The following is a 144,179-nucleotide window of genomic DNA, read 5'->3' on the forward strand; positions in this document are numbered from 1 at the left end:
TTAAGGTGTTGCTATTGATGTGGTAGCTAGCAGGAGCATCGCTTTTACTGAAAATAATAATTCATTTTTTACATTGAGTTTAAGGCCATGACTTTGGCACCAATCATTTGTTTGTGTAAGACCCTCTTGTAGGATGTTGCCATCATTTTGGAGATTCTATGACTGCTCCCAGTTTGCAGTCATTAGCAACTTTGTCAGCCACAGACCTTTAGTTTTTGTTTGTGCTTCAGAGAAATAGATTCCAAGGTCCCAGGACTGATCCCTGTGGAACACCACTGGTTACAGCTCTGCTGTTGGAGGTGGAGTGCTGTTGGAGGTAGATTCCCCTATTTTGACTATATTAGTTCTATCAGTGAGGCAGTTAGTGGCTCATCTAATGATATAAGGGTTGATGCATGGTTGGGTAAGTTTGTCAATGATACTTGAGTGGGGGGAGTGGGGGAATAGTGCCATCAGCCTTGGCGAAGTCTAGCTAGGGTGTATGCACAGATTTCCCCTCATCCAGGGCCTTGATGACTGTCTCAAAGAAGTCCACCAGTTTAACAGGCATGTTCTTCCTATGACAAATCCAAATGGAGTAGGGTCAAGTGTTTGGAGATTACCTATGTCTTTGTTGATAAGGTCCATTATGATTTGCTCCATGGCCTTGCAGATAAGGCTAGTCAGGCTAATAGATCTATAGTTCCTGGGGTCAGTGGAAGCACCACCTTTGTGTAAGAGAATAATGGTGGCTATTTTCCATTCAGCTGCTATGAAGCCGGTGCTTAGACTGTGATTGAAAAGAGTACCCAATGGTGTTGCTAATTCATATAGCAGCCCATGTAGGATGCAGCCTGTGATGTTTATCATGTCCCATAGATGGTCTGTTTTTGGCCTTAGAGAGGTCATTTTCCACCTGCTTTTTAAAGACAAAAGGTGAGGGACAGGTGGTAGGGTATGTTTGGCGGAGACAGGGGGTGAAGATTTCATAGAACCTGTCATCCAACAAGTTAGTTATGTCCACAGGCTAACTATATGTGGTATCATTAACTACCAGTTCTGCACAAATCTGGGCCTCTCCTTTTAGGTTATGGATGTAACTATAGAATGCCTTGTGGTTGTCCTTTGTTGAGGGAGCTAATTTGGATTTGCAGTTTGCTTTGGAGGACTTCACAAGGAGACTTATTTGCTTGTTTAAGCTGAGGAGGGAGTGCTCCAGTTTAGGAGGGCTCGATCCCTCTTACTCTTAGACAGCAATTTCTTCCTCTTATTGTAAAGCCTGTTAATGGCAATTGTCCACCAGGCAGCTTTGCTCTTCCTTGAGATTCTTGTTTTGGTTCTATTAGGTATGGCTGAGTCAATGCAGATATACAGGTGTTTGTATAAAGCACTGGTATAGAGCTCGGCATGGTTGCCAGATCCATCTGAGGGAGGAGGTGCAGTGAAGCTATTTATGCCATCCTGTAAGAGGTTATAATCTACTTTGGAGAAGTTTTTTTAGTTTAGTTCCTGCTAGTGAGGGGTTAGGTGTGATAGCTACTTTGAATGAGACTGATTTGTGGTCAGATCTCACCAGGGAGAAACTCACAGTGGGAGGTGCTACTTTGGTTCCCCATGTTGATAAGCACCAGATCCAGGATTTTGGCAGCCCTTGTGGGTGTGTCAACCAGGTGGTCCAAGGCATTGGAGTTAATGAAGTTGAGGAACCTTTGCTTAAGTGAATTTGAACACAAGTAATTTACACAGATAGTGGATGGGTAGTAGAAGTTGCCCAAAACCATGGTGTTTGGATGTACCTTGATAGAATCAAGTAGATCCAAACAGGCAGAGTGGGTGTCCTGATTCATGGAGGGAGCCCTGTAAATGGCAATGAGATGAATAGGTGTTCTACCAACAGTTAATTGCACCTGAAGTGTCTCCAGGGAATTACTCTGTTTAACCAATCTGGAGGTGTATATATGTTTAATGAATATTGATAACACTGCCTCCTTTAGTTTTCATGCCTTCAGTTTGAGGTCTAAACATGTGGAAGGAGGCATAACCCGGTATGGCTGGGGTTCTTTCTACAGCCTTGAACTAGGTCTCAGTGAAAGCATAAATTTCTGCATCTTCCAAGGTGAGGACAGCTTCCACTGAGTGCAGTTTTGTGTTGAGACTCCTAGTGTTTAGCAGCATAACCTTGAGGTTGTTTTTAGATGGAGTTTTTATGTTAGGAATTTTTGTCCTAGAGACACTGCCTAAAAAATGTACTATGGGGATGGTAAGAGCCTTAGCCAGTAGCCGAAATCCCAGGGGTGGCAGATGAAGACCATCTCTGGCAAAGCATCAAGATCTGTCGTTCATTTCATCCCATGCTGACAGGTAGTGGATCCCCTTAGAATAACACCAAAATCTAAGCCAATTATTAAAGGCAATTATTTTCTTTTTTCATTGAGGCATCATCCTAGGTGAAGGTAAAATGCTGTTTAAGGCTTGGACATACCTGCCTGAGACATATAGTCTGAGAGCTCAGTCATGTTTCCCTTTATATAGTCCAGAGAGGTACATTTCAAGTCATTCACACCAAGAGACAGAGTCATAACAGTGCCTGTTGTTGAGAGACTCGAGTGTATGTGTGATATGACATATCCTGTTACCTAACAGACAGTTGACCATGACCTTTTCCTTTTCTAGCCTGCTGAGAGGGACATCAGTGTGTTTCATGATGGAATCATCTTTGACTAATATGTTTGATTTTGTGTTTTGCCTTAAGAGTTACCGGTGAGACATTGGTGCATGAGCTATTATGTGTAATGTTTTCTGCAGAGGAAGTATTATGTGCAGTTTGCTTGTGTTTGTGGTCTCCGGTATTTAGGTATGTTTCTGGTGAGGACATCCACATATGTAGGTATGTATGATGCGGGCTTGTGTGGAGTAGGAGGTGAGGTGTGCATGATGACACCCCGATCATTGTCATATGTCCTCACTGGTGTGTGAGAAAGCATGGATTCAAGGTTCTTATAGTTTCATCTCTCATATGTTATGTTTGTGTGGACTAGGAGTAGAGGGTTGTTGGTGAACATGAGGTCATTGTTACACTGCCTCAGGATGCCCATGTCGACCAAGCTGGCTAGAGAAACTGTGGGATATTGTCCTTTCCACAGAGGACTTAAAAATCCATCTGGAGTTAAAGAGACTTGAACTGGAGGCCAAATGGTTGGAAAGAGGAACTGCTGCATTTGGAACATGAAGAAAAGGAGAAATAGAAACAAATGTAATTAGAATCAGCAGTGAGACTGAGATGCCTGGAAGCCAAAGAAAATGAAAGGCAGAGGCAACATGATAAGGAGATGCTGACTCTTCACCAGTGTCATGGAGGAAAAGGGACAGGCTCAGCTCTCAGACCCTCAGAAGCAATGAAGGTCAGTAAATTTCTTCCACAATTTATGGAGGGTGATCATTTTGATAGTTTTATACATATGTTTGAAAGGGTTTGTAAACAGTATAATGTTGACCAACGACTCTGAGTACAGTTCCTGACCCCCTTACTCCATGGTAAAGCTGTAACTGCTGTTTCTAGATTGTCTGATACTGACTGCTTAAATTATAATAAAGTTAAAAATTGTTTATTAGAATGTTTTAAGTTAACACATGAAGCTTATAGAAAAAAGTTTTGTAAGCATAGATGCAAGGCAGATGAAAGTGTGTGTGAATATATTGCTGAGTTAGGCACTTATTTTCATAGGTGGATGAGTGGGTGTCAGGTCACCACTTTTGAAGGGCTGGCAGATCCTTTGGTGAGGGAACAAGCCCTTAGCACTTTGCCTGAGGACATGAGAATCTGGTTAGAAGACAGCGAATGTAATACCACAGATGAGTTGGGGAAAAAGGGAGACCTATAACTAGCAAGCAGGGCATCACTGCACAAGAAAGGGATATCCAGTGCTGCTCATGGGTCAAAGGGAACCCATGGTGGGCAGCTTAAACTGCCCCAACAGATTCTGCCAGTAACAGGGGAAGCCACCAGTTAAGGTACATGGCCAGGATCAAGGATTAAATATTTTAAATGTAACCAGTGGGGCCATGTAGCATATAGATGTCCATGGAGGCAAGACAGGGAACAAAATGTGGGAGATCTAGTAAGTGAGAATGACACAATGCCAGCAGTAAGTTGTCCAGAGACAACAAGGGTACCAGACTACCACAGAAGGTTATATCCTATCTTAGTAGATGGGAAACAGGTCACTGCTAAGAGAGAGACACAGCCTCTGACCTAACCATTGTGAAGCCTGCAATGTTTAAAGAGGAGCACTACTTGTCTGGGCAGTCTATCCCAGTCATAACTTTAGGTGGGACCCCGTTCGATATACCTTTAGCTAGGGTTCACCTTGACTGGGAGGGTGGAAAAGGATGAAACCAAGTAAGTGCATTTGAGGACATCCTTGTAGATGTCCTGATAAGGAATGATTTTGATGATACAGTGCCTTGTGTGCATGCAGTTACACCCAATCAGGCTTGGAGACAAGCATGTGGGTCTGGTAGCCTGGGGGGCCCCAGACAGACTGTGCACTTGAAGCCAGGACTGGTGAGGTGGCTGCTTCAGGGAGGGTGCTATCCTGTAGCAGGGAGAGTGAAGGTGAGGCACAGCTGCTGGTGGTGTTCTAATGTTCCAATGGACAGAGTGTCTGCAAGGGCAGATGTGAGTAGTAGTACCCAGGCTCACAGTGAGGCACCACTGTCAGAGAATACCAGACCTCCTGTGGAAGGGGAGCTGGGAAGGGTTACAAAGACAGAGTTGAGACAGGCTCAGCTCTCAAACCCCACATTACAAGTATTGAGGGAGATAGCCAGGGAGGCACCTGATTCTCAAGGAAAATGGGAATCAGTATATTGGGACAAAGGGTTACTGTACAGAGTGGACCCCTGAGGGAGAGCTAGAGGATGAGAGAATACAAACATTGGTAGTGCCCAGAGCCTACCATCTGGCAGTTCTAGCCATAGCCCATGACATTCGCTTTGCAGGTCATATGGGCATAAAGTGCACCAAGAGATATATCCTGTAGAACTTTTATTGGTCTGGGATTTCTAGAAATGTAACAGGGAACTGGAAGACCTCTGAGTAGTGCCAAAAAGTAGGCAAGGCAAGAGACCATGGGAAAGCTCCTTTGATGCCTTTGCCTCTGATTGAGGAGCCATTTCAGAGGGTAGCTATGGATAGTGTGGGCCTCTGAGTACCCCAAATTCCACAGGAAAGACGTATATCTTACTGGTAGTAGATTATGCTACCAGATACCCTAAGATGGTGGCTCTGTCCTCCTTTGAGGCAGAAAAGATGGCAAATGCTCTGTTAGACATTTTCAGCAGGCTAAGTTTCCAAAACAAAATACTGACTGACAGAGGTGCCAATTTCATATCAGACCTTCTGGCTTGTCTGTGGAAGCACCTAAAGACCACCCCCTACCATCCCCAGATTAATGGTCTTGTGGAGAGGTTAAACTCTACACTAAAGACCATGATACATGCATTTGCAGACCAGTTTAAGAGGGAGTGGGACAAATATTTGCCCTATCTGTTGTTTGCTTGCAGAGAGGTACCCCAGAAATATGCAGGTTTTTCACCCTTTAAGTTGCTGTATGGGCATAGAGTGAGGGGGACCTCTAGATTTGATTCGTGGTGAGTGGGAGGGTGAGTGTGAATCCCACAAGGAGTCTGTTCTGGCATATGTCCTAAACCTGAGGACAAGGCTCAGGGAATTCATGGGCTTGGCCCAGGAGAATCTGGCAGAAGCCCAACAGCAGAAATCGGTCTGGTACAACAGGAATGCTCAAGCTAGATAGTATGCCCTGGAGCACCAGGTATGGCTCTCATTCTTGCCGGACACAACAAGCTGCAGGCAGCTTGGGAGGGACCCTTCAAAGTGGTAAGGAAGGTCAGCGATGTTAACTACCTGGTAGGACTGTTAAGCAGGCTGCAGGGGTACAAACTGTATCATGTTAACATGATGAAACTTTACCATGACAGGGAGGCCCATGGTGCTAAGTATTTGCAGTAGAAGGCAGGAGGAGTCTGAGGGGGATTTATGGCTACAGCAAGCCAGCCAGAAAAATCCCAGATTACTGTGGTGGAGCCTAAGGTTGCAGGCATATGATATGACAATGCAACACTGTAATGGGGTCAGCAATTGCAAGACAGCTGGGATCTCAAGACAGGGTATGGGGTAATGTCTTCCCAGATAGGTTCACTCAAGTAGCATTTCTCAAGGGTCACTTGAAAAACTAGTTTGATTCTTTGAGGAGGGAAGAAGTGTGACAAAGGGAGATACTTCCAGCACAGCTATCTGGAATTTTGTAAATAATTATATGTTATTTGTGAATATCAACATGATCTATAGAAGATGCTTGTGTTATGAATGTATTAGAACTGTATGTCATGTGTATATCAAACTGGTCTGTACAGACATGTTTGTTGAAAAGGTTTTTACAAAGTGCTATTCGAACTGTAACCACAGTGTGTCCTACTGGAATAGAACAGAAATGTACATGTGCTATTGTAACTGTTTAAATGTATATATTTTAATAGTGGAAACTGAAATACAGGAGGTTAACTTCAGAAAAATATCTGAAATTAAATTACTTTATAGGCCAGGCTGAAGACATTGTGTCTGTGCTGAGAAGGTTTCTGTATTGTCTTCAGAGTGAACTAATTACTATATCTTAAAGTATGAAGGAATACAATTGTTTTATGACTTCCAGTATCTGCCAAAGATCTGAGCTATATGTATTTTCACAGGTAGATGCTAAATACTGCCAGCTTCCAGCAGTGGGGGATTCATCTGGGATAGAGTCAGATGACAAGAAATGATGTCATTCCGTAAGCTATCCCAGCAGTAATATCTGAGATATTAATTTGAGAACACTCTGAGAGAGACAAAGCATTCTGTATTCCAACTTGGACCTGGCAATGACAACTGTCATTTAAAACATCTGCCTTGCTCTCTAAGTAAGTTTCAAGGGTATAATAACTGTCTTAGATATAGTCAGGAATATAGCAAAGCTTAGTTTAGATATTTTTCTTTCTTTATTTCAGACTGTCCTGCAATGTTGTTTTAAATATTTCCTTTGATTTTGAACTCTGATGTCACTGTGAATATATAATATTTTCTTGGTCTTTTATTATTTATTATTAAATATATTTAAACCTTTCATTGTGGCTGATCTGTATAGAGATATTTAAGTTTTGAGAGTACTTGCATATTTACTTGGTGACACTGAGTGGGACACTCCTAATAGCCTTGCTCTTGGTCAAACTACCATTTGTATTAATATTAGTATTACACAGTAAGATTAGACAGCCTTTGTTAAGGGCCTTAAAGTAGCTTATAAGGAGTTGGCTGGTGACAGTGATAACTCCCTTATAGTCTGGGCAAAAGGTAGCATAGTTAATAAATCTGTGCAAGCCTTTCCCAGGTGTGTGTGTGTGTGTGTTTGTGTGTGTGTGTGTGTGTGTGTGTGTGTGTGTGTGTGTGTGTGTGTGTGTGCGTGTGTGTGTGTGTGTGTGAATCAAACCTCAAAGTGTGTGTCTGTGTCAAGATCATGAAGCACTGGTTGGACAGAGAGGGTGCTGGAGGTCTTGGCTTAGCCACTCAGCTGAGATCTCAACTCTATAGATCTGCCAGTGGGGAGTCTTAGTGGGGATCTGGAGAAAGAGTGAGAAACCAGCCCCGGACTGACTGTGGTCTCTGTTTGCTATTAAGGGAAATTGCACTTGATGCAGACAGCTGTATCTGGAAATACTGTGTGTGTACCTGTTATCCTCCCAGTGTATGTCTCCCACTGTTGCCAGTGGTGAGGAGTGTGGCTCCTTGATTACTGGTCTAGTGGTGGGTCATCAAAACTTATATCAGCTTTGTATACTTTTATCAGTGCTGTATTTCCAAATGTCTTTAGAAGCAGTAATTCTTATATCCAGCCACAGGTAAAGGCACAGAAGAGTAGAAACTTATAGAATTAATTCCTATATGGCACCAAAATGAAAGGCTTTTCTAAAGTTAAACCCTCAAGGCAATCAAATGGAAACACAAAGAGCCACTGACCAGTATTTCACACTGAGATAAAAATGGAGACTGAATTAGAACAGAAGTAAAGACAAGTAAAGAAACCTTGGAACTTAACCCTGAGATGTGTTCCCAAAACACAGCTATTGTAGAATACTGTTAAAAACTGCAACCTAAGAGCGGCACAGAATTGTTAAATATCACTGAAACAGAGCAAAAAATATATACTTATATCAGCTTTGAATACTTATATCAGCGATGTATTTCCAAATGCCTTTAGAAACAGTAATTCTTGTAGCCAGCCAAAGGTGAAGACACAAAAGAGCAGAAACTTACAGAATCAATTCCTATATATCACCAATATGAAAGGCTTTTCTAAAGTTAAACCCTTGGGGCAATCTGATAGAAACACAAAGAGCTATCGGCCAGTATTTCACACTTAAATAAAAATGGTGACTGAATCAGAACAAAAGTAAAGACAAATAAAACAACTTTGGAACTTACAAAGCCACAATCTGCTTGTTTTGCTTCTTTGTTCTATCATTGGGAAGAAATAATCATCTGATATTGGTTATTAAGTGCTGGAACATTATTTATGTATTTATTTTTTGCTGTTTTATTACTATTGATGCAGATTTTCCACCAGCATGCAACTTTTGGATTATGTATAAAAATATTTAATGACTTTACCCCTCAGTGCATGTATCTGAAGCACACATTTTCTCCCACCACATACCCTTAATACAGTACATTTTTCTCTTTTTTTACAGCTGCTATTTCCACCCGAACAATGCGGCCATTCTCTCCCCTCCTTCTCACTGCAACTACTCCCAAGAGTTACCACTGACTGCACTTGAACTCAAAGGATACATTCTGAAGTCAACAGAGATTGACATACCTTGTACAAGCATTGTAGGTGTAAACCAACTGCTGTAATTATACTGTAGTATAGACTACTAAATGTAGCAGCTCACATACTCGGAGCAACCAGGGAGAAAGTCCCAGTTCCCTTTTCTTAGAATGCCTGTTAACTACATCTTCTCCCCACTAGATCTGTAGCCCACCCTATTCAGCCACTAGATGGCAGTGTAGAGCTGTTTTTTGTGGTTTACTAAGTTCTAGGAGATCCCCTTGTACCATACCTAGAAATATCAAACAAACTAAAAGATTATAACAGCACACTCTAAAGTCATTGAATAAAAGCAATTTCTGATACGTAGGACAGTAAGTGTATCCTGCTATCTCCCTGATCACCTCACAGCATAGACTGCTACCCATACAGGGCTGTGCACTCTTACCTGTAGAATATCCACCATAGTTAACTCCAACTGATTGTTTTTCTTCAAAGAAAATTTTTTTCTCGTCTCCTTCACCTGGGCCAAACCAGCTCCCTTTGCCCTCGCTACACTCAGGCTCACTCCTCTCCCCTATCCTACCCCCATTCTCACCCACCCCCACATCAATTACATTTATAGTTACTGAATACACCCATCAATTACCACTCAGTTCCTCCCACCATACCAATTACCCTACCATACTGCACTGCGACAACCACCTCACTATAGTAACCAAACCACACCCACACTCTGCCTACTCCAACTACACTCATTTACCTTATCCACTCACTCCAACCACACTCTCTAATACTAGGTAAAATGTTCCATAGCCTATATATCCACATACTTTCAACCCTCTATCAGTCACCAATATCACCTTGCTCCAACTCAATGTCCTCACCACATACCACACTCACCTCCAATATGTCACCTCCTCACCAAGACAAATTTCAACTGCTGTCTATAACTACCCCCCCCCCCCCCCACACACACACACACACACACAAACACACACATATCAAGAAAGATACTGGCCTCCTCAAACCCTCTCACACTGACTACTACCTACACAAAATACAGTCTAATAAATCTAAAACGCAAATCTCCTTACAAAACCATAAGATAATCTATAAATTTAACAAACTTTACCTACATATTCAAACTATGCTAACTTGTAGTGGTGACATACACTGCAAACCAGGGCCTAACACCCCATCCAACTTAAACCTTAATCTTACCACACTTCTAATCCATAGACAGAAAGCCTCCCTTCTCTTTCTCAACATTAATGTTAGGAGTATCTTAAATAAAGTGTATGAGCTGCATGCCCTATTAGCTCTATATAATCCAGAAATTGTATTACTGACAGAAACCTGGCTTAAACTAGACATCAGTAATAATGAAATAATAGCATCAGGCTATAATATCAACAGAGCAGACAGACAAGGCAAAAGGGATGTGCACTACTATACCAAAATCACCTCAACTTAGAACAACCAAATGCCAATATTCCACATATAGATAATGCAGAATTTATCCTTACAAGATTGAAACTGAATCCCAATAAACATATAATAGGTTCATAGGTTGGTACTAGGCTATCAGCCCTAGGGCCTATACAAGCCTAGCCATAACAATTCCCTGGCTATTTCTTCACACACTATTTACTTCCCTGGACCCCTGTCTAGCAGGGCGGCTGACGTGATCCCCAGGGTGAATTTCCTTTCTCCCATCCAATCGTCAAGGTTCCTTTTGAAGAGGGCCAAAGAGGCACTATGCTTGACATGTATGGGCAATCTATTCCAGAGTCTGGGAAGTCTCTGGGTCAGGCACCTATCCCTCCAGCATGTTTTGTTTATTGTGATGACAAGGTTTAGAACCCTGGAGGGTGTGGCTCTGAGGGATTAGAATTTCTTTATGTGTAGCATGTCCAACAGCTCTGGGTTTGACATGGCCTTGTATGTTAAGCAGAGATCGCCTCTGAGTAGACGATATGCGATAGAGTATAGCTGGAGTTTTTTAAAGCGGTCAGCATAGGGCATCTGCTTTAGGCCTGTGATACTTTTAGTGAGGTATTTCTGCGGCCTTTCCAGTTGTTGCAGATGTCTTGAGAGGTACATACCAAACAGGGTGTTGTATTCTATAATGGGTCTAATGAGGGATAAGTACAGTGGGACAATGACCTCCTTTTTTTCTGGATGAAAAGCCCTTAGTAATGAGGTGTGCCACATAGAAGAATTTCCTAACTGTTGTAGCAATGTGGTTATCGAAGGTGAGACCACTATCCACCTGTGTCTCTAAGTCTCTTATCACACATTCGGTGTTTAGTGTATCATGGGCTGCTATTTCCCACCAGGCAACAACATAATCAATATGGAAAACCTACTAGAATCAATCTCAACCTCCTTTCCTCAGAAAACCATCTTATTAGGAGATTTTAACATAGACTGGCAAAATTACACCGGCCAAAATCCATCTACCCACATCAACCTTCACGGATTTACCTACCTTATTTCAGCCCCCACTAAAATTGACAAAACATCTAAGTGCCAATCCATTTTGGACTGGATTCTTATATCTGATCCACATCCCAAGTAGGCTGTCTGCCAGACAGCCTAAGTGACCAACAGCCTACCTTCCTACTTAGAAAAAGAACTCACTATATTACCCAAAAATACTTCAGAGCAGTCAGGAAGAAAAAGAACTTTAAGCCCAATGACTTTATTTCTGCCCTAAAACAATGCAACTAGAAACCACTAACACAATTACCCCTAGATGAAGTATTTCACTACTTTAACACATCTTTCTTACAAATACTAAACCATCATGCACCCACTAGAACCATCAGAATTAAAGCTAAATATACTCCCTGGTTAACTAGCACTACTAAATCCATCCTCAAAGAAAGGAACAAGGCATTGCTATAATACCACAAAAACAGAACCCACTCCACAAGACAACACTACTTAGAGCTCCGCAATAAAGCCAAAAAGCAGGTTAACCTAGACAAAATTAACTATCAAAACCTCCAAGAAAAATATACTCACAACCCTCAAACATTCTGGTCAACTATAAACTCTGCACTTCTACCAGGGAAATCTGCTACCCCAACTCCAGTTATAACTAATAACCTAGAAGATATCCCAACTCAGTTTAACAAATATTTCATTGAAACTAAGACCCTTGCAGGAACCCTAACTAAACGTAGCTGCAGTGACCTACCCCCCCACACTCAAGACAACACAAACACCCACGACAACGACCCCCACTTCTGCCAACACCCATTCCCAGTCAATTCCATTTAAAACCTCCTCCGCAAGCTAAAACCAACCACCCTGGCCGCATATAACTTACCAGCTGAATACCTACAAATAGCTGCAAAAGATATAACTCACCCGGTCACTATTCTAATAAACATATCAATATGAGTGTACAGTACCTGCTCTATGGAAAAATTTCCCACATCATACCACTGCATAAAGGAGGCAACTCCTTAGAATTAAACAGCTATCGACCTATAGATATCTTATTGTCCTATCAAAAATACTTGAAAGAGTCATACACACACAGTTAATGAACTACCTTCTAAAAAACAACCACCTATACAAATATCAGCATGGATTTAGACCCTTCCATAGCACTACCACCACTCTTATGTCCTTTACCAGCACATTCAACAACCATAGAACTATGGGCCAACTAGTCTCAGCCATTTGTCTAGACCTGTCCAAAGCTTTCGATATGGTCAACCATAATAAACTCCTCAAAACATTATCCAACCTAAACATGAGCACCCCCTCTATCTCATGGTTTAAAAACTACCTACTGGGGTGCCAACCAGCAGTATTATAGAAGAACCAACTATCCCCTCTCCTACCAATATCCTTGGGAGTCCCTCAGGGCTATATACTTGGCCCATTACTCTTCTCTCTATTTACTAACCAACTCTCTACTGCTACACCCAATGCCTCTGTAGTTCAATATGCAGATGACACCAATTTTATATGCGCAGCCCAAACATTACATGACCACTCACTAACCCAAAAATGCTTCTCCGTAGCCGAGACCTGGTTCATCAATTCCTAACTTATCTTAAATCCAAATAAAACAAAACTCCTCATCTTTGGACCTCGTAAATCACACCCATGTGACAACTTTACCATAATATCTATGAACAATACCAAGATCACCCCCACCTCCCACACCAAACTTGTAAGTGTTGAAATAGACAATAACCTCAGATTTGATATTGATATAGCCCAAACTATTAAAGTACACAAAAAACTCGGACTCCTCTATTGGAACAAATCATATCTCACTAGGCAAACTAAATCTACCATAGCTAGGACACATTTACTGTCCACCCTCCTCTATGTCACCCCAATACTGACCAACCTTCACAAGACTGACCTAAACAAACTAGAATCTTGTTATAACAAGATTGCTAGATTTGCTACTGAAACCCCTTATAGGACCCATCACTGTGTAGTACTCAAACAGCTAAATTGGCTAGAACTGCCTAATTTACTAAAACTCAACCAATTAATGTTTGCACACAAGCTATACTACTACCCATGTACAATCCCAGCACTCCAGAACCTAGTCACACCTTATACTACAATAAAATTCCTAAGATCAACTACCCAGAACCACCTATAAGTCATCAAATGCAATAATGAAGCTGGGAAATCTATATCTCTTTGGATATTCCATCTCAAAAGCTTGGAATAACCTATCTTGCCACCTGATCTCCAATATCTCCACCACATAATTCAAAAAGCTCCTCAAGGCTCACTTTATGAATGTCTGGTTATGCTCCTTTAACCCCCAGGATAAACAATTAATTGACAGCTTGTCCCCACCTTAAAAATAATACACCCTCTACTTAATAACCCTTATGCTCCTATACATAGAACCACTAATACAGCTTTTCTATTCATCTAACCAACTAGAACTCCTGCAGGAACTTATTCCCGAAAATAGTTTGTTAACTAATCAACTCTACCTCACTTTCCCATTTCCTTCTCGATCAATTATACAGGGATAATGCTACCTAATGACAATTTAAAATTACCTCATAAGCTCAGTTAAGATTCTCTCTTACCCCTCTTTCTTACTCTTTTCAGACTAAACATATATAGCCACACCTCCAAAACGGGCCTATCATACCACCATACCACCTAATACTGTTATTATTGTGACCTGCCTAAATAGTATTACTATAATATCAATAACTTTGTATTAAAAAAAAAAAAACAAGACCTCAACTAGCATTTGGTTATGAACCATGTGGATCTATATAGTACAAATTAATGTCTTTAGTACTAGGGGCTGTATTACAACTACTATCTAACAGACAAACTGGCTTACTGTATCTCATAGTATCTGTTTTATGTACTTCTGCATTCTATTTTATTCCAATGTACTTTCAATTTATTTTAATGTTCCACACATTTTATATCATATTATGTACTCTTGCCTTTTATTTTATTTTATGTACTATTGCATTTTATGTGATTTTATGTGATTTTATGTAATTTTCATGTGATTCCTATGCATTTAACTGGAGCTTTTCTCCCCGGGCCTCCACTGGAAATGGACTTTCCCAGTAAACAAATGTAAAACAAATAAATAAAATAAAAATATTCATATTTATATATTGTACTCCCTTTGAATGACACCAATGCTAAGCCAAATGTTGCACTCAATCATCTTTTGCCTAAACTTTTCCATCATTCTTGGTATTAGTAGAGAGTGATAGCAGAATACTCTTCCAGGCTAGCATAATACCTGTCATAGACACACATTCCAAATGTTCCATTGTGTCTTATTTTCATATAGTCCAAGGATTTAAGTTTCATGTCATTTCTACCCACATGTACAATGACTGTATCATATGTGTACTTATGGTTTACGTACCTGAGAACACATGCGATGTGGCAAATTATGGCACCAGGTAGGCAAATGACTGTGACCTTCTCCTTGCAGAGCCTTGTGAATGCTGCATCCATGTGTCTCAATATGTGGTCACTTATGACAAGGATATCGGATTGTCCTGAGGTTTGCTACATGAGCTTTTGAACTGAACCAATGCGGCTCTTAGATATTTCATGATGGGTGCTATCTGTTTGTGAGTCTGTGTGGATTGCTTATGGTGCTTGTTTCTCAGGTTACACTTTGGAGGCCTTTGTGGATTAGATAAGCTACATTTAAGAGCTTCAGCATATATGTGTGTTTTGTCTGAACTGTACATGAATGGTTTAGTCTAGTATTAGGTTCATACATTCATAAGTGTGTACTAAGCTAATGGCCCTGGAGCCTTTACAAGCCTAGCCCATAGAAGTGCCCTGGCATTGTGTCACCTGACATTAGTTCCCAGTGCCTCTATCAAGAAGAGCCACTGGAGTGATCCCTAGGGTGAACTTTCTATTTCCCATCCACTCATCAAGATTTCTCTTGAAGAAGGCCAGTGAGGTGCTCTTCTTGACATGTATGGGAAGTCTATTCCAGGGCATGGGGAATCTCTGGGCAATGAACCTGTCCCTCAAGCATGTTCTGTTGATTGTGGTAATGAGGTTGAGGTCTCTGGAGTGTGTGATGTGGAGGGATTGGGATTTCTTTAGATGTAGCATTTCTAACTGAGCTGGGTCAGACATGGCTTTGTAAGGCAAGCAGAGATCGCTGCTTAGTAGACAATATGAGACAGAGAATAGCTGGAGTTTTTTTGAGTATGACCATGTACGACATGTGTTTAAGGCCTAGGATCCTCTTTGTGAGGTACTTTTGTGGCCTTTCCAGCTGTTGCATGTGTTTAGTGATGTACACGCCAAATGAGGCATTATACTCGATGACTGGCCTAATGAGGGAAGAGTAGAAAGACAGATGATGACCTCTTTCTTCCTGGATGCAAAACCCTTGGTAATGAGATGTGCCACATAGAAGGACTATATGACCAGAGTAGTAATGTGGTGGTCAAAGGAGAGGTTGGTGTTAACCTGTGTCCCCAGATCTCGTGTAACGCCTTCAGTGTTCAGTGGGCTCCCATCAAAGTGGTAATTAGTGGGAACTGAGTTTTTCCCAAAGGGGATGACGATGCGTTTTTTGGCATTTGACCATGGTTTTGACACCAGTTATTGGCCTCAGTGAGGCCTTTCTGTAGGATGTCTACATCAATTGGGGAGTTAATAATGGCTCCCAGCTTGCAGTCATCTGCACACTTGGTCATCCAGAGTCCCTCCGTGATGGCCTGGACTTCTGAGAAGTAGATGATAAACAGGAGAGGACCCAGGACTGATCCCTGTGGGACTCCACTCGTGACTGGTCAGCAGTCTGACTTGGAGTCCGCTACTTTCACACTGTGGGTTCTATCTATGAGCCAATTTGCAACCCACCTAGTGATATAGGGGTTGATACCTAGTTTGGTGAGTTTATCAATAATTCCTGCGTGGGGAATGGTATCAAAGGCCTTGGCCACACCAAGGTAGGCTGTATGAATTGCCTTGCCCTCATCCACAGCTCTGGTGACTGAATCAAAGAAATCAACCAGGTTGAGCAGGCATGATCTACCTTTCACAAAACCAAATTGCATGGGATCTAGAGTTTGGAGATTCCCTATATCCTTGTTAATTAGGTCCATGATGATGCACTCCATAGCCTTACATATCAGAATCATCAGGATAATGGGGTGATAATTCACAGGGTCTGGAGTTGCTCCCTCTTTATGGGGAGGGATGACTGTAACAGTGCACCATTCAGTAGGGACAAAGCTTGAGGTGAGGCTGTGATTGAACAGGACAGACAGATGTGGTGCCAGTTCACTTTGTAGTTCATGTAGAACACATCCAAGGATATTTTCTGGTTCCATGGAAGCTGTATTCTTGACCTTGGACAATGCAGCTTTAACCTGTGCTGCAGTAATGGTGGGTGCCTAGCATTCCTACAGTATTGTGATTGGTCCTTTAGGGGGGAGAGAGGAGTAAAGTTGGCACTGAATCTGTTGGCCAGTATTTTGGCAATATCTGTTGGCTCAGTGTAGGAGGTACCATTGAGCAGTAACTCAGAGCAAACCTGGGTGTTGCTATGGAGAGTTGCAGTGGTACTGACTGCCTGCTTGTTATTTGTAGTTGCTATGTGTAAAAGCATTGCCTCCAGTAACATTTAATAGCTACATACCTCACACAGGGTCTATATTAGAACACCGAAATCTTAAAACTTTGAATGTTCTAATATCGACCCCTATTCAGCGAACGCTGAAAATAGCAAAGCTGCAGAACACCAAATTTTGTCCTAGGGAAAGAATTTCATTGGCCGTTTCTGTCACTTGGCTATTTTCAGCACTGTGGTGGAAAGTTACGGGTTGGGTTCAGGTAAGTGTGCGATTGTGTGGACATGAGGGTTAGGGTGCAGGTTAGGTGAGTTAGGGTTAGGGCATGGGTCAGGTAAGTGTGCGATTGTGACAGATGTTAGGGTAGGGCGGGGTAGGTGAGTTAAGGTTGGGGCACGGGTGAGGTGAGTGTGCTATAGTGACGGACTTTAGGGTTAGGGTTTGGGTTAAGGTAAGTGGATAGATAGTAGTGTATGTACAGTTTAGTGTAGGGTTAGATGTAGGATTTTAAGTGTATGTGTGTGGATTGCTGTTTTTTGGTGTGCTTGTGTTGTGTGTATGTGTTTCGGAACAGTGAATTTTTTCCCTGGGTAAAAATCACTGTTCTGCATGTTCAATACTTTCAGCATTTGCTGAATAGGGGTCAGTATTAGAACATTCAAAGTTTTAAGACTCCGGTGTTCTAATATAGACCCTCTCACACACTGTGGAAGTTTGCTTAAGTAATAGGTGGTTGTCAGTAAACATGAGACAATTGCTAAATTGTCTCGGAATGTGAATTTCAATCAAGCTGGCTACAGAGCCAGATGGGATGTATAGATTCATAATTACAGATGGTTTCTAATGTGGTCTAAAATGGGGGGAGCCTCAGAGGTTTGCAGTTGGTTTACTGGAGTGCTATCTGTCTGAAAGAGACATTTATATTGCAGTACGTGCAACTGCTGAGAAAAAAATGTTTTGGTTTGTATGTAAGATATTGATCTGTGATATACTAATAAGTATGGATAGAGAAAAGTTGGTCTGAGCACCGCACCAGGAAAGTAGCAATATAATTTGATTAGACTACCTACGAGATCACCTTTGATATATAGCTATCTACTGATGTTAAACTCTGCAGTTTATACAGCTAATCCAGGGAGAAGGATTAAACTGAGAGAATTAAAAAGTGAAAGTATACGTGTCTGTCAAATACAGTGCTGTGCAGCACTGCATAGAGTGCTACCACCAACTATTTAATGCAGAGTGGAAAAAGCGAATGAACTAATGTGAACATTGCTGTAGTTTGGTCAGTAATGTCTACCCTTCAGACAGCAGAAAATGACTCCCACTTATTGTCCTAAGCAATTTCACACAACTACAAAGTCAACCAAAAATGTACTTTAATGTAAAAAAAGTTGTAAAAGTAGAAGAAATAGTGGAAAGTCACTTGAAAAACAGTTGTATTATCTACATGAAGCTGTTATCTAGCAAATTTACAAAGGTGAACACTCAGTGTAACAAAACGGAGGATTTATTAGCTACACAAATAACCAGTCAACTAAGAAACACACAATATTAGCTATTTTAATCAAGCTGCAGTTTAATGCAAAAGGAAGTGATAAGGGTGAAAAGAAACAAGGCAAAACACTTAACATTAAGTAGAATGGACTGTAGGTATATGCTTTACATAGTCAGGTGACTATTCAAACACAAAGTCAGCAAGTCATACAGAATAATCTGCAAAAAAAGTTAAAGTAGATTAAATAAGCAATACAGTTCTGAAAACACCAAAAAAGGTGCTAAGTGTAGTAATTTAGTCTACTTCCCTGGATATTTTGTGGAGATTAAACTTGAAAAACACCAACCAAACCTCACTTAGCACATTTGCTCCATCTCTCTTATCCTTGAAGTTTTTGGAAGACACAGGCTATGATGTCTATTAGTAGTGTTTAAACTGAGTGGAGGAAGGAATTAACTAATATGAATGAGATGGAGCTCAGTCAGTAATGTCTACCCCTCAGGCAGCAGAAAGTGATACCCTGCCACCAAATAACCATGACTGCCCCTCTGCAAGTTTACACTTAGACAAGAAAACCAAATGAAAATTAACTTGTCAAAGTAGAAGAAACATGGAAAGTAATTGGAAAAGCACTTTTATTAACTAGACAGAGCTGCTGTTTATAACAAATTTACAAAGGAGAACCTTCTGTAACAAAACGAAGGATTCATTAGCTGCACAAACAACCAGTTCTTCAAGGAATGCACAATATCAGCTATTTTAAATGAGCTACAGTTTAATGCAAAAAGTTGGAAGAGTGCAAAAATACAGTCCAAAAATACTTACAGTACCTAGAATAAGATGCAAAGAGATGATATACAGAGCCTGATGGCTATTCAGAATCAGTCATCAAGTTTAACTTAACAAACTTAAAAAATAAAAGTTTATTAAATAAGCAATAAAGAATTGAAAACATCAAAATGTACTTAATGCAATTTAATCTACATCGCTAGATATTTTGTGAAGATTACATTTAAAAATGCCAACCATCTCTTCCCAGGTTAACACATGCTAGATCTCTCCAGAATGTTACCAGTTACATAGCCAATAATTAAATCCAATTTATCCAATCCTTAATTCTCAGTATCATTATGAGTGATGGCAAAATACTACTCAGAACCACTGAGAAACTCAGCCATATCATCCAGTACTGGTTGGAGGCTAAAATAGTCCTCAGTTACAAAGATTTTCTCCACATATTCCATATGAAATGTTGTAATCCCCATGTATTCATTCCAATTGTTTATAAAAGTTGCTAAGCAATGTTATGCATGATATATCAACAAAGTTTATTCCAAAAATGTGGAATTATGTTGAATATGTTGGATTCTGCAAATGCTTTGCCATCTTATGTTGATGATTTGGTAATACAGGTTTGGATTTCTATATCAGGTGTGTTAGTTACTTATGGTTCTGTTTAGGTGATGGAATTCAAAGGGTACTGCTCATTCACAGCATGGAAAAATAAACAGAATCACTATGTAGGATTCTATATGACACTGAGCAGAGATACAATACTTTTAGTTTATCACATGGCTAAAGATGCTGATATCCAAGAGTTATTTGGTGAGTTAACACTGTGGTCTTCTCAACCTGCTTAGGAAAGTAAATACAAAAGGAGGCATTATACTATATGATGGGTATATAAGGAAGGAATAGTCTGCAGCTATAAATGGGCATTGAAAACATATAAGTTACGCAACACTGAAGTTTTTTTTTAGTGGCCACAGAGACATGCTGGTCAAAGAATAGGTTTTAAACAGCATAGCTACTGAAGTTCCTGATGAATGTGTTAGATTTAAGTGAAATGTTATCCATATGGTAATCCATAATGATTATATATGTACCAAAGGAAACTATGGTACAATTCTTCACATCAAGAGTAAGCCTGTGTTAAGACAGAAGGCATTTGTTTGGTGTAAACCTTGCTAGAGAATTTGAGTGCCAGAGTAGGATTTTATAATCACCCCCAGTTTGTAATCATCGACAAACTTAGTCAGCCATAGTCTGTTGACATCAGACATTTTTTTGCTTAAAAAGTGAATACTAAAGAGGAGAGGTTCAGGATGGAGCACTATGGGACTCTACAAGTAATGATTTACTGTCTAAAGCAGACCCCCTAGAATCATAGCATCATAGGAAGTTACTAGACTATTGGCCCTGAGGCTCGTACAAGCCTAGCTAAGAATTTAGCTCATGTTCCAACAAGTCAGCACCCTATGCCACTGTCAAGCAGGGACACAGGTGGAATCCCAGGGATGTATTTTCTGTCCCCCATCCAGTTATCCAGGTTGTGCTTAACAAGGTTTAATGAGGTAATCTGCTTAACATGGAGAGGGGGTCTATTCCACAAAAGGGGGAGTATCTGGGACACAAATCTGTCCCACCAACAAGTCCTGTTGATGTCACAGACCAGGTTGAAGTCACACATGCGGTTTACATGAGTGGAGCTTGAGTTGTGGATATGCAGCAGCCCCATCAGAGCGGGGTCTGAGATTGCTTTGTATGCCAGACAGAGGCCACCTCTGAGGAGTCTTTAGGAGACTGAGTAGAGGGCCAGGGCTTTTAGCCTATCAGTGTAAGGTAGATGTTTGAGGCCCTGATTTCTCTGAGTGATGAACCTCTGTGGTCTCTCCAGCTGCTGCATGTGTTTTGTGAGGTATACGCCAAAAGGGGCATTGTACTCAATAATGGGTCTTATAAGGGAAGAATACAGGGATGTTATGACCACCTTGTCCCTGGATGAGATGCCCTTACTAATGAAGTGGGCCATGTAGAAAGCTTTCTGTACAACTGAGGCAATATGGTGGTCAAAAGTCAGTTTGCTCTCAATCTGGGTCCCCAAGTCCCTCACGACTGATTGCATACTTAGTGCCTTATTATCAATGTGATCATTTGTGGGGATGTTATTCTCCCCAAAAGGGATGATGATGCATTTTTTGGCATTCAGTTTGAGGCCATGTTTCTGGCACCAGTCATTTGTTTGGGCGAGACCCTCTTGGAGGATGTCCACATCACTAGGGGAATTGATGACAGCAGCCAGCTTGCAGTCATTTGCAAACTTGATCAACCATAGCCCACTAGATTTGGCCTGCACGTCTGATAAGTATATCCCAAACAGCAGAGGCCCCATGACCGATCCCTGAGGTACAACACTTGTTACAGGCCTACTGCTTGAGGTGGCTTCCCCTATTTTGACTAGGTGGGTTCTATCACTGAGCCAGATTGCTACCCATCTGGTAACATATGGATTGATGACTAGTTGAGAGAGTTTATCTGTTATATCTGAGTGGGGAATAGTATCAAAGGCCTTGTCCAGGTCAAGGTAGGCAGTCTACACCATCTTCCCCTCATCTATTGCCTTGGTGACTGTCTCAAACATGTTGATCAAATTTAAAAGGCATAACCTCCCCTTGGCAAAACCAAACTGTGTGGGATCAAGTGTCTGGAGGTTGCCAATGTCCTTGTCAATGAGGTCCATGATAATCCACTCCATAGCCTTGCAGATCAGGCTAGTTAGGCTAATGGGTCTATAATTTCTTGGATCGGTGGATGGTCCACCTTTGTGCAAAGGGATGACAGTAGCTGTCCTTCACTCAGCTGGGATGAAGCCAGTACCCAGGCTTTGGTTGAATAGGGTGCCTAATGATACTGCAAGTTCCTGCCTGACTTCATGTAGGATGCAGCCTGGGATATTATCGGGTCCCATGGAGGCTGTATTTTTTGCCTTTGGGAGGGCAGTGATGATTTGCTTCCTAGAGATAAGGGGAGGGAGGCAGGTACTGGTGATGTCCTGTTTTACTGATGGGGGGTACAGAGGAGTGACATTTTCACTGAACTTGTCTGCCAGCAGGTTAGTTATATCTGCAGGGTTTGTGTATGTAGTGTCCTTGACCACCAGTTCTGAGCAGATCTCGGTGCTTCCCTTGAGATTGCAGACATATGTGAAGAAAGTCTTATGACTGTCTTTAGTAGATGTGGCCAGTTTGGACTCGACGTTTGCTTTGCAGGATTTCACTAGTGGTCTTATTTGCTTGTTCAGGTAAAAGAAAGATTGCTTCCAATTAGAGACCTGCTCCTTCTTGGTCCTGGACAGCAATTTTTTCCTTTTATTATAGAGTTTATTTATTGTAGATGTCCACCAGACAGGTTTACTCTTCCTTGAGGAGGAAGATTTTGTCCTGTCTGGTATTCATGATTCCATGAAGCAATATAAAAGCTCATATAATACTTTGGTGTAGGTTTGGGTATCTATATTATTACCTCAAATGGCCAGTATATCGAATACAACTCCATCGACACATAAACGTCGAACAATACATTCAGCAAACCACCAAACCATCAAAAATGAAAACATCGAACGTGTTTGTTGTCCAGCAGTGTGATTGTGGGGATGAGGAAATATATCCTTTTCCCCACTGTAGTGCGGTCTCAGAGTTGGTATATTTAAGTAGGGAGTTATGGGGGGGCTCAGCCCCCCACATGGTGTTAAATGTGTTAATTTAGTTTTACTTCGTTGGGTTTCATTTACCTGAATGGCGCTTTTGATGATGTGATGCGTTCAATGTTTACATTTTCGATGGTTTGGTGGTTCGCTGAATGTGTAGTTCGGTGTTTATGTGTCGACGGAGTTGTATTCAATATACTGGCCATTTGAGGTAATAATATAGATGCAGGTTTGGACATATGTGCCAGTTCCTGTGTAGGGGGAGGGGGCTGTGAAGCTGTTTATACCTTCCCTCAAGAGGTTGAAATCAGCTCTGGAGAAGTTTTTTTGTTTGACCCTAGCTGGGGTGGGTGGGGTGGGGGAGATGGTGACTTCGAAAGTGACTGCTTTCTGGTCGGATCTTACCAGAGACGATGACACTGTAGGGATGCTTCAGTGGTTACTCAGACACTAACAGTATGGCATCTGACAGATAGCCAGTTACCCTTTCGATGGACTGCGCATAGATTAATGTTGAATTGGGAGAATGAGTCAATAATCTGTCAATAATCACAGCATTCATTATAGTATTGAACGCCTTGGCAAGGTTTGGTAAAATGTCATGTACTGTATGACCCTTATGCATGTACATGGTAACTTTTTAAAAAATGCATCTGGGTAGAAAAGGCATAATCCACTTTTTGTAAGTACAGAATTTTGTATGTCTAGGGATATAAGATCGCATACATATTTATATGATCAGTTATAATATGTCTTACAGCCTTGCAAATGATATAGTGAGACTAATTGATCTAAAATTATCAGGATCAGTACAAGGAATACCTTTCTATAAGTTCAATGCAGCAACTATTGGGGATGTCACCAGTGGGAAGGCTGAAGTTAATGTAGTGTTGATGAAGGGTTTCACTAAATGAGACTAAGTACATCTCAGCAGACATCCAAGGATATTGTCAGAAACCAACAAACTAGTATTTTTAATTTTGGAAAGATTTAAAAAGACTGGGCCAAAATACTTTTATGAGTAGATCTATGAGAAGGAATGAGAGGTACAAATCAAATATTGACTAGAGTGAAACTGGATGAGAATTTGTCTGCAAGAATAAAAGCAATGTCCATGTGGTCTGAAAAGGAGACACAATTAGAGTTAAATTCATTAAAAATGTCAGTTGCTCCTAATCCTCCTTATATAGCTGAAGAAAGCCTTATTCCTGTCTTTCATTTCAGTTACAGTCCTATGTTCACATCTAGACTTACATTTCTTAATGACAAGATGGTTGAGAGCCTTACCAAAATTATAGTCCTTTCATAGGGATGAATTTGACATCTTTTATAGATAGGTTCATAGGTTTATACTAGGCTATCTGCTGTAAGGCATTTATAAGCCTAGCCTAAAGTTTTGTGGCTTACGCCACCCCTTATATGAAAAAATACTGTGCCCATTAGTTTGTTGTGCCTCTGTCCAGCAGTGACACAGAGATGATTCCTGGGGTAAACCTATGATCTCCCATCCACAGGTCAAGATTTCTCTTGAACAGAGCCAGTGAGGTGCTCTGCCTCACATGGACCGGGATTTTATTCCACAGCATAGGGAGTCTCTGAGTGATAAATCTATCCCTCCAGCACGTCCTATTTATATCCGTGCTAAGGTTTAAGTCGCTTGCTCTAGCGGTTTTGGTGGATTTGGATTTTTTGAGGTGGAGCATATCCATTAATTCCAGGTTGGACATGGCCTTGTATGTCAGGCACATGTCACCTCTGAGCAGACGGTATGCGACTGAATAGAGCTGAAGTTTCTTCAATCTGGCAGCATATGACAGATTTTGGAGTCCCTTTATCCTTTTGGTGAGGAATTTTTGGGGTCTCTCCAATTGCTGCAGATGTCGGGTGAGATACATCCCAAATGGGGCATTATACTCGATCATTGGTCTGATAAGTGAAGAGTACAGGGGAACAATGACCTCACTAGATCTGGATGTGAATCCCTTCATGATCAGGTGGGCAATGTAGAAGGTCTTTCTAACCACTTTAGCAACGTGAGTGTCAAAAGAAAGGCCACTGTCAACCTGGGTCCCCAGGTCCCTGATAACCTCTTCTGTGCTTAGTGGATTGCCACCTATATGGTAGCTTGGGGTTACCTTGTTTTTCCCGAAGGGTATGACTATACATTTTTTGGCGTTTAACTTCAGGCCATGGCTCTGGCACCAGCTATCTGTTTCCGTGAGTCCCTTCTGAAGGATATCCGTGTCCGATGCACTTTCCACTATGGCGCCCAGTTTGCAGTCGTCTGCAAACTTTGTCAGCCAAAGTCCTCCCATGTTGGCCTGTACTTCTGAGAAGTAGATGCCGAACAATAGGGGGCCAAGGACCGAGACCTGTGGGACACCACTTGTGACCAGCTTGGAGTCTGACATAGCGCCAGCAACTCTAACCCTGTGGGTTCTGTCCTTAAGCCAGTTTGCAACCCATCTTGTGACATATGGGTTTGCATTTAAGCTGGTAAGTTTTTCTACAATACCCGAGTTGGGTATTGTGTCGAAAGCCTTTGCAAGGTCAAGGTAGGCTGTATGGACTGCCTTTCCCTCATCAATGGCCTTGGTGACTGTTTTGAAGAAGTTGACCAAGTTCAAAAGGCATGATCTGCCCTTGACGAAGCCAAACTGGGTCAGGTCCAATGTCTGCAAGTCCCCTATATCTTTGTTTATGAGCTCCATTATGATCCTCTCCATAGCTTTGCAGACTAGACTTGTTAAGCTTATGGGGCGGTAATTACCAGGGTGATGTTACATAATCTGTTAAAGTGTTAGTTTCATCATTTGGACATAGTTTTAAACATACTATTTTGCTAACTTTGGACTGCTACAGATACTTCAATACATCTACCCAAGAAGGAATAACATTCAGAGGAATAGGAAGCAAACTTAGGTGCAAGGTATGATGGGAATCTGTGTGACATCCTCACACTGGGCCAGTAATCAAGGAGCCTGAATCCTCACCACTGTCACTGAAGGGGGACATTCACTTGGAATACAAATGGATACACTCAGTATTTCCAAATGCAGCTCTCCCTGCATCAAGCACAATTTCCCTTATGAGCAGACAAGGAACACATTCAGTCTGGGGCCCAGATCTCTCTATCTGTCTCCCTCCTGGTCTCCAGCAAGATTCCCCACTGATACAGCTGTAGATTTAGGTCCTTAGCAGAGTGTCCAAGCCAAGTCCTCCAGCACCATCTCTGTGAAACAAGTGCTTCGTGTTCCTGTCCCAAGTAGCTGACACACACACTCTTTGAGATTTTATTTTTACACACACAAACACACACACACACACACACACACACACACACACACACACACACACAGATCTGGGAAAGGCTGGCACAGATTACCCTCTCTACTAACTTTGCCCAGACTATAAGGTAGTTTCCCTGCCACCAGTGAGTTACTATAAGACTCTTAAAAGGGTACGCAGTTATACTGAGTGAAGTTAATATTAATACAAATGGTAGTATTCACCAAATAGTAAGGCTTTCAGGATTGGCCAGAGTTATCACCAAATAAATATACGCAAATACTAAAAAGGACCAGCCACAAGTTTGAATATATTTAATAATAAATAATAAAAGAACCAGAAAATACTAAATATATATTCACAGTATACACCAGAGTTTTGGGCATAGAGAATATTAAAAATAACACCAATGGAAAGTTTTATACATTTATAGAAAACAATACTTAGCTAGTCTCACTATCTATTCTTGATTGACTAAAATAATTACTGTTCCTATTTACTGAATAGAGTAAGGCAAGAAGGGTGAGTGGACCTTGTTGTCAGATCCAAGACAGAATGCAGAATGCTGCTGAGACAAAAATCTCCTCTAATATCAATTAAAACATTATTTCTGTACAGAATGACATCACATACATCTGGTCATCTGACTCTTTTTCCCGCTCTATCCCCCATCATTAGCAGCTACCAGGGTTTAGCATCTATGTGCTGCAATACACATAGCTGGAGAATTCCTTAGATGTGCAGCTGCTGGAAGTCATAAAAACATAAAATCATTTCACTCTTCCTACAGGAGCTACAACCTATTCTCTAGTACAGGGATTGCGTCTCTGGATCCATTCAAAACTGTGATAACATCTTTATGGCTTAACCCATAAAGTAATTTAATTTCAAGAATATTTTGCAAAGTCAAGTAGATTAAGATTAACCTCTTCACTTCCAGTATATGCTGTTACAATGTATACATTTAAACAGTTACTAGTATGCATGTACATTTCTTTTCCTTCCAGCAGGACACACTGTTGATACATTTTAATACATGCAAACCTCACAAATACATTTTCAGCAAAAGCTTCTATAAAAATCAGTTTGATATACAAATGACAAATAATTATTTACAAAATTCCAGCTAGATGTGCTGACATATGTTACAAATCCACTGCCCTTTTTCTCCTGGCATGGCTGGCAGTACCTCCCATCTTCACAAGCTCTACCAATGTGATTGTCATTAAGTTCAGTAAAGTAACTGACTCTTCGAACAACCCCAGAATGTACAGATGTTATGGGGCACACAGCAGATTTTGTAGGGAGGAGATTAGAGTAAAATGGTCAGATTTGATCAGGATGGTCATGAACAAATGTGATAGTGTAACTTGGGGGAGACAATTGTGAGAACAAGGTTAAGAAGATTAATGTTATGGTTTGCAGATGGACAGTTTGGTCAAGTGCATTGTAATTTATGCAGTACAGAACTCTTCTGTGTATTTGCTGTTGTTTTTATATGTTTTCCAGTTTATATGTGGGTAATTGATGTCCCCTATAAAAAGGTATGTGATTCTATGCTTAGCTGCTCTAACTGTTTAAAATATAATGCATCCACAGAAAGGGTCATAGATAAATTAGATATAATTTCATTATTAATTTTTGAGCATATCTTTGACTTCACTTAGTTACAATTTTCATTAATATCTCTAATAAGATTATTTTTGGGGGGATACTTGGGACACATACACTTTATGATGTGTATATTTCTTTAATGACTTTTTTAAATGTTGGGGTATGTGACATATTCATGGTTCTAAGGAAGTCCTTACTATATGGATGAAAGCACTTAACACATATATTACATTAAAGTTAGAATTAATTTGTGTTTCATATTCTTCCTATTTCCTGGTGCTGTGGTTTATGTTAAGTTACAGATCTGCATTATGCAAAATCAGGTGAGTGATAATGGGGTTACAAATAAATACAGTTATTTCCCCACCATTGACAGTACTACTACTATGCTTGAAACAGTTTTCTGGAATTAAATAAATGCCAGTGTATTTAAGGGCAGGAAAAGCCTGCATTTCATAGATTTTGCTGCTTAAGATTGTGGCATTCAGCACTGCTGCCTTGATATTTCCTGAATTGATTAACCAGTTTGGGGTACCCATCAAATGAACTCTGCCTAAAAAGGCAATGTGTTGTTGTTGTGACTTTCGGCTTTTCCCAGTTAGGGGTCACCACAGTGGAACTCCGGTCCGCTAATGTTTGGTAGTTGATTTTTACGTGCTGAGTTACCAGCCCTGATGCACAACCTTCAATGAAGGTACGCCCATTCACGCATGTCTCCATGCAGAAGACGCTCTAGCTGAGAATCGAACTGGACAGCGTCTTACTGTGAGGTGACAACGTTATCAAAAATGGATATTTCAGCCAGCACTGATAATCAAGAGGTGCAAGATCTAGGCCATCCCTGGAAAAGCAGGGGGGAGGTCTATTGACCATTTTATCCAATTCAGACATGCACTGAATCCCACTAGAATTATATCAACTTACTAGCCAGTTATTGAAGCAGATTATTTTCTTGACTTTATTTGCCATTTTGGTGAAGGTAGAATGCTGAACAGTACTGGGATATTACCTTCTTCAAAGACCTGATCAGAGAGTTCAGCAATGTCTCTCTGCAGATCCTAGAACTTGAAATACCTAAGACCATTCATCGCCACATGGGCAACATGATCATAAGCATGTCTGTGTGTTGCAGTGACCTGGGGGCCCCAGCTGCATCAATGATTCCAGGAACAAAAATGCAGTTCTCGTCCTATCCTTTGTTAGCTTGGTGAATAAAGTGTCTGTATATCCAACAGTACAATCACCAATGATTTTGAGATTTCCGGGATATGCTGCTTGCCTATAGCACCTTATGAGTACAGGCAAGAAAAACAGATGCCTCTCATTTACAGAAGGTCGGGATGTGGTGTTAGTATTCAGGTTATATGGCTAAGGAAGCCAGAAAGAATGTTTGTAAGGCCTAGGAGGCTTAGTCAAGGATTTATTTAGCACCTCAGCTTATAAAGTGGTGATATTGTCAAACTTAGATAAGGCAGTATTGTTTCTGAATGTGGTGGGGACTGAAAGACTAGCTAATATGTGATAGAAAAAGTGGGTTGTCGGTAAACATGCACCAGTTCTTGAATTGCCTCAGAAAAGTAAGAACTAATAGGTTAATATGTTCATAGGTGTGTACTAAGCTAATGGCCTTGGGGCCTTTACAAGCCTAGCCATAGGATTACCATAGCATCGTGCCACCCATCCTTAGTTCCCAGTGCCTCTGTCGAGTAGAGGCACTGGAGTTATCCCTGGGGTGAATTTTCTATTTCCCATCTACTCATCAAAATTTCTCTTGAAGAGGTTCAGCGAGGTGCTCTGCTTGACACGTATGGGAAGTCCATTCCATAGCATGAGCAGTCTCTGGGTTATGAACCTGTTCCTCGAGTATGTTCTGTTGATTGTGGTAATGAGGTTGAGGTCTCTGGCACATGTGGTGTGGAGGGATTGGGATTCCTTTAGATGTAGCATTTCTAACAGAGCTGGGTCAGACATGGCTTTGTAAGTCAAGCAGCCATCACCTTTAAGTAGCCGATATGAGACAGAATAGTTGGAGTTTTTTGAGTCTGTCCATACAGGACAAGTGTTTAAGGCCTAGGATCCTCTTTGTGAGGTACTTTTGTGGCCTCTCCAGTTGTTGCAGGTGTCTAGTGGGGTGCATGCCAAATTGGGCATTGTACTCGATGATTGGCCTAATGAGGGAAGAGTAGAGGGAGACAATTACCTCTTTCTTCCTGGATGCAAAACTCTAACTAATGAGATGTGCCACAGTGGCAATGTGATGATCAAAAGAGAGGTTGCTGGCAGCCTGTGTTCTCAGATCTCTTATAACACCTTCTGTGTTCAGTGGACTACCATTAGTGTGGTAATTCATGGGAACTGGGTTTTTCCCAAAGGGGATAATGACACATTTTTTTGGCATTGAACTTAAGGCCATGGTTCAGACACCAGTCGTTGGCCTCAGTGAGGCCATTCTGTAGGATGTTAGTATCATCAGGGGAGTTTATAATAGCTTCCAACTTGCAATTGTCTGCAAACTTTGTCAGTCAGAGTCCCTTCATGTTGGCCTGGACTTCAGAGAAGTAGGCACTAAACATGAAAGCACCCAGCACCAAACCCTGTGGAGCTCCACTCGTGACTAGTCGTCAGTCTGACTTGGAGTCAGCTACTTTCACACTGTGGGTTCTATCTGTGAGCCAGTTTGCAACCCACCTAGTGATATAGGGGTTGTTGTCTAGCTTGGTGAGTTTTTCTATGATTCCTGAGTGGACATGGTATCAAAGGCCTTGGCCAGATCAAGGTAGGCTGTACGAACCACCTTGCTTTCATCCACAGCTCTGGTGACTGACTCAAAGAAGTCGACCAAGTTGAGCAGGCATGATCTACCCTTCACAAAACCAAACTGTGTGGGATACAGAGTTTGGAGATTCCCTGTATCCTTGTTTATTAGGTCCATGATGTTGCATCTCATAGCTATGCATATCAGACTTGTCAGGCTAATGGGGCAATAGTTCCCAGGGTCTGTAGTCACTCCTCCTTTGTGGAGAGGGATGGCTGTAGCAGTGCGCCATTTGGTAGGGACAAAACCTGAGGTGAGGCTGTGATTGAACAAGGCACACAGTTGAGGTGCCATTTCACTCTGTAGTTCATGTAGAACACAGCCAGGGATATTGTCAGGCCCCATAGAAGCTGTATTCTTGGCCTTGGACAGTGCTATTTTAACATGTGCAGCAGTAATATTGGGTGTCTGGCAATAGGTTGGATTAAGATGATACTAAAACATTCTGCAACTGCATGGTAGCAGGTAGTGCTTTTACAGCTCAGTTAGTACAACAGCTAAAATATAACAGAATGTACACAGGGAACAGATCTAAAAAGAATGCAAAGCAGTGATGATCAAGAGCACACAACATGTAACTGTCTCAGTTATAATAGTAATATTGATCAATTTTGAGTGTGATTTTGTCTGACAACAACTGGCTACACCTGTAGGTATCTTTGGGTAGTCAGTGTCCTTGGTTTATACAATGCAGTGAGTGGGCAAATTAATTTAATTAGTGAAGGCTTGTGCCTTATCAAAATGATATTTTTGTCCTTAGTCACAACAGCCAATTAAAAGGAGTTGGTGGGAATTTTGTGGTCTGATTAGCATGAGGGATGAGAAACTCAGATCAACTAGCTTTAAGTATACAACAATCAACCTACTTTGGAGAAATGGATTTGAAACAGGGACCACTTAATATACAGTCAAATGCTATACACTAGATTACAACCCTGATTGTTGTGTTCAGTTTTTTCAAAGATTTAGTTTTGTACTCCTTTTGCTTGTATGTCAGTTCTTAGTTGTTGTTTGCATATTAGAACCTTCTAGAGAAAAAACAAGAACTGCTTTACCCTTTCTGTCAGCGATCACTCTTTCTCAAATGTGTACCATTAAAAGCCATTTCTTCAGATTGTTACACTTGCCTATCTTCTTCAGTAGGTCAAATACTTGTGTTATGAGTTTTTTTAAATCTCACTTCATGCAATATCAGCAAGTGATTTTCTGAGCTGAGATTGGGTGTCTTAAAAGATTTAGCTGAACCTGTGGAATATATGTTTGGGCTACCAATACCCACTTCATATGCCCTAATACCTCAGGAGGTGTACTGTTTTACAACCCTGATATGGCTGTGAAGACATTTGTTGTGTGTGGTGATGTATAACAAAATTGTCGAGAGATAGGCTTCTCAGGTAGTGCCCTCTGGAAGGCAACAGCAAAACAACCTTTTTCTAGGAATGAGTACAGTTTCATTGAATAGGAGAATGGCAGACATGGGCAGTCACACCAACACAGAGCCCATTATATTACCACAGGAAAGGTAATGATATCTGGTACAGACAGGTATATCATGACAATAAACAAGTATCGGAACTGCACTTATTGCAGAGATATATATAGTATAGTCACCATTCTGAAAACAGTAATTAGTCTGTGTGCACTTTTCCTCAGACATTATCAGACAAAGCACAAGTAAAGAATATCAGGATGATTATTTACCATCATTTGCAGAGGTAGCAAAGGGCACACCACTCAACAGTGCAAGAGCTACAGAATACATAGGCCAGAGTATTGTTTTGTCTTATTAAATTCAATTGTGTTGCTGGTAATCAATCAGGGAAACTGCCTGATTTCCAATGAATCTGTTGGACGAGGTATGTTACTAAAAGTTAAAAACACTGACTTGAATGAAATTATTCTTAATTGCTTAGTGGTGTAACTCTGTGCGAGTGGATATGCAAGTATTTGCAGCTAGTAGTTAGAGTAAGAGCTTGGGAAAGGATATAATTAGTGTGGTGAAGTGTGTGTGTGTGAGTGTGTGTGTGTGTGTGTGTGTGTGTGTGTGTGTGTGTGTGTGTGTGTGTGTGTGTGTGTGTGTGTGTGCGTGTGTGTTTCTAATGGTTTGGTAGTGTGTCGGAATGTTTCAGAGTTTGGGACAGAAGAGGGGCTAAAGTAGGAATTTATTTAGTGTTGCATTTATATGTGTAGCGCATGCCTAAGTTGTGCTGTGGCAATGTTAAGGGAAGGATTTTTGTAAGGAAAATTAAAAGTGTAATGTTAGAGACAGGGTTAGCGTTTGCAAGTATTAGTAAGGAGGTGCATGGTAGAAAGTCCCCTCCCTTCCCATCCTTCTAATGCATGTATACTCTAATCTTGACCCTGCCCTTAACCCCAGCCCAGCAACATACCTTACAAAAACTCATTCCATAACCCTATACCTATTTAGACAAATTTAGTCTGAATGTAGTGGTAGGGTTTTGGTTAGAGCATCACAAAAGGAAAGTGTTTCCCTTTTACAATTTTTTGAAGGGGTATGTTTCTTTTTCAATAGATTGTTTTAATGAGAGTATCAAGATTTTGTGTTTTGAGGCTTGTGTATTTCAGTTATTTATTATACACTCATTGATAGACAAATAGTGTATCATAGACATATAACAGATAGAGAGGTACGTACATAAATAGGTGTAGCTATATACAATTAGTCAAATGCAAAAAAAAAAAAAAAAAAAAAAAACTAAACAAAACAAACTTTGCAGAAAAGCTTAACTAAATCTTCTAAACACAATAGTGCTCTCCAGTGTAGCCATTACAATGGAATAATCAACCTCCGAGGTGTGAAGAGTCTCTTTACTTGTGACAACAGGCCTCACATTACCCTCTGGAGTTATGTTATTTCCACCTTGGACTGCATTATTATTTGAACATTACATTTTCCTGGCCTCATGGCATAACTCAGTTTGCTTGCTTTTGGTTATGTGTGAAACTATGCCACTCTCTTACATTATATGGGATGTCTTTCTAGTCCACATATCTTGTTAGTGCTGTGGAATGCTTGCATTGTAGAGCAGCGTCTAGTTCTGGAGTCTGCATATTGTCAGTATTAGAAGGACACTTGAACAATTAGGAAAGACCATTACAAAGAAAAGTACTGCAATAAAATGAAATAAGTTTAATGTATAATTTAAAAGATAAACAAAATATGATAAAAATTATCAATACTTATGTTTGTTATTGCTCATACTACAACTGAAAATAAAGCTTCAAATAAAGCATATACAAAAACAAAATGTATGTATACAACAAATCTAACATCTTCAGGACTAAAAGATTTTAAGAAAGATTCCACCTTCAATTGTTGAATATGTGTTTTAAATTGCCAGTACTTTTGCAGTTTTAGTTATAAAAGAAGACACTTAAGTGTTCTGCTTCAGTGTCTTAACTGACTGTCATCAGTCAGATATTGCTAAAGATCCACATAAAAAGAGACCTCACAAATTATTCCAGAGTTTCAGGTAGAAAGTAATATAAAGCGACACTAATGGCTGATGAGAGGAACTGTGAAACATCCAAGTTCTAAGAATAAATGTTTTACTTAATCATCTAACTAAGCCTGTCAAGTTAAAAGTTTTACTTTAATAACTTGATTTGATCTTGACTGTGCCTGTGATGCCTGAAAGTAAGCCACGTGAATGCCAAAACTGTGTCTCAGCTTAAAATGATTATTCTCTGGTAGTTCTTCAGTGCAACCGAAGCAGACAGTCAGACAATTTGTATATGCATATATAATAAACTCAATGTTCTGAAGCTAATTAAGCTCCTTGAAAATTAGGTCATTGCAGGTATGTAAAATATTTGGTTTTAAACTACAGTCTGTTATAACTGAAAAATATACCAAATGCCTTAGATAACTTAGTTTTGTGTATATACTGTCTTGCTGGGAATCAGAAAAGACAAATGAACTTGAAATACCACTGCCCCAGAAATGAGACAAAATGTACTTACTAAATTGTTAAGACAGGTCAATGGTTCACATGGTTTCACAATTCATGTGACAAGCTGCTCAAGCTGTGTTTTCTGTGAAGCAATGTGTAATACCTTAATGTGTAACTACTGTTTGTGTGGAATTTAGCTGAAATGCATTCTACGACTATCAGTTTTTTAATTACAATTTAATATCTGAAGATTATATAGAAGTGGTTATAACAGCAGGGTAGGCTGTTTTATTTGCTCAGTTTGAACATTCACTAGTCTGGCTTCTCAGAAATATACATTTGCATAATGTAAGATGAAGTCATTCTTGTGATTACTTTCTGCTTGTGAGAAACTTGAATTAATGTGACTGATTATTATTATTATTATTATTATTATTATTATTATTATTATTATTATTATCATTACCACATCATACATCTGAATTATTTACACAGTCAGTAAAATGGCTGTAATTGCTGGGCATGGAGGCTACTGTGAATAGTAATGACTTTTGGCTTTTCCCGGTTAGGGGTCGCCACAGCGGAACTCCAGTCCGCTAATGATTAGCAGTGGATTTGTACAGTGCCGAGTTGCCAGCCCGATGCCCCACCTATAAAGAAGGCACACCCATTTACACACGCACCTCCCTGCATGTCTTTAAATGTCACTCGACTGCGGGGAAGACATGCAGACTCCACACAGAAGGAGATCCAGCCAAGAATCAAATGGGAGAACTTCTTGCTGTGAGGCGACAATGCTAACCGCTGCACCACCGCAGCATGTGGCTTATCATTGCTGTTGTTTTATCAATGTTAAACAATGGTCAGATATCTTTTGTGGCAGTAACAGTGTCACACAATGACTTGTATTTGTTGACATCAGTGATAAACTATATTTCTTTGTTTATGCTTGTGTGTGTGATGGGGTGGGTGTCCACAAGTGGGCCATAATATCCTTCAGTTGATATGTGGCTATCTTTGGTGGTTTGGTTGAGTGAGAATGTGTGTAAGTGCAATTGCTCATTGGCAAAGTTTTGCAGTGAGTAATGTTGCCATTTCCCAGCAACTTTCCTCTGGTTGAGTCCCTGTCTGTGACTTTTTCTGTATGGAGCCTGCATGCCCTCCCTATTGCTATATGGGTTTACACCTGAGGTCAGACCTTCTCCTGCACATAAAAGAAATGCCGCAGATGAAAAGGCATTCCTTCAGTTTGTCTGAAGGGGAACATGCAGTGTGCATCTGTGTGTGTGTGTGTGTGTGTGTGTGTGTGTGTGTGTGTGTGTGTGTGTGTGTGTGTGTGTGTGTGTGTGTGTGTTTCTGTATACCCTGTGCTATTTGTTGCTTTTCAGAGGCAATGAGTCTGTGTGTGTGTCAGTGTTCCTGCATATCAGTGTGTAAAAAGTTATCAGTGATTCTTATCTGTGGAGCAACACAGTATTGCTGAGCACATACATAACATTTTTTGGATAACAATAAAAAGAAATTCAGTCAACAAGTCACCATTTTGCAAAAATATTGCATAATGTGCATCACTGAATATGTAGACCCTTAGAGCTTCCAGGGGTCTGACAGCTTCCAAATCTTAGACTATATAAATATATTTTGACATGGCCTAAGTGATGGCCATTGCCCTCAACTTGACCTATGATAAAACCAGCCCTGCACAAAGGTGTGCACAGAAGATTGCTGAAGCTTATGTGGGGGATTGGGTATGGGGAGGTTATTATTTATTTAATATTCCTTACAATTAAACCTCAGAAGTGTGCACAGAAGACCATTAAAACTACTGTGAAGGTGGGAGATAGTGTGGTCATTAATTCTTTAAGTTTTCTAATAAAAAACACACAGGTGGGCACAGAAGGTCACAATAGCTTATGTAGGGACACTGTGCTGTGTGGGAACAAAAAGTTGGAATATATTACTGTGATCATTATTTTTTCACATTCTTGACAATGGAACATTGGACATTTATACAGTTGGCTACATTTTGGGGATGGAGTAATGAGGCATGTCTATATACATATGACAGTAACCAGAGAAATGTGTTACTGTGTTCTGTTTCTTCTTTCATTGTTGTCTCAGCCTGATATCAAACAGGTGCAGATAAGGTGGGGAACTTTTGTGTGTAAGGGTGAGGAGGTATGCTGTGTGTATGTATGACAGGAGTCAATTGAAATTTATGACTATGGTCATTTATGACTTCACTTTCATCCCAATGTAACACCAAAATAATAATGTCCATCTTTTTCTTGGATGTGTTGGGGGCGGGTGAGGTAGAGATGCAGGCACAATTCACATACAAGATTTATATATCATCATAAACATTTGTGTTCTCTGAACTGCTTTGCCAATTTTGAACATTAAGCCATGGACACAACATTTTTCTTCTGATTTATTATCAGGTCATCGCTGCATCAAAAGTTAGGAAAAATGCTGTAAAATGTAGCTCAGAGCTCCTACAAAAGCATGACTTCTGGGGGCGCCCAGTTTAATTCAAATTAATTTTATGATGTTATGACTGTGCAGTCCAGACCAGTTAGGGTGCATTGAAAAGATGCAAGAAAAAGTAAAGTCAAACAGGTATTTCTTTCAGTAGCCATGATTTTTCTTTAGGTCATCACTTGATGAAATGTTATAAAGGGTATAAAATGCAACCCACAGCATCTAGAAAAAAAACTGAGTTTTGGTAGAAGGTGAGGAGTAAGGGAAAATGTGAGAATGTTTTTAACTGCATGGTGTCCGGAGGCCAGGATAGGAGGAAAGAAGAGGTAGCACTTGGAGTTTTGTGCATGGGGGAGCATTACACAACAAAGGATGCTATAAAAGCCTTCATCCTTGGCAATTCCCAAAGCCCATTATGCCTATCTCCAAGCCCTCTGTGGAATGGGTAAACTTAGTATTGTGCATAGGCTGGTTGTAATGTAACAGTTTGGTAATTACAGTTCATTCTGTGCTTATTTCTCGAAAATCTTTCTAGGTTGAGTTCAAGGATTGCTTACAAGGGGTAGATGCAGGAGGGTGATACTTGGAAGTGTCTATGACCCCAAACCTAACACTTGCTGGGGGCCCCAAAATGAAATCAAAGAGTTTGACAGCAAGCAAAACACAACAACCAGCTACAATGTAACCATGTGAATATAGAAACACATACACATGCACACACACCAACACACAAACACACACACCACCTATATATATATATATATATATATATATATACACATAGGCTAACTATGAGAATATCGAAGTACAAAACAAAATCCATTCACATCTTTGATTCAGATGTGTGACGTGCAGCATATTAATTAGGACAGAATGTGAAAGTGCATATAGCAAAACATTCAAATTCACACTTTTGACATTTTGTGTTGCACGTCACTTCTGCAGATCACATAATATAATGTTTTTGCAGGGAGGTGTGCCCCCCTGCACCACCCCATTTGGGTGCAAATAATATAATTCCATCTCCAATATTGCACCACAGTGCGGAAAAGGGTAATTTCCCTATCCCCACTGCACTACGATCTGTAGTCATAACCCCGATGACATATGTGGGAATGCACAGTGGCATTTGCTAAACTGCACACTCACACAGTGCAGGTTGGCAAAAATGGCAATCAACCATCTGTGGCTCGACATTCCCTTTTTCGTCGAACCTGTACTCGTAATTTTCAAAATAAACCATATATATATATATATATATATATATACATACAATGGTATACATACCCTAAAATGTCAGGGTTTTTTGTGATATAATAAAATGAGACCACAACATTTCAAAAATTTCCCATCTTTAAAGTGACCTATGACCCGTAGAATTCAATTGAAAAACAAATAAATCTGTTAGGGGGGAAATATAAAAAATAAAAAATGTACAATAATGGTTGCATAAGTGTGCACACTCTTAAACTAATACTTTGTTAAAGCATCTTTTGATTTAATAACAGCATTCGGTCTTCTTGGGTACACACCTGCCATCAATTAAAGAGACTCTGATTAACCTCAAATAAAGTTCAGCTGTCCTAGTAGGATTTTCCTGACATTTACTCAGTTGCCTGCTACAGCAAAAGCCATTGTTTGCAGAGAGCTTACAAAGCATCAAAGGGATGTCATTGTTCAAAGGTATCAGTCAGGAGAAGGGTACAAAAAAAATTCCACAGCATTGGATATACCATGGAACACAGTGAAGACAGTCATCAAAAAGTGGAGAAAATATGGGACAACAGTGATGTTGCAAAGAACTGGACATTCCTCCAAAATTGATGATAAGACAAGACAAAAAGGTCAGGGAGGCTGCCAAGAGACATACAGCAACACTGAAGGAGCTATAGGAATTTCTGGCAAGTACTGGTTGTGTACTACATGTGACAATAATCTCCCATATTCTCCATATGTCTGGACTATGGGGTAGGGTTGCAAGATGGAAGCCTTTTCTTACACAGAAAAAAGATCCAGGCCCAGCTAATATTTGCAAAACAATATAGCAAGTCTCCCAAAAACATGTGGGAAAATGTGTTATGGTCTGAGGAGACCAAGGTTGAACTTCTTGGCCACAATTCCAAAAGGTACATTTGCACAAAAACAACACTTTGCATCACCAAAAGAACACTTCCCCCACAGTGAAGCATGCTGGTGTCAGTATCATACTTTGGGGTTGCTTTTCTTCAGCTGGAACTGGGGTTTCAGTAAAGGTGAAAGGAATTATGAACAGTTCCAAATACCAGTCACTTTTGGCCCCAAACCTTTAGACGTCTTCTAGAAAGCTGAAGATGAAGAGGAATGTCACCTTTCAACCGACAATTACCCCAAGCATACATCCAAATCAAAAAAAGAATGGCTTCACCGGAAGATAAGTTTTGGAATGGTCCAGACACAGCCATTACCTAAATCCAATAGGAAAACTGTGGGGTGACATGAAGAGGGCTGTGCACAAGAGATGCCCTCACATTCTGACAGATTTGGAGTGCTTTTGCAAGGAAGAGGGGGCAAATATTGCCAAGTCAAGATGTGCCATGCTAATAGATTCTTACCCAAGAAGACTGAATGCTGTAATTAAATCAAAAGCTGCTTCAATAAAGTATTAGTTTAAGGTTGTGCACACTTATGCAACCAGCTTATTGTATGTTTTTTTTTGTTTTTTATATTTTTTCCCCCTAACAGATTTATTTGTTTTTCAATTGAATTGTACAGGTTATAGGTCACATTAAAGGTGGGAAAAATTCTGAAATGGTTAATTGTTGTCTCATTTTTTTATATCACAAAAAACTGGCATTTTAACAGGGGTGTGTACACTTTTTATATGTATTATATATATATATATATATATATATATATATATATATATATATATATATATATATGGATAGCTATATAGATATGTATTGTAAATGTATGTATATGTGTATATAAATATATATGTATTTTATAAACACAAACACAGACACACACACACATATACATATGATCTAACCTGACATTGTATCATGGTTAGCATTAAATAAGACACCTAAACACTTGAATGGGAGTAGTTTAAAAATCCTGGTTTCATTAAAATCCATCATAAAATTCCTTACATTAGCATTAAACAACTGATACCTAACCAGGATGCAAGCAAAAACCTATATGCATGCATGCATTTACATAGCTGATGCCCAGTATTGCCATAGCTATTGCTACCTTTTGCTGTTAGGTTTGAGCACTGGAATCACATGGCAAGGTATATGACCATATAAAATATGCAAGATAGAAAAGTAGCAGGCAGCAGTACTCGTTGGTTAGCATTTCTGTCTCACAACTCCAAGTCCAAAATTCAGTCCTGTTTTCTGGTCCCTATGTATGTAGAGTGTACTCCTGCATGTGTGTTCCTTCGAATGAGATTTTAAACGGAGGCTATCTGCTTGACTTGGTGAGAGCTCTGGTAGATTTAAAAGATTCCATAACACCTTTTGAAAATATTAGGTGAAATTCCCCAATGCCTTGACAAAATGTTCACTAGTAGTATAAATACCACCTTGGGATTCCCTTGAAACCAAGCCATTCGCCTACTGGGACTAAACCAATCAAGAAAGGGTAAAGAAAAAAAAGAAAGAATGAAAGAAAATGTAGTGAAAGACTGAACACTGGTATAACAGTGACTGGAATGAAAAAAAAAAAAAACATTCCTTGAAGGCTTGAACAGATTGTCATAAATAGTTCCATGTTTCCTGTCCTCTGTTTAAAAAAGCTTGACAGTTTTTTAGGTCATAAAGTTAAAGTTTTGTGTTTAACAAGCTGTTACAAATTGTCAATTAATAATTAAGTGTCTAATCAGCGCTAACTGTAGAAGCTCTGCTGAACAGCTTCTGTATAATTATAGTGAGACAATCTGACCTTGTGATTACAACATAGAATCACAAATTTGTAGACCCAGCTTTGAATGTCATAACAATCATCTGCACAGCAGGAAGCTTTAAATGAGTTCTTATAACTTCTACGTATATATTCAGTTGTTAATATCTTTGTCTCTCATTTTTAGTTTTACATTTTGACAACAGTATTCTGTCTCTGGATCGCTTTCTTTCTTTGTCCATCATCACTTTTCATTCCTTTCTTTCTATTCTCTTAAAATCCATTATTATCAGTTCAAGATGTTTCCGTATAAAATAGTAAGGCCATTTAATTCTAACATTTGTTTCCTTTTTTATTCCAAAACAGGAAGTGATTATCTGTGTTCCATTTTCTTAAGCACAGTTTTTGTAGAGAAAACAAAGATAATATGAGCCTTAAATGATGACGCACATTTCTCTGATCATGTGATTTGTAATTTTTTAAGATTAATGATCACAGAGATATTAATATGATAAAGTGAGAGAAATATTTTCCATGACATCTGATGTGCTGAAAACTGGGTTATGAGATAAATAATAAAACTATTGCATGGTAAATAGACTGGATGTACTTAGAATTAATAATTCACCAGTCACTTCTATTTTCCAATATTTAAATAAATCCAAAAATTTATTTAACGGCTGCTGTGCTTGTACTGACAGCACTGATAATATAAAATGCCAGAAGAAATCTTGGCAGTAAACTCTTACCAGTCAAATCAAAATGAGTACTGCTGTACAAGAGGCTTTTATGTGTAGTCATGCACTAGTATTTTACAAAGAACCACAGACTCCCACTATAAGAAGAAGCAAGAGAGCTGGAATTTGCACTGAAAAGAACAAGTGTCAGTCCAAATCTTAGAGATAAATGGTTCGCAATGTAGTTCCTCTCATTGCATTGGAAAGGGAACGTAAAGAAAGTTAATAAAATGCAGTACCTCATCAACATTACCACATTGCAACTTACTTTCTGATGGCAGAACCACAACCATACCCACATGAAAGCAGTTGCCTACACTATAATGCCTCTCTGTGAATAGTCTTCTTGTGTTGACTGCAAAAACTTACCACACAAGCAAGCAACTTGTATCTTACTGCCCACACTTAAAATTAAGAATGTAACATGGCAGGGTGCTTATTTACTGTAACTTTGTTAGCTGATTCAAATAACTGGTTGAAATAAGGTTTGCAACCATATCCCAGGACAAGTAACAATAAACATTAAATGAACATGATTATCCAAAGTATCCAAAAAATGTGTCTGAGCAACAGAAAAAAAACTTACAATACAGCATTCAGAAAACTGGAGTAGAAGCAAATGTTGATATCTATAATTAAGATAAATACCATCATGGTGCAGCCAGTATGTTCCATGATTCACAATGAGTTCAGAAGTCTAAATGAAGGGATGTACTTTATTTATTTATATTTATTGAGTTTGTTGACCAAGACAGAGCAATGATCCCAGTGGACTATTTACAGACTCATATGGGAAGGTGTCGCTTTTAGTGTGTTAGAAAAGTAGTTTTGCTTCTCCCAGCCTAAGTTGGGATACTACTGCTTTTGTATAAGTTAATAATCCCCCAGGATGTGGGAAAAAAATCTGTCTACTGGCTGTCTGCCTGTTATAGTTCATGCTCAAACCAGGATTACCACCGTCATTGTGGTCATATAACTTGACTCTGTGCCTTTGATATAGATTTGACACCAGAATTTTAAAGTAGTATGGGACCTGAGTCCTTCATTACACTAGTAGGACCCTAGGATCTTTACAAAACAGACACTCACTCAGTCTTTCACAGTGTTTTGAAAATTATACACAAAATCCATTATCATCCTTTTGCTGTTAAGTCTTGTTTTCAGTAAAATTGTCCTTCATTGTCTGACACTATTTTGCAAACAAGCATTCAACTATAATTTCTTTCCAGAACAAAACCATGAAAAAAAGACAAAACGATGACTGTCCACACAGATAAAAAGTTAAGCACTTTCTTTCGTTTTAATCACAACAAACTTCTTCAGAACTGACCAGTAAATCAATTAGTCAAGTTTAAATGCAATATTTGATTAATAAATAAACCAGTCAAATGTCCATTCATCTAATTGTTCATTAATACTTACCATTTTCATAAAGGCAAAAGTATCAAATGTGAAATATAACACTTGACGTATACAAAAAGCATATAGCACATACAAGTGTGTGCCTACTATAAAAGTACTTGCCAAATAAACTATTTAATAATATAGTCTGTTATTTAAAAGACATTTAAGGTCTCATTTAGACCAGGAATGTGATCTGCCCTAAGGAAAACCTGCCATCTGAGCTCCTTGTTTTCCAGGGCATTATTAAATTCTGTGACAAATCGAGTCAAATCTATTTCATCCAACACAAAAAATACAAATGTCTTGAAGTTAGAACACTCCAAAGCATGTTTGACTAAAGCATTATTAGTATCTTTATTTCTAATAGGAGGAGCTCTCTGATCATGTAGCCCTGACCTTAAGTAGCATCTTGCCCTCACCAAGAATGATGCCACAGTATATAGACAAAATGATCAATTTTAACAATTGGCTAAAGTATTGGTGTCATTCAAAGGGGATCCAGTGTCTGTCAGCCTGGGATGACATGCTCGATAAGCCACGTTGCTTCGCTAGGGACGGCTTGCACCTGTCACCCCTGGGCTTTCAAATACTAGCTAAGGTTCTTGCCACACCCATAGTGCCTTTTTTAGGCAAGGCTCAAAAGACAAACCCACCTCCATAGACAACACAAGGAGAAAAAAACTAAGGGTAATGCTACTAAACGCCAGAAGTCTAAATCCCAAGATGCATGCACTCGAGGCTCTCCTCAGTATGGAGAATATCGATATCTGTGCAGTAACAGAAACCTGGTTCAAGGCTCCCGAGAGCACCCCAGCACTACCAGGTTATAACTCATACCATGCTTTTCGGCCCCAAAACTCGGACCAAAACACAAAAGGAGGGGGAGTATCAATATTCATCAAGGATACCCACACCTCCAGGTTAGTGGCACTGCACGAAGCATCGGAGACCATCCATGTGCAACTAACAGTGGGCAAAACTGCCTTTCAGTTTGTAGCCTGCTACAGATCACCCTCCCAATCTCAGGAACCTCACTTGGCTTTCCTGAGAACATTGGAGAATATGAAGGTCTCTCCAAATACCATAATATTGGGTGACTTCAACTACCCAAACATTGATTAGGAAAACTACTGAAGCCCAAACACCCTTGCCCAATGGTTCCTAGAATTTATAAACTCAAACGCTATGGAAAAATATGTCACCACTCCCACAAGAGGGGACAACATATTGGACCTGGTCATCACCAACATGGGGACTCTATGTTCCACACCAGAGGTAACCCCCTCATTGGTAAGATCAGACCATAAACTAATCTCACTGGACATCCATATCCCGTCCCCACCCCCAGCCAAGGAAACCACTGTGAAAAATTTCTCAAAAGCAAACTTCACAATTCTCAAAACCGAGGTGGAATCCTTCAAATCCCCAGGGCCAGTGGAAAATACTGCCCGAACCGCAGAATCCTTTTCAAACGCATTCTATGAGCACCTACAGGAATGCATGGATCGTGCTATCCCAAATAAAACCAAGACTCACTCCCCAAAATCAGGAGACCTGTCTGGTGGACCCTGGCCATAAATAAGCTATACAATAGAAGGAGGAAGCTACTATATGATAGAGCAAAATCCCAAAAAAGGAAGGCATCTCTGATCAGTACTAGTAAGAAACTACGATCCCTCATAAAATCATCAAAGGCCAGCTTCGAAAGAAAAATTACCCAGGACACTAAGGATAATCACAAGGCCTTCTTTAGCTGTGTCAGGAATCTGGGTGGCAACTCCCAGATATGCTCTGAGTTAGTACAAAATGGCAAAAAATACACTGAACCCACAGACATTGCCAACATCCTGGCAGACAGGTTCAGTGCAAACTCCCCCCCCTTCCCCCCAAAAGAGAAAATGTCTATCCCAACAGAGTGTAGCCTCCCTGACATCACAGATGCACAGGTGAGAGCTGCCCTCTCCAAAGCAAAAAACACAGCATCAATAGGACCAGACGGTGTCCCTGGCTGTGTCTTACACGAGCTCCAAGAAGAACTGAATCCTCACATAAAGTCACTGTTCAATCTCAGCCTTACTACAGTATATGTACCCAAGGAATGGCGTACAGCAACAGTGGTCCCACTCCACAAAGGTGGTGCCACAACGGACCCCAGAAACTATTGCCCTATAAGCCTGACTAGCCTGGTCTGCAAAGCTATGGAGTGTATCATCGTGGAACTCATAAACAAAGACATTGGGAACTTCCAAACACTGGATCCTATCCAATTCGGCTTTGTTAAGGGCAGATCTTGCCTCTTGAATCTGGTCAACTTCTTTGAAACAGTCACCAAGGCCATAAATGAAGGGAAGGTAGTCCACACAGCCTACCTGGACCTCGCAAAAGCCTTCGACACAATACCCCACTCGGGCATCATAAATAAGCTCACCAGCTTAATTATCAACCCCTATGTCACAAGATGGGTTGCAAACTGACTCAGGGATAGAACCCACATGGTCAGAATTGCAGGTGCCATGTCAGACTCTAAACCAGTTACATGTGGCGTCCCACAAGGCTAAGTCCTGGGACCTCTCTTGTTCGGTATATATTTCTCTGAGGTACAGGCTAACACGGGAGGACTATGGCTGAACAAGTTCACAGATGATTGCAAACTGGGTGCCATAATCGACTCACCGACTGACACAAGCATCCTCCAAAAGGGTCTCACAGAAACGGATACCTGGTGTCAGAACCACGGCCTCAAGCTAAATGCAAAAAAGTGCATATTCATCCCCTTTGGGAAAAACAAAGTGCTCACAGATTACCACATAGAAGGTACTCCATTAAGTACGGAAGAAGTAATTAAGGATTTGGGGACCAAAGTAGATAGTAATCTCTCCTTTGACAATCACGTTGCCAAAGTGGTTAGAAAGACCTTCTATATAGCCCACCTTATCACAAAAGGGTTCACATCTAGATCTAGAGCGGTCATTGTGCCCCTCTGCTCATCACTCATCAGGCCCATAATTGAATACAATGCCCCATTTGGGATGTACCTTACCCGACACCTGCAGCAACTGGAGAGACCCCAAAAGTACCTCACCAAGAGGATCACGGGCCTTAAACAGATGCCCTATGCAGTTCGACTAAAGAAACTCCAGCTCTACTCAGTTGCTTACCACCTACTCAGAGGCGATCTATGCCTGACGTACAAAGCCATGTCTAACCCAGAATTAAGGGACATGCTCCACCTCAGGAAATCCAAATCCCTTAGAGCTACATGCTCCAGGGACTTAAACCTCAGCACATCAATAAACAGGACATGCTGGAGGGACAGATTCATATCCCAGAGGCTCCCCTCACTCTGGAACAGAATCCCAATTCATGTTAGGCAGAGCCCCTCACTGACCCTCTTCAAGAGAAATCTTGACGAGTGGATGGGAGATCATAAGTTTACCCCTGGGATCTCTTCTGTGTCCCTGCTAGACAGAGGCACAGTAAACTAACCTTAAAGGGCTATCTTCTGTGACCTACTACACAGAGGCACAGTTAACTAATCTAAAAGGGAGGCGAAAGCCAAACACACTCTGGCTAGGCTTATAAATGCCCTAGGGCAGATAGCCTAGTATCTACCTATGAACATATGAACCTATAGTAGCCAAACAATGTTCGTAATCCTTTTATAAATGGCTCTAGTTGTTTTCCCCACATAGAAATTATGACAGGTGGAGCATGTTGCCAAATATACTACCCCCATACTTTTGCAGTTGCATCTGCCTTTACTGACCACCATTTTATTAATATGTGGAAAAAATATATTTTTTGATGAATCAATACACCTGCATTGTTTGCAGTTATAACATGGGTAAGTGCCAGTGACTCCTATAACAGTTTTGTGTTCTCCTATTTCTAAAATGAACTTTACACTTGCAACCTTTTTATAAATGAAGTGTGGGTGGTCCCCTAATATTCTAGCTAAATCTCAGTTTCCCAAAATAACTTTCCAGTTGTTGGAAATTACCTGTTTGATAGTATAGCAATCAATACTAATAAGCACAGGAAAGGCACAGTCCATTTATTTTACTTTCCCACTGTTATTGTTAGTTATAAACCCACTAGTTAAAATTGGTAAGAACTTGTCCATCCTAACCAATAATATCTGCTTGAAAATTTCCATCAGTTTTTCATATGGATACCCTCTCTGGACAAACATAAAAATAAGTTTGTTTGCCTCACAAATGAAATTTTAATTATCAGAAATTAATCTACTGAGGCATATAATTTGTCCTCTGACCAAGTTCAGCTTCATGAATAAAGGATAACCACTCTCAAAATGAAGGACATTATTAGTATAGGTGTCCTTTCTGAACACCATACTGATGAATCATTTTTCTTCAAGATTCATATTTATATTTAAGTCCAAGAAGTGCACATTCATGCCAACTTCACTTAAAGTGAACTTCAGTCCCATCCTGTGTCTGTTCATATCATCCAAAAATAGACTTTACTCATCAGTAGATCCATTCCAGACAAAACCAAATCATCGATAAATCTCTTATAAAAGGAGACATATTTAAATCTCTCCAGTTTGGTCAGGGAACAGTTCCCACCAACTTAACACTAAATTGGCAAAAGCCGGTGTTACTTTAACCCCTATAGCAACCCCACAGGTCTGATGGTATATTCTTCCGTCAAACAAGAAAAAGTTTTTTCAACAACAAATCAAGTAAACGTCAAATGGACTGTTGTCAAGCTTAGTGTGTTCCTTCAAAAAACTTTTCACAGCTTCTATCCCCATACTTTGATCAACAAAAGTATACAGGGATACTACATCTATGGTAACTAATAGTGTTTCCATACCTGTAAAAGTGTAATTTCTAAGAAGGTCCAAGAACTCCCAATAATCTTTCAAAAAATATGGAGTCTTAACAACTAAGGGGTTCAGCAAATGGTCCAAATAATGGGAGATGGTAACAGTTTTACCCTTTTTGGCTGACACTATAGGTCTAAAGGGTGGGTTGGTCACATCTTTATGTATCTTTGGAATACCAAAGAAAACACCTAACAGAGATTCTTCAACGTAAAGGAATTCATAGGTATTTAAATGAATGTAATTTTTGTTTAACAGTCCCATCAAAAGTTGGTCTATATTGTGAAAGTTTCTCCTCAGTGTCTTTCTTTCCCCTGCACACCCTTAATTTTTAATTGATCTAAATTTTAGGGCACCCATACTTCAAATAATGGTAGCTTCATGTGTCTTTTTTAATGAAATTCAGTGCAGTACATGTTCTTTAGCACATGAAGCACATGACTTGGGACAATATGCCATGTGCTGTTACTGCAACAGGAGCTTTGTTATGGTCATTGTTTAGGAAAAGCAAGCAGTAGTAACAGTGGTTCACATTATCCAGAACATCAGCTGTCCTTCTTTGTTCAGAGTGTTTCCCCCTTCATCTGTCCCTTTGTATGTTACAACATATAATAAGTGATGGTCAAACCATGCAAGCTGCTGCAGGGGGCAGCAAAAGCACAGTAGGATGCCTGTAACTAACATATGGTTTATGGTGTGCTATACTCCAATTATATCTTATAGAATATCGCACTCATGCCAGTTTTTCCAATATATCTCCAGACTGCAGGTCCTGATGAAGAGGAAGCTGAGGTCCAGGCACCTCCATCACCGCCTGACAATGTTGTAGATGAGGCTGGGTTTAGTGATGTGAATAAACTGCCTTTGCAGAGGGGAATGTCTGCTAATCTCAAGCTGGAAATCTTATGCCGTCACCCACAGTGGTTTAGTTGTGGCTGAAGCAGTTAGCAGAGTGCAGAGATATGTTTATGACCAGCACCATATAGAGATACTTTTTTAGTGGATCACAGATTTTTGTGTTCGGCATGTCCCTGCCATTAGGACACCTGAGCACAGCCAAGACCATGCTACTGCTCACAAGGAATCATCAGCTAGCAGTGGTTCTGTATAAGTTTCACTACAGGCCAAACTGGCATCCCCCACCTGCAGCCAGTAACCCACCCTATCTCCTGCCTGGTGTCAAAACCTTCCTTCTCTGTTATGCCCTGCACCATATCCAACCCTCCCCATCACCATCTGTACATCCTGAATATGTATGCATCCATCCAACTTCTTGAGTGCACAGCTGTACCAGTTTATCTGGACTGTTCATATTTATTTCTCTTTTACATTACTAACAGAGAGGGGTGCAACCGGACATTTTTGTTTTGTCTTCACAACCTTATATCACTGTCTGCACCTCATGTTCAATACATGTTCATGTCTCCAATTGTGCCCCTCAGATACCGAAGGAATGATTGCTCTTTCTGGGCTGTTTCTCTATACAAAAATTAAAATTTCTCCTTTTCCCCTTACCCTGTCTGTTCATATTAATGCATTCATTCTCTTGCAAACTACCACACCAATAGCAATACCCTAAGCACACAGTCAGTGGTGAGAAATTTGGGCACACATGACAACAGCAACCTTAACTTTAATCACCATGTCTCCACAGTGTTAAGAAGAGCATTTTATATTGCTCATCTTATAAGTAAGGGCATTGCCTCACAAAAAGTGGTTATAACCCCCCCTGGACTCTTCCCTCATCAGGCCAATAATACAGTACAATGCTTCTTTTGGTATGTTCCTTCCCAAATACCTTCCCAAATACCTGCAGCAAGTGGAGAGACCACAATGGTTCTTTACAAAGAAAATTCAGAGTCTTCAAGATCTGTCTTATGTGGATTGACAGAAATCTTTGTCACTTTACTCTGTGTCTTACAGACTACTCAGAGGTGATCTGTGCTTTGCATATAGAGCAATCTCTGACCTAGCATTATTTTATATGCTGCACATTCACAATAGCACATGGTGTCACTTGCTCAGAGGTCCTTAACCTGATATGTGACATCAGGAGACCTTGCTGGAGAGACAGATTGGTCTCACAGAGGTTGCCCCATCTTTGTAACAAGCTGCCTATTCATATTAAACAAAGCCCTTTATTGGCCCTATTTAGGGATAATTTGGATGGTTACATTGGTAGCAGGAAATTCACTCCAGGAGTTTCACCTGTGTTCCTCTTGGACAGGGGCAATAAGTGCTGATTTTAGTGCCTGCTTGAACCAGACACCCTTGGGAGTACATATTAAACTTAGCTCGGCTTGTAAGGGCCCTGGGGCCATTAGCCTAGTAACCTCTCCTATGATCCTATGATTATATTTCTGATCCTGTCTCACTTTATATGAAACAGGTTCTTATCTCCCAATAAGTATTAATTTGTATTCTCGAATCCCCACACCCCCACATTGCACTTCCTTAGTTATTCTCTTTTTATGTTTGCCTCTGCTTTATGTCATCCTATTTCCTAATGCCATACACATTCCTTTTCTACCTAATTCTATTGTTTGCAGGAGTGTCTATATGTCCTCCCTTCCCAGTGTTAAACAACATGCATTAGCTGTATATCTCCAAGACTCTCTGAATTGCTCTGCTGCAGAGCAATTCTACCAAGTATGGGAGATCTCATGCTTATATGTGTTACATCCTGCTCTGCTGCATGTAGTATTCAGAGATCTCTGCTGCCAGGTACATTGCCATACAGTTTCTGACTTTTATTGGAGTGCTTGCCATGCAGTAGTATGTATTTGTAAAAGTTGGGCTACCAGATGTACTAATATATAAAGTTCATATCTTGCAGTGCTCTGCTGTCTTGAGTCACATGAGTCATATTGTACTTGGTGGAATAACATCATAGGAGTATTTATCATTATATCACAGTGGAGCTGCAAAGCTTTCTTAGCAGAACAACCTGCCTCACTTCTACATATATGATTAACCTTATCATGCTGCAAATTGTAGCTTACCTGTGGATGTGTAGTACAGCTGCACAGAAAAGATTTACGAATGTCAGCTATTATCTTCATCCTGTTTCATTTTAAAGCAATATTTTGTTCACTATTTTAATAATCTCTCAAGAAGAGGATTTCAGCATCGCAATTCATGCAATGGATGCCCAAAGATTGCCAAGCAGTTATTTCAGGACTACACTTTGTGCACCTGTGTTCTGACTTATCCCCATGTCCATCCTTTTCCAGAAGACTGTTCACATCTCAATATGCTGATCTTGGCACCATTACCATGTTTCTTCTATTGCTTCTTTTCTTTAGTGAGAAGAGGTTGCTTATCTAGTCTCTGTTTTTATCCTTCACACCCATTCATACATAACTTTCTGGTGGCTTTCAGCTGGGCTTCCTCACATAAAGTACCTTTCTTTGCATGGCCTCTTACAATATGGATGTCATTCAAGACATACTCTGCTCAGGGCATGGTAAGTGCAAGCATTGTCTCAAGGATTCTGGTATCTATCCACATGTGGCTGTACCACAGAATTCAATTTGTTATTGCAACTGTCTTTCATTCTGTTTCTGGGAGTCTTTTCCAGATGTAATCAATGCCAGCAGATCTTTTAGCATCTCATTTGCCATCATTTTCCACCAGCCAAGCTGATACTTCTCACTAATGCTGTTGTAGCCCATCTTTTACTTGTCTATATCTAACCTGAAATGCCACCCTTCTCTCCACTTGACTAGTATGTCCAGATACTCAAACTCTTCAACCCATTCTCCAATGCAACAACATTGTGTCATCAGCAAACTGTCTGATCCTGTTTTTTTCTTCTGTTACATATTCCAGAAACAAACACATTAAAATATCAGGACTAGGACTAATGACTTTAATACTCGGCTTCCTGTTTTCCTAATTGCTAGTGCTGTCCCTTTCATCACAATCCTCTGAGACCTACCATTAATCTGTGTACCACATCAGGTTGCTAAACCTTTAACTCCATTGCAGCAGCAGCAGATGCTGCATCCTCTAGAGCACCAAATTCAATCATCAGTGAACTGGAAATGCCATTTCCATTTTCAGTTAGTAATCAAGTATCAAAACATTATTTTTTTTATTCTGTCAGAACCAAAGGATTACAGAGATGAAACTCTGACTCTGACTCAATCAATCCATTTATTGATTAATGCAAAGAGAATTGAAGAGGTGGAGCAGGGATGATTAGCTTTAGGGGCTGATGTCAAGTCACACTCCCTGTGGGAGGGGTGGTGCCATGGCCTGCAATCTTTGAAGCTCCTGTTGATCAATGTTTTATCAAAGTTAATAATCATGCCAGCACCATCCTAAAAAGTACTAATGAATGTGCAAAATACAAAAGAAGATCAAATGTATAAGAGTTTTGTACAAGCAAAGAGACATTTGTATTTGCATTGTTTTGATGTTTGGCATGCTTGTTATAACTATTATACTACATAAACACAGACTGTATTCGAAAAAAATCTGCACTGTTTCTAATGTTTCCTACAATGTATAATTTACATTTTTTCTTGAATGTAGTTTTTGTTATTATCTACCCTATCATTTATATTGCATTCTGAAGAGCTGAGGACAATAAACTTTGGGAAAAAGACAAATTCCAATTTTCAATATTTTGAGTTTTCAGCATTTTGGGTTTCAATATTTTGAGTTTTTCAACCAAATGACTGCATTATATATCTAAATCTATTTCAATATCTATTTATACACACACACACACATACATACACACACACACACACACACACACACACACACACACACACACACACACACACACACACACACACACACACACACACACACACACATCTATATCTAGCTGTTATCTATCTATATATATTTTTTGACCCAAGAAAACAGAAAGTGCAACTGGAGGACAGGTTCATTAGAATCTTTGTTTTACTTTCATAAAATATTTAGACTTTTTAAACGTTGTATAATTCTGCTGAAATGCCACATGAAGAAAATTCTTTTGGTCTCTCCAACTATGTTCTAATGCTCATATTTCATACCTCTCAGAATGCTAGTTAAAATAAACAAGAAATAAATAAATGAAAATCCCAAGTGAAACAATAAATAATTTTGGAAAATATACCTCAGAAATGTACTGATTGTCAAAATGATTCAGAACACTAACAAGGACTCTCCAAATATGAATTTCTTGACAGAAACTCTGATTTCCAGACTGTCAGAAAAAAATCATGATAGGATCATTGCTTTGTACTAGTCTATTGAGCCACTGGACCATTATGGCCTAGCAAATGATCCTACAGTTTTACCCAGACATGAATTAATACCAGGCCCCAACTTAGTTTTAGTCCTTACCATAAAGGCTGGAGGGGCCAGGATGGGATTGTGTTTATAACTGCCAGTCCAGTAATATAATGTATATTTATAAATGGCCATGAACTCCTATGTTTTACCTCTAAGGGAGTCTATTAACATTAAAAAGGGGGCAACATGAGTGTAGTTCTAGCATTTTTTGTATGCATGTGTGTGTGCTCAATTTATCATCAGCAATATTTTTAGAGCGTATTACATAACAAAAATAACTTTAAAACTAGAAAAGCCTTTCAGGTAAGGTCAATTGCATGAACAGTATGACAACAATTTACTTACTGAAACACAGCATCAGAAGGTAATTTCAAACCTCAGAGTGATTTATATATAAACTTGTTTTAAAAATGTACTTATGATACAAAGTAATACATTTGTTGATTTAACAGTGGAAATAAAAATGCACAGAAAATCAAACTGTATTTGTGGTCTATGTGTATTTTTTGCAATATTTAGAAATATTTTAACTAAACCACTTTGAAATTCTGTGGGCTACTATTTCTTTGGAGAAATTCATAGTGAAATAGTCCATGCAGGTATCACACAGTACAGGAAAGATTGCCTCATGATCAAAGATTTCAGCTTAACAAGAAATATGTTTTGAATAATCAGTCAGAATACTATCCCCAGGATTCACTAATCTTCTGTGTAAGACTAAATTAGTCTTACACGGATGAGCCAGTCTAAGAGTAAGATGGCAGCGCACCATGCATATTAATGAGGGCGCGCTGCCTCAACTCTAAAACTAACACGGAGCGTGGACGAGTGTAGGGGGTGTGTCGGACTGCCAATCAGTCCAAAAATCCATGCCCCTGCAAGTTTGAAACTCGGGAAATGTCTAGTTACATGAGCAAGTCCACTCACATGTGTACATTCGAACACTACACTCCCCCATATAATAAACCCCGTACAAATATAAAAAGTAAAAGAAATGTTTTTTTTTTTTCATTTCCGATATAGTTGCCCGTATTTGCGCGTGTTTGCATGGGTTTGCCCATTGCTTAGCTACAGTTAGCAGTTTAGACACCGAAGAGGATAATAAGAAAAATATATGCAAATTAAGCAAAATAGCAATAGCATAGTGGTTAGAACCTTCGCACAAAGAAGAGGCATTCCCAGTTCGAGCCCCACCACTACACTTTTCATTTTCTTTTGGAAATCTGTATATAAAAATATTTCCTGACATGTATTATTTAAAGTTTTGTAAAAAGCATTGAAATGTTATATGTAATAGTGAACAAATTTTATATATATATATATATATATATATAAATATATATAGGAAGGTGAAATGGTTATGCATATTGATGCATGAGTAACTTGTTTTAAGCAATGTAAAGCACTGCTAAACATATTTTACCAGTATTGAGCATATTTATATTTAATTGCTCGTAGCTGAGCACTGTGCTAACTACCGCAATGTCTTTGCGCCAAGCTGTGTATCGAGCAAACTAGCGCAAGCAGAACATGTTTGCACGTAGCTGTGCACCGTGCTAACTAGCGCAATGTCAGGCAACGTCGTGCAATGTCCGGCAACTTCAGGTGATGTCGAGCAATGCTGAGCAACATCGGGCAAAGTTGAGCAAAGTAGGCTAAACACAGCCACACCTCCTTTACTGCACCTTAACCATTCAGGTCTGGCCAGTAGGAAAATAAAAAACAGTGACAGGGCTCGAACTCGGGATACTGTGCACTATAGTCACAGTACATAACCACTAAGCCATGACAGCATTTCATAACCATGCACTTTCAACTGACACATATCTATCAAAGGAATATTAAACATTGCTAACATCAGCTAAGCAGGTGTGCCTACAGCTGAGTTTTTTTCAAAACTGCTCAATCACAAATAAGTGTGGGAAATAAGGCATATTTAAGCTCCATAGGTGGGAATACTTGCCATCCCTTCTGCAGTCAGCATGGCTAGTGTTGGAGAAGGCACTCGATTTTGAGTGCAACGTTGGGGCATTGAGGAGACCAAAGTTATGGTTTGGCTCCTTGTCCACAATCATGAGGAAAGATTCCTGTAGGGCCAGTACCAGGGCACCCAATACAAAACGGAGGCTGGGAACTGTCTAGCTCATGATCTCACCAGTGCCACTGGTGTTCCTCGGACTGGTGAGCAGGTCAGGCACCATTACTCTGATCTGAAGCGACTAAGGAGGATCAACTGGACCAGTGGATCCGGGAGGCCAGTGGGATGGAAAATGCCCCACTACTGAGTAAGTAGCCATTGTATTAAGTATTTAAGAATTGCTATTCTTGTCTATACTATGGATAGGTATGTCTCATTATCACTGCATTTACTTCACAGCTGCAGGTGTCCGGGCTATGAATCAGCGAGCCCATGAAGATAGGCTGCAAAGGCTGCATCACCAGGCAGGTTAGTAATTATTCTGCATGTACTGTTATATAAAATAAATGAGAGAGCCTTCAAAAAAGTGTTTTAACTCAATAAATTAAGGTGTAATCATTATTTAATAAAGGTATAATTCCTGGAGTGCGTCTGTGTGATTTTCTTTGATATGTTATTGTACTTTTGCATTTTAGAAATAGTATTGTTGTTTTAAGCAGTATTAGTTAACCCACACTTGGGTAGGCCCATATAAAGTGGATGAAGGGAGTGCCAGTAGCTTTTATGCATATTCACAGCCCTTAACTGTTGGTTCATGCCCAGCATGTACAGGTTAATCTGGCACATGAGTAGCTTGGTATTGTGTTCCCCAGAAATGTCAGTGTGCTGCAAGAAATGTAGGGAGCTGTTAATATATAACTGATAATTTCACCTGAACATATCTAGCTAATCATATGAAAGTAGAGCTGTCAGTGTACCATCTCAGCAGTAGTGTGTGTGAGCAACTCTCAAAATATGTAGCAGTAACATCTGCATCCTGGACAGTTTGTATGTCAGATACAGCTCATGTATATAATGATCTAGCAAAATCCAGTTGCACAATAGAAGGACATTGGGTAGTGTAATAATACATGTAAGGGACATATAACTGCAGTTAATAGGCATGTAGTGTAAACTAGAAGGATATATAAGTTGTTAATTGAGATATCTTTTCCACCCTACTGTATGTGCATATAAAATGCAATTCCATACCTCAATGGGTATGTCTAATCTCAAAACATTTGTTGTGACATATGTCCTATTGGTTTATAAATATTTGCATTCATTTATATGCATGTGCCCTGTTCAAATACCATGATATTGGTGGTCTGTTGCCATCAATTAAACCTGCATGCTATTGTAATGTCCACTATTGTTCTATATATGCATGTGTTATGCTTGCTTTTCAACTGTTGAAACTCTAGTGTGTTGGGTTAATGGGAATACTTCTGCATGCTGTTATAACTAACTGGGAATGCTGTTGATTGTTACTAACCCATATCTGTATTAAATTCTCCAAAACATAGTTCGCATGGGAAGGCTGGTCCCAGCGGACCCACCTGTCCCACTTCAGCTGGCCATGGCACCTAGCACCAGCAGGTTCAGTGTCCAGCCTGGGACCTCCTCCTCCATTGGCCCTATGCCACATTCGGGTGGAAGCGCTGCAGGGGATGGGGCTTGCCCCCCAGTGCAAGTGAGGGTGGAGGAGGGCCACCTATCACCCTTCAAATGATCCAGGCTGTGGTGCATAGAGAGATCGAGCGTTCTGTTTTAGAACCTCCACTCCAGTTTGTGGCATGAGTGGTGCAACTCCCGGGTCAGCCTGCCCCTCCTACACAGCCCCCAGCACAGCCACCCTCTGGGCTGTGAAGGTGCAGTGGTGGCTGCCCATGGGTGGGGATCTCAGTTCCACTGTTGCCATCTGTGGGTTCATGGGCTTGCGATTTCCAAACATCCCTCCCCGTCAATGGTGTTCATCCACCAAATGTGTCATATTCTGCCCCTGTATGCATCTTGTTTTTCTTGTCTGTTTACCTCCCCAACCTACCTCCCTAAATATACCTACTTCCCCTACCCCACATTCCACTCTCACCTGAAAAAAAAAAAGGGCAATCTGCTCCCCAAAAAAAATTACGCCCCATACATAGCTGCCCATTTTGCACACATGTCCTCTGGACACATAAAATGTTATTTAATTGGCATTACAACATACTTTGTTGTCCTCACCCCTCTCTCAGGGGTTGAAGGTGTCATATTTACCTCCAAATGTATTCCGTATGCACAGCTGTTGCTGTTAAAGAAATGGGCAGCTATGGACCTTCCCTACACTCGTCCTGCACATCCCGGGCTATTTTCCCTACTGTCTTTCCCTCTTTGTGCCCCTTTTTCACCACTTTCCTATCTCCCCATTTTTCTTTTCTTTCAAAGAAATGAGCGCGGGGGTTAGCGGGAGTAAGCACTATTAAGCAGTAGTTAGCGGGTTTGCACGAGTGTGCGCTTGTTTGCGCTTAGCTAAGCATTGCAAAGCAACATGCAAAACCATGCAAACCCGCTCACAACTGCTTAAAAGTGCCTTAGTCACTCTGTATGTGAGGGCCCTTGATCTGCTCAGCAGCAAAATAAAACACCTCAGTCAGTCTCGGACCCCGGACCTTGTACACACTACACTGCATGAAGTATCACTAAGCCACGGTAGATATACATCAAGTTGGTGCTGAAATAAATATATCATGCATCAGAATGAGTGAATGTAAAGGAAAAACAGGAATGCCATACATACAACTTGTTCTGTGGATCTTTACCAACAGTTGTTGTGGGATTACATTACATGACTGTGATAAGAGAAGCAGCCATTCTAGCAGGAAATAATGTTACACCATCACTTTACAACCTCCACACCATATCATAGCAGGACAAACACTGGCATATCTGTTTAGGGCAGAGGCCATACCTCCCAACTGTCCCTAATTTTCAGGGATGCCCCTGATTTTGGAACAAAATTTAGCTCTGTCCCGCTGAATCCTCTGAAAACTACTGACTTTGGCCAGAAAGGTGGTGAATTACATGTAATGAGTAATGACAATAATTAGGAGTTAGACACTTCTTTTACTTCAGAAAAGGTGTATTAATCCATATGCTCTGGTTCTCTCAAAGTCTCAACTTAATGGCACTAATATTTTAAAGGTGTCCCTGACTTTTTCTCTACTTTTCCCTGAGTCTGTTCAAATATGTACCTGAGTGTTTGATAGGTCTGGCAGAGGCAGAAACACAGAGGCATATCAGCCTTTCTGCTGTTACACACTGTGCAAATAGCTTTGGAAGGAGTTCCAAAAGCATACCCTTATGTAGGAATACAACACTGAAATACAAAAGGATGTAGCCATGTACTGGTAGCAACCTACTGTAACAATGCCATTGCTCTAGTGCTGAAAAGACCTGTGTGGTGCACAGACAAAGAATAACAGGCTAATCTCTGTCTACCAGGTGGATAGGTCCACAGTTGGGAGCTATGCAGACAGACTACTTGCCTTGATAAACTAACATATACACAGCAACCCTGTAAGTCCAGCAAGATAACATTCACACAATAATACGTACGCTCTCTGTACGTCTGCGCCCCTATCCAAATGTAGAATATACCTGTGTGTGCAGGATCTACCAAGGATGTAGGTAAGCATACTCACAGTACTGAAATGTGTCCAGTTTTCTTGAGCAGCTTGTGCTAACGTCAACACTAAAAAAGCACAAACTGTTTAGAACTGAGTAAATGAATATTCACAGTATAGCAGTTCACAAACAATTCTTGTGCCAAAGGAATACATCTCAATAACTAGCTTTGTATGGCAGTTAATTGTAAAATTTGAAAAGAAAGTACATCCTCCCATGTATCTTGGGTTAGCATTTTGAGGGGTGAGTACATTTCTACACTGACAAGTGTGTACTGGAAGCAGCAACATTTAGGTCTGAGTACAAAATGTAAATCATTGGCTACACCCCTGGCTTCTGATATAAGAACTATACCAACCTTCTGTCTTAAACAATGATGTCCACAGCAAACAAGGATGATCTCCATCTTGGAAAGCTGAAAGGGCCACGCCTACCTGAGTTAGCAATTTATAGTACTGGGTTGCTATGACAGTGATTACTGCAATTACTACACAGCAGGCTGCATGCAGTTAGCAAATGGTGGCCACTAATTGGTGCAGAGGCCATCACATGCTCATGTGCAAATCCCTACAAAAGCAGGCTGCAATAGCTACGAACAAACTCAATCACTCTATTGTAGAGACTGACAGAGAGACAGACAGAGGGAGAGAGAGAGAGACAGAGACAGAGAAAAGGAAAAAGAAAAAGAAATAATACAAAATCATACAAAGGAAAGGTATGTGACACATATTTATTTACTGACATGTAGCAGATGTTTTTGAAGAGTAGTCTACATAATGTGTACCATTCATATGTGGCAGCAGTACTTATCTATGCACAGATGTCCTGCTTAACTACTGCTATGGACAATACAGTGTGTACCTGTGGGTAGTGGGACATACCTGTGAAATGTGTAGCTTAGCATTAAATGTCAAAGATATGATCCATGTTATCTGTGTTCTGTACAGTAGTGTGGTCAATGACTGTTGGGGGGATTAGCGCTGCCATTATATAAACATGGGTGTGACAGAGCAACACATGCATGATAGTCATATTAAAGTGTATCTTAGCATTGGCAACTGCTGTAGCAGTCTAGTATGCTTATCTAGCATTTGTAGCTAAATATATACCCCCTCTAATGTTAGTGTGTGTTCACATGTGACACCTGTTTGTGTTGCAGCAAGGCCCAACAGTTCAGCTGTGAGGTCCAGGGACTTACAACAGTGAGGACCTTGTGTGTGTATGCCACACACATACGGAGAAATATATATGTGTCATACATATTCACATCTGTATATGTGCATAGAGCAGGGGACATATTGCAACTGTTTCTGAAGGTTGGAGATATAAATGTTGGTGAAGGTTAGTATGCACATATTTGTATGTAGGTTTTAGTGTGTGACAAACAAGACAACATACAGTGCTGGTATATGACATATGGTGGTTAAACAGTGTGGGTAGTTTGTTCAGTTTGCAATGTTGAAGCCAGTGAGGCCTGTTAAAGCTACCTGGGCTGTGAATCACTTTCAATGCATTTATCACAAGACTGTGCGATATTATTACATTACTGTACACCTCACATCCTTTGTATAATTGATATTCCCACTATGAAAAGTGAAATGTATATGTGTCTACATATATATGTATATGTACACCAATGGATGTATATATATATATATATATATATATATATATATATATATATATATATATATATATATATATATACATATATATATATATATATAGAGAGAGAGAGAGAGTCATATATACTCATACACACCTTCATCTACTTGTTGCAATAGATTTTCTGTACTGTTGACTGACTGTGATGGTCAATGTGTTTGTAAATACGTCAAAGATATGTATTTGGGGGATAGCTTAGTGGGAAACTGTTTATGTCATGGTATTATGGGTCCTTGCTTTGATCCCAGAAAAAGCTGTGTATTCTGTTGCTAGGCAGAAAAAGTGCTATGGCATACAGTGTGATTAAGTCCCTTGGTTTAACTGTGGTGTGTCATTGGAGGCTAAAGCACTACATCTATGATTATTGATTGGTACTGATGTTGATTCCAAATCCTGTGTGTACTGTAGTACTACTTGAAGCTCTGGGCCTGTACAGCAAAGTATGGTGTATGTCCACATTGCTTGCATCCACTGTTTTGTGTGGTCCCTGTATTCATCACAGATTACATTCCTCAAGATTAAGGTTTTGTATGTACTGACACACAGTACTGTATAGTACACACGTAAAGCTTATCTGGGTTGCCATACCTTTGTGTCCTGTAATTATGTCTGATGTGTGTGTGGGTATGTCTGTAACATGTCCTCTGTCATATGTGTGGTAAAACATATAACTGCGTATCTAGCAACATTTATAGTGGACAACAGCAGTATGCGACCTATATTCCCAATTGTGCACATATTTTGGCCACGGGTTTGCCATTAACAAGTTGTGTGGTATAATAGTAATACATTTACTGGACCTTACACTCATTGTGATGGATGACATATTTTTTTACACATCAGCTTGATGTATATCTGCTGTGGCTAGGTGGTGCATTGTGTTGCATACAGTGTGCCAGGTACTCATATTGTATAGTCTTACATAGTGATTTTATTTTGTTGCTGTGCAGAACATGGTTCATTAGATAGAGTGAGCCAGGCACTTTCAAGCAATTGTGGGGTGAGCAGTGATAAGTGGTAGTTAAAGTGTTTCACTCTCAGTTAGCTTATAGGTTGCTATATAGGGCAGTTCATTTATATCTGCATGTATTAATCTTAAATGTGCCATATGGCTTTCTCTGACATATTTTGTCTTTATGTCTTCCAGGGATCATGGGACATCACAGAAATCCCAGCTATAGTAGTGCTGAAGATGAGATCATTACTAGCTGTATGAGTCAGCACTACAGTGTGATGTTCTCACGAACCAGCCAGAACCAGCAGGAGTGTACTGCAATGTGGCAAGATGTTGTCTGGAGGGTAAATGAGGTAGGCCTGCATAACTGGACATATGAGTAGGTACGCCACCACTGCAGTGATATGCTCAGACATGTCCATCAGCCTGCTTCTGATGTGCGGAGACAACAGCTTGCAACAGGAGGTGGTGTTAATATCCACCCCCCCTCACCAGAGTGGAGGAGCTGCTCCTGAGCCTCTTGGCATCTGCCCAACAACAGCAGCAGACATACACCATGATGGAGGTTGGAGCCACCCAGCAAGCACACATGGAGCATGCAGGTAACATGGCATATCTGTAGACTACTGTTATCTGTACTGGTAGATCATGCATACGTGAGATGTGGAGTGTGTAGTTAGAAGATGTGGAGCCTGTTGTTGTGCAATACTGATCATTTGGAACATAATCTGTAGGCCTGTGAATGTAAACTGTTGTTCTACTGTAAGATTGCAAACACACAGTAGCAATGCCACAGTTGTGGCCACTGACAAACTGTCTCATCACTATGTTGGTCCCTCTGGGGTGACATCAAGGCAGCAGACAGATGCTGGTGAGTGTGCTTCTACATTTATTATTGTAAATAAAAAGTACATGTCATAGTTAAGGTGTAGGTCATGTACACATGTAACACACCTACCCATAATGCATGCTGTGCATGTTTGGTGTAAGACCATGCAGATCGCACTGTGATTAGCTGCCTCAAACACATGCAATACCCAGACCATCTCAAACAAATGTGGCTACACTGTAGTGACCATTGGATAGGCAAAGTTGATACTCAACATGCACATAACATACACAACTATGTCATACACAGAGCATTTTAACATGCTACACATAAAGGATTCACAAACCGTCTGTAAAGACACACTCCAGTATCCAAAATATCATTCACACATTACACATAATATACCTGAGGGGTAGAGGCCTATCATGGGGCATTTAAACACTCTGCAACACACTACACATTAATGTCAGGGAATGCTCCTTAATGGCCTCCTTACATACCCATGTAACAACTGGTTGTGAAATGGTGAATATAGCCAAGGTAGTAAAGTTCCGGTACAACATGATTAGTGCTGGTTTGGGAAACATTTGTAGCCTTGAGTGACCACATGATGCTTCATGATGATGGCCTATGGTACTATACCCCATCCAGTTATTGTAACCACACTACTACACATAGCTTTCATTGCTATACACCTCAGTGTTGTGTGTGTGCAAACATATGCACCTCTAAACAATATGCATACAAATCACCATTTGCACAACTGACACATATATGTCTTGTGATGCTATTGAGTGGCTATGTCATATGACACACATTGGGTATGTGTGATGTTTAAATATGCAGTTGTGTTTTAGCATGCCATGTCATGGATGACACTGGCATGTCCACAATATGATCTACATTCACCATAACTACTGTACATTGCGTATGTGGACGAATGGTATTCCATCAATTTACATGCACCACTGATGATGTTGTGTGAATACTCATCATGCATGTGCTAAAACTGTGTCCACAATTATTTGCTAAAGACACAGAGGCTGTAATCAGCATTGGATACCTATCTGACACATAGATACACATCCAGCCATGGTATGTAGACCTGTGAGTTATGGTGCACAGTACATTACAAAGTTTTGAATACTTGCACAGCAATATTGTGTCCATGTATGCATTGCATTCCAGCATTCCAGGGGGAGGCCAATCACCTAATAACAAAACACATGCATCACAGCCATGTATACTGTTAGTAACAAGGACTGTCTACACTTGCACTGCATGCTGTTGAGCAACACATGTCCTACATGCTGACATGCGTGATATGACTGTTTTGCTTGTGATACTGTACCCCATCATCACCTGCTATTGTGTATGTTCTGAGATTGCTGGTGTTGTGTGTGTGTGTGTGTGTGTGTGTGTGTGTGTGTGTGTGTGTGTGTGTGTGTGTGTGTGTGTGTGTGTGTGTGTCTGCTTTAGGGAGGAGTGTATTTGTGTGTGTGTGCATGTGTGCATGAGTACATGTGTGCATGTGTGCATGTGCATGTGTGCATGTGCATGCATGCATGTGTGCATGTGCGCATGTGTGAATGTGGTCTGACATCATGTTCAAGTCTTACAGTGTGTTTCCTGTTTTACTCTCACAGATGCTGAGGTGGGGCTGGTTCAGTACAGCAGGGAACCTGATGTCACTGAGACAGACAGTGATCATGAGATAGGTATGTTGAGGCACAGGCAGGTTTGTCAGGGTCTGTTGTTGGGCCACCAATTGACAGTACACAAGTCTCCACCCCATCCATTAACACAGTCATACTGCCTGTACATCAATCATCACCATTACCCTTAGCTGAGGGACAGTGTACGGTTGGCACTGGCCAGGACAGTGTGGTATCTATGGTACATGTATCAGGACACAGCAGCCATAGCCAGATGTCTGGAATGGTACCACATAAGCAGATGCCCAGGAGTTCTTGTCAGAGCACTGCTGGTCATCATGCCCCTGGCAGACGTGCCACAACTCTTTCAACTACATGCATGTTCCACACTGTCATGGAGGCACAGGCACAAATGAAGCGGTACATCAGACAGGGACTAAGGGCACAGCGGGCTCATAACACCTCTGTAAATGACAGTATCCATGACCTAGCAGGTTCCATACGTAATTACACTGAGGTCATTGATAGACATTGGGGTGAGACATTGGATGTCCTCCACAATGTCATGTCCATGTGTCAGGACAGTGCGGGACAGATGAGACATCGATGTGGATGTATGCCAGCAACATCAGCAGCTGGTGGTCACCGTGGATGTCCAGCAAGTTACAGCCGCTCCCATGGTGCCAGTACCAGCCCCAGCAATGTTGGGGGGCTATCCATAGACCATCCTAGAAGACCACATGCACGTGGCTCTGGCCAGTCCCATCAGGGACCTGGATCTAGTGGACATATGTCAACCTCTTCGGATAGTACCCATTCTGGATTAGTACCTGATACTGTCTATAGCACCCCTGCCAGGCACAGGTTCCGTATCTGTGGCCAGAGATGGTGATCTGTAAAGCCTGCCAGGTACAGTCTGTAGCTGTCCCACAAATCCCCATATATGGCAGCCACATGGTTGGTCTGTGTGCATGCAGACACACACACATAAACCAGAAACCTACGGCAAACACATACCTGCACACATTACATCAACATTGGCCCATAACAGTACTCATGGCCCTCACACACACACAATCACACACATGTCAATTGTATGGCTCAGTGTAGGCCTCTGGCAAACCAACAACACACCCTGTGCATATGATGAAACCTGTGCCACCTCCTGTCATCTGTAACGTGATGCAGGAACAGGCTAACATGGTGCTGATGCACAGTGTGACTTTGATAAAGTATAGCAATGGTTGAATGTGAAGCATGTTGTCAGCAGTAAAGTGTAATGATAGCCTTGAAGGTGTAGCTGAGCAGGCATGATACATTAAAGCTGCAATTAGCAATGTTGTATTGTTTACACCAGTGTTTATTCCAATTGTGCTTTGTTTGCCCATTTGCCATTTGGCTGATGTGTGTAATTGTGTCAGCATGTGTTATACAGTGGACAGTAAGTGTGGGGTGTGTGCAGCACAGGTTTGCAGGTGTACATTTGTGAACATGGTGGAGGTGCACTGTCTGCATATACATGCATATTGGACACATGGGCAGGGTGACATGTCCTATATTGGCCAGTGTTAACACTCCATAGTTTCTATTGGTGGCCAGTATGTATTGTACTACACACATTTTGGAATTTGAGTATGCATGTGTGTGTATCACACAGGTTGACACTGTGCTGTGGGTGATGCTGTTGTTACTATCTGTCATTGGTTTGCATTACTAAGGTTAACACTGTCCCAGCTGCATAATCCTGTATTAATGCACACTGTTCACCTACAGGGTTGCATGGACTGTGCTATCACAAACACAATAAACTCTCACTTATACAGTAAAAGTGCATTAGTCTCATGGACCCCTGCCATAAACTAAATATATAATAGAAAGTGTGAAGTTATACCAAAAAAGAGTTACATACCAAGAAGGGATAACCTCTCTGGTAAGTATCATTGGGAAAATTCAATCCTCAATAAACATACAAGGCAAGCTTCAAAATACAAAATGGCAATGATTCCAAAGACAACACTAAAGCTTTCTTTACTGTTGTTCATAATCTATAGGGGAAATCTCAGATTAGGTCACAGTTAATGTAAATGGTCACATAGTACACTTATCTGACTGACACTACCAATTCCTTGTAAGACAGTTTGAATGTGAATTTCACCACCCTGTCACTATACAAGGGCCACATTTCCAGACCTGCAGAACGTAATACCTGATGATTCACAGACACTCTAGTTAAAACATCCCTTTAACAAGGTCCACACCGCAGTGGCAATGGTACTGGACAGTGTCCCTGGCTGTGTCATACACAAGCTGACATATGAAGTCACCACTCACCTAAATGCTCTGTCCAGATGGAGCCTCTATACAGGTTACATACATGTGGAATGACGTACGGTAATGGTGTTCACAGTCCACAAGGGTTGAGCTACAACATCTTCTTCTCTTTTCAGATGCTCCCATTAGGGGTCACCACAGTACATCATCTGTTTCCATGTCTTCCTGCCCTCTGTATCTTGTGTTGTCACACCACCCACCTGCATGTCCTCTCTCACCACAGCCATAAACCTCATCTTAGGCATTCCTCTTTTCCTGTTACCTGGTGGCTTCATACTTAGCATCTATTTCACAATATACTCTGCATCCATCCTCAGCACATGTACAAACCAACTTAATCTTGCCTATCTGGCATGGTCTACTAACCTTCAAACCTGGCCTGATCCTCTAATATACTTATTCTTAAACCTGTTCACCCTCGTCACACCCAGTGCAAATGTTAACATAAATTGATTAAGGGTAGAACTACAACAGGTCCTGGAAACTCTCACCCTATAAGCCAGACTAATGCTATCTGGAAGGCTATGGAACACAGCATTATGGAACTCATTAACAGAGACATTATGAACCTGCAAGCACTGCACCATACCCACTTAGGTTCTCCAAAGGCCAGATCATGGCTCCTACACCTAGTAGACTTCAAGCCAGTCAACAAGGCTATAGGTGAAGGAGGGGAGGTCAACACAGCCAAGCTATAGCTCACCAGCAAATCATGAATGAAAATCACTTGGCACCACAGGACCCGGAAGCACGTAAACAAAGGCTTTCAAAATAAGCAGATGAAGAAATCAAACAGCTGCTAGGTCTCCAAAAAGATCCTTTAATGTAACCAGGCAAAGTAAAAATCCACAATATCTTCCAAGCGCTTTCGCTCGACCAGATGCGAGCTTTCTCAAGGCAAACAACATTGCTGGAAGTTCATTCACATTAAATACTTCCAGAATCATCACATGACTTCCTGTGAACCTTTCCCAACAGGAAAATCACCATATAAGGAAATTCTAAAATACATTCTTATTATCATTAAAAATAATTCATTTTCTAAAAATAATTCATTTTCTAAAAATGTCTTGGCGACTGAATAGCATAATGAACTTAAAATTGAATGCAAACTATTAAAATGTGTCATAAAACAATTCTGTAAAATGTTTTTATAGTTTTATAATACAAATAAGTGCAGTAACCCCTTTTAACCATCGGGGTGAAATCAAAACTCCAATTTAAAACCTAGAGTTACTAACTGGCATTGTAAAACATTTTTTATCTGAGTTGCCAATATATAACATTCCATATATCATATTATAAAATCTTATGGATTCAAAAGTGAATAAAACAATAGATGTCATGTTCTGCTAAATTGTGTTATAGACGAGCTTGTCTCAATTTCAAAACACTAGTGATGTTGAGGGTGTCATTCAGACCTGGATATCTAGTAGCGTCTAACCGGAGCTGCCAAAATAACTCACGGTATTCTAATTTTGACTCCCAACTACCCCCTCTTATATCCGGTTGTACCTGTTCCAACACCATAAACTTTATGTCCATGTCCTTACACGTCAAGGAGTGTTTATAAAAGGCATTACTTTCCTTCCTTACATTGATGTCATTGAAGTGTTCGTAAACTCTTCTCCTAAACACCCTTTCGGTTTTCCCAATGTAAAAAGCATGGCACGTAACACAGCAACCAAGATAGACCACACCATTGGATCCACAGTTAAAATGTTTGTTGGAACGGAACTTAAATCTTCTAGAGGGAAGGTAGTAGGACCCCGAATTTAGCATAGCGTGACATTGCTTGCACATCCCACAGAGATAAGTGCCTAATTTCTTTCTATTGTGATTCTGTGGATCCTCTAACATAATATCTAAAAGTTCTTTCAAATTCCTGCCCCTTTTCCTAACAAAAGAGGGGTAACTGGGCATAGAATTCTTAAGATCTTCTTGAAGTCTGAGAATGGGCCAATATTTCTTGATAATCTTCTCGATTTGATCTGAGTTGTTGGAGAAAGTATGTATAAAACTATTTTTTCTTGTAAAATGTGTTTTGAAGGGTTTGGGGACATCTCATTAACCGCCACCTCCAATAAAGGAGGATATTTATTTGCCCTCTTTTCAGAAATTTCTACAACTAGTGCTTCTACCAGAGCTTCCGGATATTGTTTGTCCATAAAGAATCCCTTTAAAATGGAAACTTCCTCATTGAAAAGTTTGTCCGTGCTGGACATTCGTGAAGCCCTAATTAGTTGACCCTTCACTATCGCCTTCTTTTGATAGAAGGAATGTCCACTGTGGTAATTCAGGAATGCATTTGAAAAAGTGCTTTTCCTGTAAATCTTAGACTGAAAACAACTATTTGAATAATCCTTCACTAGTGAAATGTCTAAATAATCGAGTTGGCGTTTACTGATATTATAAGTAAAACTAAAAAAATGTGGTCGTCCTGTTGATATAATCTATGAATTCCATTAAACTTCGTTCGTTTCCCATCCACATAAAGGAGATATTGTCCAGAAATCTTCTATAGTATAAGATGTCCTGATACCATGTACTGGTAAAAATATATTTCTTTTCCCATTGGTATAATACCAAATTTGCGTACATGGAGGCACAAGAGGCACCTATTGCCACACCTTTTTTCTGACGATAAAATTTTCCCTTAAAATGAATGAAGTTATTTTCTAGAACTAATTCCATAAATTCCAGAATTAAATTGGTAAACTTGGCCCCCATTTGGACTTCATTAGATAAGTAAGTTCCTAGCCACTCCAGGCCTGTGTTGTGTGGAATACTAGGAAATAAGTCGACCACATCCACAGTGACCATAAACATTTCAGGTAAAAATAAACTCTGATCCACTCCTTTGAGGTAGTCCCATGAATCCTTACATATGTGTTTAATTTTCTCTACATGTTGTTTTAAGGAGAAATCAATAAATTTGGCTAAGGGTTCTGTGACACTTCCACCACCTGAAACTATAGGTCTAAATTTCAGGGGGTTCAAGTTCTTATGTGCCTTTGGAATTCCAAAACTCTGGGTAACCTTGGGTTTTTTTACTAATAAATAGTTATATAACTTTTCATTAGTGGCATTTTGCATTAAATGGTCATATAGTGAATAATTTATTTTAGCTTGAGCTATATTGATCTCATTTCTTGAGACAAGTTCATATTGTTCAGTATCCTGTAACACAGTGTGCAAGGCAGCCTCATAGTCTCAGGTGTACATCAAGACAGCACCTCCCCCCTTGTCCGGTTTCATAACCCTACACCCCTCCATTTTGAGCTTTTTAATTAAAGTCAACTCATCCTCAGTAATATTGTCAGTTGTTTTAAAATAATCTTTCTCCTTAAGTTTCCTAATGTCAGTCTCAACCAACTCCTCAAAAATTTTAATGGTGGGTTGGACAGGTGGGTCCACCTTACCATTAAAACCATTAACATTTTTGATTTTGTAAAAACAAAGTATACCAGGATAAGTAGTTCTTTATTCGACATGTTCAGTCAAGGAGAACTAGATGGCAATAGCTATGAATTTATGTTAGTTGAAGAACCTAGAATGCCAAACTTATTTTGAATTCCAAAAATTCAGGAAACCAACAACATTATACCATTTAGGCCGATTATTTCAGCAAGAAGGTCTAAAACAGAAAACATTTCTATATGGTTGGACAAAATATTGAATCCAATAGTCTAGAAGTTTAAATATTATCTTAGAGATTCCTGGCATCTACTGGAAATTTTTAGAAATTATACAATTGATGGGACACAGTTATTCTTTGGAACTTCAGATGAAAGGAGTTTGTATACATCTATAGACCAAGATATAGGTATAGAATACATGAGAGAGTATTTAAACAAAAGTTCAAGACTAACAGGAACTGAAATAAATACTTGTTGTAGTCTCATGGAATTAGTGTTAGAAAACAATTTTTTTGTTTTCAACAAGAAAATGTATCAGCAACTCTCAGGGGTGGCAATGGGTGCAAGAGTGGCTCCTGCTTTTGCTAACATTGTCATGGCAAATTGGGAGCAAAAACACTTAGAGAACCATAGAGACTTTCATAAAGTTAAAATCTATCGTAGGTTTATAGATGATTTAATTTTCCTATGGTCTGGAGACAAGACAGAATTTGAAAAATTTGTGGAAGATTTGAACACTACTACTTCTTTTTTGTATTTTAAAGTTGGAGAAATTGGCAAAACAGTCAATTTTCTAGATATAAATGTGGAAGTCAATACAGAAAATAAGATTTTCACAAGTAAGATTTACAGAAAACCTTATTTTGCCAATCAATACCTACATAATGATAGCCCACATCCTACACACATGAAAAAGGGTGTTATCAAGGGACAGTATATAAGGTTAAGTAGGTTAACATCCAATGATGAAACTTTTGTAGAAGAAGGTCAAATCTTAAGAAAATTGTTCCAAAAATGGGGCTACGATAGAAATTGGATCAAAAAAATAGAGAAGGAAGTTATACTTTTGAGAAAAAATGTAGCCAAGCCAATATTACATTCAACAGACATCTTGGTAGAAGCATGTGTGATGTCTGAATATGTTTGTAATACAGAAAATAAAAACAAAAATGAATATAGAACATCTTTTCTGATACCTATAGTAGATGAAATGTGGGAAATCAAGAATGTTATAACAGAAAATTGGAAGATTATTTTGGGAAACAAAGAATTAGTGGATATTTTGGGTTATGGCCCAAAATTTACATATAAAAGAAGTTTAAACAGCAAAAGTATGTTAGAATTCCATGAAGATTCTAAGAAATTTTCTAGAGCTTGTTCCATCAAAAAAGGTACCTACAGCTGCAACAATTGTAGGCAGTGTAGGTTTATTAGTAATACATCTTTTGTCACTTTAGGGCAGTTTAATGAAACATTTTGGGCAAAAAATTATTTTAACTGTAATAGTGAATTGATAGTTTATGTAGCAAGCTGTGTGACATGTAGACATTATTATATAGGCAAGACAAAAAGAAGCCTGAAAAGGTGTATTTATGAACATAATTTGGCGATCAAAAAAAGTGACAAATCCAATGCTTTATTTAGACATTCTAGTATTTGCAAAGAATTCAAGAAGTTTGAATTTTTCGTTTTGGATAATGTAGATAAAGTTATTTTTGGTGGAGATTTAAATAACATTCTAGAATGTAAGGAAGCATATTGGCAATTATATTTAGGGACAGACAAACTTCCCAGATTAAATGAAATGTTTAATATAAAATGTTTTTAATGTATAGATAATTTAATCATTTATATTTAACATTATTATAACAATATTATGTTAACTACATAAAGGGGTTTTCTTAAATATGAAAACATTTTTTTTATATATATGGTTAACATATGCAATGATTTTGTCATCAAAACGTCATTTCCTGTGGATGAATATAAAAGGAAGTACATTTAATGAAAAAGTATTTTTCTGAAGAAGGTCACAGAATAAAAGTGATTGAAAGCGCTAAAACTACAATTTCGTGTTGCTGTGTGGATTACTGGCACTTTTGTTTTTTTGGTTTTTGAATGTGGAGAAAATTAAACACATATGTAAGGATTCATGGGACTACCTCAAAGGAGTGGATCAGAGTTTATTTTTACCTGAAATGTTTATGGTCACTGTGGATGTGGTCGACTTATTTCCTAGTATTCCACACAACACAGGCCTGGAGTGGTTAGGAACTTACTTATCTAATGAAGTCCAACTGGGGGCCAAGTTTACCAATTTAATTCTGGAATTTATGGAATTAGTTCTAGAAAATAACTTCATTCATTTTAAGGGGGAATTTTATCGTCAGAAAAAAGGTGTGGCAATGGGTGCCTCTTGTGCCTCCATGTACACAAATTTGGTATTATACCAATGGGAAAAGAAATATATTTTTACCAGTACATGGTATCAGGACATTTTATACTATAGAAGATTTCTGGATGATATCTCCTTTATGTGGATGAGAAACGAACGAAGTTTAATGGAATTCATAGATTACATCAACAGGACAACCACATTTTTTAGTTTTACTTATAATATCAGTAAACACCAACTCAATTATTTAGACATTTCACTAGTGAAGGATTATTCAAATAGTTGTTTTCAGTCTAAGAATTACAGGAAAAGCACTTTTTCAAATGCATTCCTGAATTACCACAGTGGACATCCCTTCTATCAAAAGAAGGCGATAGTGAAGGGTCAACTAATTAGAGCTTCACGAATGTCCAGCACGAACGAACTTTTCAGTGAGGAAGTTTCCATTTTAAAGGGATTCTTTATGGACAAACAATATCCAGAAGCCCTGGTAGAAGCTCTAGTTGTAGAAATTTCTGAGAAGAGGGCAAATAAATATTCTCCTTTATTGAGGGTGGGGGTTAATGAGATGCCCCCAAACCCTTCAAAACACATTTTACAAGGAAAAAATAGTTTTATACATACTTTCTCCAACAGGAGGGGAGGTCAACACAGCCAAGCTATAGCTCACCAGCAAATCATGAATGAAAATCACTTGGCACCACAGGACCCGGAAGCACGTAAACAAAGGCTTTCAAAATAAGCAGATGATGAAATCAAACAGCTGCTAGGTCTCCAAAAGGATCCTTTAATGTAACCAGGCAAAGTAAAAATCCACAATATCTTCCAAGCGCTTTCACTCAACCAGATGCGAGCTTTCTCAAGGCAAACAACATTGCTGGAAGTTCATTCACATTAAATACTTCCAGAATCATCACATGCCTTCCTGTGAACCTTTCCCAACAGGAAAATCACCATATAAGGAAATTCTAAAATACATTCTTATTATCATTAAAAATAATTCATTTTCTAAAAATAATTCATTTTCTAAAAATGTCTTGGCGACTGAATAGCATAATGAACTTAAAATTGAATGCAAACTATTAAAATGTGTCATAAAACAATTCTGTAAAATGTTTTTATAGTTTTATAATACAAATAAGTGCAGTAACCCCTTTTAACCATCGGGGGTGAAATCAAAACTCCAATTTAAAACCTAGAGTTACTAACTGGCATTGTAAAACATTTTTTATCTGAGTTGCCAATATATAACATTCCATATATCATATTATAAAATCTTATGGATTCAAAAGTGAATAAAACAATAGATGTCATGTTCTGCTAAACTGTGTTATAGACGAGCTTGTCTCAATTTCAAAACACTAGTGATGTTGAGGGTGTCATTCAGACCTGGATATCTAGTAGCGTCTAACCGGAGCTGCCAAAATAACTCACGGTATTCTAATTTTGACTCCCAACTACCCCCTCTTATATCCGGTTGTACCTGTTCCAACACCATAAACTTTATGTCCATGTCCTTACACGTCAAGGAGTGTTTATAAAAGGCATTACTTTCCTTCCTTACATTGATGTCATTGAAGTGTTCGTAAACTCTTCTCCTAAACACCCTTTCGGTTTTCCCAATGTAAAAAGCATGGCACGTAACACAGCAACCAAGATAGACCACACCATTGGATCCACAGTTAAAATGTTTGTTGGAACGGAACTTAAATCTTCTAGAGGGAAGGTAGTAGGACCCCGAATTTAGCATAGCGTGACATTGCTTGCACATCCCACAGAGATAAGTGCCTAATTTCTTTCTATTGTGATTCTGTGGATCCTCTAACATAATATCTAAAAGTTCTTTCAAATTCCTGCCCCTTTTCCTAACAAAAGAGGGGTAACTGGGCATAGAATTCTTAAGATCTTCTTGAAGTCTGAGAATGGGCCAATATTTCTTGATAATCTTCTCGATTTGATCTGAGTTGTTGGAGAAAGTATGTATAAAACTATTTTTCCTTGTAAAATGTGTTTTGAAGGGTTTGGGGACATCTCATTAACCCCCACCTCCAATAAAGGAGGATATTTATTTGCCCTCTTCTCAGAAATTTCTACAACTAGTGCTTCTACCAGAGCTTCCGGATATTGTTTGTCCATAAAGAATCCCTTTAAAATGGAAACTTCCTCATTGAAAAGTTTGTCCGTGCTGGACATTCGTGAAGCCCTAATTAGTTGACCCTTCACTATCGCCTTCTTTTGATAGAAGGAATGTCCACTGTGGTAATTCAGGAATGCATTTGAAAAAGTGCTTTTCCTGTAAATCTTAGACTGAAAACAACTATTTGAATAATCCTTCACTAGTGAAATGTCTAAATAATCGAGTTGGCGTTTACTGATATTATAAGTAAAACTAAAAAAATGTGGTCGTCCTGTTGATATAATCTATGAATTCCATTAAACTTCGTTCGTTTCCCATCCACATAAAGGAGATATTGTCCAGAAATCTTCTATAGTATAAGATGTCCTGATACCATGTACTGGTAAAAATATATTTCTTTTCCCATTGGTATAATACCAAATTTGCGTACATGGAGGCACAAGAGGCACCTATTGCCACACCTTTTTTCTGATGATAAAATTCTCCCTTAAAATGAATGAAGTTATTTTCTAGAACTAATTCCATAAATTCCAGAATTAAATTGGTAAACTTGGCCCCCAGTTGGACTTCATTAGATAAGTAAGTTCCTAGCCACTCCAGGCCTGTGTTGTGTGGAATACTAGGAAATAAGTCGACCACATCCACAGTGACCATAAACATTTCAGGTAAAAATAAACTCTGATCCACTCCTTTGAGGTAGTCCCATGAATCCTTACATATGTGTTTAATTTTCTCTACATGTTTTAAGGAGAAATCAATAAATTTGGCTTAGGGTTCTGTGACACTTCCACCCCCTGAAACTATAGGTCTAAATTTCAGGGGGTTCAAGTTCTTATGTGCCTTTGGAATTCCAAAACTCTGGGTAACCTTGGGTTTTTTTACTAATAAATAGTTATATAACTTTTCATTAGTGGCATTTTGCATTAAATGGTCATATAGTGAATAATTTATTTTAGCTTGAGCTATATTGATCTCATTTCTTGAGACAAGTTCATATTGTTCAGTATCCTGTAACACAGTGTGCAAGGCAGCCTCATAGTCTCAGGTGTACATCAAGACAGCACCTCCCCCCTTGTCCGGTTTCATAACCCTACACCCCTCCATTTTGAGCTTTTTAATTAAAGTCAACTCATCCTCAGTAATATTGTCAGTTGTTTTAAAATAATCTTTCTCCTTAAGTTTCCTAATGTCAGTCTCAACCAACTCCTCAAAAATTTTAATGGTGGGTTGGACAGGTGGGTCCACCTTACCATTAAAACCATTAAAATTTTTGATTTTGTAAAACAAAGTATACCAGGATAAGTAGTTCTTTATTCGACATGTTCAGTCAAGGAGAACTAGATGGCAATAGCTATGAATTTATGTTAGTTGAAGAACCTAGAATGCCAAACTTATTTTGAATTCCAAAAATTCAGGAAACCAACAACATTATACCATTTAGGCCGATTATTTCAGCAAGAAGGTCTAAAACAGAAAACATTTCTATATGGTTGGACAAAATATTGAATCCAATAGTCCAGAAGTCTAAATATTATCTTAGAGATTCCTGGCATCTACTGGAAATTTTTAGAAATTATACAATTGATGGGACACAGTTATTCTTTGGAACTTCAGATGAAAGGAGTTTGTATACATCTATAGACCAAGATATAGGTATAGAATACACGAGAGAGTATTTAAACAAAAGTTCAAGACTATCAGGAACTGAAATAAATACTTGTTGTAGTCTCATGGAACTTGTGTTAGAAAACAATTTTTTTGTTTTCAACAAGAAAATGTATCAACAAATCTCCGGGGTGGCAATGGGTGCAAGAGTAGCTCCTGCTTTTGCAAACATTGTTATGGCAAATTGGGAGCAAAGGCACTTAGAAAATCATCCAGACTTTCATAAAGTTAAAATCTATCGTAGGTTTATAGATTATTTGATTTTTTTATGGTCTGGAGATCAGATAGAATTTGAAAAATTTGTAGAAGATTTGAACATCACCACTTCATTTTTGCATTTCAAAGTTGGAGAATTTGGTAAAGCAGTCAATTTTCTAGACATCAATATAGAAATCAATATTGAAAGTAAGGTTTTCACAAGTAAGATTTATAGAAAACCTTATTTTGCTAATCAATACCTACATAATGATAGCCCACATCCTACACACATGAAAAAGGGTGTTATCAAGGGACAGTATATAAGGTTAAGTAGGTTAACATCCAATGATGAAACTTTTGTAGAAGAAGGTCAAATCTTAAGAAAATTGTTCCAAAAATGGGGCTACGATAGAAATTGGATCAAAAAAATAGAGAAGGAAGTTATACTTTTGAGAAAAAATGTAGCCAAGCCAATATTACATTCAACAGACATCTTGGTAGAAGCATGTGTGATGTCTGAATATGTTTGTAATACAGAAAATAAAAACAAAAATGAATATAGAACATCTTTTCTGATACCTATAGTAGATGAAATGTGGGAAATCAAGAATGTTATAACAGAAAATTGGAAGATTGTTTTGGGAAACAAAGAATTAGTGGATATTTTGGGTTATGGCCCAAAATTTACATATAAAAGAAGTTTAAACAGCAAAAGTATGTTAGAATTCCATGAAGATTCTAAGAAATTTTCTAGAGCTTGTTCCATCAAAAAAGGTACCTACAGCTGCAACAATTGTAGGCAGTGTAGGTTTATTAGTAATACATCTTTTGTCACTTTAGGGCAGTTTAATGAAACATTTTGGGCAAAAAATTATTTTAACTGTAATAGTGAATTGATAGTTTATGTAGCAAGCTGTGTGACATGTAGACATTATTATATAGTCAAGACAAAAAGAAGCCTGAAAAGGTGTATTTATGAACATAATTTGGCGATCAAAAAAAGTGACAAATCCAATGCTTTATTTAGACATTCTAGTATTTGCAAAGAATTCAAGAAGTTTGAATTTTTCGTTTTGGATAATGTAGATAAAGTTATGTTTGGTGGAGATTTAAATAACATTCTAGAATGTAAGGAAGCATATTGGCAATTATATTTAGGGACAGACAAACTTCCCAGATTAAATGAAATGTTTAATATAAAATGTTTTTTAATGTATAGATAATTTAATCATTTATATTTAACATTATTATAACAATATTATGTTAACTACATAAAGGGGTTTTCTTAAATATGAAAACATTTTTTTTATATATATGGTTAACATATGCAATGATTTTGTCATCAAAACGTCATTTCCTGTGGATGAATATAAAAGGAAGTACATTTAATGAAAAAGTATTTTTCTGAAGAAGGTCACAGAATAAAAGTGATTGAAAGCGCTAAAACTACAATTTCGTGTTGCTGTGTGGATTACTGGCACTTTTGTTTTTTTGGTTTTTGAATGTGGAGAAAATTAAACACATATGTAAGGATTCATGGGACTACCTCAAAGGAGTGGATCAGAGTTTATTTTACCTGAAATGTTTATGGTCACTGTGGATGTGGTCGACTTATTTCCTAGTATTCCACACAACACAGGCCTGGAGTGGTTAGGAACTTACTTATCTAATGAAGTCCAACTGGGGGCCAAGTTTACCAATTTAATTCTGGAATTTATGGAATTAGTTCTAGAAAATAACTTCATTCATTTTAAGGGGGAATTTTATCGTCAGAAAAAAGGTGTGGCAATGGGTGCCTCTTGTGCCTCCATGTACACACATTTGGTATTATACCAATGGGAAAAGAAATATATTTTTACCAGTACATGGTATCAGGACATTTTATACTATAGAAGATTTCTGGATGATATCTCCTTTATGTGGATGAGAAACGAACGAAGTTTAATGGAATTCATAGATTACATCAACAGGACAACCACATTTTTTAGTTTTACTTATAATATCAGTAAACACCAACTCAATTATTTAGACATTTCACTAGTGAAGGATTATTCAAATAGTTGTTTTCAGTCTAAGAATTACAGGAAAAGCACTTTTTCAAATGCATTCCTGAATTACCACAGTGGACATCCCTTCTATCAAAAGAAGGCGATAGTGAAGGGTCAACTAATTAGAGCTTCACGAATGTCCAGCACGAACGAAATTTTCAGTGAGGAAGTTTCCATTTTAAAGGGATTCTTTATGGACAAACAATATCCAGAAGCCCTGGTAGAAGCTCTAGTTGTAGAAATTTCTGAGAAGAGGGCAAATAAATATTCTCCTTTATTGAGGGTGGGGGTTAATGAGATGCCCCAAACCCTTCAAAACACATTTTACAAGGAAAAATAGTTTTATACATACTTTCTCCAACAGGAGGGGAGGTCAACACAGCCAAGCTATAGCTCACCAGCAAATCATGAATGAAAATCACTTGGCACCACAGGACCCGGAAGCACGTAAACAAAGGCTTTCAAAATAAGCAGATGATGAAATCAAACAGCTGCTAGGTCTCCAAAAGGATCCTTTAATGTAACCAGGCAAAGTAAAAATCCACAATATCTTCCAAGCGCTTTCACTCAACCAGATGCGAGCTTTCTCAAGGCAAACAACATTGCTGGAAGTTCATTCACATTAAATACTTCCAGAATCATCACATGCCTTCCTGTGAACCTTTCCCAACAGGAAAATCACCATATAAGGAAATTCTAAAATACATTCTTATTATCATTAAAATAATTCATTTTCTAAAAATAATTCATTTTCTAAAAATGTCTTGGCGACTGAATAGCATAATGAACTTAAAATTGAATGCAAACTATTAAAATGTGTCATAAAACAATTCTGTAAAATGTTTTTATAGTTTTATAATACAAATAAGTGCAGTCACCCCTTTTAACCATCGGGGTGAAATCAAAACTCCAATTTAAAACCTAGAGTTACTAACTGGCATTGTAAAACATTTTTTATCTGAGTTGCCAATATATAACATTCCATATATCATATTATAAAATCTTATGGATTCAAAAGTGAATAAAACAATAGATGTCATGTTCTGCTAAATTGTGTTATAGACGAGCTTGTCTCAATTTCAAAACACTAGTGATGTTGAGGGTGTCATTCAGACCTGGATATCTAGTAGCGTCTAACCGGAGCTGCCAAAATAACTCACGGTATTCTAATTTTGACTCCCAACTACCCCCTCTTATATCCGGTTGTACCTGTTCCAACACCATAAACTTTATGTCCATGTCCTTACACGTCAAGGAGTGTTTATAAAAGGCATTACTTTCCTTCCTTACATTGATGTCATTGAAGTGTTCGTAAACTCTTCTCCTAAACACCCTTTCGGTTTTCCCAATGTAAAAAGCATGGCACGTAACACAGCAACCAAGATAGACCACACCATTGGATCCACAGTTAAAATGTTTGTTGGAACGGAACTTAAATCTTCTAGAGGGAAGGTAGTAGGACCCCGAATTTAGCATAGCGTGACATTGCTTGCACATCCCACAGAGATAAGTGCCTAATTTCTTTCTATTGTGATTCTGTGGATCCTCTAACATAATATCTAAAAGTTCTTTCAAATTCCTGCCCCTTTTCCTAACAAAAGAGGGGTAACTGGGCATAGAATTCTTAAGATCTTCTTGAAGTCTGAGAATGGGCCAATATTTCTTGATAATCTTCTCGATTTGATCTGAGTTGTTGGAGAAAGTATGTATAAAACTATTTTTCCTTGTAAAATGTGTTTTGAAGGGTTTGGGGACATCTCATTAACCCCCACCTCCAATAAAGGAGGATATTTATTTGCCCTCTTCTCAGAAATTTCTACAACTAGTGCTTCTACCAGAGCTTCCGGATATTGTTTGTCCATAAAGAATCCCTTTAAAATGGAAACTTCCTCATTGAAAAGTTTGTCCGTGCTGGACATTCGTGAAGCCCTAATTAGTTGACCCTTCACTATCGCCTTCTTTTGATAGAAGGAATGTCCACTGTGGTAATTCAGGAATGCATTTGAAAAAGTGCTTTTCCTGTAAATCTTAGACTGAAAACAACTATTTGAATAATCCTTCACTAGTGAAATGTCTAAATAATCGAGTTGGCGTTTACTGATATTATAAGTAAAACTAAAAAAATGTGGTCGTCCTGTTGATATAATCTATGAATTCCATTAAACTTCGTTCGTTCCCATCCACATAAAGGAGATATTGTCCAGAAATCTTCTATAGTATAAGATGTCCTGATACCATGTACTGGTAAAATATATTTCTTTTCCCATTGGTATAATACCAAATTTGCGTACATGGAGGCACAAGAGGCACCTATTGCCACACCTTTTTTCTGATGATAAAATTCTCCCTTAAAATGAATGAAGTTATTTTCTAGAACTAATTCCATAAATTCCAGAATTAAATTGGTAAACTTGGCCCCCAGTTGGACTTCATTAGATAAGTAAGTTCCTAGCCACTCCAGGCCTGTGTTGTGTGGAATACTAGGAAATAAGTCGACCACATCCACAGTGACCATAAACATTTCAGGTAAAAATAAACTCTGATCCACTCCTTTGAGGTAGTCCCATGAATCCTTACATATGTGTTTAATTTTCTCTACATGTTGTTTTAAGGAGAAATCAATAAATTTGGCTTAGGGTTCTGTGACACTTCCACCCCCTGAAACTATAGGTCTAAATTTCAGGGGGTTCAAGTTCTTATGTGCCTTTGGAATTCCAAAACTCTGGGTAACCTTGGGTTTTTTTACTAATAAATAGTTATATAACTTTTCATTAGTGGCATTTTGCATTAAATGGTCATATAGTGAATAATTTATTTTAGCTTGAGCTATATTGATCTCATTTCTTGAGACAAGTTCATATTGTTCAGTATCCTGTAACACAGTGTGCAAGGCAGCCTCATAGTCTCAGGTGTACATCAAGACAGCACCTCCCCCCTTGTCCGGTTTCATAACCCTACACCCCTCCATTTTGAGCTTTTAATTAAAGTCAACTCATCCTCAGTAATATTGTCAGTTGTTTTAAAATAATCTTTCTCCTTAAGTTTCCTAATGTCAGTCTCAACCAACTCCTCAAAAATTTTAATGGTGGGTTGGACAGGTGGGTCCACCTTACCATTAAAACCATTAAAATTTTTGATTTTGTAAAAACAAAGTATACCAGGATAAGTAGTTCTTTATTCGACATGTTCAGTCAAGGAGAACTAGATGGCAATAGCTATGAATTTATGTTAGTTGAAGAACCTAGAATGCCAAACTTATTTTGAATTCCAAAAATTCAGGAAACCAACAACATTATACCATTTAGGCCGATTATTTCAGCAAGAAGGTCTAAAACAGAAAACATTTCTATATGGTTGGACAAAATATTGAATCCAATAGTCCAGAAGTCTAAATATTATCTTAGAGATTCCTGGCATCTACTGGAAATTTTTAGAAATTATACAATTGATGGGACACAGTTATTCTTTGGAACTTCAGATGAAAGGAGTTTGTATACATCTATAGACCAAGATATAGGTATAGAATACACGAGAGAGTATTTAAACAAAAGTTCAAGACTATCAGGAACTGAAATAAATACTTGTTGTAGTCTCATGGAACTTGTGTTAGAAAACAATTTTTTTGTTTTCAACAAGAAAATGTATCAACAAATCTCCGGGGTGGCAATGGTGCAAGAGTGGCTCCTGCTTTTGCAAACATTGTTATGGCAAATTGGGAGCAAAGGCACTTAGAAAATCATCCAGACTTTCATAAAGTTAAAATCTATCGTAGGTTTATAGATTATTTGATTTTTTTATGGTCTGGAGATCAGATAGAATTTGAAAAATTTGTAGAAGATTTGAACATCACCACTTCATTTTTGCATTTCAAAGTTGGAGAATTTGGTAAAGCAGTCAATTTTCTAGACATCAATATAGAAATCAATATTGAAAGTAAGGTTTTCACAAGTAAGATTTATAGAAAACCTTATTTTGCTAATCAATACCTACATAATGATAGCCCACATCCTACACACATGAAAAAGGGTGTTATCAAGGGACAGTATATAAGGTTAAGTAGGTTAACATCCAATGATGAAACTTTTGTAGAAGAAGGTCAAATCTTAAGAAAATTGTTCCAAAAATGGGGCTACGATAGAAATTGGATCAAAAAAATAGAGAAGGAAGTTATACTTTTGAGAAAAAATGTAGCCAAGCCAATATTACATTCAACAGACATCTTGGTAGAAGCATGTGTGATGTCTGAATATGTTTGTAATACAGAAAATAAAAACAAAAATGAATATAGAACATCTTTTCTGATACCTATAGTAGATGAAATGTGGGAAATCAAGAATGTTATAACAGAAAATTGGAAGATTGTTTTGGGAAACAAAGAATTAGTGGATATTTTGGGTTATGGCCCAAAATTTACATATAAAAGAAGTTTAAACAGCAAAAGTATGTTAGAATTCCATGAAGATTCTAAGAAATTTTCTAGAGCTTGTTCCATCAAAAAAGGTACCTACAGCTGCAACAATTGTAGGCAGTGTAGGTTTATTAGTAATACATCTTTTGTCACTTTAGGGCAGTTTAATGAAACATTTTGGGCAAAAAATTATTTTAACTGTAATAGTGAATTGATAGTTTATGTAGCAAGCTGTGTGACATGTAGACATTATTATATAGTCAAGACAAAAAGAAGCCTGAAAAGGTGTATTTATGAACATAATTTGGCGATCAAAAAAAGTGACAAATCCAATGCTTTATTTAGACATTCTAGTATTTGCAAAGAATTCAAGAAGTTTGAATTTTTCGTTTTGGATAATGTAGATAAAGTTATGTTTGGTGGAGATTTAAATAACATTCTAGAATGTAAGGAAGCATATTGGCAATTATATTTAGGGACAGACAAACTTCCCAGATTAAATGAAATGTTTAATATAAAATGTTTTTAATGTATAGATAATTTAATCATTTATATTTAACATTATTATAACAATATTATGTTAACTACATAAAGGGGTTTTCTTAAATATGAAAACATTTTTTTTATATATATGGTTAACATATGCAATGATTTTGTCATCAAAACGTCATTTCCTGTGGATGAATATAAAAGGAAGTACATTTAATGAAAAAGTATTTTTCTGAAGAAGGTCACAGAATAAAAGTGATTGAAAGCGCTAAAACTACAATTTCGTGTTGCTGTGTGGATTACTGGCACTTTTGTTTTTTTGGTTTTTGAATGTGGAGAAAATTAAACACATATGTAAGGATTCATGGGACTACCTCAAAGGAGTGGATCAGAGTTTATTTTACCTGAAATGTTTATGGTCACTGTGGATGTGGTCGACTTATTTCCTAGTATTCCACACAACACAGGCCTGGAGTGGTTAGGAACTTACTTATCTAATGAAGTCCAACTGGGGGCCAAGTTTACCAATTTAATTCTGGAATTTATGGAATTAGTTCTAGAAAATAACTTCATTCATTTTAAGGGGGAATTTTATCGTCAGAAAAAAGGTGTGGCAATGGGTGCCTCTTGTGCCTCCATGTACACACATTTGGTATTATACCAATGGGAAAAGAAATATATTTTACCAGTACATGGTATCAGGACATTTTATACTATAGAAGATTTCTGGATGATATCTCCTTTATGTGGATGAGAAACGAAGTTTAATGGAATTCATAGATTACATCAACAGGACAACCACATTTTTAGTTTTACTTATAATATCAGTAAACACCAACTCAATTATTTAGACATTTCACTAGTGAAGGATTATTCAAATAGTTGTTTTCAGTCTAAGAATTACAGGAAAAGCACTTTTTCAAATGCATTCCTGAATTACCACAGTGGACATCCCTTCTATCAAAAGAAGGCGATAGTGAAGGGTCAACTAATTAGAGCTTCACGAATGTCCAGCACGAACGAACTTTTCAGTGAGGAAGTTTCCATTTTAAAGGGATTCTTTATGGACAAACAATATCCAGAAGCCCTGGTAGAAGCTCTAGTTGTAGAAATTTCTGAGAAGAGGGCAAATAAATATTCTCCTTTATTGAGGGTGGGGGTTAATGAGATGCCCCCAAACCCTTCAAAACACATTTTACAAGGAAAAAATAGTTTTATACATACTTTCTCCAACAACTCAGATCAAATCGAGAAGATTATCAAGAAATATTGGCCCATTCTCAGACTTCAGGAAGATCTTCAGAATTCTATGCCCAGTTACCCCTCTTTTGTTAGGAAAAGGGGCAGGAATTTGAAAGAACTTTTAGATATCAGGTTAGAGGATCCACAGAATCACAATAGAAAAAAATTAGGCACTTATCTCTGTGGGATGTGCAAGCAATGTCACGCTATGCTAAATTCAGGGTCCTACTACCTTCCCTCTAGAAGATTTAAGTTCCGTTCCTACAAACATTTTAACTGTGGATCCAAGGGTGTGGTCTATCTTGGTTGCTGTGTTACGTGCCATGCTTTTTACATTGGGAAAACCGAAAGGGTGTTTAGGAGAAGGGTTTACGAACACTTCAATGACATCAATGTAAGGAAGGAAAGTAATGCCTTTTATAAACACTCCTTTACATGTAAGGACATGGACATAAAGTTTATGGTGTTGGAACAGGTACAACCGGATATAAGAGGGGGTAGTTGGGAGTCAAAATTAGAATACCGTGAGTTATTTTGGCAGCTCCGGTTAGACGCTACTAGATATCCAGGTCTGAATGACACCCTCAACATCACTAGTGTTTTGAAATTGAGACAAGCTCGTCTATAACACAGTTTAGCAGAACATGACATCTATTGTTTTATTCACTTTTGAATCCATAAGAATTTATAATATGATATATGGAATGTTATACATTGGCAACTCAGATAAGAAATGTTTTACAATGCCAGTTAGTAACTCTAGGTTTTAAATTGGAGTTTTGATTTCACCCCCGATGGTTAAAAGGGGTTACTGCACTTATTTGTATTATAAAACTATAAAAACATTTTACAGAATTGTTTTATGACACATATTAATAGTTTGTATTCAATTTTAAGTTCATTATGCTATTCAGTCGCCAAGACATTTTTAAAAAATGAATTATTTTTAGAAAATGAATTATTTTTAATGATAATAAGAATGTATTTTAGAATTTCCTTATATGGTGATTTTCCTGTTGGGAAAGGTTCACAGGAAGTCATGTGATGATTCTGGAAGTATTTAATGTGAATGAACTTCCAGCAATGTTGTTTGCCTTGAGAAAGCTCGCATGTGGTCGAGTGAAAGTGCTTGGAAGATATTGTGGATTTTTACTTTGCCTGGTTACATTAAAGGATCTTTTTGGAGACCTAGCAGCTGTTTGATTTTTTCATCTGCTTATTTTGAAAGCCTTTGTTTACGTTCTTCCGGGTCCTGTGGTGCCAAGTGATTTTCATTCTTGGTTTGATTTTGCTTTTAGTTTTGGTGTTCTTTACCAGCAAATCATACCCATTCTACATACTGGTATTAGACATAACCTCAACAGACTGACCATAAATAGTTGTTAGATGATGGCTTGACAACTGATGCACAGATGAAGGACACACAGTAACATTTTCAGCCTCCATGTAGTATTCTATGCCAGTAACAAGTGGTATTCACCTGCATTCAGTCCTGGGACCACTCCTGTTTGGCATATAGCTTTCTTAGGTACAAGCAAACATGGTAGGGATATGTCTGCCCACATTTGATGAAAATGCATACTGTGGGCTATACTTTATCCTCCAGATATCACAAACATCCTCCAAAAGGGTATCATGCAGATAGATACGTGGTGTCAAACTCATGCTGTAAAGCTATAAGCCTAAGAAAGCATAGTTATCCACTTTTAGAAAACAAAGTATCCTCAGAGTACCACATAGGTAGTAGCCCCCAAAATGTGGAACAGGTACTAATGTATACATAGAGCCATGTGTTAAGTCATCTCTCCTTTGATAATCATATTACCAAACGGTTTTGGAAATCCCTCTGTGGAGCACATAAGCAATAAAGGGTTTGCATGCAGATCCACAGAGGTTGTTGCACACCTATAACGATTAGTCATCTTTGCCAGACTTTGCTTGCTTTGGAACAGGTTTCAAATATACCTCAAGCATAAACCCTCACTCACACTCTTCAATAGAAACCGTGATGAGTGGATGTGAAACGGAAGCCATAGCCCAGGGATCACTGCAGTGGCTAAGCTTGTGACAAGCATACAGAAGTGACCTAAGGTCTGGAAAGTGCCAGCATGATCTGGCAAAGATAACACATGCGTTCATGGAGAAAGCAGAGTCCCCACCTATTAAACACTTGAGGTTACATGTATGTATATGGATTTACCCTACAGCTACCTTACATGTGTAATGCACATACAGTTGTCATTGTGATATGTCATACACTAGAAAAACCATAACCCACTCCTCATTGGCCAACGGTGTTACATACCTGGAGCACAGACACACACAGTCAGCAAGTGCAAGATTCGAACTCTTTCCTAATTACATTATGACATGACAGCAGTATGCATTTACACAATGCGCTATACACTTTACTGGGATTTCACCTTTCCACAGGTTTATTTGTAGGATGGTGACATCATCGGACTTAACAAAGATGAGTACACCACTTCTAAGGTGTTTGAGTAGTCTCCAAAAAGGTTACTCCTCCCCAGGGAGGAACACACAGAGTTGGCAAATGCAGGATTCAAACCCCTATCTAACTACATTATGATACTACAACAGTATGCATTTACACGACACGCTATACAGATTACTGGGACTTCACCTTTCCACAGGTTTATTTGTTGGATGGTGACATCATCGGACTTGACAAAGATGAGTAGACCACTTTTAAGGTGTTGGAGTAGTCTCCAGAAAGGCTGCTCCTCCCCAGGGAAACACACACACAGTTAGCAAGCGCAGGATTCAACCCCCTACCTAACTACATTATGATATTATGACAATACGCATTTACACAACGCGCTATAGACATGACTGGGATTTCATCTTTCCACAGGTATATTTGTAGGATGGTGACATCATCGGACTTGACAAAGATGAGTATACCACTTTTAAGGTGTTTGAGTAGTCTCCAAAAAGGTTGCTCCTCCCCAGGGAGACACACACACACACACACACAAACACACACACACACACACACACACACACACACACGCACACACACACACAGTTGGCAAGTGCGGTGTTCTTAATCCAAACTAAAAATGTCTTTACACTTCCGCAAGCAATATGTAGTTACAGGGTGCAATACACATATTACTTGCTGACAGTTTACACAAAGGTTTTTTTCACATTTGCTAACCTCAGCAGGCTTCTCATACTAGGTATATTGTGAGTGTATTGTATGCATAGGCCATGACCATATCATATATGGGTTGATGCACCACATGCTGGCACGCACAGGATCAAACCTTGAGTAGCATCTTACCTTCACCTACATGATACTGCAATATAACAGAAAGATGATAAACTTCAACAATTGGCTGAGCTTCTGGTGTCATTCAAAGGGGATCCAGTCTCTGTCTGCCTGTGATGACATGATAGACAAGCCTTGTTGATGGTTTGCACCTGTTGCCCCTATGCTTCTGAATACTGGCCAAGGCTCGTGCTGTCTCCATATTACCTTTTTTAGGCAAGGCTCAAAGGTTCATAGGTTCATAGGTAGGTACTAGTCTCTCGGCCTTGGGGCCTATACAAGGCCAGCCAAAAATGTACCCTGGCTTTTGCCACCCAAGAAATTTATTTTCCTGTGCCACTGTCATGCAGAGACACAGAAGTGATCCCCAGGGTGAATTTCCTATCTCCCATCCAATAATCAAGATTTTCCTTGAAGAGTGCTAATGAGGATCTTTGTTTGATATAGATAGGTAGTTTATTCTGGAGTATGTGAAGTCTTTGGGACAGGAATCTATCCCTCCGACATGTTCTGTTTATTGTGGTGACAAGATTTAGGTCCCTAGAGCATGTAGGTTCATAGGTAGGTACTAGGCTATCTGCCCAATGGCATTTATAAGCCTAGCCAGAATGTGTTGGCTTTCACCTCCCTTTTAAATTAGTTTCATGGGCCTCTGTCTAGCAGGACCACTGAAGTGATCCCAGGGGTAAATTTGCAATTTCCCATCCACTCATCAAGATTCCTCTTGAAGAGAGTCTGCAAGGGGCTCTGCCTAACATCAACTGGGATTCTATTCCAGAGTGAGGGAAGTCTCTGGGACAGGAATCTTTCCCTCCAGCATGTCCTGTTTATTGTTTTGCTGAGGTTTAATTCACTGGAGTGTGTGGCTCTAAGAGATTTATTTTTCTTGAGGTGGAGCATGTCCATTAATTCCGGGTTGGACATGGCCTTATACGTCAGGCATAGATCACCTCTGAGCAAGCAGTAAGCAACCGAGTAGAGCTGGAGTTTCTTTAGTTGAGCTGCATAGGGCATCTCTTTGAGTCCCATGATACTCTTGGTGAAGTACTTCTGTGGTCTTACCAGCTGTTGCATGTGCCAATTAAGGTACATACCAAATGGAGCATTGTACTCTATTATGGTCCTAATGAGTGATGAGTAGAGGGGCACAATGACCTCTCTTAATCAAGAGGTGAACCCTTTCGTGATTAGGTGGGCTACACAGAAGGAATATCTAACCACTTTGCCAATGTGATTTTCAAAGGAGAGGTTACTATCTACCTGGGTCCCCAGGTCCCTAATTACATTTTCTGTACCAAGTGGATTACCATCTTTGTGGTAATTCATGGGCACTTTGTTTTTTTCCCAAAGGGGATGACTATGCATTTTTTGGCATTCAGCTTGAGACCATGGTTTTGACACTAGGTATCTGTCTCTGTCAGACCCTTCTGGAGGATGTCTGTGTCAGCCACAGAGTCAATTATGGCCCCCAGTTTACAGTCATCTGGGAACTTGGTCAGCCATAGTCCTCCCATGCTTGCCTGTACCACAGAGAAGTATATACTGAACAGGAGGGGTACCAGGACCGAGACCTGTGGGATGCCACTTGTGACTATTTAGAGTCGGACATGGCACCTGCACCTCTGACCATGTGTGTTCTATCCGTGAGCCAGTTGGCCACCCATCTTGTAACATAGGGGTTAATGTTCAAGCTGGTAAGCTTGTCTATGATTCCAGAGTGGGGAATGGTGTCAAAGGCCTTAGTGAGATCCAGGTATGCTGTGTGGACTACCTTCCCTTTATCTATGGCCTTGGTAACTGTTTCATAGAAGTCAACTAAGTTTAGGAGGCATGATCTGCCTTTAACAAAGTCAAATTGGGTAGGGTCCAGTATCTGGAGGTTCCCAATGTCTCTGTTTATGAGTTTCATGATAATTCGCTCCATAGTGATGCTGCCGTAGCATTGTCGCCTCACAGTTAGACGTTGCCCATTTGATTCTCAGTTAGAGCATCTTCTGTGAGGCGACATGCGTGAATGGGTGTTCCTTCGAGCCAGCATGTAAAAATCTACTGCCAGTCATTAGCGGACTGGAGTTCTGCTTTGGTGACCCCTAACCAGGAAAAGCCAAAAGACACAACAACAAGCTTTGCAGACCAGGCTGGTCAGGCTTATAGGGCGATAGTTCCCAGGTTCTGCTGTGGCACCACCATTGTGGAGTGGGATAACTGTTGCTGTACGCCACTCTTTGGGTACATAGCATGTGGTAAGGTTGAGTCTGAACAGTGAATGTAGGTGAGGGTTTAGTTCCTTTTGGAGCTCGTGTAAGATATAGCCTGGGACACCATCCAGTCCCATTGATGCTGTGTTCTTAGCTTTAGAGAGGGCTGTTTTTACCTGCATGTCCATGAAGTCTGGGGCTCTGCATTCTTCTGGGATGGACATGGGCCCTTTTAGTGGTTAAGGGGTTTGAAGTTTGCACTGAACTTGTCCACCAGGATGTTGCAATGTCAGTTGGTTCAGTGTATTTTTTGCCATTTTGCAGTAGCTGATAGCATATCTGAGAGTTGCCACCTAAGTGTTTGATATAGCTAAAGAAGGCTTTGTGGTTATCTTTAGATTCCTTGGCAATTTTTCTTTAGAAACTGGACTTGGATTATTTTATGTGCGATCGTAGTTTCTTACTAATAATGATCAGTGATGCCTTTCCTATTTGGAATTTTGCTTTATCATGTGTTAGTTTCCTACTTTTGTTGTATCGCTTATTTATGGGCAAGGACCGCCAGATTCGTTTCTTCTTTTTGGAGGAGTGAGTCTTGGTTTTAATTGGGATGGCTGGATCCATGCATCTCTGCAGATGCTCATAGAATGCACTTGTAAATGATTCTGCAGATTGGATAGCATTATCCTGTAGCAAGGAGGCTTTGAAACTTTCCACTTCGGTCTTGAGAAGTGTGAAGTTTGCTTTTGAAAAGTTTTTCACAATGGTTTTGTTGACTGAGGGGGGGATGGGATGTGGATGTCCAGTGCGATTACTTCATGATCTGATATTACCAGCGAGGGGTTTACCTTTGGTGTGGAACACAGATCTCCCATGTTGGTGATGATCAGGTCCAGTATGTTGTCACCTCTAGTGGGCATTGTGACCAGCTGTTCCAGGCCGTTTGAGCTTATAAACTCTAGGAAACATTGGGCAAAGGACTTTGTACTCGAGTAATTCTCCCAGTCAATGTTTGGGTAGTTAAAATCTCCCCATATCATGGTGTTTGGTAGGACCTTTATATTTCCCAGTGTTCTCAGGAATACTGAGTGAGGGTCCTGAGACAAGGTATGTGATCTGTAGCAGGCTACAATCTGATAAGCAGCTTTGCCCAATGTTAGTTGCACTTGCATGGTCTCCAAGGCCTTGTGCTGTGCCACTAACCTGGAGGTGTGGGTATACTTTATGAAAATGGATACACCCCCTCCTTTTGTATTTCACTCTGGGTTTTGGGGCCAACGCTCGGAGGGATTGGGATTTCTTTAAGTGGAGCATGTCCAACAGCTCTGTTTTTGACATAGCATTGTATGTTAGGCAGAGATCACCTCTGAATAGGCGATATGCGACAGAGTGAAGCTGTAGTGTTTTTAGACAGTCTGTGTATGGCATGTATTTGAGGCCACTAATCCTCTTTGTGAGGTATTTCTGCAGGCTTTCCAGTTGTTGTAGATGTCTTGTGAGGTACATAGCAAAAGGGGCATTGTACTCTATAATGGATCTAATGAGTGATGAGTAGAGGGGAACAATGACCTCTTTTATTCTGCATGAGACACCTTTTGTGATGAGGTGTGCCACATAGAAGGATTTTCTGACAACTGTGGTGATGTGATTATCAAAGGAGAGTCTACTGTCCACCTGTGTCCCAAGGTCTCTTATCACACTTTCGGTGTTATGTATGCTACCACCTATATTGTAGTTCATGGGTGCAGTGTTTTTACCAAAGGGGATGACAAAGCACTTTTTGGCACTGAGCTTGAGCCCATGGCTTTGACACCAGGCATCTGTCTCAGTGAGGCCCTTTTGTAGGATGTCCACATCGTTAGTAGTCTCGATTATGGCTCCTAGTTTGCAGTCATCTGGAACTTCATTAGCCAGAGACCTTCCATGTTAACCTGTACTTCAGGGAAGTAGATACCAAACAGGACAGGACCCAGGACTGGACCCTGTGGTACTCCACTTGTCACTGGTCCGAAGTCGGACTTGGAGTCTGCTACTTTCACAGTGTGGGTTGTGTCAGTGAACCAGTTGGCAACCCATCTTGTGACATCGGAATTTATACCTAGTTTAGTGGGTTTATCCATAATTCCAGAGTGGGGGATGATGTTGAAAGCCATGGCAAGATCTAGATAGGCTGTGTGAACCACCTTACCCTTGTCTACAGCTTTGGTGACTACTTCAAAGAAGTCTATCAGGTTTAGAAGACATGATATGCCTTTTATAAACCCAAAATGGTTGTGGTTCAAAGTTTGGAGATTACCAATGTCTTTGTTTATAAGTTCCATGATGATATGTTCCATGGCCTTGCAGACCAGGCTCATCAGGCTAATGGGGCGCTTGTTCCCGGGGTCCGTGGTGGCTCCCCCCTTGTGTAGTGGGATAACCGTTGCAGTGCACCATTCATCAGGCACAAAGCCCGAGGTGAGGCTATGATTGAATATGGTACGTAGGTGTGATGCCAGTTCGTTCTGTAGTTCGTGTAGAATGCAACCTGGGATGTAATCTGGTTCCATGGATGCTGTGTTCCCGGCTTTGGAGAGTGGTTTTTACCTGTGCAGCCATGATGACAGCAACTTTGCATTCTTCCGGTATAGAGATGTGCTCTTTCATGGGTGAGAGAGGGGTAAAGTTAGCACTGATCCTATCTGCCAGGCTGTTGGCAATATCAGTTGGGTCGGTATATTTAGTGCCATTGTGCTGTAACTCAGAGCAGATCTGAGTGTTGCCATTGAGATTCTTGACATAGCTATAGAATGCTTTGTGGTTATCTTTAGAATCAGTGTCGACTTTGTTTTCGTAACTAGCTTTGGAGGATTTTATCAGGGATCTCAGCTTCTTCCTGAGGCTGACCAGGGAACTCCTCCACTCATGGGATTTTACTCTCTTTTGCAACAGCTTCTTCCTTCTGTTGTGCAGTTTGTTTATTGCAGGGGATCACCAGATTGGCTTCCTTTTCTTGGAGGATAACATCTTGGTTCTGTTTGGGATAGCACGATGCATGCACTCATCTAAGTGCTTATAAAGTGCAATTGTGAATGATTCAGTAGTCATGACAGTATTGTCCATCTGCATGGGTGTCCTGAATTTCAGCACTTCTGTGTTAAGAAGCATGAAGTTGGCTTTGGAGACATTTTTTAACATGGTTTCCTCAATGGGGGTTGGGTCCAGAATGTGGATATGTAGGGTAATTAACTTATGGTCAGATGGGACCAATGAGGCATTGACTTCAGGTGTGGAACACTGGTCACTCAGTACAAACCAAACCCCATAACCAACACAAATAACCACAAAGTTAGCTAAATGCTACTCATTGCCAGAAGTCTCAGCCTTCAGATACACACACTCGAGGCACATCTCAGTATGGAGAATATTGATATCTGTGCAGTAACAGAGACCTAGTTCAAGGCTCCAGAGAGCACACCGGCACTACCAGGATGCTACTCATTCCATACCTTCCAACATCAAGACCTGGATCATAGCACATAGGGTGTGGATGTATCCATATTCATCAAGGATACCTACACCTCTCTCGACATGCTCTGTACCAGATATGTACCCATAGAATGTTGCACAGCAACATTCTTCACATTCCACAGGGATAGGGCCACAAAAACCCATTGCCATTCATGCTCTATGAGCCTGATGAGTCTGATGTTTAAGGCAATGGAGCCAATCATAATGGAAGTCAACAATAAAGAGATTGTGAACCTTCACACAGTTGTGCACACCCAGTTTGGCTTCATCATATGCAGATCACACCTCCTGAACTGGGTGGATTTCTTTGAGACCATTACCCAGGCTATACATGATTGAAATGAGCTCAACACAGCCTACCTATACCTCACTACAGCCTTTGACACCATTCCCCAGTCAGGTATCATAGATGAACTCACCAACCTGGGCATGAATCCATACATCACATGATGGATTGCAAACTGGCTCACAGATAGAGTCCACAAATTAAGAGTTGCTGGCTACATGTCAGACTCTACACCGGTAACAACTGGTGGCCCCCAGGGTTCAGTCCTGGAGTCCCTCCTGTTTGGTATAGACTTCTCAAATGTACGTGCCAACACAGGAGGGTTGTGGTTGACTAAGTTTGCTGGGAACTGTAAAGTGTTTGCCATAATAGATTCCCCGGATGACACAAATATTATCCAGAATGGACTCTATGAGACAGATGTGTGGTGTCAGAATCATGGCCTCAAGCTCTATGTGGAGGAATGCATAGTGATCCTCTTTGGTGAAAACAAAGTACACACAAACTACCACATAGGTGTTGCCCCCTTAAAACTGACAAGGTAATAAGGGATCTGGGGACACAAGTAGATAGTCATCTTTCCTTTGACAACCATGTTGCCAAAGTGATTGGGAAATCCTATGTGGCCCATCTAATCAACAAAGGGTTTGCATCACAATCCAAAGAGGTAGTGGTGGCCCTCTACTCTTAAGTCATCAGACCCATCATTGAGTATAATGCACCATTTTGGATGTACTCGACTACACATATCCAGCAGCTGTAGAGACCACACAGGTACCTCATCAAGAGGATTATTGGCCTCAAACAGTTGTGTTATGCAACACAACTGGTAAAACTAAATCTGTTCTTCATTGCGTACTGCCTACTCAGAGGCACACTCTGCCTAACATACAGAGCCATGTTCAACACATAACTGCTGAGCATGCTCCATCTACAGATAACAAAATTGAGTCGCCGAAAACACTCCAGGGATATGAACCACATCACAACAATGAATACAACATGCTGGTGGGATAGAGTACCATTCCAGACACTTGCCTTACTGGGAATAGAGTCCCAATGTACATCAGACAGAGCCCCTCAGTGACACTCTTCAATAGGAACCTTGATGAGTGGATCAGAAACAGACAATTCACACCAGCCATCTCATCAGCAGCCCCACTAGAAAGGGGCTTAGGGTACTAACTATTAGAACGAGGGCTTGGGAGACTACCCAATGGGGTAGTGAAAGCTGCACAACTTGCCTAGGCTAACATATGCCTTATTGAAGATAGGTTCATAGGTATGTAGTAGACTATGTGACAGGTACATGTCTACAGATAGTAGATGTGTACTTCATTGTACGGTCATGTTGTACAGCAGGCACATGGACCACATACACTGTAATGCTTACAGATATTGGTGGCTGTTATGTACACTGGGTGAGATGTGCACCTCATGTCTTTTGTGCCATTGGGATGTGTGCTGGGTGGGACAGTCCCGGATAGCTCCCTGTCATGGTCACTCTCTTAAACACATCTCTGCTCATCCATCTTTGGCTTATTATACTGTGTTCCCCCTACATATATATATATATATATATATATATATATATATATATATATATATATAGGTACATAGGTAGGTAATAGGCTATCTGCCTGAAGGCATATATTAATATGGCCAGAGTGTGCAGCTATCACCACCCATGGAGTTAGTTCCCTAGGCCTCTGTGTAGTAGAGCTGATGAAGTGATCCATGGTGTGACAGTTCAGTTTCACATACACTCATCAATGCTCCTCTGGAAGAGTGTCATTGAGGGACTCAGCTTAATGTAGGTTGGGAGGGAGCCTGTTCCAAAGAAAGGGAAGTCTGTGAGTTAGTAATGTATCCCTCCAACGTGTTCTATTTATTGTTGTGATGATGATATCCCTAGAGCATGCAGTACAGTGAGCTTGGGGTTACTTCAGATAGCACATGTACATCTGTTCTACATTGGACATGGACCTGTCTGTTGCGCAGAGATCACCTGAGTAGACAGTATGCGAGAGAGTACAGATTTAGTTAAATTCAGTCTTGTTTCATGGGGCAACTGTTTGAGGCCAGTAATGCTCTTGTTGAGGTACATCAGTGGTCTTTCCAGCTGCTGAAGGTGCCTAGTCAGGTTCATCACAAGTGTGTTGTGGTACTCTATGATGGGTCTGATAACTGATGAGTAGAGGGAACCTCCTTTGACCTACATGCAAAGACCTTGGCAGTTTGTGGGAACATATAGCATGATTTTCTAACCACTTTGTGAATGTGTTTCTGGATGTAGTGATGACTATCCACATGTGTCCATAGATCCCTTATTATTACCGCCATATTTAGGGTGTTGGCACCTATGTGGTATTTGTATGACTGTAGCTCGAGCCCTTAAGTTTGACACCACATCTGTCTGACTGAGACTCTTTTTAAGGATGTCACTGTTGTCCCAAACATCAATTATGACAACCTTTATGCAGGCATTCACAAACCTTGCTAAACATAGCCCTCGTGTTTGACTGTATTTCTGAAAAGTATACACCAGACAGGAGGGGTCCCAGCAGTGAGCCATGGGGGACAGCAGTTGTTACGAGCTTGAACAGGAGACCACAATTCTTACCTTGTGGGATCTATCTGTGCCTCAGTTGGCAATCCATCAGATGACATACGTGTTTATGCACAGGTTGTTGATTTTGTGGATATGAAATGTGTGTGGGATGTTGGAAAAGGACTTTTCAAGGTCTATGTAGGCTGTGTGTAGCTCATTTCATTGATGCATGTCCTGGGTGACTGCCTTGAAAACTGTCAAGCAGGTTTAGGAACCATGATCTGCCCCTGACCAAACCAAAATGGGTAGGGTTGGGTGTTTGTAGGCTCTCAGTAGCTCTGTTTATGAGTTCCATAATGATGGACTCCATGGTCTTGCACATCAGGCTTATTAGGCTTACAAGATGAGAGGTTCTCATGGTCTGTTGTGCACCAACACTCGTGGAGTGTGCCAAATGTTGCTGTAACCCATTCAACAGTTTCATATCCTGTACAGACAGTGACTCTCAACAGACTGTTCAGGTGTAGGGTCTGTTTGTTTTGGAGTTCACATATGATACAGGCAGGGAAACCATGTTATCCCATACATAGGTTCATAGGTTCATAGGTTCATACTAGGCTATCTGCCCGAGGACATTTATAAGCCTAGCCCATAGTTTTGTGGCTTACGCCACCCCTTTAGTTTGGAGAAACTATGCCCATTATTTTGCTGTGCCTCTGTCGAGCAGTGACACTGAGGTAACCCCTGGGGTGTATCTGCGATCTCCCATCCATTGGTCAAGATTCCTCTTGAACAAGGCCAGCGAGGTGCTCTGCCTCACATAAACTGGGATTTTGTTCCACAGCATAGGGAGTCTTTGGGTGATGAATCTATCCCTCCAGCACGTCCTATTAATCAAATAAGCTCACTAGACACACAGTACCTTTTTTAGAGTCAACCCAATAGCAATGTCTGGTTAAGTGACTTATCTGGTTCATAGGTTCATAGATTAGTACTAAGCTAGCTGCCCTTGCAAGCTATTTTAAGCCTAGCCAGTTATCCCTTGTGAGACTCAAACATGCTGTGTTTTTAGGTTTGGAAATAGCTGTTTAACCATTGTATATGTGATTTCTGGGTTTTCACAATCTCCAGGTATGATAATGGGCCCTTTTGTCAGTGAGAAGGGGGTAAATACGTATGAACCTGTCTGACAAGATGTTGGCAATGTCAGTCATGTATTCATTTACAGTTTGCACTGACTCAGAACATATATGAGTTTACATTGATATTTATGACATAGCGAAAGAAAGCTTCATGGTTCTCTATGGACTCTTTGACCATGGCTTGGATAATGTTAGGAGTGCTCATTGTTTCTTGATGATACTGATCGAAGAATTATTGATCTTCTTTGGTTTTTCACTTTCTTTGAACAACTTAAGTACTTGGAGTACATAGTTTGATTATGACAGGTGTCCAATATATTATATGGGTCTGTTTTCATATCAGTGTGTTTAGAAGGCAGGATTGGTGAATAGTGACAAGTGTCTGGAGTAAGAACTGCAACTGCCAGATATGTGTGGCCCACTGCTGTACTCAGACATGGCCTAAGTGTGTGAGCATGCCCAGTATGAGCATACATACTATATGTGTGTGAAAATCAAGTTGTTTTTTACTTCAGGGCTCACCTTTGTGTTGTACATCGACAGGAAGCACAGTGTGCCTGCAGGGCTCCCATGAGTCATTCTACATACAGTGGGACAGCTATTAATTGTACATTTCAACCCGGGGGGGCACACCTGATTGTTACTGTGGGTGTACATAGGATGAAGGGTTCACCTGACACTTATACACATTTGCTAGGCCTGCACTGCTATGTCAGGTAATCCATTTCAGTCTTTACTGTTGCCTATCATACTGGCTTGAGGCATACCACTGTACTACAGATCTTAGCTTCCAATTACACGCATATTAGTTTATGACTTCATAGCCTACCCAACCCACATCACACTGCCTGGCCTGCTGTTGTCTGTCTGCATAGGCCTGGGGGGGGGTTACTCTTATGCCTCTTCGGAGGGCATGATACAGCATTTGTTTGTGTTTGCGTTTGTCTACACTTGTCCTGCTGGCTGTGACTGTTAGGTATGTGACCCCCCCAACTGGTATGTGTGAGTGAGTTAAGTTGTGTCTGTGCCAGTGAAATGCTGTCATGGCTTAGTGGTTCAGTACTGTGACTATAGTGTACAGTATCCTGAGTTTGAGCCCTGTCACTGCTTTTTATTTTCCTGCTGGGCAGACCAGACTGCTTAAGGAACAGTAAAGCAGGTGTGAGTGTGTTCATCCGACTTTGCCCAACATTGCCCAACATTGCTCAATGTTGCCTGATGTTGCGCTGGTTAGCACAGTGCGCAGCTATGCGCAATTGAATTTAAATATGCTCAATACTGGTAAAATGTGCTTAGCAGTGCTTTATATTGCTTAAAATAGGGCACTCATGCCTCAGGTATTGCTGCAGTGCTACCTATGTCGGATGCACATAGTACACTCCCTATACATGTTTGAAAACAGGTAGTGTCAAGTTAGGCATCCCTTTTACTGTATGTGCGAGTCAGAGAGAGGTGTCATTTCCAGGGTTCCTACTGATTCAGTGTATGTACTATGCGTTGCCTCTTTGCCAAGGCCAGGGCATACTGGGCACGCCTCCTTCTGCCTACTGGGCCAGGCTCAGGTTGTTCCTCCTCCGAGTCATGATGTGCCTGTGCAGGCCTTGGCAGTGGTAGGGGGCTGTTTGGCCCTGCCCCATGCTGTTCCTGCTGCAGCTGTTTTTGCAGGATCATATTGTGTAGCATGGCACATACCATGACAATTTGGTACATGTAATTAGTGAGTACAGCAAGGCTCCACCAGATGTGTCCAGGCACCAGAACCGTGACTTGAACATCCCAAACACATGCTCAGTAATGTTTCTTGTTTGCGCATGTGCCTCATTATGGAGTTCTTGTTCAGGTGTGTGTGCATTTCTGATGGGTGTCATCAGCCACGGCTCCAGTGCGTATCCAGCATCCCCCACTAGGTGACCGTCAGGGATGTCCCAATCGGCAAATCTCTGGTAAAGCTGTGTCAGATGCCAGATGTGGGAATCGTGATAGCTTCCAGGGCAGCCAGCACACACATTCATTATTATGCTCTGGGCATCACACACAACCTGGCAGTTGATGGAGGGGAAGCCCTTGCGGTTGATGTAGACCCTACCCCGCTCACCGGTGGTGCTTTGATGTGTATGCGCATGCTGTCTATTGCACCCACTACCTCAGGGTATTCAGCTATTTGGTGGAAAAGATGCATATTGCTGGCCAATGCTTCATGGGAATTGGGGAAATATACATGGTCACCAACGTGTGCTGACATGGCATCCAGGAACTGGTGCAGTACTCTGGATGCTGATGCCTGTGAAATCCCCATCATATCACCAGTTGGTCTCTGGAAGGTACCTATAGCTAGTATTCTTAGGCCAACACATACCTTGGTATCCACTGGGATGGGTTCCCCTCTCTTGGTTCTGTGTGTGAGGCGTGGCCAGCACAGCTCAACAATTTGCTGCAGGAGGTCTCTGTCCACTCTATAGCGCTCCACTATCTCCAGCTCATGTAGCCCCCTGGTAGGTTACCCTGGGTCTGTACACTCTTCTTCGTACCCTCACTGTGGGTTGCTCAGCAGGATTCACAACATCACCACCCTCAGCACCTTGCACATGTTGGTTTAAGAAAGCAAGAGCAGCCCCTAACATTTTGTCTGACTTAAGCTTTTTAAGTGTTCACTCTTTGTACACTGCAGTGTTGCACAGTTCTTGGGAAAAAACAGGGGAGACTGCTGTTTGTAGAGTTTAAAGTGCTGGGCTGGGCTAGTCTACTGCCTGTGTAATTGGCTGATTCTGATATATTTCACCAGGCAGCTCTGCTAGTTCTCCTTGGTTAACTTCCTACTACTTCTTTCCCTTCCTTTTCCCTTTCTGTTTCCACCCGGGGCAGCGCCGCGCAAACAAGCACACACACTGTGCACACATTTGCAAGAAATTAAAAATATATTCACGGTGTACACCTTTGGTTTCTAGTTTTCAAAAAGGACAACTGTAGACACGCCTTTTGCAATCCTGAGCAACTCACTGCAAACACAAGACACTGTGCTCCAATAAGCATACAGCCTTTCTGACACACCTACTCATGATGTCACCTATCTTCTACTCTACTACTCACCTACTCCTACACTTACACTCTTGGGACATGGCTCACATGCTGGGGAAAATTGAGATTCACTATCCTTATCCTCATTTGCATAGGATTGCCTACTAATTCTTGGTTACATCTCTCACACTGAGCTTCCCCCCCTTAGCAACCAGTACTCAGTGGCCATGTTGTCTTCAGCCTGCCATTCACCTGCATGGCAGGATAAGCTTTTTTAGTGAAAATGTTTATTTTTGGCTATTTTTTAATTATTTTCTTGTTTTTTTAAGTGCTGCACGTTTGCGCAGCGCTGCGCTATGCTTAAACATCAGATAACGGGGAAAAAAATTAGATTTTAATAATTTTAAACATTTAAAAATGCCAATGGCCTTATATTTGGCCATCAGCATGCTTCCTCAACTGGATGCATCCTTTATTTGGAGCTGTCATAGCTCAGTTTTGCTATTTGCAGAACGGCACTCCGTTACCAATGGAGTACATTTCTGCAGATAATACTACTCTTCCACGGACAGGTTAGTGTTTCCTGGATTGAAAATTTACCTCATTTGCATAGCTTTCAGCAGCAAATTAGGTAATTTGCATACCATGACACTGTCCGTGCAAGACTAGCTTTAGAAGCTCTCATGCGCGCCCCTGCCAGTTGTTGCTGGATCGCTCGGCAGACATATTGGCTGTCTGATGTCTTACTCTACTCTACAACTCCATGCAAGCTTTTGTAAATCCGGCCCTATATCAATAGTATATATATATATATATATATATATATATTTTTTTTTTTTTTTTTTTTTTTACTACAGAATATCCTGATATTAATTCCTTCCTAGTTCTCAACTGTATCTCTTCTCCATGTGTAACTTCCCTCTTCTGCATTGCTAACAGACAGGGGTGTAACCATAAATTTTTATTTTGTCCTCACAACTGAATATCACTGTTTTCCCATCAAGACATGTACACCTCTCCAAATGGTGTCCCTTAGATACCAAAGGAATGACTGGTCTTTTATGACTGCTTCCCTGTACAACAGTTAAAATAGGTCCTTTTTAAATCTTATTTGTAAAATTGTTGCATACTGCTCTTTGCTGTAGTTTTTGTACAGAGAAGGTAAAAATGGCATTTTCAAATGTATAGTGGTAATAGTCAGTTAATAACATTTTAAAACATTAACTATTTACAATATATAAGGTATTCCACACTGAATGACTCCAACCTGATAGAATAAAAAGACAAATCATTTATAGTATTTAGAAAGGATGCTGTTTCACTTTCTTGAATAAGGGGCTGTAGAATGAACCAGTGTGTTGGTTAATTGAAGTTCTCCAAGGTTACATTAAGTAATTTACTTTTCAATTTTTCCATAATCAAGTTATTTAGAACCTGGGCAGTAAAGGTTTAGTACTAAGTAAAATTTTAAACATTTACCAATGAATTAAAAAAAAGCATATTTACAAGATGTTTACAAAATACGATGCCAAGTGAGTAATAATTTTCATTAATTTTACTACTGTCCTCCTCCTTTATTGTTTGGTTCTTGCTTTTGGTACTAGCTTGTATCTCCTTTATGTTTGTCATCGCTGACTTAATTCACATTGCAAAGAGAAAACAGGGAGGGGAATGTCTCTAACGTTATACCCGGAAGCATATTTAGCACTTCCTGTAGCACTGGAATTTTGCGATGGCAAACAACAACATAGATCCAAACCAACAAGAGGCTTTTTTTAGCATTGTCGCCTCACAGTAAGACGCTGTTTGGTTTGATTCTCAGCTAGAGCGTCATCTGCGTGGAGACATGCGTGAATGGGCATACCTTCATTGAAGGTTGTGCGTCAGGGCTGGTAACTCGGCACGTAAAAATCAGCTACCAATCATTAGTGGACCGGAGTTCCGCTGTAGCGACCCCTAACCGGGAATAGCCGAAAGACACAAAATTATCTGGTAAGTTTAAAGAAACAGATTCATTTTAGTCATTTGAAGTAGTTTTATAGTCCAATGCAGAGAGTTTTGTTGCTTTACTAAATGAATGTGTTAGTTATTTTGGTATTTCCCTAAAAGCTTTTAGAAATGCTGCCTTTGTTTCTTCTACATTTGCAGCTTGGCATGTGTAGCTATCGTATTAGAGGGATAGCACCGCTGGGTATTTCATTTGAAATCGAAGCTTTTTGTTGATTAAGTAGACTCAGGAGCTTAACAATGCTTGTCGGTGTTGTTTTATAATATATGGAAGGTCTTGCAATATTTGAATATGGTGACCTCTCCATGTAATGTTTTTCTTTTGCTTTGCAGCCATTAAAACTACAGGCATATGAGAAAAGCTTAATATTCTTGTGTAAACTTGCCTTGGAGTTGCAGGGTCTTGAGAGTTTTATGGAGGGATGTATGCGCTCTTTATATGGTGATTTCTCGAACAATGTTTTTATTGTCGAGTAAAGTGTCAAGAATTTCTTTTAGTATAGTTAGTAATTGGGAGTGGTCAAATTTTTCAGGATCCCTCTAATTGATATATTATTTTTCCTGCTGTGTGCTTCTAGGTCTATTAGTTTATGTTGCATTTTAGTTATGTTTTTGCTGTTGTCCTTCACTTTGTTTTGTAGTTCTTCAGTTCTTAGCTCATTGTCCATTATTATTGCTGATCTGCTGATAACTTTTAGTCCTCTGGTAAAACCAAAGCATGAGTTATTGTTCTTTCAAAAGCAAAAGAAAATATCACTTTTGTCTAATATTGTCTTTTACATAAGTAGAAGAACATACAACATCTATATAGGGTGATAATGGGCAGGTATGAAGAGTTTGAAGAATGTCTGTCATCTCTCAACAAGTGTCAGTAATGGTATTTTATGATCATCACCACAGTTGCAGTTACAGTAAAGGATTTCTCATCTCCAACTTTTTTCAGGTATATCAGACATTTTTAATAAAAAATAAAAAAAAAACAGAATAAAACATCTGCCCTGCTCAAATAACCATGTGTCCATTTTCTGTCATCACAAACTGCTTCAAACTTTTTTGAATCTTCATCAGATTGGATCAACATCTCTCCTCACAAATAAGCCAAGTATGATGAATACAGTATAAGATGGGTCTATATTAAAACATCAAAGTCTCACAACTTCGAATGTTCTAATATCGACCTCTATTCAGTGAACGCTGAAAATAGTGAAGCTGCAGAACACCGAATTTCTTCCTAGGGAAGGAATTCGGTTGGCTGTTCCTGTGGCTTCGCTATGTTCAGCACTGTGGTGAAAAGTTATGGGTCAGCATCAGGTAAGTGTGCGATTGTGTTGACGTGAGGGTTAGGGAGCAGGGTAGGTGAGTTAGGGTTAGGGCATGGGTGAAGTGAGTGTGAAAGTGACGGACCTTAGGGCTGTAGTTTGGGTTAAGGTAAGTGGATAGCTAATAATGTGTGTACAGTTTAGTGTAGGGTTAGATGTAGGATTTGAGGTGTATGTGTGTGTATTGCTGTTTGTTTGGTGTGTTTGTGTTGTGTGTATGTGTGACAGAACAGCAAATTTTTTCCCTGGGAAAAAAAATTTGCTGTTCTGCATGTTCGATATTATCAGTGTTCGCTGAATAGGGGTCAATATTAGAACATTCAACGTTTTAAAAAGTCGATGTTCTAATATAGACCCAAATAAAACAGAGGTCCCAACCAACTCTTATTTATGCCTGAAATGCATTAAGACCTAGAAATGTATTTATTCACTTAAACTTCACTTCTTTATGCAAAACTCATCTTTGTATTTGAAGCCACCGTTTTGTCTTCATATTTATTTTAAATCTTATTTGTTTATGTATGTATTTATTTATTTATTTAGTTATTTAGTTGACTTTTTTTTACTGGGAAGTTCCAACTGGCAAGTATTCCATTTGTAGTGGAGGCTCAGAGAGAAAAGCTCCACATGACAGTTAACAGATACAATTTTATATAGTAATACAATACAGTATGTTTAGTAATAAAGACAAGTACCTACATTCTAGTATATATAGTAGAACAAAATACAGAAAGAGACTATATAGTGGTGTATAGACAAAATAATACAATGTAATTGATGGTTATTATACAATGGAAACAGTGGCTAGTAGATAAAAAGATTGGAGAGAGAGAGATACGAGGAGAGTTTAGATTGGTTGGTGAGGTGATGAGAGAGAGATTAGGCAAAGAGTAAATAGAGTAGGAGAAGATGGGTGAGGGGAGTGGGTGAAAGGAAAGGTAGATGACGGGGAAAGTTTAGTGTGGGATACTGTGTGGTTAGATTCACTAGGGAGGAGAGAGATGCATAGTTGTAAGAAAGAGAAAGAGAAAAAGAAAGAGAAAGTAGAGGAAATGGTGGAATCATCCAGGCGATATACATGTGCAGTGCCATGAGCTGGCTAAGTGCATCTTAAGGAGTTGTTTGAACTTGGAGGGGTTACTGCTAGTTAGGATGCATTGAGGAATGCTGTTCTATATCCTGGAGCTATGATTAGAGTAGAGAGAGTGACTTTTAGTAGGAATTTGTCAGAGGATTTTAGGATTCTATTATTGGACTGAGATTGTAGAAGATTTTGGAGAGCTGGGCATTTGTTGAGTTGGTATATCATGGAATGGGTAGTTTTGAGTTGTGTATAGGATAGGAGATTGAGCAATTCTAGCCATTTAAGTTGGTGAAGAGCAACACATTGGTTGGATCTATGAGGAGAGTCTGCAGAAAATCTGGCAATCTTGTTATGGGAAGTTTCAAGCTTAGTTAGGTCTGTTTTCTTGAGGTTTGTGAAGACAGGAGAGGCGTATAGTAGGGTGGATAGTAAGTGAGTACGGGCAAGAGATTGCCTGGTGGAGTTTGTGAGGAATGGCTTGGCTATGTGTAGGGAACCTAGTTTTATGTGGGTCTTTTTAATGACTGCTGCTAAGTGTTTGTCAAATTTTAAGCTAGTGTCAAAAGTTAATCCCAGGAGTTTTGTGTGTTACAAGATCAATTATGGAGTTGTTTGATGAATAGATGAGACAGGAGCATAGATAATCTTGAGGATTTGTTGTTGGAAAATATCATTAGTTTAGTTTTATTGGGGTTCAAGATTTTTTGATGGTCAGAAAGCCTGGATTCTATGGCTGAGAAAGATTGTTGGGATCATTCTTGGAGTTGAGGGAGGAAGGGTGAAATGCAGATGAGAATGGAGTCATCTGCATACTAAATAATAGTGGCTAGTTGGGTAGCCATGTGGAGTTTGTTTGTAAAGTTAGTGAAGAGAAGTGGACCTAGGATTGATCCGTGTGGGACACCAACAGTGATGGGGAAAAGGGAGGAGAGGTCTGATTGCCATTTGACAACCTATCAATGGTAAGATGGGTAAGTCTGAAACCATGAGAGGGATGTTTGGCTTAGGTTTAGTAGGGAGAGTTCATATAGGAGTTTTTGGTGTGATATGGTGTCGAATGCCATGGGCATATATATGAAGATGGAGACTACTAGTTGTCCATTATTTTTGAATTGGTTAAATGTGTTGCCAAAATTTGTGAGGGCAGTTGTGGTACTGTGGCTGGGTCGGAAGCTGTGTTGGGATTTGGTAATAAGATTATATTAGAAAGGAGAGGATTCATGAGTTGTAGGTATATGCATTTCTCTAGAATTTCTGATAGTTGTGGTAGCATTGCTATTGGCCTGAAGTTGGAGAGTTTTGTTGAGGTTCCACCTTTATGAAGTGGGATGATAAAGTATATTTTCCAGAGATTGGGTACATATTGTTCTGTGATGGAATGGTTGATTAAAACAGAGACAGGATATGCAATGGCTTCAGCAGCTAGCTTCAGATGTTTGGCAGGTAATTCGTCTGCTGCAATGTATGTGGGTTTTAGTCTGTTGAGCAATTTTGTATGGTGTTGGTTTGGACAGGCTTGAGTGAGAAGGCATTACTGGTTACTGTAAGCTCTATTGCTATGCTTGGGGGTGTATTGTTGTTTTTACTGACTAACATAAGTATGGAGTTGATAAAGTAAGTAGTGAACTGGGTAGCTATGTTGTCTGAGGAGTTGGTCTGCGGTAGGGATAGGAATAGAGGATTGTCCAGGTTGGAGTAGATATTTTATAGTAGCCCAGAATTTTTGTGAATTACTTTGATGTCTTTGTTGAAGGTTGGAATAATATTTTTTTTGTCAGATTTAATTTGCTTTTCAGCCTTATTTGTTAGTTGACAGTAGTAGTCAAGGGTGTTAAAGTATTGTACCATGGCATCTAGATTGAAAGTTTTTAGTGGGGACCAGATACATTGTTGGAGGACAAATATAAATGTATGCTGTGAGAAGGGTTTTTTGTTGTGAATTTGTTTATATATGGTATTTTGGGTGTTTAGTCATTGCCTGAGTAAGTAGGTAGGTATATGGTCACTGAGGGTATCTGGGAGACAGCTCAACTGATAGGCCAGTGAAGGTTTGTTGGTTAGTGTCCAATCAAGTATAGACTGTCTGTTACTGGATTTGTGTATTCTAGTTGAGGATTGTACTGTTTGATTGAATCCTTGCAGGTTGATGAAGTTTGAGGGGTTGTCTGCAGTATAGGTGAGGTAGTTGGTATTGAAGTCGCCCATTATTATGTGTTCTTTATTTAAGGTTGAGGATGTGATGTGAAGAAAGTCCTCCATTGTGGAGATGTTGTTGCCAGGTGGGATGTAGATTGCTATGATGGTTGTATATGTTTTATGTTTAATTTCTAGGTGGGTAGATAATATTTTGGTGTTATTAAAAGTTAGGGGGTTTGGTTCTAGACATTGTAGTTTAAGTGTATTTTTGTAAATTATAGCTATGCCTCCCCCTCCTCATTTGTGTGGCCTATCCAGTCTGCAGATATTATAGCCTGGGAATAAGATTTCATTGTCAGTTATCTGGGGTTTAAGCCAGGATTCAGTTAAGACTACTGTGTCAGGACAGAATAGGGACAGGGAGGCACGGAATTCATATATTTTGGTTGCTAGGCTCCTGATATTCATATTTATGAGTAAGAGGTCAGATGTGTTGTGGGGGAGGTTGGTAGAGACATGGGAGAGTGAATTTGATGGGGAATATGGAGCTTGTTGAGAGGGTTTGGGGCTGGGTTAGGGTGGATGTCACCACATAGTTTGAGGTATGAAACTGTATGTGAGAGTAGATGTGGGTGTTTGAGTGTAAGTGTATTTATGTATTGTACATGAAGTAGTTGGTTGTTGTGCCTATCTATATTTATAGTATGCTATTTTTGTGGTGCTAAATAGGTAAGGTGGTATGAAGATCTTTGTGTATGTGGTGTGGGTTGAAGACATGATGGTATAGATGGGAGTGGAGATTTTTGATATTATATGATGTTGGTAGGATGTGACATGGAAGGCTGGGATTAAGAGAATTGTGATAGAGGTGTGAAAGAGTAGCATTATGGGATTTTAGGGTGATGGGAGTGGTGTGAATGCTTAATTGTTATGAGTGGGGAGAGTGTGAAACACATATGCTTAGAGGTATTTTGATTAGAGGTGAGCTTCTTGGACCGTAAGAGGGGAGAGAGGTTTTGTTTTGAGGTGGAGGGTAGGGTCTAAGTGAGTCAGTAGGGGTGGTGATGCAGTCTAGTTGGTGATTGGGTAATTATGTGTGGTGGTTGGTGATTGAGTGGTTAGGTGTGATAAGTGTATTCTGGTTAAATTAAATGTAGGAGTAGTGGGGGCAGGTAGGAATTTGGGGCAGGGTAGGGGAGCAGAGTGAGCCTGAGTATAGCGAGGGAAAATGGAGCAGGTTCAACTAAAGAGATGCAGCTGGCCACAGAAAACAATCAGTTGAGCAGAAAATGTGGAAATTGTGGCAAAGAGTTTCCTTTAGTAAGTATAAGTGAGTCAGAGAAGTGAGTTGAGGGTGTGAGTTGGGGAAAATGGAATAAGTGGCTACAGTGAAACACTATATAGTACAGTCAGTTAACTACAGCTGAAGTGGGGACCTTAGTACAGAGAAGTAGGCTAAAGAGGAAAAATGACTGAGCTGGAGTCTTGATAAGAGCCAGAAATATACAGGGGGAGGTGATACAGTGCTGAAATTATGTCTCGATGGTGTTCAGGCAGCATTTCTTTTAACAGATAAGGCACAGTTAGATATATAAAATCAACACATATATTAGCTGTTTGTTCGCCAGGAACTGAGAAACACATTCCAGTTAATTGTGTAGTTTGAAAGGCTTCACGTTAGGTAGGTGGGCAGCTTGCAGTGAGTTCTTTAACCAGGACTTTATAACCTAACTTTCTATTATAACCTTAGTGGTGTCACTATGAACCGTGTAACAACTTGACTTCTGTGATATGATTCTTTTTTTATCATGTATACTGCTTTGATTTTTTATCGGACCTGGTTATATTTTGCTTTTGAACTGTACACTATCCATGTCATATGCTGCAATTTTTGTTATTTATATTTCTGTGGCATTTTTCTCCATGTGTATCATCTGACAAAAGGATATGTCCCATTGGACTATGCAGTTCTGTATTGAAGAGTGCAAGCACCTGCCTAGAACCAGTTCAAACACTCTGGATCTTCCTTCCTCACTAAGAGCATCAATAAAGCTTTTGAAATATGAATCCTCTTGTTAGCTCTGCCTGTCACTGGAATCTTGATGATTCACTTATGCCTGATTACTTTAGGGGAATGAATTAGGCATATCTTATTTGGATGGGGACATAGGATCCTTCTTGCCTTGTGCCTCACTCACTTCAGTGGAGACCCCTTTTCCTGGATAGCCATGTCAGATATTTCCTGTCTGACCCTCTTCAAAGTACTGAGTGGAGGATCTATATTCTATATATCTATATATAAAATGTGTACCTTTGACTTTTTAACTTAACCAAGGGGGATTCAATAAAGCCTACATGGTAATTTATGACCGTGTGCTCACCACAGCACAATGCGCACACGGACGTGAATATTTTTAGATTCATTGAACTCAATGTAGCTGTACGTACTCACGTGCAGACATGGCAATTTCTGTGTCATGCAAATTATAGCATACGTAGCTGAATTGTATGCTAATGAAGCAAACCAATACAGTGGAGCAATTCAACAAACTGTAAAGCAACTGTGTAGACTTTGTGCTTGTGTTGCCTGTGTATTCGAAAACTTTTACGTGAAAATGTGAATTTTAACAAAATGCTATTTGCAAATGTTGGGGTGCATGCAGTGCCCATAGCAATCCCTGTCAGCTGTTTAAAATATTCCTCACAAAAGTAAATAAAATTGTTAGATAACACCATCTCCATACAGTCATGCACAAGTAAAGTCTCACATTCCGTAAGATTGCCATACTGTTGTACTATAGCATCAAACCATTGTAGACCCATTCATGAAGAATAATCGAAAATAAATTTTTGACATCACAGGTCACAAGAAAACTGTTCTCATCAAAGGTTATTCTATGGAGCTTGTCAAGCAGGTCCCAAGAGTCTCGAATAATGTGGGGAAACTGGCTGAATAAATTCTTAAGTTTGACATCCACAAATTTTGTTAGTGGTTCTGTCACTGAAACTTAGTCTACCACAATCAGTTGGGGGGGGGGGGGTCTTCTACATTAGAATTGATTTTGGGAATCCCAAATATCCCAGGAATCACTGGGTCAGTGACTTAAAAATGCAAATCCAGACAAAAATAATCATAAAGTAGCCATTCATTTACGGCCAGCTTGATGCTTTTGTACATGATGTTGATCTCGTTAAGAGATGCTAAACTGTAAGCGTCACTGTCTCCCAGTAAAGTAGATTTGACCATTATAATCCAATTCATACATAATAACCAGACCCCCTCCCCTCCCCTTAATCTGGTCTCATGCATTTGATGTCTCTGTCATGTTTTAAAGTAGACAGAATAATCTGGTCCTCTCTGGTGAGGTTATAATACCCTTGCTTATATTTTTTAATTAATAAAGACCGTATATCCCTCTCACACATTTTTTCAAACATGTGAACCACTGGCAGCAAGGGTGGATTAACAGTACTTCTCCATTTGAATAAATATGTTGGCACAGGTGTTTCAAGTTTGTCATTGACTAAGCAGTGCAAATTAAGTTTGTGCCTGAATAACTTTAAATCTAATAAAGTATGTTCAGTACTGGCTCTCCCTGAAGTTACAAAGTTAAACCCCTTTAAAAATAATGTATGATGACTGGGTTCTATATTGATCTCAGTGAAACTGTATATGTTGAACCCATAATATGAATTAAGGTTTATAGTACCTATTTTTTTAAGTATTGTTACAAGGTTTTATTATAATATGCCTTAATAATTATTATTTTATGGATGTTTCTTCTTGTTACTTCTCCTTTAACAGTTTTGATGTTTAATTGTCTATTAACTTAGACATGTGACTCTTACACTGTATTTAAACCATACACTAGCCTCTGTTACTTGATTTATATGCCTGAGGAAGCCCCTGGGCGACAGTTTTTACTTGTGTATCTGGAAACCACTTGGAATCATTAAACAATTTTAGTTCACTCTGTGTGCTTGAAAAATTGTTTGGAATTATTAAAGGATTTCAGCTCACTCTGTCCTAGTTTCCAGTGATTTCTTTTTTTTGCATTGAATTCAGCTGGTTTATCACTGGATTTGCCTGTGTGCTGGTTCACTCATCTTTTGTTGTATTTAGCTGACTGTGGCAGCATGTGTTAATGCATTGTTGTTGGAGGCAGATGTTACTGGGTTTGAATACCGGTGTAGGTAGTAATTTTAAGTGTGTATGATACTTTTAAATACATTTACGTATATTGCTGCCATTCACCATTGCTTTACAATGGTGCATGATGTGCACCATTGTGCAATTATGCTTTAAAGAAATGAAATGGGGAAGACAAGAAAGTGGTGAAATGGGGAGCAAGCTGGGGAAACACAAAGTGAAAGGACGGCAGGAATGTGCAGGAAGGATGTAGGAAAGAACCATAGCTATCCATTTCTTCAACAGTAAAACATGATCATATATGCAGAATATTAGCTGAATTTGGACTGTCACTTCCTGAGAGATGGGTGACAAGAACACAGTCATGTTGTATAGCCAAGTGGACCAAACCAAGGGTTTCAGGAAGACATGTGTGTGAAACAGAGAGTTATGTATGGGACAGTTTTTTGGGGGGCAGGTCCCCCCCTTTTTTTTTGCAGAAAGAGAGGAATGTTGGGGAAGGGACGTAGGTATGCCTGGGTCAGGTAAGTTGGGTAAGTGAGAAAGCAATGGCAGACAGACAGGACATGCAAGACAAGGCACAGGGATTGTGAAGGCCACAAACAAAAAAATAGAACTCACTGGAACCACAAGCAGCTAGTAATAAAGTAGTTTATTAGACTCATACAACTTTTAAAACTGCTAGTAAAAACTTTCACCTTAAACAAGGCTTCTTCAGGCATATCTACCATTTATATAATATGAGAGTGGATCACATGATGGCAATCAGGCTTATTTGTGTATCTCTTTCAATAAAGGCTTTAAAGATACACAGTCATTCAAACCAGGTGAAATATGTGCAACTAAACATAAAATCCAATGCAATTTTTCCTTTTCAGTGTAATCATTAATATTTCCCCAATGTATATTATTATCAATTACTCTTAAAATTAAAAATTTTAAAACTATGTTCAGAACCATTATCTCTAATGTGTTTATATAGTGCATTTGTAACTATTTCTCTTTTAATTTTAGATAGGTGGTTACATATATGATCTTTTAACCTCTGGTTCAATTTGCTCACATAATATGCTTGACATGCAACACATCTAGCCAGATAGACATTTCTAGTTCCACAATTACCATATGCATTAATTCTGAGGATCTTATTAGAAACTGGATGAGTAAAATATTTATCACAATAAATGAAACTACAGAAAGCACATCTGCCACATTCAGAGGTGCCATTCTTAATTGGTTGCATCTTCCTTGATATGTGTCTGCTCTTTATAAGTTAACAACTGCTTCAAACTTTGATTATTCTAATAATTGAGGAATGGTCTCTCATTGGCTGCCATCTGTAATTTGGCTATATCCTGTAAGCTGTGCCAGTATTTCTCAATGATTTTCTTAACACTGGCAGTATTTCAATTATATGTTAACATGCATCTAACTTTACCCTGTGAACATTTATTCATTAGTACCTTTTGGCTGGCTTCTGAGAATAGTGGCTTAGCTCTGGTAGATCTACAACTCTTAACATCCTCACAAGTCTCCAGTACTTTCCGCTTATTATAACCTCTATTAACAAACTCTACTGCAGAGTTATGTAATTGCAACATGTGCCAAATGTGCTGAGCAGAGGGGCTACAGCCGCTGGAGTGGGTGCAGGAGGATCCTGTAGGGAAGGCCTACCCTGCTGTATCGTGGGGAAAAAAACAACAAATAAAACAAAAAATAAATAAATAAATAAAAAGGGAAGATAAGAGTTGGGGTAAGAGAAAAAAGAGAGAACATTAGTAACTTCATATGTGGCGAACAAAGCATTGATACAATTATTTGACTCTATTCTGTTACCTTTACTTTTAACACTACAAGCTCTTTGTTTACTTTTAAGACTACCCAATTCATAACAGATCCACACCATAGAACAGATTGCAGCCAGCCATCATTGATATGTGCATATATTGCACATATGTGTGTTAAAATTGGATTCATATCACTTCACCTAAAGACTATTTCACTGAAACCCATTTCACTGAGACCAAATCACCTAAAGCTCATTTCACTGAAAGTTCATTTCACCTAAAACTCATTTCACTGACAAGTAGTACTCTAAGGCAAGTCAAAGGTATATGTCCTTTTTCCCACTGTAGTGCAGTCCTGGTGTTAGTATATATAGTTAGGGGGTGTGCAGATGCAGCCCCCCACATTGGGGGGTATGGGGGGCATAGTCCCCCACTTATACTGATTTTACATTGTCTGGTTTTGTTTTACATTATTTGGTAAAAGCCCCCCACCCCCCTAACTATTTATACTAACACCAGGATCACACTACAGTGGGGAAAAGGACATATACCTTTGACTTGCCTTAGAGTACTACTTGTCAGTGAAATGAACTTTAGGGGAAATGAGTTTTAGGTGAAATGAGCTTTAGGTGATTTGGTCTCACTGAAATGAGAGTCATTGGTCTCACTGAAATGAGAGTCAGTGAAATGGTCTTTAGGTGAAGTGATACGAATCCATTAAAATTATACTGATTACAGTTTAAAGCAGGCCATTTGTACCACTGCTATAGAAGTCTGAAGTTACAGTGCAATAATGATGAAACCCTAACAGTATAATATTTGGGAACTGTGATTTTTAAACCCACAGCCGCTGACTCTCTAATAGTGTACTTTTATTTTGTCCTACAGACTACTGCATGCATAAGTTCCTTTTACAGTTTAGAGATGTATGCTCACTGTTATTTAAGAATATGGAACTCTTGTTTTATGCTACCGACTAAGGCATCCATACTTTCTTTTACAGTTGAGATATGCATTCTCAATCTGATACAACTGTATTAAATACCAACTTAGCCATCCTTAATGTTTAATGCTACAATAACAGTACTGTTCTGATGCATACATACCACATGCTTCTTGCATCCTTCCCAATTGCACTGCATGGGATCTCTCATTTGATTCTCACGCCGTGGCAGCTGTGGAAAAAAAAACAGAACAGAATATCATTATGAATACAAGTCTTGACTATTTTCAGCTATTAACTCTTACAATTAGTCACTGTAATTGATACTTACACATCTACGGGGTGTCCACCATACTAAGTTCCCTGATCCAATGGTTGAGGGTGTCTCGCTTCCTCCTCTGGAAGTCATAAAAATGATGTCAGCATTGTTCACCAGTTCAGGAGATACCTGTAGCACTGGTCAAAGTCTTGGCAATACTATTCCAGGCTTCAGACTTATATTCTTAGCCTGTATAGTCCTGCAGCAGCAACTTGGGGCCCATGCTCTTTAACTAGGAGTCCAATAAAGACTTTGGACTCCTGAACACCCCACCTTTATGCTCAGAAGCTCACTCCATCAACAGAAACATCAGACATGACTACCATAGATCATGCCTAATGTAGAATGAGCATTTCCCTCCAATTGCATTTTGTATCCTGATGTTTTCCTGCCAATTGCATGTATTGTGCTTAGTGAGAGTGCACACTTTTTGGTTTTGCAACATTTGAAAAAGTTTTGCATCGCTTACCATCATGCAAACACGGTATTTGAGGGTGCGCACTTCTGGGCAACATACTGTATTTTCACAATAGTAAGCAATGCTCAACAGTGGCAAGCAGTGTATTTTCAAAGTTATTTGCTATACAGGCACTTGTGAAACTGTGTTAGTCAAATGGGGAGGCCATGGAAGTCCAGATATCAAAAATATACTTCCATGAACATTATATGCAGCATACCCACACCCATAATTTTGATAACAAATGGACAAAACATAGATAAATAAAAAGTAATTGACACAATATTAGTGTCTAGCCCTCAGACATATTAATATTGGCTACACTATGCAAAGTGTTATAAGTGAGGGTGAATATAATGTGAAGGGGAACAACATTAAAAGTGTATGGATCATGGTGCATTTGAACCACGGAGCATATGCACAGCAGTTCTACACTTACAGCTTTTTCCACAAGAAGGCTGAGAAAAAAGATGTGTATGTTGCACCTCATTGCTATAGTCTGCAGTGTCACAACAGGAAAACAAAGTTTTTACACCGTGTATCTGAACTCAAGACCATTTGGACTCCAGACCTACACTTAACACCTGCTGTCATAGTATTACTTACATGACATTCCCTATCTTACTATTCATTGTAAAGTTCTCTCTGTTAATTGCAGTGCAACACCTCTTACCATGTTTGCTCGATGGCCAATAGTATTCATTGAATGCATCCATTTTATGTTTGCGTCTGTCTGGGTCCTGTTTTTCCTGGGTGGTCCATCCATCCAGTTTGTGCCCTGCCACGTTTTGTGAAAACCAGATGAGAATGGCTAAACACGTTTGTGTTAAGCAGAGCATTGCACAAACACAGCCCCCCCCCAAAAAAAACAAATAGAGGAATGGGTGAAAGAGGAATGGGTGAAATGAGGAAAAAAAATCTATGGCAGTGCTCCAAACAAATTTTAATGAAGAAATCTCAAGAAAGGTAAAAGCAATTGCCGTGCTGTCATACAATATGCTTTCATGGCCAGCAACCTTACACGGAAATGCTATCTGCATTATACCTCTCACTGTCCAGATATTTGCAGAATGTCCAGATTTTTGCCTCATATATTTGGGATGTTCCTTGTAAAATTTGTGTTTTTTTCTATAATATCACTGAAGACTGAAGTCAATAAGTAATAACATACATTTGAGTTTATACTTTATATCCTTTAGAAAATACATGCTAACATAACTCCTATTATTCTAGCTACTTTCTAAGTTTATAAGAACAATATTAAACATCTCTCCCTATTTTTGGGCATTTGTCCCCACATTATTTTAGTCTTTGTCCAGATTTTTTGCACTAAAAGGTTAAGAGGCATGATCTACATTTATATTAGAGGTTTCATGGCCAGCATCACTGGTGCAAGTAGCAAAACCTTGCTTATGCACTCCATGCCTCATTAATATGTATGGAACGACGTTGCTCAATTAACAGCATTGCATAAGCAAAAACACTCTATGTAGGTTCTGCATGAAACCTACATGGAGTTTTTTGAATCCTGGGGCATGTCTTTACTGCAAAAATAAAGGTGTTGTATACTGAATATAAAGGGCCAGATTTCAAAAGAGTTGTTCTGAGTGTAAGTGACTTACTTCAGTGTAAGGCCTATCTATAAATAATCTTGCACTCGCAGCCAGATTGCAAAAGACCTTCTCTCAGTGCAAGTGACTTTGTTCTACTGCAATGCACTCTTAGAGCAACTGTTTTGGAATTGAGTCTAAAGACTTCATAAAACTTAAATCATTGAATATCCCTAATAACAAGACTCAGATAATATAACAGAAGCAGCAGCTGTAGTAAACTGCTCATAGTTTAGTAAGTGGAAATGTTCTAGATGCAAACTGAAGAGTTAGTTATTGTGACTGAGGAGTACAAGCCCTTCTCAAATTGAATTCATTAAAAGAGCTTCAGGCTGGAGTGCCTGCTTTAATGTATGAGCCTGGATTAACAGCGTAATGCAATACAATATAATAAAACATAATACTGAAACTAGGGCCAGACAGAAATCCCCATTAATCCATCCAAATGCCATGCTTTCTCTTAATACTTCTACTCCTAATAATAATAATAATAGTAATAATAATAATAATAATAATAATAATAATAATACAAATAATGATAATAATGTTATCCTCCCTTAAACCTACAAAAGTCCTCATTGCCCTTACTGAGTCTTATAGAAGTTGTCAGAGAATTCTATGTATTGGCTACTGCCTCTGAGAACCAGATTGTTGATTTGTTGTAATTCAACAAGGTTTATAAAATTTTGAATTAAATGTTGTTGTCACTTTTCTTTAGTTATAGAAATTCCTATAAGAAGCTCGTTCATGCCTTTATAAGTAAGAATAATGTCTCATCTGATGTGCCTTCTAAAAACAGAATAAAGAACATCACCCTGAAATGTATTGCACTAAAACTTGTCTCAGTTCTCAACATACCATTTACCGTTATATATTTATACTTGCTGTGAAGATTGGAGGAAGATGGGCAAAGGCTGCCAGCCTAGTCAAATAGAATTTGATACATAATTCTATCAATTGTATAAATAAATGTAAAATACAGGCTTGTGTTTATAAAGGAAAGAAAACACTGTAAAATGTGAACTTCAAGATTGTTGCAATATCGCAATCTGCTGTAAGGAAAACCAAGCCAGGCATTTCAAATGTCTCTTTTGAAGCTGAAAAGATCTTATGAATCTCTTTGATGTTTACAAGTCAGCTCCAGTGAGTCTGGATGAAGGTTTCAGGCCCATTGTTTTAAGGTTAAAGTTAAGGGACAGAATTTACATGTGGAAGGTGCTTTATTGCTCTGGTTTCAGTGAAATGCCTTTTATTGTTGTAGTCCCCTGAGCAGGTGTTAGCTTGCTAAATAATGCAGTTTGTGGCCTGGGAACTCCAAACCCAAGTGTCAAAATGATGTAATTTGGGAGGGCCTTAGAGAGCTGTTGGTTAGTGTTTAAAAACTATTGTTGAGTGAGAGACTGAGAAGCATTTTGATCTTGGACATCTAACCCAGCACCGCTTATGCTTTATGTATGTAAGTAGGAATATAGCACTGTGTTTTCTCTTAAGATTAGCTAAAGATTAGAAAGTTAGTTTAAGTGTTTTTCTTTGACATCAGGCCTGTCCTACTGTATTATTTTAAGTTACTGTGTGATCTCGGAACTCTTAGATATCTCTGTGGTGTAGTAGTGTTGTCTTGTGTATTAATTATTTATTATTAAATATTTTAAAAACATTTACCTGTGGCCGGTTTGTGTAGAGAAGTAGGCTCTGCAGTACATTGCATATTTATAGAGGTTATCATAGTAGGCCACTCTAATAAGCCTTAGACTAAATAATCACATTACCAATTGGATAATAATATTGCACAGTAATAATTGGACATCCTTTCAAGGGCCTTTGGGTAGCTGATAATATAAGCTGGTGGTGGCAGAAAGTACTACTGTATAGTCTGGGTAAAAAGGCATAGGTAGAGAATCTGTGTCAGCCTTTCCCATGAGTGTCTGTGAAGTTGTATAAATACTTATCTCAATGTGTGGATGTGTGTCAGCTACCTGGGCAGGGACACAAAGCACTGGTTGGACAGAGAGGGTACTGGAGGGTAGCTTGCCAGCTAGGCTGAGATCTGGACCCTCTAGCTGTGGCAGTGGGGAGTCTTATTGGGGACCTGGAGAGCAAGGGAGCAACCAGCCCCAGACTGACTGAGATCTCTGTGTGCACTTAAGGGAAATTGTACTTTACTGTGTGTATTAGTTATCTTTTCCTCTTCTAGGAGATGACCTCCCTGCTGTTAGTGATGAGGATTGAGGCTCATTGATTGCTGGGCCAGGGCATGGTTGCCACATATTGGTGGCAGTGGTTGGGATATCCTATCACATATTGGTTTGCTGTGGTGGGATCCCACATCACATATTGATTAGTTGTCAAACATTAACTGACTTATAGTGGTGTGGATAAAGCAAATTCCTGTAGCTTATGTACAGTGATCTCTAAAAGTGTTTTGTACTTTAAACAGCCATGCAGTGTATACTCAGAGTTCAGATTACAATTGTTTTATTTCTTTTGTTAGCTTAGTGTTAGGTTGAGCAGGCAGCATGTCAGCAGAGGAGTATGGAAAGCTGACAAGGAGTCAGCTGCTGGATATGTGCCAGACTAGGGGACTGGTGCATGGAAATCTGACTAAGGCAGACCTGATTGCAGCCTTGGTTATAGCTGTATCAGAAAACAGAAGCCTGGAGGGCAACCAGACTGACAGTGGAGATACAATATCTTCAGAGAATGGACAGCTCAACCTTTCTACAGTGGACTTAAAAATTCAGCTGGAGCTAAAGAGACTTGAGTTGGAGGCCAGGCATATGGAACTAGAAGCAGGTGAGAAAATGAGTCTACAAGCTGAGGAAAATGAACAGCAGAGGAGGCATGAGAGGGAAATGCTGACTTTTTGCCAGAGTCATGGAGGTAATGGGGGAGGGAGTAACCAGACCCCAGAGGCACAAAAGGTCAGTAAATTTCTTCGACAGTTTAAAGAGGGGGATAATTTTGATAGCTTCATTCATATGTTTGAGTGGGTATGTAAACCGTATGAAGTTGACCAAGGGCTCTCGGTATGGTTCCTGACGCCCTTACTCCATGGTAAAGCTACAACTTCTTTAGTAAAAATGCATGACACTCACTGTTTTGATTATACTGCTGTAAGAAGACACTTGTTGGAATGTTTTAAGCTAATACCTAAAATGTATAGGAAAAGGTTTTGTGAGCATAGATGCAAGGCAGATGAAAATGTATGTGAATATGTTGCTGAACTGAGCACTTATTTTCATAGCTGGGAGAGTGGATGTCAGGTCACCACTTTTGAAGGGTTGCCAGACCTTTTGGTAAGGGAACAAGCCCTTAGCACTTTGCCTGAGGACATGAGGATCTGGTTAGCTGATAGTGTACTACTTCAGAGGAGTTTGGGAAGAAGGGAGACCTATACCTAGCAAGCAGGGCAGCCCTGCACAGGAAAGGGACCCCCCCCCCATTACTGCTCATGGGACTAAAGGAACCCATGGTGGGAAGCACAGACTGCCCCAACAGAATCCACCAGTAACATGGGAAGCCACTAGTCCACGTATACATCCGAGAGCTAGGGTTAAATATTTTGAATGCAACCAGTGGGGCCATGTGGCATACAGGTGTTTACGGAGGCAAGGTGGGAAAGCAAAGGTGAGGGAGCCAGTAAGTGGGAAAGACAAAATGCCAAAAGTGGGTTGTCTTGAGACAACAGGGGTATGGAACTACCATCCTGCAGATGTCCTGAGAGGGAAGGATTTGGATGAGGCAGTACTATGTACTTATGCAGTTACATGCAGTGAGGCTAGGAGACAAGCATGTGGGTCTGGCAGCCTGGGGGAGACTGAGACAGACTGCATACTTGCAGCCAGGACTGCTAAGGTGGTTACTTCAGGGAGGGAGCTGCTCTGTACCAGTGAAACTGAAGGTGAGTCACAGCTGCTTGTGGGTACTGTTGGTCCCTTGGACAGAGTGACTGCAAAGGTAGAAGTGAGTAGTAGTACCCAGGCTGACAGTGAGGCACCACTGTCAGAGGATGCCAGACTTCCTGTGGAAGGGGAGCTGGGAAGGGTTACAAGTAGAGACGTGAGACAAGCTCAGCTCTCAGACCCTACATTGCAAGGCCTGAGGCAGGTAGCTAGGGAGGAACCTGATTATCAAGGGAAGGGGGAATCTGTATACTGGAACAAAGGGTTACTGTACAGAGAGTGAACCCCTGAGGGAGGGCTAGAAGGTAAGAGAGTACAGCAGTTGGTAGTGCCTAGAGCTTACCATCTGGCATTTCTGGCCATATCCCATGATATTCCCTTTGCAGGTCATATGGGCATAAAACGTACAAGGAGGCGTATTATGCAAAACTTCTTTTGGCATGGAATTTCCAGAGATGTAACAGGGTACTACAGGACCTGTGAGCAGTGCCAAAAGGTAGGCAAGGCAGGAGACAAGGTTAGGGCTCCTTTGATGCCTTTGCCTGTGATTGAGGAGCCATTTCAGAGGATAGCTATGGATATTGTGGGTCCTCTGAGTACCCCATGTTCCACAAGGAAAAAGTATATCCTACTGACTGTAGATTATGCTACACGATACCCTGAGGCAATGACTCTGTCCTCCATTGAGGCAGAGAAGGTGGCAAATGCTTTGCTAGAGATTTTCAGCAGGGTAGGTTTTCCAAAGTAAATACTGTCTGGCAGAGGTGCCAATTTTATTTCAGACCTGCTGGCTTGTTTGTGGAAGTCCTGTGGGGTGAAGCACATGAAGACCAACCCCTACCATCCCCAGACTAATAGTCTTGTTGAGAGGTTAAACTCTACAATCAAGTCCATGCTACAGGCATTTGCAGAGCAGTTTAAGAGGGAGTGGAACAAATATTTGCCCCATCTGTTGTTTGCTTACAGAGAGGTTCCCCAGGAATCCACAGGGTTTTCACCCTTTGAGTTGCTGTATTGGCATAGGGTGAGGGGACCTCTAGATTTAATTTGAGATGAATGTAAAGATGAGTGTGAGTCTCACAGGGAGTCTGTGGTGGCATATGTCCTGAACCTCAGGACAAGGCTCAGGGAACTCATGGGCTTGGCCCAGGAGAACCTGGCAGAAGCCCAACAACAGGAAAAAGTGTGGTATGACAGGAATGCTCGAGCTAGAGAGTATGTTGTAGGGCAGCAGGTGATGGTTCTCATTCCTGTCAGACACAACAAGTTGCAAGCAGCTTGAGAGGGACCCTACAAGGTGGTATGAAAGGTAAGTGATGTTAACGACATAGTGGAACTGCTAGACAGAATGCAGGGGCACAAATTGTACCATGTTAACATAATGAAACCTTACCATGATAGGGAGGCCCTTGTGCTGAGCATTTGCAGTGGATTGCAGGAGGAGTCTGAGAGAGATCTTGTAACTGATCTCCTCAGTGAGGCTTGGGCTGACACCTCGGTGGAAAAGGTGGCAATGTCCCGGCAGCTATCTCCTACCCAGGTTCGAGAAATCCCAGCAGTGTTGCAGGAGTCTGTGGGCATGTTCACCGGGAAACCAGGGAGCACTCACCTGGTGCAGCACCAGGTGGATACAGGACCCCAAAGGTCTATCAGGCAGGCCCCTTATAGGGTGCCTGAGAGAGTCAAACAGACTCTGAGGGAGGAGGTACAGCAGATGTTGGAACTAGGGGTGATTCAAGAGTCCAACAGTCCCTGGGCCTCATCAGTGGTGTTGGTGCCAAAGAAGGATGGCAGCAACATGTTATGTGTGGATTACAGGAAATTAAATAGTCACACAGAGTCAAATTCTTACCCCATGCCTAGGACAGATGAGGCCCTAGAGCAGCTGGGTGGGGCTAAGGATCTTACAACCACTGATCTTACCAAGGGTTACTGGCAGGTGCCGTTGACTCCCAGTGCTAGATAGAAGTCAGCCTTTGTGACTCCTTTTGGTTTGTATGATTTCACAAAAATGCCCTTTGGGATGAAAAATGCCGCTGCGACTTTCCAGAGGCTGGTGGATAATATCATAGCAGGAGGGTTTGCCCTTGCTTACATGGATAATATTGCTGTCTACAGCCATTCCTGGCAAGAGCATCTTCAGCATGTCAGGGAGGTGCTGGGCAGACTACAGAGGGCAGGGTTGACCATTACTCCAAGCAAATGTCAGGTGGGTATGGCAGAGGTCTCCTATCTAGGACATAGAGTGGGGAGTGGTAAGATAAGGCCAGAACCTGCCAAAGTGGAAGCCATTCAGGCATGGCCTGCACCTGTTACCAAAAAGCAGGTGAGGGCATTCTTAGGGACAGCAGGGCACTACAGAAGGTTCATTCCCAATTATAGTACCATAGCTGCTCCCTTCAAAGACCTGCCAAGGAAGAACAGGCCAGATAAGGTAGTGTGGACCCCTGCACATGAGCAGGCATTTCAGAAGCTTAAAGAAGCTTTGGGAGGACCCCCTGTGTTAGCCAGTCCAGACTATAGCAAAGAATTTGTTGTGCAGTTGGATGCTTCAAACTATGGAGTGGGGGCTGTACTTAGCCAGATTTCTTCAGAGTGAGAAGAGTACCCAGTGGTTTATCTCAGTCATAGGCTCCAACCCAGGGAGGAATGATATGCAGCGGTAGAAAAGGAATGTCTAGCCATAGTGTGGGCACTACAAAAACTTCAGCCTTATCTGTATGGAAGAAAATTCACTGTGATGATAGATCACAACCCCCTAACATGGTTAAATAGAGACAGTCAACAAAATGCCATGTTGCTAAGATGGAACCTGGGGTTGCAAGCATATGATATGTCAATGCAGCACCGCATTGGAAGTAGCAATGCCAATGCAGATGGGCTCTCAAAACAGGGAATGGGGTGAGGTACACCCAGAGAGACCTGACACTCTCAAGCGATGTTTCTCAAGGGGCACTTGAAAAACTTGCTTGAGTTCCCCGGGGGGGGGGGATGTGAAGATTGGAGGAAGATGGGCTAAGGCTGCCAGCCTAGTCAAATAGAATTTGATACATAATTCTATCAATTGTATAAATAAATGTAAAATACAGGCTTGTGTTTTAAAATGAAAGAAAACACTGTAAAATGTGAACTTCAAGATTGTTGCAACATTGCCATCTGCTGTAAGGAAAACCAAGCCAAGCATTTCAAATGTGTCTTTTGAAGTTGAAAAGATCTTATGAATCTCTTTGATGTTTACAAGTCGGCTCCAGTGAGTTTGGATGAAGGTTTCAGGCTCATTGTTTTAAGGTTAATGTTAAGGGCCAGAATTTACATGTGTAAGGTGCTTTATTGCTCTGGTTTCAGCTAGAGTGTATATGTGAAATGCCTTTTATTGCTGTAGTCCCCTGAGCAGGTGTTAGCTTGCTAAATAATGCAGTTTGTGGCCTGGGAACATCAAACTTAAGTGTCAAAATGATGTAATTTGGGAGGGCCTTAGAGAGCTGTTGGTTAGTGTTTAAAAACTATTGTTGAGTAAAAGACTGAGAAGCATTTTGATCTTGGACATCTAACCTAGCACTGTTTATGCTTTATGTATGTACGTAGGATTACAGCATTGTGTTTTCTCTTAAGATTAGCTAAAGATTAGAAAGTTAGATTGTTTTTCCTTGACATCAGACCTGTCCTACTGTATTATTTTAAGTTTCTGTGTGATCTCTGAACTCTTAGATATCTCTGTGGTGTAGTAGTATTGTCTTGTGTTTTCATTATTTATTATTAAATATTTTAAAAACCTTTACCTGTGGCTGGTTTGTGTAGAGAAGTAGGCTCTGGAGTACATTGCATATTTATAGAGGTTATTGTAATAGGCCACTCTAATAAGCCTTAGAGTGAATAGTCACATTACCAATTGGATAATAATACTGCACAGTAATAATTGGACACCCTTTCATGGGCCTTTGGGTAGCTGATAGTAAACTGGTGGTGGCAGAAATTACTACTGTATAGTCTGGGTAAAGGGACACAGCTAGAGAATCTGTGTCAGCCTTTCCCCAGGAGTGTCTGTGAAGTTGTATAAATACTTATCTCAAAGTGTGGGTGTGTGTCAGCTACCTGGGCAGGGACACAAAGCACTTGTTGGACAGAGAGGGTACTGGAAGTTAGCTTGCCAGCTAGACTGACATCTAGACCCTATAGCTGTGCCAGTGGGGAGTCTTATTGGGGTCCTGGAGAGCAAGGGAGCAACCATCCCCAGACTGACTGTGATCTCTGTGTGCACTTAAGGGACATTGTACTTTACTGTGTGTATCAGTTATCTTTTCCTCTTCTAGGAGACAACCTCCCTGGTTTTAGTGGTGAGGATTGAGGCTCCTTGATTGCTGGGCCAGGGCATGGTCATCACACTTGTTTTCTATGTTTTTCAACACTCCTTCAAAAATACCAGTACCAGCTCCATGCAACACTTTGTCTACACTCGGTCATCCCTCAAACACCTCCCATCATCTCTGATAAAATATTTCACACAATTCTCTGCCTCTTTCCTCAATAACTCTCTTCATATTTCTCCTTTTCCATATCCATTACATTCTTTCAGCTATTCAAAATTTATGAAGAGGTAATGTATGAACTACATATGTAATTCATTTCAAATACACAACCTTCATTTCTAGATATAGTGACTATGTTATGTGATGGATTGTCTGTTTTGCATTTTGTTAATTTGAATTACTTGCAATGACACCTGCTATTGTCAAGGCTCTAAATCAACATTTAAACAGCTATCGTATATATGTGTATCAGGTTTAATTTATTAACTTATTTGTGTATGTTTCATTCACCTGTGTATACAGTGCTTTAGGTAAAGCTTTATTTATTTATTGACATTTGTTTACAGAAAAAGCCCAACTAGGTCAAAAAGAGCCCATTTTCATTAGAAGCCAGTCAATAAAAACTCCAGACAAGAGTAAATATTTGAATAACATCATAAACAAACATCAAATTAATATGCATTAAAAATGTTTATCAAGTTATTAATAATGAAGAAAAAATAGTACAGTAGTGACAGAGAGGTAACTTTTTATTGTCATAGTGAACTTACATACTCCTTCAAAGGCTTATTTAATTGTTTATTTGTTTTTTAATTTATTAACACATAACTGAAAAGAGAAAACTGTTTTCAGTTTTGACGTAAGTCAAAAAAAGCAAGGAAAAACAATCAGTGTATATGGATAATTTAAAGCAGTCAAGTAAACAATCAACAGAATGTTTTTTACAAGGAAGCTCGAGCACCCAAACAAAATCTATGCAGACACTGGAAGAGTATATATACACCACTCAGTAATGAGCGATCACAGAGGTAATGATGGCTGGTAAAGCTGGCAACTGCTTCAGGTTTAAGCTGTTAAGGGGCACAAGTGTAGTGCCAGCATTCTTTTAAGAAACTCTGTGATGTCTGTTTTGGTGGGAAGACATTTTCTTTAGATGATGTGGCTACAACTCTGAGAAGTCAGAACCAAGTCTGATAATGAAATTGTTGGGCAGAATTCCTAACAAATGCATGAGCAAGCTGATCAAAAATTACCAGACTCACCCTAGACTGTTCTGGGGATCCACTGAAAGTTCTGGCTTTCTTTAGTGTACATCTCCAGTAGTGAAATAAATACTAAATAAATGAAGCACAATGTGTGTGTGTGTGTGTGTGTGTGTGTGTGTGTGTGTGTGTGTGTGTGTGTGTGTGTGTGTGTGTGTGTGTGTGTGTGCGTGTATTAATATGTGTGCATGTGTATATTGTAGAATAGCATGGTCAGTCCCTTTAAAAGAGCTGGTATGCTAAAGTCAGACAGCATAGTGAAGGGTGGTCCTTTAAGGAGGTTAACTCAGAAACAAGCAAGAATGTTCAGCTTATTTTAAAATGTGGGACTGTTGCACATAAAGGTATTTAAATCACAATGCTATGCTGCACGGGAGATTTGTCACTTTTGGGTCTGAGTAGGGTTGGGAAGAACTTTATTTGGAGCTACATAGGTCAGAAGGAAGATGAAAGGCAATCCAGGGGGTATCCCTATTAAGGAGGGGCTTGAGCCTTTAGAAGGGAACTCAGCTGGACTTGTCACTGCCTGAACTGAAGGTAAAGTTTTATTGTTCTCAGTTGCTCAAACTGGCAAGAAATCTATTTTACTCTGTAGAAGCATCTGTAAACATTACTGTACTTGTGTCGGCTATTCTGCCAGTGTCTGGTTTAGAACAGAACACTGCATCTAAGTATAAACGTTTGATCTGAAGTGAAAAAGGCTGTGTGACATGAAAATTCAATACATTGTACTGCAGACTGGTTTCTTTGAGAGCTTCATTTCTTTCTTGAGCTTTGTTTATTTCTAAATAAAAGAGATTATTAAGTCAATAAGTACACATTAGTGAATATTTACTTACTTGCTTATTCTATAATACAGTCATCTGACATATGTAGGTGCTGTGCTTCTGATTCAGCAGTACATTGATTATGGGTAATGATATAAAAGGCATCATATATTCATTATATTATATACATAGTGAAAGATGCATCCATGAAATAAGAATGTGTGTGTGTGTGTGTGTGTGTGTGTGTGTGTGTGTGTGTGTGTGTGTGTGTGTGTGTGTGTGAAATATATGGACAGATATAAAATGCATGCAATGTATTAATAATTCAGCACTGCAAATCTTCTCTTTTATGCTCTGCAGCACTTATTCATCTGACGCAGTTTGCCCATTCCTTTCCAAACTTAAGTATTTTTGAGTCTACTCTTAAAGATTTTATAGCATACTACTTTTCTTAACCTAATACATACCTTCAAACTTTAATTAAACATGACAGATGTCTGTCTATCCCGGTAGTTACATAGCTGAAACCCTGTGCTTTAAGATGTTTTCTCACTTGATGCAACCCTTCCTTCTTTGAATAAAAAATGCCATTTTCTCTACAAATGGTATAGTCTTATATGACCATTCCTTATGTCAGTACCTCATTCATCCCACATGCATTCTTCCCCTTATCATTTTCATGCAGTAAAACATCTTCATAACTCTTGCCTAGCCTATTTTATCTATACAGCTGTGTACTGCTGTCTTCTTATCTACTCCCCATATGGTCTGGTTAATGACCACCATCACCACAGCTTCCTCCTGCATAGCCTTCCCCCAGTATGAAGGAGGTCATAAAGGGAGATATTTTCCTCTCAGTATTGATTAGTTTTTGTTTTATGTAACTTTATGTAGTTAAACAACCTTTAAAAGAACAGTGAAGCCAACAGTGAAGCCATAGATATTTTAAATCAAAGTATGTGAAACAAAATACAAAGATTAATCCAGGTAAGCATATGTAGCTCACCATTTAATATGCTTGTTACCAAAAGGAATGTTTTGAAACTTAGGTATTTGTGAGCATTATGAAGATTTATTTAGTAGTGGTTTAAGTGGTGAACTATTAAAGCAGGCTAGCTGTAAACAGGTGTTTAATCCATTTCATTACATACAGTACTCGCTCTTAAGCAATGTGAAAATAAATGTGATCAGCAAAATGGAAGGTGACTTTTTTATTCTAGCACCTTTGGCTTTAAAAGACATTTTAATGAACCTGAAGGATAGAAAGAACTCTCGATGCAGGACTGACATCCTTTGATAAAGCTGTTGGTGAATATGTGGTAAAGGAAATTAGAGATAACATGCTGATTTGATCACGGTTGTAAAAATGTTCCTGGTTGCAGTCTTTAGACAGCAATCTGTGCAAAAAGCTTATCTGTACTTTTGCAAACTGTGGCATACTATTGAATATAGAATTGTAAACAAGTGAGACTACAAAACGGCTGCTGAAGAATGGAGCTTTTAATCTTTAGTCCTGTATGCCGTAAAGATTAAAAACAATCAGCAGTTTACCATGACTGCAGTAAGGACTTCACTCAATAACTAAAGGGAAATGTCATGCGTTTTTCAGATAAATTCAAGTAATGAACCATATTTCTAATGTCCGTTTTCCTGCCTAATAACAAATAAAAATTATTTTAACTTTTGTATTACTGATTGTGTATAAATTATAGTGCTGTAAATATAATGTAACTTAAAATATACAAAAAAATAATAATATTTTGAAATCTTGTTTTTACAAAAGGTATACATAAAACTGGTCTTACTTTTCTACATTGTATATTATTGGATTCCTTAGTTATTCTTACAAATATTTTAACATGCATTTTATTAGTGTATTTTCATAATAATAATAATAATAATAGTTATAATAACTATAGTTCAGTCTTCATGTTACTAATCTGTACACTGACAAATGTCTCAACAAAATCTGAGGAAACATTGTCATAATCGGTAAAAAAGAAATTAATGTTCTGTATAATTGAAATCACCAAAAAATGACAATGGTCACCAAAAACAATATACATACATCATTGTGTTATACTGAGGTTGACAGACATAATCTGAAATCGATCTTTGTATTATTAGTCTAGGCCATGAATTTGGGGCAAGTATGCAGTGTCTACTGTGGAGTTTGATGGAACTTACAAAATATCATATCAAACTATAAAAACTGATTTAAGGTAAATTAAATTGAAATATAGCATCTAAGAGAATTTATCTCATTATAATTCAACATTCTAAAGACTGTTTTAAGATAAATGAAACTGAAATAAAACATCAAAATTAATATGTTATCTAAAACCTAGAAATGGTTGCATGGTTGCAAAATTTAATATGCACATTTGTGAAAGGAAAGACTCATGGTCCTATGAGAATGAAAACAGGGCAGGATCATTTATACTAATGGCAATATATAGTGAGAAAAGTAAATGCTAGATATGGGGCACTGTCCCATTTATGAAGTTATACATTAAGTTCTGTGCCATTTGGGTACTATAGTAATACTCTATGGTGTGCAAGAGAAAGAGCATTATGGGATATTGTTAAACAGGGACAACAGCCTTAGAACTTTAATCAGAAAAATAGCTACAAGCATATCCAATTTATTGCTAAACATTGCCATTCCAAGTATCACTGAGTTAAGCATAGTGGAATGTCATAATATAAATGTTAGATATTTAATATTTACTATACAGCATATATTGATTTTATACATGCAGTCAAAACTAGTTATCTCAAGTTGTTTTATGTCAAGGTAAAGATCAAGCATAATGTATATAAAACAGAAAATAGCCAGCATTTCAACTACAGTGAAGGAAAAGTAGGCATGTCTTTAGCAAGTGTGCATCATCATTCCATATTCTGTCATGCAGACCAAATCTCATACTTTCCAACACAAACTATAACATGCAGAAGTCCCCCCTCCAGGTTCAAATCTCATGCTCAACAATATGTGCAATATGCAGAAGTCCCTCAGTGAGATTCACATCTCATACTGTCCAACAGCCGCTACAATACACAGAAGTCACCATCACAGCTTCTCAATAGCATCCTCGATTATGATGCAAGCAGCTATTTAACCACCTTAGAGTCATGTCCAAGTTACAAGATGAAGGGAAAAGGGGAATGAGGATACATTTTGACAAAATGATTCCAGTACTAATTATTAACTGAATCATGGATCTAAATAAGAATTCTATAATTTTGATGCACACTTTAAAAGCAGAACAGACAATGGTCAGTTATAATTATAATGACCTGAATAGTAGTGGCTCCATTGACCACATTTCTTATACTTTATTCATTAATTATACAAGAGTATATGAAATTTGCCATCAAAGGAGCCAACATGAAAGCAGCACCACCCTGTAAAGTTGAATTCATTTATAAGTGAATATCTACACATCACCAGTCTCAAAACAGGACTGAGAGAGGGAGAGAGAGAGATCCACAAAGAAGATAGACTCATATTTCAAGCCTGCATTATTGCATTATACAGGCTGCCTATCCTGTAACAATCAATGTTTAGTACAACTATACATACTATACAGACACACACACACATATATGTGTGTTCCCCATGATTCATTATTCTTCCGTGCAGGACTAGCTTAATCCTGCACAGAAGTGGCCGTTTAGGAACAGCACGGCAATGTGCCATGCATATTAATGAAGGCACGCTGCCTGAGCTCCTAAATGGATATGGAGCATGTACAAGTGCAGGGGGCATGTCTGAGAGCAGAGCTCTCAAAATATACATGCCCCTTCAATCAAGAACAGCAGTTTAGCAATAAGAATGAGTGAGACCGCTCATAGGTGATCATATACCCCCAGCAACATCCCCCCAAGTTTATAAGAGCAATAGTTAAAATATAAAATATAAACAAGCTAATTTTTTTTTTTTATCAAACAGATAAAATTTACCCATAGGTGAGTGAGTTTGCCCATTCCTTAGCTACATATACTGCAGCTTAAATGGCACAAGAGGATAAATCTCAAGATATATGCAAATGAAGCAGTACTGCAATAGAGTAGGGGGCAGCACATTTTCCTTACAAGCAGTCATTCCTGGTTCGAGTCTCACTCCAGCGCATTCCATTTTCCATGTCAAATCACTGCATGAACAATATTTATTGTTGCATAACCTACTAAATAACATATGTTTGTGAACTGGAGTACTGCATTAAATGTAGATGTGAGATGTCATTGTCATAATGTTGTAAAATCCACAGATAAACACAAGTGCCCCATACAGTATATGTACACATGAATCAGGGATACAAATCAAAGTTACAATGTGTAATGAATGATAAATCCATAGAGTGTCCAAATCCACCACCTTCCCAAGAACCATTTTACATTTCTGTCTAAATTAGTGCAGGGGTAAGCTAGAGTAAGCACTATTAAGCAGTAGTAAGCGGGAATAAGCATATTTAAGCAGTAATAAGCGAGTTTAAGCCTGACTGCGAGGGGGTAAGCAATGTGTATACAGGTTAAGCAATACTGAAGCTAACTCTCTATAAGCATATTTAACCAGAGGTTAGCATTGCTTACCTTCATGCTAATCAGAGCAAACCCACTTACAATTGCTTAAAAGTGCCTTAATCACTCTGTATGGAAAACAGCCGCTGTTCTGGCCAGAAACAAAATAAACAGCGTTTGCAGGTCTTGAACCCAGGACTCTGTATATTATACTGACAGTAGTTTACCACTAAGCCATCATAGCAATACATAAGATTGAGGTATCACCAAACAGATCCTCCCTATAGGAAAATCAAACTTAATATATGAAAAGAATCTATATACAGTTTTATGTTGTATAATCTACTACATAACATAAATATGTGAACTGGAGTACTACATTAAATCCAGATGTGAGGTGTCATTGTAATAAAGTGTTGAAATCCCCTAATAAACACAAGGACCCCAAAGAGTGTACATACACATGAATCATGGATACCAAACACATATATATAACATGTAATGAATAATAAATCAGTGTCAAACAGCAAATAGCAAATTGAAAAATGAAGCAACTCTAAGCATTGCACAGCCCAGCTTACTAGGTGTAAGCAATGTGCAGGCCAGCTAAATGAGTTTGCCCATTGGTATACCCCCTTTAAGCAATGCCAACCTTAGGTAAGCATGTTTGCCCATAGCTTAGCATTTTCAAAACCATCCAATCATGGCAAAGTGCAGGAAATTGGCCCTATTTAAACCCAACAGGTTGGAATACATCTCATAACTGGTTGTAGCTTCCTTGTGTAGGCACTATGACTGGTATGGGAGAGGGAGTGCACTTTTGGGTGCAGTGCGTGGGCATCCAGGAGTCCAAAGTCATGGCAGGACTCCTTGTTAAAGAACATGACCAGAGACAGCTGCAGGGCCAGTACCATGGTTCCCATTATAAAGCGGAAGCCTGGGACTGTCTCGCCCATGACCTCACCAGTACCACTGGCATACCACAAACTGGTGAGCAGGTCAGGCATCACTATGCTGACCTGAAGCGGAGAAAGAGGGATCTCTTGGATCATTGGATCCAAGAGGCTATGAGGATGGGGGATATCCCAGCCATGTGTATCAGTCACTACCTGTTTAATAATTGCCAGCTCATGTATATTATGGATAGGTATGGCTAAATATTCCACTTATGTCTTTGAAAGTGGCAGATGAGCAGGCTGTGAACCAGGAAGCCCATGCCTGTAGATTGCAGTGGTTGTGTCGCAATGCAGGTTAGTACAACGCAAGGCACGTTAGTACTACTCTTGCATGTACTGTCGTAGGAAATAAATCTAAAAGTAGTACTAAGTTAATTGCCTGTATAAAACATGTATTGTTTAAGGCATGTACTGCATACACCAGAGAATATGGCAGGAAGAGTCTCATATAGGTTGTATGTAAATAAAAGGATAACAGCCTGACAATAAAGGTCTAACTGCTGGACTGCATGTGTTTACTCTGGTATCATATGGTAGTGCAGAGATGCAATCTCTTAACAGTACTGTTGTATTAAGCACTATTACCCACACTGTGCTACATAAACAAAATGTGTAGAAATGTCTGTATATGACTGTTGTAATCACAAGAGGTTATATTGTACAACTGGGAGGGACTTAGACAGAAAACAGTGAAATGATAGACAACATAATCCAAATAGCACAGTCAACTGAGACATGAACTGTTGTAAGTTTAGCATACACAGCCATGTTTCGAATCCTGGGAATGGTAGTAAGCTGTATGCAGAATCATACCACACAACTGTACAGATATGTCCAGACTGTCCAGTTAATTGGCCCATATCTGCTGCCTGTCACCCTGTCCCCCTGGCAAATCAGTTGGATGATCCCAGATGTTTAGGCAGTAAATAATGAAATACAACTGATTGTCAAACATCTATAAGAACAAAGCTGTCACTCTAGCAACTCCACAAAATGTTATGAGAGTAATAAGCCAAGTATGTCCCATCTCCACCCCCATGTTGTGAAGCTGTGACCAGAGTGTATGCAGTAACAGAGTAAGACATATGTGCATAATACTAATGTGGAATCTGGTAATATGTGTGGCATCATTCAGGTAGTGCTAACAATCATTGCCCCCACAGGTCTGTCAGATATAAAAACTGTGCCTAGAAATAAAAGATTGAAATCCTGGACTGGTAATGTTTACTCTGGTATTGTACAGCATTGTTAGTGTTGCAGTTGCTCTGAATAATAAGGTATTACTCATCACTGTCACCCACACTGTGCTACATAATAAAACTGTCTAGGAAATCCTGAGTAAGGGTGTTATAATTACAAGGTTAGATTGTAAAAACCACAGGAGACTTATAGACAGAAATCAGAGAAAAGATACACAGCAATATCTATATAGCACACTCAACTGTTATGGACACTGTTTTATTTTTAGCAGACACAGCCATGGCAAGAATCCTGGGAGTGTTAGTAAGTTGTATGCAGAATCATACCCCACAAGTGTACAGAATTGTCCAGAATGTCCAGTTAATCGGTCCATATCTGCTAGCTATTATCCAGTCTCCCCTGGCATATCAGTGTGCTAATCTCTGACATGTAGGTAACATGTCATGTCATGTAACTGGCTGTCAGGCATGTACATATTTGGAAAATGTCAATGAAAACAAACCTGTCATTGTACAACTCACCAAACATTTAAGAGGGCAATAGTCAAAATATGTCCCGGTCACCTGCATGTGATCAAGACATGTCCAAAGTGTGTGCAATAAGAGATCGACAGGTATGTGCATAACATCAACCAGGAATCTGGGAATATGTGTAGAAATAGTTAGGTAGTGTTACCAAACAATACCTCCACAGAAATACCAGGTAAGAGGTGTATACTGCAGGTAAAAACTCACTTCATGTATATAGTTGTCTACATCCATACCACTGTCCAAACTAAGGCCATAGGGTAGTGTACTAATACCTGTAAGGCACAGATCACAGTATTGACTAGGAAATTAATGAGAACTACAAGAATATACTAGTTGTTAATTGACATCTTTCTCTCAGTCCCACCATATCTGCAACGATAAACTAAATACACAACTCAATCGGTATGTGCTCTGTTAAATCTACTGTTGAGACATATGTATTATTTGATAAATATATAAATTTGTTTCTATGCATGTGCCATGTTGAAATATTCCCACATTGGTGGCATGCTGCCATCAATGTACCTGCATGCTGTTGTAATGGCCACTATGGTTCCATATATGCATGTGTTCTGTTTGATATGCAACTTTTCCATATCTGGTGTTTTTGATTAATGGGAATATCTATGCACGCTGTTATACCTAATCCTGGGATGTGTTGACCATTACTAACCCACATATGTTGTAAAATTGAAAAACCATAACACGTTTGGGAAGGCCGGTCCCAGCGGACCCACCTGTCCCACCTCATCTGGGGCCCACCCCGGGACCTCTTCATCCACTGGTCCTGCACCACGTTTGGGTGTAACCACCTCAGGTGATAGGGCTCACCCCCCCAGGAGTTGGAGTGGACAGGGTACTGTCATCCGTCGCCAGGTCTAGGGCATGGTGCATAGCGAGCTCCGCAGGGAGTTTGGAGATCTGCTACACCAGCTTGAGGGCCACATGTTGCAACTAGAGGGTCAGGCTGGCCCTCCTACTCAGCCCCTCGGGGCTGTGAAAGTGCAGTGGTGACTGCCCATGGGTGGAGACCTCAGTCCCAATATTTGCACTAAGGGGCTCGTGGGCTTCCGATTTCCAAACACCCCTCCACATCCAAGGTATTTACCCCCCACATGTGTCATATACCACCCCTGTATGCTGTCTTGTCTGTTATCCTACACAGCCTACCTCCCCAAATATACCTACTATCCCTCCCCAACATCCCACTCTCACCTGAAAGAAAAAGGGACAATCCGTTCCCAAAAAAAAATCTCGCCCCATACATAGCTGTCCATTTCACACACTTGTCCACTGGACACATAATCTGGTCTAATTGGCTTCACAACATATTATTGTATTCCTCACCCCTCTTTCAGGGGTATGACTGTCCAAATCTACCACCAAATCAGTGTATATGCACAGCTGTTGCTGTAGAAGAATTCAGCAGCTATGGATCTTCCCTTCACCCGTCCTGCACATCCCTAGCTATTTTCCCTACTGTCTCTCCTTCTTTGTGCTCCTTTTTCACCACTTTCCTATCAACCCTTTTTCATTTCTTTTAAAGAAATTAGAGTGGGAATAAGCAGGAGTAAGCACTTTTAAGCAGCAGTAAGTGGGTTTAAGCCTGTTTTGCACAGGGGTAAGCAATGCCTACATAGGTTAAGCAATTGAGAAACTAAATCAGTATAAGGAACAGTAACTGGAAGTTAGCAGTGCTAACCTCCGCACAAACCCACGCAAACCCTCTTACAACTGCTTAAAAGTGCTTTAATCTCTCTGTATTCAATGCCCCTTGTTCTGCCCAGCAACAAAATAAATAGCCTCTGCAACGCTCGAACCAAGGACACTGCACACCATAGCCAAAGTGCTTTACCACTAAGCCATGTCAAATATACATAAACTTGATGTTTTCACAAACATATTATCTAGCACAGTCATTCAACGGTACAGGAAATGTATTTCTACATGTAGATGTATGTGTGTCTGTGTGTGTGTGTGTGTGTATACATATATATATATATATATATATATATATATATATATATATATATATATATATATATATATGTATATACATATATATATCTATAGATATAAAAGGGAACATAACAAATACATATATGACCAAAGGCACCATTAATGGGGGTGAGGGGGCCCAAGCTAAATACATTTTGTAAGTAATGATATCGCCCCCTCCCCCACAGTGAAACAGATCTGCCCTGTAATACAATACCAACTGTTGCGAGTCCCATACCCAGGACCCGACACAACAGGGGCACAAGACATTAACAGCAATCCATCCTACTTGTATGATGTCAGGATGATATCAATAACATATCATGCAATACAGTCTGGCTACCATAGGGAATGTACAGTGTGGAAGCAATAAACATTCCAAAGATACATATACACACACACACACATATATATATATATATATATATATATATATATATATATATATATATATAGAGAGAGAGAGAGAGATAGATATAGATATATATGTAACTACACATATACACACACAGATATGTATAGGAAGATACATATTTAGAGGGTGCACACCATACTGAACAGCCAGTATTCCTACAGTTGCCACCTTATCAAATGGACAGTGTATGAGTCACCCATACAAAAGACAATTGATGCCTGAAAATATACCCACAGAGAAGTCAAAGGATTTGACACCACACACAGGTTTGCATACATAAAAAGTTTTATTTGTGCACTACTACAGTTGTGTATGCCATGTCATACAGCTGTTTAGACTTTGAAATACATACAAACAGATTAATGCAACTCTCAAGCAGATCATTTTACACAGTAATCTGAAAGCATAACATATGTTGCTGTCCAGGCCAAGGCCTTCAAGTAGTACAACAGTAAAGAAAGACTGGGCCAAAGGATAACAATCAATCAACAGTAAGTAATGCAGATGTATAGTTCATCAGCCTCTAACTACTCTCTGTATACAATCCCTAGGGGGAAAGACTTAAGCTGACACAATGGGATGTATCTGTTACATAACAATGCATAACTGAAAACATCACAATCACACTAACAAACAGGGCAGTCTGTATGGCAGTAAGCAGTAGGCCAGCAATGTTCCCAAGGTGAAATGTATGGTAATGTACAGCCATATACCTTAAGGCAGCTTATTACTGATATTACTCAGATGTTGTAACAGCCTAGGTTATTTATAGTGCATGCCCCCCATAGACTGACTTACAGGGGCATATAACACTGTTTCATACACTGACCTCTGGACTGCAGAAGGGCACACATATTTTGTACAGCTGAAGAAAACATATATATGGACCCTACTCCACAATATGTATAAGGGCCACAACAGCACTAGAATGATGGCAGGAATGGCAGCATGACATAATCACAGGCCACTACATAACAACCCCTTACTGCATGTGGAGGACAGCGGCCGGAACACAAGCCCATATTTGAAATAGTATTGTCATACACTGAGTAAGTTGCTGGTGTTACAGGATAGTCTGCAACATACTCTTAGTCAGGAATATGAAGTCAGAAACACAAATGTATGTAGTCCTGTACTGATAGCACTCAACACATACACCGCCAGTGATATATCTGACAGAAGACCTGTGTGGTGGACAGACAAAACATAACAGGCACACCTCTGGCCATCATGTGGATAGGTACACAGCTGAGAGCTATGCAGACAGACTGCATTCCATGTTAAACTAGTATGTACACACAAACCCTGTAACACTGGTGCTATACAATGCATATAACAACACTACTCACACTCTGTCTGTAGTTCTGGAACCTTATACAAATATGTAACTGGTCTGAGTCTGCAAGTCCTCTTGTAAGAGGTATTGCTACCTGCTGTCTGTAACACTGTTGCTTACACACAGGAAGGATGTCCACCATACGGTAAAGGGACCATGCCCACATGATGTAGGGATTTATAGTAGTGGGTTGCCATGACAGTGGTAACTGGAAGTACTACACAGCATGCTGCATGAAGGTAGCAAGTGGAGTACACTGACTGGTGCAGAGGCCATCACCAGATCATGTGCATCACCTACAAAATCCATGTTGCAGTCTATTCAAAGCAGCTCAATACATTTACTGGAGAGAGAATGAGATAGAGAGAGAGAGAGAGAGAGAGAGAGAGAGAGAAAGTGAGTGAAAGAAAGCTAAAGGCAAAGCCAAAGGCAAAGCAAAAAAAAAAAAAACCCACCAAAAAAAAAAAAAAAAAACATCCAGCAAACTATCCAGAACAGACATCATTCCCACAACAGTTTATGTGAAGTACATATGCATGCAATTGACTGTTGTACTTGGTACATAATAAAGGGATAGATGATGTGGAATGATTTATATGTGCCATCAGGTGTTGTAATGATGTCCAGCTGAACTACTGCTATGGACAGTAGTGTCTGTCCCTGTGGGTAGTGGGCCATACCCGTCAACTGTGCAGAGCAGCACTGACTGACAAGATGTAAGCCATCATAGTGTGTGTTGTGTAATGGAAAACATGTATATTACTGTGACCAATAGCTGGTGGTGGAAGTAATTCTATTATGATGGACACGAGGGTTCCAGAGGCCACCACTTGTAGGACACTCAAGTTAACATGTAATGTAGCATGCTGAAATGCCATAGGTGTGTAATAGGCTTACCTACAATCTGTCCCTATATATACCCCCCTAATTTAGACTGTGTCCACATGCAGCATGTGTCTGTGTTGTAGCAAGGCAGAACAGTGCAGCTGTGCAGGAAGGAGAGTTAGAGAGTGTGGAACTGATGTCTGACTGTACCCCATATATAAATATATATATATATATATATATATATATATATATATATATATATATATACATATATATATATATATATATATATATATATATATATATATATATATATATATGTGTGTGTGTGTGTGTGTGTGTGTGTGTGTGTGTGTGTGTGTGTGTGTATATATATATATATATATATATATATATATATATATATATATATATATATATATATATATATATATACATATATATATATATATATATATATATATATATATATATATATATATATATATATATATGTATATATATATATAGGTTCATAGGTTCATAGATTAGTACTAGACTAACTGCCTTTGTGAGCCATTTTAAGCCTAGCCAGTTACCCCATTTGAGAATCAATCCTTGCACCTTTGGTTTATAAGGCAAACACCTTAACCATTATGCCAACCTCCCACCATATATATACACACACACACACACACACATATATATACATCAATATCTGTGCAGTGACTGAGACCTGGTTCATGGCTCTAGAAAGCACCCGTGCATTGCCAGGCTATAACTTATATCACACTTTTCGACCATCTAACCTGGACCAGAACACCAAAGGCAGAGGTGTGTCCATATTCACTAAGGATATCCACACCTCCAGGCTTGTTGCACAGCATAATGCATCCGAGGTTATCCAAGTACAACTAACTCTGGGCAAATCTGCAATCCAAATTGTAGCTTGCTACAGATCCCCAACCAATGCCCCACAATTCCCACTCCTCTTTTCCTGGTATACTGGAAAATATTAGGGTTCAACCAAACACCCTAATAATGGGCGATTTCAGCTACCCCACCATTAACTGGGAAAACGACTCATGTACCAACTCCTTCACTCAACGCTTTCTGGAATTCATAAATTCCAATGCCCTGGATCAACTTATCTATACCTCCACCAGGGGCAACAATATCCTAGACCTAGTCATTACTAACATGAGTGACCGGTGCTCCACACCTGAAATCAACTCCTCATTTGTCAGATCCGACCATAAGCTAATAACCCTAGATATCTGCATCCCGCCCGCACCCACCATTAAGGAAACCACAATAAAACATTTCTTCAAAGCCAACTTCATGCTTCTTAAGACAGAAGTAGCAAACTTCACGACACCAGTGCAGATGGACGATACAGTTATGACTGCTGAATTCTATACAAATGCACTCTATAAGCACTTACACAAGTGCATGGACTGTGCTATCCCAAACAGAACCAATATGCTATCCTCCAAAAAAAGGAAGTCAATCTGGTGGTCCCCTGCCATAAACAAACTCTACAACAGAAGGAATAAATTATTGCAAAAGAGAGTAAAATCCCATGAGTGGAGGAGCTGCCTGTCAGCCTCAGTAAGAAGCTGAGATCCCTTAAAAGATCCTCCAAAGCTAGGTATGAAAGCAAAATTGCCACTGATTCTAAGGGCAACCACAAAGCATTATATAGCTATGTCAAGAATTTCAATGGCAACACCCAAATCTGTTCTGAGTTAAAGCACAATGGCATGAAAATTACAGAGCCAACTGATATTGCCAACATCCTGACAGATAGGTTCAGTGCTAACTTTATCCCCCCCTCTCACCCCCTAAATGGCCCATATCTCTACAGTAAGAATGCAGAGTCCCTGTAATCACACCTATGCAGGTAAAAACTGCACTCTCTAAAACCAGAAACACAGCATCCATGGGACCGGACAACATCCCAGGCTGCGTTTTACACGAACTTCAGAATTAACTGGTTCCCCACCTAAGCACCATGTTCAAACATAGTCTCATGTCAGGCTTTGTGCCCACTGAATGGTGCACAGCAACAGTTCCCACTTCACAAAGGGGGAGCCACCACTGATCCTGGAAACTGTCGCCCTATTAGCCTGACTAGCCTGTTCTGCAAGGCCATGGAATGTATCATCATGGAACTCATAAACAATAAGGATGTGTACACTCCCCATAGTCATGGTAAGGTTTGACATTTGTCTGTGTAATAGTATCATATTGTTCATACATGCACCACTGATGATGACATCTGTTAATCAAACATCAGACATTCACAAATGACATCTGTCCACATATCATCCCAGGTGTGTGTGGGACAAACACATAGAGGCTGTGGGCATTAGAGCAGACATAACTGACACAGTATACACCTGTGAGGTATGGTGCACAGTACATGGCTGGGAGCAGAACAGGTGCACAGCAATACTGTGTACATGGGTGCATTGTTTTCCAGAGGAAGGGGCGTCACCTACTAACACAGCCCATGCATTACATACATGCATACTGTTGCTAGCATGGATTGACTATAGCTGCACTGCATGCTGTTGAGTACCATATGCTATGCATGTTGACAGATGGGTAATGGAAGGTCTGTGTGTACTATCTTTGTGCAACCTCACCTGTAGGTGTGTGTGGGGGGTGAAGGTGGGGGGAGTTATTTTGTCTGTAAGTGCAATCTGGTGGAGTGGAGGGGGTTGATGTTTGTGTGTATGTGTGCATGTGTTTGTATGAGTGTCCATGTATGCACATGTGTGATTGTGGGATTGTTCATATGTCAGTACTTCCCTTTGGAATCGTGCATTACATGGAGATGGACTCACACATGAGACACCAGGAATACTTGTCTGATATGTAATCTCAGGACAGCTGATAGTGCAATAAGGTCTGTAGCATGGAACATGCATTGGGAGGGAAACTAGACACCAGGTGTACTGTTAAAATTGGAATTAGCAGAAAGGTGAAAGACTACCCACGTATGCAGAACTACAGATGCATTAGGGAATTACTAGACAACACCAGGGAGTCTATCCATATATTACTGTTGCCCATATAAGTTGATCGAGCAACAGATCTTACATCTGCTGAGCAATAGTTATGTATGACACTCCAGTGCATGACATTATTGAGTGACAGTAGTAGCCCCTAACATATGGGGGCCATGCTCATGATGTCCGGACATACTCAGGGTGAACACTGGATGACAGCAGTGAGTCCTTGTAAAACCTACTCCAATCAAGTCAAAAAGGCAATGGAGTAACAGGTCATGTTTTGTGATCACTTGTCTAGGCAATTAGAAAAATGATATGTTAATCTTCTTCTTTCGGCTTTTATGATTGGTATTAATTAGTGTATGTTTCCAAGTGTGATGCAGGATGGAGAACTTACGTGAATAAACTTGGGACAGTCTGTAAACTCAAGGTAGGTATTATAATGGAATGTCACTGTGTGTGTGTGTGTGTGTGTGTGTGTGTGTGTGTGTGGGGGGGTGTGTGTATGTTTGTGTGTGTATATGTGTGTACTGTTAAGCAATGCCATACAGGTCTTAAAGTGCATTTCTTGTTTTCCTCTCACAGGTGGCAAGGTGGGTCAGGGTCCCTCCTGCATGCAATCTGATGTTGGTGTCCATGCAGACACTGAAAATGATGATAGGTGTGTTGAGGCACAGGCAGGGTTGTCAGATGCCAAAACTGCATCATCGTTTGACATCCCCCTGTTATCCACCCCATCCCTGCACACAGTCACAGTGCCTATAGATACCCCATCACCAGTGGCCATAGCAGAGGGACAGCTGGTGGTTGGTGGTAGTGCACAGGACAGTGTGGTATCTATAGCTGCTGTATCTGGACACAGCAGGCATAGCCAGATGTCTGGCAAGGCACCACATATGCAGATGTACCAGAGTGCTCATGGGTGGGCCACTGGTCATCATGTCCCTGGCAGAAGTGCCACATATGGTACCACCAGATGCATGTTTCAGGCTGTCATGGTGGCACGGGCACTTATGGAACTCTACACCAGATAGGGTCTGAGGCTGTAGAGGGCTGCTTTTTCATCTGTAAGTGAGAACATCCATGATCATGCAGGTGCCCTCTGTGATTATGCAGAGGTCATGGATAGATGGTTGGATGAGATGGTGGGCCTCATCAACCGTGGATTGTCCATGCTAGATCATGTGGTGGGAGTGAGGTGACGACCCCATGGATGTAGGCCAGCAACACCAACATCTGGCGGTCGATGTGGACGTGCAAGGACACCAAGCTGCTCCCATAGTGGCAGTACCAGCCCCAGCACTGCAGGGGTTGCGCTATCCACACCACACCACAGCAGGCCACGTGCATGAGGCCTTGGCCAGTTCCAGGAGGGACCTGGTTCCAAAGGACATATGTCATCAGGGGAGAGTAGCATATCGAGGCCTGTACCTGGATGTGCCCGTGGAACCCCTGGCAGGCACAGACCCCATGTCCATGGCCAAATGCAGTGAACTGCACACTCTGCCAGGTATGGTCTGCAGTTGTCCAAGAAACACCTGTATAGGACAGCCACATGGCAGAACTGTGTGCATGCGCACCCACACACTATACAAACACACCTAGGGCAACCCCATACCTACACACACCACATCACCACACCCATATCAGTAACTTACACCCCTCACTCACACACATGGTGTCAAACGTATGGCCCAACCTAGGTCTCTGGCAAAGCAACAACACACCCTGTGTATATGATGATACCTGTGCCACATCCCTGTCAGCGATGACATTGATGCAGTGACAGGCTAATATGGTTCTGATGCACGCAGTGACTGTACTACAGTGTACCAATGTACTGCTGTGTAACATGTTGTCAGCAGTAATGTTTAATGCTTACATGTCAGGTAGTGTAGCTGTCCAGCCATGATGCATTATAGCTGTTAGTAACACTGGGTGATTGTGGTCTCCATAATGTTATCCATTTGTGTTGTAGGTGTACATGTGTCAGCAGGAGGATGGTCTGCTGTCATATCTCACAAGGGGTATGGCACTGTGGTGACCCCATGGCTGTGCCATATCCTGGGTACAGTTGTACACATGTCACAGGTCTGTATAACAGTTACTATCTGTGTCACATGGACAGATGACCCCCTGGGACATGTGTATTCAGCAACCTGAAGTATATCCCTCCACATACACGCACACTCTTACTTGGCAACACTGGGACTAGACCCCTACCTAGGTATGTAGTGCTACTGATATGTGTGGCTTTAATTGCACACACCACACAGCGTTTAGGATGAGGTGTGTTCCAGGTTACATGTTACATGCAGAGTATTCCCAGGCATGTACAGTATGGGGGATGTAATGGTTGTATATGGACAATACATAGTGTGACATACCATCATATATACATTAACAAACACATAACTGGCAGACACACATCCGAAAAACCTGGGCCTATCAGTGATAATTAACTTGTCAGTGTGTCCAATGTGTTACAGGTAGGCTGCACACAGCACATGCATAACTGGGCTGGATAGTGTTATCAGTTAACTGTATGGTTGATGGTGACAGTGGTCTCCATACAGTGGTACATAGGACATGTACCAGGGGAACCATGGTGTAATAACAGGATACCCAGCACCCACACCCCACTGTGGATATTGTATGCACTGGAACCCATAATGACACTCTGACATACCCACCATCACACATTGACCAGGACTGCAATACAACCCCTTGTCCATCCTAAGAGTGCTACTACAGGGATATGCATCTAATGTACATGCCACAGGCATAGTAGGGTGATGCATTATCATGCCTCTCCTAAGGCAGCAACATCACTATCCCTAATACTGTGTGGCAATGCATATTGTAATAGGAGTATGTGCCCTCGGAATGCTGTACCCTATATAGATATATATATATATATATATATATATATATATATATATATATATATACTCAAGTGTCCCAGACAGGAGACTCACACCTCTTGCTACTGTACTAACAGCACATAGACGCATGTCATGTACATGGCATTACATACACCTATTACAGATGTCATTACCCTGCTATG

The sequence above is a fragment of the Protopterus annectens genome, chromosome 8.part1 (assembly GCF_019279795.1).
Source record: "Protopterus annectens isolate FY-2018-M chromosome 8.part1, PAN1.0, whole genome shotgun sequence".
NCBI lineage: Eukaryota > Metazoa > Chordata > Ceratodontiformes > Protopteridae > Protopterus > Protopterus annectens.